The sequence below is a fragment of the Labeo rohita genome, chromosome 13 (genome assembly GCF_022985175.1).
Source record: "Labeo rohita strain BAU-BD-2019 chromosome 13, IGBB_LRoh.1.0, whole genome shotgun sequence".
Classification (NCBI taxonomy): Eukaryota; Metazoa; Chordata; class Actinopteri; order Cypriniformes; family Cyprinidae; genus Labeo; species Labeo rohita.
In genome coordinates this window covers 15,592,332-15,695,221 of record NC_066881.1, presented here as the reverse complement: position 1 = coordinate 15,695,221, position 102,890 = coordinate 15,592,332, and the positions used below count along the sequence as shown (strand labels likewise).

The 102,890-nt window shown below is 36.6% G+C and overlaps 8 protein-coding genes across 12 annotated transcripts; 6 read left to right on the top strand and 2 right to left on the bottom strand.

Annotated features, from left to right (window-relative positions):
* The first annotated feature begins 3,618 nt into the window (after window positions 1-3,618).
* On the top strand, window positions 3,619-20,304 carry si:dkey-191g9.5 (rap1 GTPase-GDP dissociation stimulator 1-B). Its single transcript, XM_051126633.1, has 14 exons — window positions 3,619-4,023; window positions 7,957-8,061; window positions 9,138-9,260; window positions 11,692-11,817; window positions 12,530-12,658; window positions 13,985-14,110; window positions 14,299-14,442; window positions 14,608-14,739; window positions 14,859-14,993; window positions 16,777-16,902; window positions 17,497-17,636; window positions 17,720-17,846; window positions 19,549-19,677; window positions 19,838-20,304. Exons 1-14 carry the CDS (start codon window positions 4,011-4,013, stop codon window positions 19,963-19,965), a joined length of 1,683 nt encoding a protein of 560 aa, XP_050982590.1. The 5' UTR covers window positions 3,619-4,010; the 3' UTR covers window positions 19,966-20,304.
* A 6,571-nt stretch (window positions 20,305-26,875) lies between these two features.
* On the top strand, window positions 26,876-34,856 carry si:dkey-191g9.7 (uncharacterized). Of its 3 annotated transcripts, none has more exons than XM_051125167.1 (3): window positions 26,876-26,995; window positions 29,716-30,224; window positions 32,366-34,856. In XM_051125167.1, the coding sequence occupies exon 3, from the start codon at window positions 32,376-32,378 to the stop codon at window positions 33,738-33,740; it is 1,365 nt and encodes a 454-aa protein (XP_050981124.1). In that variant the 5' UTR covers window positions 26,876-26,995; window positions 29,716-30,224; window positions 32,366-32,375; the 3' UTR covers window positions 33,741-34,856. The 3 variants fall into 3 exon arrangements, with proteins under 3 accessions (XP_050981124.1, XP_050981125.1, XP_050981123.1); XM_051125168.1 differs by having other exon boundaries at window positions 26,943-27,015; window positions 32,369-34,856; XM_051125166.1 differs by having other exon boundaries at window positions 26,944-27,015.
* A 4,954-nt stretch (window positions 34,857-39,810) lies between these two features.
* Window positions 39,811-40,209, top strand: sprn (shadow of prion protein). Its single transcript, XM_051126130.1, has one exon. It carries the CDS (start codon window positions 39,811-39,813, stop codon window positions 40,207-40,209), a length of 399 nt encoding a protein of 132 aa, XP_050982087.1.
* Window positions 40,210-40,675: 466 nt separating this feature from the next.
* Window positions 40,676-45,033, bottom strand: mtg1 (mitochondrial ribosome-associated GTPase 1). Of its 2 annotated transcripts, none has more exons than XM_051126898.1 (11): window positions 44,781-45,033; window positions 44,479-44,543; window positions 44,288-44,392; window positions 44,101-44,187; window positions 43,921-43,977; window positions 43,756-43,846; window positions 43,590-43,651; window positions 43,413-43,509; window positions 43,233-43,314; window positions 41,865-41,977; window positions 40,676-41,336 (listed from the first exon to the last, which is right to left on the bottom strand). In XM_051126898.1, exons 1-11 carry the CDS (start codon window positions 44,881-44,883, stop codon window positions 41,239-41,241), a joined length of 960 nt encoding a protein of 319 aa, XP_050982855.1. In that variant the 5' UTR covers window positions 44,884-45,033; the 3' UTR covers window positions 40,676-41,238. The 2 variants fall into 2 exon arrangements, with proteins under 2 accessions (XP_050982855.1, XP_050982856.1); XM_051126899.1 differs by lacking the exon at window positions 40,676-41,336 and adding an exon at window positions 42,801-42,882 and having other exon boundaries at window positions 41,867-41,977.
* A 1,626-nt stretch (window positions 45,034-46,659) lies between these two features.
* elovl6l (ELOVL family member 6, elongation of long chain fatty acids like) lies at window positions 46,660-51,637 on the top strand. Its single transcript, XM_051125164.1, has 4 exons — window positions 46,660-46,905; window positions 47,019-47,150; window positions 48,297-48,448; window positions 49,736-51,637. Exons 1-4 carry the CDS (start codon window positions 46,811-46,813, stop codon window positions 50,161-50,163), a joined length of 807 nt encoding a protein of 268 aa, XP_050981121.1. The 5' UTR covers window positions 46,660-46,810; the 3' UTR covers window positions 50,164-51,637.
* A 3,753-nt stretch (window positions 51,638-55,390) lies between these two features.
* On the top strand, window positions 55,391-57,664 carry mxtx1 (mix-type homeobox gene 1). The gene is made up of 3 exons (XM_051125374.1): window positions 55,391-55,438; window positions 56,064-56,248; window positions 56,915-57,664. The coding sequence occupies exons 1-3, from the start codon at window positions 55,417-55,419 to the stop codon at window positions 57,662-57,664; spliced, it is 957 nt and encodes a 318-aa protein (XP_050981331.1). The 5' UTR covers window positions 55,391-55,416.
* A 6,747-nt stretch (window positions 57,665-64,411) lies between these two features.
* On the top strand, window positions 64,412-74,828 carry tspan14 (tetraspanin 14). 2 transcript variants are annotated; one of them, XM_051126150.1, is made up of 9 exons: window positions 64,412-64,560; window positions 65,996-66,082; window positions 66,961-67,011; window positions 67,496-67,642; window positions 67,822-67,992; window positions 69,808-69,933; window positions 71,014-71,067; window positions 72,757-72,870; window positions 73,111-74,828. In XM_051126150.1, exons 2-9 carry the CDS (start codon window positions 66,002-66,004, stop codon window positions 73,174-73,176), a joined length of 810 nt encoding a protein of 269 aa, XP_050982107.1. In that variant the 5' UTR covers window positions 64,412-64,560; window positions 65,996-66,001; the 3' UTR covers window positions 73,177-74,828. The 2 variants fall into 2 exon arrangements, with proteins under 2 accessions (XP_050982107.1, XP_050982108.1); XM_051126151.1 differs by lacking the exon at window positions 64,412-64,560 and adding an exon at window positions 64,648-65,363.
* A 5,062-nt stretch (window positions 74,829-79,890) lies between these two features.
* On the bottom strand, window positions 79,891-102,072 carry sh2d4ba (SH2 domain containing 4Ba). The gene is made up of 9 exons (XM_051126144.1): window positions 101,872-102,072; window positions 96,366-96,583; window positions 94,024-94,183; window positions 93,557-93,704; window positions 89,336-89,474; window positions 88,598-88,892; window positions 85,819-85,946; window positions 84,515-84,735; window positions 79,891-80,608 (listed from the first exon to the last, which is right to left on the bottom strand). Exons 2-9 carry the CDS (start codon window positions 96,538-96,540, stop codon window positions 80,516-80,518), a joined length of 1,359 nt encoding a protein of 452 aa, XP_050982101.1. The 5' UTR covers window positions 96,541-96,583; window positions 101,872-102,072; the 3' UTR covers window positions 79,891-80,515.
* Window positions 102,073-102,890: the final 818 nt, after the last annotated feature.

The following is a 102,890-nucleotide window of genomic DNA, read 5'->3' as shown; positions in this document are numbered from 1 at the left end:
TTTGGATGTGTTCTTTCACAACATTTTATTTTGATTTGATGATTTGTGTTTTCTAAAATTGCTATTCATGATGATTGTTGCTGCCCCCTGCTGATGGTACTTGCTATTCTAATGTTACATTCCCATGCAAGTCAAGGCATTGCAGGTTAGGCCTACATTGAAATGAGAAAATTATATATATATATATATATATATATATATATAGACAAAACTTAAAATAGACAAGGAATGTTATTATTGTCCCTCAACACAGTTAATATTTAACATCTGTTTTAATTCTGCTTGGCTGAAGCTTCAAAATTAAATCAAAACACCTTCCTTATATTCGTAACAACATTTGTGTCATTTGCCCTTAAGGTCATCTGTTATAATTTGATTCAGATGTGATTTCCCTTTGCAGTAATATTTTATTACTGTCACTAAACACTCACAGATACATTTCAGAGGGCCATGGTGAGATTTAAAGGGACAGTTCAGCCAAAAATTAATATCGTGTTATCATTTACGTAAGGGCTGTCCACATCAAATGCAATAACTATGAAGTTGGGGGGAGTCTGATTGCCTGTCTGATTGTTCTGAATTGTTCTGAAAGTGATTTCACAATACAGATTCTCTGTGTTGTTATTGTTATAGTTGATATGGACTTTTCTATTTTCATAATTGAAATGATTAGTTAGTGCTGGGCGGTTTGACCAAAAATCTGTATAATGTTTTTTCTCAGGATTGTGGTGGTTTCACGGTTTAACACAGTTTTTTCCATAACTGTGCATTCGTTTGAATCAGAATGCATGAAACAATTGCAGAACCATGGCATTTTAATCACAATCTAAACAAACATGTTGCATGCACCATGAAGAGTTTTTGATGTAAATTAGATTGTATCATTTCAAAATTTAAAGCATAAACATAATGGTCTGACCTTAGCTTTGTGAAATTATAATACATAAAACATATCTGCACAAGACTGAAACAGCAGGCAGAATGCAAATTCATTCTCTGACAGCAGGTGGTGCTTATGGAACAGTGGTAATACAGTGCTTTCTTGATTACTTCTGAAAGTAAACAAAGCAGCGCTGCTACATTAATATACATTATATGAGCTGTTCTGCCGGCTACAGTATTTTCTTGTATTTGCATTCATCTTCAGTGTCTCTGGCTTCTGTTAACACCAGTGTATAGTTGGTTTATTTCGACACGCTTGTACCAGTATGCCGTTTAAAAAAAAAAAAAAAAAAATTCACACTGTGCTTAATTCAAACCATTTTACCTTTTGAACCGGTATATCGCCCAGCACTACGATTATTAAAACTTTATAGTTATTGGTATAGTTATGGCTTATTTTCACAGAGCGCTACGGTTCTGTAGCGGGGTAAGATGAGCCATTCTTATGTTCTCCTCAAGATAAGGAAAAATGAGGCAATGAAAGTATCTAAAGTAATTTCAGGATGTTTCCTCCCATTTTTTTAATGATCAGAATGTATCTATCAGAATGTATCTATGACAAAGCTGTGCTGTGACTCAATTTGCCCCAGGTTAGGGGTAAGCTGTCAGTGGGTAAAATGAGTCTGATTCAAACCCATGTGAAATTTTAAAGATAATTTACCTCTTTTAAAAACTTAATAATCAAATTTCATTTTACAAACAATCATATTTCTTTTCTTAAAGCTAACCTAAAGAAATAAAACCAGTCAAATTAAGTTCAATTTTCAGTCTGTTTGCATATTCTGAAACAATTTGTTAACAACAATGTTTTAACCTTCTTAAAAACAGACTAGACAGAGAGTTTGTTGAGTAAAATTAAATAAAAACTGAATTAGAATGAAGGAATAAATGTCACTGAAAGTAATAAACATTTTAGTCAAAAGATTTATAATGTGATGAAAAGCATCTTCTGGTTCTCAGAAAAGAATTTGGTGCACTTGTACACTGTCCCTATCAAATAAACTACAAATAATATGTGTGTGTATATATATATATGTGTGTGTGTGTGTGTGTGTGTGAGATCAGTTTACATTCACTTAAAATCGGATTTAACTTAACTTCAGTGCCTTATGGTGAGGTAAGTTAGGTGTTAAGTGTTGGCTCAACTTACCCCACAGCATTTGGCTCACTTTGCCCCATAGCTGGCATTTTGGGGGGAAAAATAGCTAGCTGACCAATTCAGGCTAATATTTAGCTAAATGATTTGCATGGTTTTATATGTTGCTAAAACTACCTATATGCATCATAAATATTTTTAGACCTGTATACATTTATTTTAATGTAAGAGGCCTTACATCTGTTGTACTAAAATTTTACTTTGACAAGCCAAAAACAGTTTTTAAAGTAAACGGGGGCCTTCCACTCCATGTGTTTCTCCTTTTCACAGTCTGGCAGAAATGATGTGTGATTCCAAAATACATGGTCACATGACAGTAAAAGTGTACAGTTGTCAAGATACAAGGGGTGGGTCAACTTACCCACTGGCTCAACTTACCCCACTCTCCCCTACAGTTCGGTACGCGATTATTTCTGTTTCAAAATAGCGAACTGTACAATACCACTTTTTTTGGTAATCATTCAATGGGGTACCTAGCAAAGTTGTTTATTACCTAAAAGGGAGCTAGACTCAGCAGAATTCTGATTGGTTGACAGAATTATCACTTGCATATGCTAAGAGGAATGACAACACAAGGGGAATGAAGCATCTCCTTGTGGTAGTGCACAAACACAAAAATATTAACAGTGTATTTTATAATTTAGATTTTCACACACTTAATATACTTAATATACTTTCTTTTTCGAATGACGTCAAGCACTACTTTCCAGCATACACCACGCCAAGTAAGGCAGTGGAAACACAAGCTGGATAAAGATGTTCCGTCCCGAATCGTACAGTACTGTAGTGTATGGAACCGTACCACTTGGTGGAAAGAGCCATTTATGTCCTAGTTGTGAACAGGCCTTTTGTACATCTGCTGAACAATAAAAACACTGACAGCCTATCAGAATCCACGACTTTAAGCACTCATGGATTTAAATGACATGACAGTAGTGCACTCACAGAAAAAATCTGTTTGTCTGGACACAAATATAGGCTAGTTATCATTAACACTCTTGGTGTTAATGGCTCTTAACTTTCATGCCATACCAAACTCTCTTTTCGGCATAAAGCACAAAAGCAGTTACCAGGCAGAATGTCCAGGCTGCACAACCATCTCTGATCCCCATCCACTTTCATTATACAGAAACAGTTGGACATTCTGCTAAACGACTCCCTTTGTGTTTCACACAAGAAATGAAGTCAGCAGTGTTTGGAATGACATAAACTGACTAAATGATAAAGACATTAATTTTTTTGCTGAGCTATCCCTTTAAATGAGTCTTACCCACTGAGAAAGCCGTACTAATATCTTGATAAATAGCTGCCATACCCCCTGGGCCACAGATCCAGTGTTCATATTTCATGTTAGCGCCGTAATACTACCCAAAGATGGAGGAGCGTACAACTGCAGAGCAAAACACGTCTAAGAACTGAGGGTAGTGTGTCAGCCTCAGCGTCTTCCCTGGGCTAATTGTCAACTGATGAGCTTTGAGCAGCTTTAGGATTTAGAGTGTATTATGAGGAGGGAGGGAAGGAGGGAGAGGCAGCAAGCAAACTGCCAGAGAGCCGAGGACCAGGGTGGGGAGGATTGCATCGGCGAGAGAGAGAGCGAGAGAGACACACACACGCACAGAAATAACAGGGCATGTGAATTAGCCAAGTGGATGCGGCGTCACTGAGAGGCACAGAGTGAAAGTGAGGGAGTGAATGACAGTGAGGGACCAGAGGAATACGCATGTGTGATCAGCACAAACGGGAAGGGTGAGAAGCTGAGCAGAGGAGAGGCGAGTAAAGGAGAGGCACGGCTGCTTCACTGACTTCAGGCGATCTCAAGGCTGGAGCCGTCCATCCTGCCTCGTGGAGGGCTGCCTCTCTAACCACACGCCGCCGAGACACGCACAGAGAGAGATTCAGAGGACCTGTGGTCATGGCAGACGTAGGTAAGTGAATCAAATCTCCTCTTTGTAAATCCTCTTTGAGCTACTGCTGCAAGTTGTTAAGGTGTAACTTTGAACAGATACACTGTCTGCATCTAAAGGTCACACTTTCTTAGGTTTCAGAGCAGTCGAATGGCGATTAACCCTCCAGGTGAGCCGAACCCCATTGTTTAAGAGGTGTATCCTCAGTGTGTAGGTGTTTAAATAAGAGCATGCTGGGAGCCAGACACCCAGAGTTAATGAGAACCCCAGGGTATCCTCAACCCCGCCCAGCTCTCATACGCACTGCTGCTTTCCAGCCTGCCCTTTACAACTATAATGGAAAGGGCTTATATTGCAGGACATATCTATTATGCCCATGGATCACAAGGAGTGTGGGGAAGGGAAAGGTATGATAGCCCTCCTCTATGTCTATTTTCACTCTGCTTACCAGGGATTATCAGGGGTGATTACTTACAGAAGAGATACAGAATTGCCTCTCTCTCTTATTCTGGCCCTGTTTGCTTCCCGTTCCCAGGGAATGTCCGTCAGAGTGTGTGCAAAGGGGAAAACTGCAGATAGTGTATGACCTGTAATGTTGTGTAGTATTTACTATGGTTAATGGGAATTCATTTTCATCTGCCTTGGAAATCACATTGATGTGTTGATCCACAGACTGAACAACTCAACAACAAAGCTCGATTTTGATTTTAACCTATGTCATCCAAGATGTTCGTATCTTTCTTTCTTCAGTCACAAAGAAATTGTTTTTTTAAAGGAAAACATTCCTCCATATAGTGGATTTCAATGGGGATCAGTGGGTTGAAGGTCCAAATTGGAGTTTCAATGCAGCTTCAAAGGGCTCTACGCTCCCAGCCAAGGAATAATATATAGTGGAACGAACATTTTCTTAAAAAACTGTATATATTTACTTTTTAACCACAAATGCAATCATCTTGCACTAGCTCTTGTGTAATCACATTGAAAAAGCCACACACAAATAGTTCTTAGTCTGTGTACTCTTGTTCAGAAAGGTGGGGTAGGGCGAAAAACTCTTCTCATTGTTTTACATTATTTTGTAAAGGGCGTTTGACTTTCTTTGCACGTTCGCTTTGTAAACACTGGGTCGGTACTTCTGCCTACGTCACGCGTGTGTGATTCCGTCATGGTTAAAAAATATATCAGTTCGTTTTTGTTTTTTTGTTTTTTTGAAAATGGCAGATTGTTTCACTAGATAAGACCCTTATTCTTCGGCTGTGATCATGTAGAGCCCTTTGAAGCTGTGCTGAAACTGCATTTTGGACTTTCAACCCGTTGGAAACCATCCCTGATAGCACACATATATCCTGGAGACGTCTACCCTGATACATACATCACGAAGACGCCTATTTGACGTCTGCATTTACATCTGGAAGACTTAGTTTTTACGTAGTTTGCTCATCTGCAGTACGTTTATAGACATTCCCTATCATGTCAAACAGACGTCTATTAGATGTCTGTAAGATGTTCATGATTTAGAATGTATGTAAAACTGACATCTTACAGACATCTGTCAGATGTTTGTACACAGCAGATGATTTCCAGATCAAGTGATCTTTAACGGACATCTTGCAGACGTATGTGTGCAATCTGAGTATTTGACGTCCGCATTTACATCTACAAAGATGTATTTTTTAGAATGTTTGCTCATCTGCAATGTCTTTTGGACGTTTCCTATCAGATGTTAAATAGACATCTATTAGATGTCTTTAAGATGTTCATGATTTAGAATGTATGTAAAACTGACATCTTACAGATATCTGTCAGATGTTTGTACACAGCAATTGATTTCCAGATCAAGTGATCTTTAACAGACATCTTGCAGACGTACATTTGCAATCTGAGTATTTGACGTCTGCATTTACATCTACAAGACATTTTTTTTAGAGTGTTTGCTCATCTGCAATGTCTTTTGGACGTTTCCTATCAAATGTCAAATAGACGTCTATTAGATGTCTTTAAGATGTTTATGATTTAGAATGTATGTTAAACTGACATCTTGCAGACATCTATCAGATGTTTGTAAACAGCAGATGCTTTCCAGATCAAGTGATCTTTAATATACATCTTGCAGATATACATGTGCTATCTGGGATAGAATCCACTATGTGGATAAAAATCCTGGAATGTTTTCCTCAAAACAACTAATTTCTTTGCAACTGAAGAAAGAAAGACATGAAATTCTTGGATGACATAGGGGTGAGAAAATTATCAGGAAATTTGTATTCTGAAAGTGAACTTACCCTTTAACTTTCCCTCCCTCTGATAATTCCTCCTCTCCAGCAGCCTGTCACTCATGAAATTGCAGCAATTAGCATCAACAACCATCCAATCAATTCCCAGTGGACAGAATCAATTCCCATCCTACATTTTTCTTAAGAAGCTATTTACTCAAATAAATGTCACTAGGGCTACCCTCGACTAAAGATGCATGTTTCATATGGATTACATAATCAAAGAATATTTGTTTACCATTCGAATTGGTTCATTTGATAGTAGACATTTTGCACTCTATAGATATATTTTTCATGTCTGTAAGGCAAGTCTTGGGTAATTTTTTTTTAGATGGCAGACCGAGACCGAGATGGCAGAAAGCGCATCCTGTTTGCTTTCATTATTTTACAAAACGCAACGTTTTGTTGTTATTCTGAATGCACACAAATAAACATCTTTACAGATTCTAAAGTTGTATTACTTTTCTCTGTATGAGCAAAAATGACAGAGTATTTTAAGAGCAAGTGACCACTCCGGTGCCTCCATTTGTCATGCAGTGAGCGCTACTATTCAGCTTCCACACTCCGCACAGACACTATAGCACACATTTTTCTACATTAACGTTAGATTGAGCAGGCAAGTAAAGTTGCTACTACTTACATATTTCAGAAGATAAGCCATATTTGAGGTTGACGAATGATATGTAAATGATTGGATGTCCTTTCCAAAACACATAGACCAGCCGTTTTTTTCTGCAAGTAAGCGACTAATAAAATTTTGGTCTCCTAAGCCTTTTGTGGTCAACTAACGGTTAGTTGATTATTAGGGGCCAGACCTAAATGTCACAGTAGGGATGATAAACATTTGCTATTTCCATTTCATGTGGACTTAATAAATTGCTTTAAACCCTGTTGAAAAAAAACAGCATAGGCTGCTTAGGTATGTTTTAAAGCATGGCTGATGGTTTGAGCTGGTTTAAGCTGGTTCTTGGCTGGTCATGTGCTGTTCCTAAGATGGTCCTAATCCTGATAACACACGTACATCTCGGAAATGTCTGTTTGACGTCTGCATTTACATCTGCAAGACGTAGTTTGCTCATCTGCAATACGTCTATTGGACATTTCCTATCAGATGTCAAATAGACGTCTATTAGATGTCTTTAAGATGTTTATGATTTAGAATGTATATAAAACTGACTTCTTACAGACATCTGCCAGACGTTTATACACAGCAGATGCTTTCCAGATCAAGAGATCTTTAACAGACATCTTGCAGACGTACGTGTGCTATCTGGGAAGCAACTAGCTTCTGCTCAGGACCAGCTTAGGACCAGCACATGACCATCTCAAACCAGCTAAGGAAACCAGGTTAAACCAGCCAGCAGCCATGATTGCTTTGAAAAGGGAATGCTTTTAATTGCAATTGCCTTAAAAGTAAATGTTTAAATGTAATCTAAAATTAGCATGCACAAATAAATATCCACTATCAAAAAAAAATCCATAATATCATAATACAGACATTCAGTTTTCTTCTTTATATTTTAGTCTGATAATGTGCGTGATAATTCTCTGAATGCATGGATAAACTTAACTGTATCTGTAGTAGAACTGAGATGGTTATGAATCATCATGAAAAATGTCTTGTTAGTTTGAAATGTTGTGCGGCAGTGTTGGTGATGTGATGACGCTTATGATTGTGTTTCAGAATCTCTCAGTGAGGCCCTTAAAGGCATCACTGTCAGCACAGAGCTGGTGGAGGAGGAGCTGAAGCCTCATCTGGATGTTCTGCTCAACCTCCTATTAGAGAAGAGTGAGTTTACACCAATTAACTACGCCTCGATCTAATTATATATCTGTCAACCCATCATTCCATAAACTTGTTGGGTTTTTTCATTCATATCTATTAATATATGTTATGTTTGTTTATTGCAACATCCAATCATGGTGCCATGACCCTTATGAGAGCCAGTAAAAAGCCGTGATCGCATGTGAATGTGACGTCTGTTGTTTCTAGAAGCCCTACTGAGTGAGGGCACCATTTAGCGTCACACTCATTACACACTCATCCTGCTGTGAGCTGCTATTTGCCTCTGCCTTCTTGAAGTACTATGTGTGTGTGTGCGTGTGTGGGAAGACAATCCAATGCAGGGGGCAGCAGAGGGTCAGCTTATCTTCCTACTAGCAGATTTGGGGCACAAGTAGGAGACAAGTAATCCGCATTTACATTTGAGAGAGAGAGAGGGAAGGCGAAGGAGGGAACGGGTTAATCTCATTAATCTTTCTCTCCTTTTCTCTATTTCACTCCCCATCTTCTGCTCATTCTCGCAAATTAGTTTGCACCAGCTGTCCTTCTTGGCACATTGCTTGTGCTTTCTGATCGCAAATGCATCTAAAAATGGAAAAGCAGCCCCCGCAAAAGAACACAAAGTAGATGTTACCATGGCAGCTAGGCTTCCTCTGACAGTTTGACCTGCCACCGTGGCCCTTCTGGATATTTTTCTTGAGGAGAACATGTTTTAATGACAGAATTTCCTCCTGCTAGTATCTCTGTCTCCGAAGCAGATCCTCATCTACCGCTTTGAATTTGAACGGATTACTCTATGGCCTCGGTGTCAAAGCATCTCTGAAGTGCACGGTACAAAACCTGAGGGAGGAGATAAAAGAAAAAGTGAAGCAACAGGATGAGCTATCAGGAAGAAAGTGCAGTCTGAAATTGATTTGACATCAGTGGAAAAGTAGGGAAGCTTTGTTAAAGCCTTGGTGATATCCAGGCTTTAAAACAAAGCACACACCTGTGTATTTTACCTACATATGCACATACATTTATATGAATATATGAAATTACAAACATGCAAAGAAAATAATCACACCTATTTCCATCCCCAGAGAAAGGAACAGCGGAGAAAATAGTGTCCAGTGGTGTTCTGCCCATACTTGCTCAAGTCCTGAGGAAGAAGAGTCCCCTCACCTCTCAGGTCACCTTATTGGTGGCAGAAATGGCCAGAGAAGGTAAACAAGATTTATAATACAGTCTGTTGCTTATGGGTATTTCTTCAGCTTTGGCTACTGTTATGTCTTAAGGGGAAAATTCTTTTCAACGCTCTTTTATTTGTAGATTTTATTGCTTTACCTTTGTCCCAGACTCTTACACTGACGATCTATCATTCAAATATTAACTATTACATGAAAAACTATGATAAACCTAGACCAAGTGAACACACTGGAAAAGTGTAGCACCAGATACTAGCCCAACTCCAATAGAGTACAACAAAACCTGGCGTTGTGTAGATCCAAAAATGGTTCAAACATAAAAAACAAATGAGATCCGCACACAAAAAATAGGCCAAACTGTTCATGTCAGTTTATTGTCCAGAGGCCACAAAAAAAGTGCAAGAAGTGCAATGGTGCAAAGAGTGCAAAACGTTTTCAGGATTAACCCTTCATCAGTAGCACTAATAAAGGGTTAAATTTACAGGTAATTTACTCACCCCCTTGTCATCCAAGGTAAGATATTATGTTTTTTGAGGAAAACATTTCAGGTTTTCTCTCCATATAGTGGACTTCTATGAAATGAAATGAAATGAAATGAAATGAAATTATCGCATTTATATAGCGCTTTCATTGTGTATTGCTATACACCCAAAGCGCTTTACAGTCATATGGGGGGATCTCTCCTCAACCACCACCAGTGTGCAGCATCCACTTGGATGATGCGACGGCAGCCACAGGACAACGGCGCCAGTGCGCTCACCACACACCAGCTACAGGTGGAGAGGAGAGAGAGTGATAGAGCCAATTCAGTGAATGGGGATTATTAGGAGGCCATGATCGACAAAGGCCAGAGGAGGGAATTTGGCCAGGACACCGGGGATACTCCCCTACTCTTTACAAGAAGTGCCATGGGATTTTTAATGACCACAAAGAGTCAGGACCTCAGTTTAACGTCTCATCCGAATGATGGTGCTTTTTTTACAGTATAATGTCCCCATCACTACACTGGGGCATTAGGACCCACATAGACCACAGGGTGAGCACCCCCTGCTGGCCTCACTAACACCTCTTCCAACAGCAATCTAGTTTTCCCAGGTGGTCTCTCATCCAGGTACTGACCAGGCTCAGCCCTGCTTAGCTTCAGTGGGTAGCCAGTCTTGGGCTGCAGGGTGAAATGGCTGTGGCCATGGTGCCTGCAAGTTTGAACTTCCAAAATGCAGTTTAAATGCAGCTTCAAAGAACTCTAATCGATCCCAGCTGATGAAGAAGGGTCTTATCTAGCAAAATGATCAGTCATTTTCTAAACAAATTGACAATTTATATACTTTTTAACCTCAAATGCTCGTCTTGTCTAGGTCTGCGTAAACTCTGTGTATTCAAGACAGTTAGGGTAGGCTGAAAAACTCCCATCTCATTTTCAACTTTAAAATTGTCCTACATCGCTGCAGAAGTACCGACCCAGTGTTTACAAAGTGAACATGCAAAGAAGATCAAATGCCCTTTACAAAAAAAGGTAAAACAGTAATGTCGGATGATTTTGAAGTTGGAGGAGAAAATGAGATGGGAGTTTTTCGACCTACCTTAACTGTCTTGAACCAGAATACACAGAGTTTACGCAGAGCTAGACAAGATGAGCATTTGAGGTTAAAAAGTAAATAAATTGTAATTTTTTCTTTTTGAAAATGGTGATCGTTTCGCTAGATAAGACCCTTCTTCTTTGGCTGGGATCAATTAGAGCCATTTGAAGCTGCATTTAAACTAGTGGGTACACTATATGGAGAGAAATCTTGAAATGTTTTTCTCAAAAAACATAATTTCTTTTCTGACCCTCCATAGACAGCAATGTAACTGAAATGTTCCCAGACCCAAAAAGAAAGTAAGGACATTGTTAAAATAGTCAATGTGTGACATCAGTGGTTCAACCATAATTTTATGAAGCTACGAGAAAACTAAAATAAGGATGTTATTCTGTTCTTCCGCATCACCGTCCTCCGCCATTATTGAGAGTAGCACATTGTGCGCACAGAAAGTATTCTCATAGCTTCGTAAAATTACGTTTGAACCACTGATGTCACATGGACTATTTTAACAATGTCCTTACTACATCTGGGAGCATTTCTGTTACATTGCTCTGAATGGAGGGTCAGAGAGTTCTCTGATTTTATCAAAGAATATGTTAACTTGTGTTCCGACGATGAACAAAGGTCTTACCATTTTCAATCGATACGAGGGTGAGTAATTAATGACATCAATGGAATCTTTACATTACACTAAAGGTTCTTTATAGTGGAAAAGGTTCTTCGGATTGTTCTTCACTAAGAAAAAATGTTTCTTCTAAGAACTTTTCACTGAAAGTTTCTTTGTGGAACCCAAAGTGGTTCTTTAGTGGCACTGCTGCAAAAAATCCTTTTTGCAACCATTATTTTTGGCTTGTTTGTTTGTGTGCTAGCTGCTGTGAGGGAGCGCTGTATTGAAGCAGGTCTGGTGACCGCATTAGTGCCTTTACTGAACAGCCCAGACCAAGACCAACTCCTGCACACGGGCCGAGCAATTGGACGTATCTGCTTTGAAAATGGTAAGTGCATTGGAGCAGGATAGTGGCAGTCTATCTGATCGTATTTCTTACCAACAGTCTTGATGTGTATCCAGTTGGCTGCACAATTCCACTCAGCTTCTTTACTTCTGTTCTAACACAGTTTTCTTTCTTAACACAGAGTTTAATTTGAATAGTAAATGTCAGAATCTTAATTCTGTTCATCCTTTAACTTCTTGAACCTGCAATTCTCCTGGTATTGAAGTTTATCGGTCTGCATCTGGTATAAAGACGTCTTGTTTGTCTTTATAAGTCCTTGGATTGTCTTTCTCTTCTGTTGCCATCTCCTGGCCTAGTTTTCTCTGTCTTTGTGTATTCTACTAGAAAGCACCAACACTTCTATCCAGCTTTATGTTAAATTTCATATTCAAAAGACAGCTTAGTAGTTGTTCCTTAAGTTGGTTATGCTGTCTATGATCAGTCCCATGAGTAAAACGTCCTACCTAACAAGATGTTTTAAACATAAAGTTAAAATATAAATATTCCGCTCTTGTTTTGTTGAGGCTTGGCTTTTGACAGCCTATTCATGTTGAGCATTCATTACACACATTCAGAATAATTACTATTCATTCCCTGTGCTCTTTTCTTTTTTATATTCTCACATCTTTTATAGCACTCAATGCCCATTCCTCTCTTGGCTGTCTGTGCTTGTGTGCCCACTCACCCGTCCTCCCTATGTCTCTCTCTCTCTCAGCTGTGCAGCAGACGCAGCTGGTGGAGAATGGTGTAATCCCCAGGCTGGTGGCCATAATGCAGCAGTATCCTGAAAATGACCCGCTGGTAAACGTCTGCCTGCTGGCACTCTGCAACCTTGCTGATGTGGGTAAGACAAAAATAGAGAGCAGGGAAGCTTTAAAATCATATATAATAAAAACACTAGCTGACAGGACATTGTCATACTGAGTAGCAATACACCAGTTTTAAAATTGATTTTTTTCTTTTTTTTCTTAACAGTAATGGATAGTTCTCCAAAAATGACTCACCCTCATGTCGGTCCAAACCCTTAAAGATCTTCGTTCATCTTCGGAACACAAATTAAGATATTTTTCATTAAATCTAAGAGCTTTCTGACCCTACATAGACAGCAATGCAACTGACACTTTGAAGGCCCAGAAAGGTAGCAAGGACATCATTAAAATACTCAATGTGACATCTGTGGTTCAACCTTAATGTTATGAAGTGCGTCAAAGGCTGACACGGAAGAGAAGAAACTGTTGAATAAAGTTATTTTTGTTTTCTTTGCACAAAAAAAGTATTTGCGTAGCTTTATAACAATACGTTTGAACTACTGATGTCACATGGACTATTTTAACAATGTCCTTACTACCTTTCTGGGCACTGAATGTTTCAGTTGCATTGCTGCCTATGAAGGGTCAGAAAGCTCTTGGATTTCATCAAAAATATCTTAATTTGTGTTCCAAAGATGAACGAAGGTCTTACAGGTTTGGAAAGCTAGAGGGTGAGTAATTACAGAATTTTCATTTTGGGGTGAACTATCCCTTTAAGTCAGTGTTAGATGATGACGAATGTAATTTAAATATAAAACATGGGAAAGTAACATGAATAATTACATAGTACACAATATTGGTCAATGTATATACCGATATATTGTATATACAGTGACCAGTATGTTACCAATTTATTGTGCATCTGCAAGATTGAGGCAGTCTTGTTTTTATATACACCTCATTCTCAGTTATAATTACTTACAAATTTGTTCAGGTATTTTTTCTTACAATATGTGAACTGGCACCACAAAACCATAAGGGTCATTTTTTTTTAAATTGAGATTTATACATCATCTGAAAGATGAATAAATAAGCTTTCCGTTATTGTATGGTTTGTTAAGATAGGACAATATTTGTCCAAAGTAAGGTCTTTAAAGTTGTCCAAATGAAGTTCTTAGCAATGCATATAACTAATCAAAAATATACTGTATTTACGGTAGGAAACTTACAAAATATCTTCATGAAACATGATTTTTACTTAATATCTTAATTATTTTCGGCATAAAAGAAAAATTTATAATTTTGACCCATACAATGTTTTGTTGGCTATTACTACAAATATGCCCGTACTACTTATAACTAGTTTTGTGGTCCAGGGTCACAAATGTCTAATATCTAGTGACTGATTGTGTTTTTGTCAGATGCTGCACGAGAGGCCCTGGTGGAAGTGGGTGTGGCAGAGGTCTTGACCTACCAGCTAAAGCGGGCACCAGACGCAGAACGCCGGCATCTCATACTAGAGGTTCTTGGGTCACTGGGAGAAAGTGGTGAGCTGCATAATATTTAAACCAGATCTATACATGAGCCTGAATCGTACAACAGTATTCATATAAGTGTACTTCGGTTGAAATTTTGCCTGTCACTCCTCAATGTGATGGTGTCTAGAAGTAAACTAAAAATGTTCTTGTGCCTGTCCTTGCAAATCCCTCTGTGACTGTGTGTTCATGTCTTTTAGATGCTTTGAAACTGCAGTTTGTGGAAGCAGGCGTGCCTGAGGCTCTCTCTGAAATGATTCGAACTCTTCAGGGTGGCTCTGACACACATGACCTCTGCAGCATTAAAGTGGCCTCAAACCTCATAGTATCTCTCCTACTGGGAGGTACGTCTCTCTCTATTACTTCACCACTAGCATCATATTACAATGAAATGTTTTTATTTAGGTTATTTTATTATCAATCTATTTGGCTATCAACATTAGAAAATAAGAGAGTCTTATGAAATATGCCAACAGTGCAGTGCAAGAATCATCTGCCTTTTGTTACAGATGAATCAATGCAGAAGTGTTTTGGGGAAGGGACGGGGATGGTGTATCAGGATGTTCTGTCCTGGCTGCAGTCATCAAATACTGAACTGCAGTTGTCAGGAGCCCTGGCCATTGCTAACTTTGCCAGAAATGGTGAGGAGATGAACATGGAGCTGTAGTGGAGTGTGATAAAGGTTTTGTCTGACTTTGACTCAAATTTTATTGCAGTTAAAGTTACTGAGATTAGTTTTCTCTATTTTTTTTGTTCTTAGACAGCAACTGTGTGAAGATGTTGGAATTAGGAGTTGTTCCTCGTATTCTGGACCTGTTGGAGCAGCATGTAGCAGAGGGAGATGTATCTGTGCAGCACGCTGGCCTCAGTGCACTTAGAAATCTTGCCATTCCAGGTTCTACTTTTCTTTTCATAGTACACTACTGATTAAAATGTATGGGGTCAGTAAGGTTTTTAACATTTAGGCTGCATTTATTTGAACAGAAATTCAGTAAAAACACTAATATTGTGAATTATTGCAATTAAAAGAAAACTGTTTTTCTTATTTTAATATATTTTAAAATACAATCATGACACTGGACCACAAAACCAGTCATAAGGGTTATTTTTTTTAAATTGAAAGCTGAATAAATAAGCTTTTATATGGATGTTTGTTAGGATAGGACAATATTTGGCTGAGATACAACTATTTGAAAATCTGGAATCTGAGGGTGCAAAAAAAAAAAAATCTAAATATTGAGAAAATCGCCTTTAAAGTTGTCCAAATGAAGTTCTTAGCAATGCATATTACCAATCAAAAATTGGTAAAGAAGTTTTGATGTATTTACAGTAGGAAATTTACAGTAGGAAATAATCCATCTTTACTTAATTTCCTAATGATTTTTGGCATATAAGAAAATTCACTAATTTTGACCCATACAATGTACTGTTGGCTATTGCTACAAATATACCCATGCTACTTATGACTGGTTTTGTGGTCCAGGGTCACTTTTTTTCTTTTGATATCAAAGTTGAATTTTCAGCAGCCATTATTCTAGCCATCACTTTGAAAAAGAAACTTTTGTAACAATGTAGAAGTCTTTACTGTAACTTTTGATTAATTTTTATGTCTTGGTCCCACTTTATATTAGGTGATAAGTGCAATATATACAATGAACTTATATACAAATGTAAGTGCATTTGATACAATGCACTTATTGTGTACACACATGTTTTCACAGTGTACTTATGTTTAAAAAAATATAATACCTGCATGTAATTACACCTGTAATTAATTTCTGTATTTACATTTATAGTTACACTGTTGACCTATCCCTTACACCTTAACCCACCCTTAAACCTACCCATACCACCAAACCTGTCCCTAACCTTACCCAAAACACAGCAAAAGTGTTTTGCAATACAATAGGTACACAATACATTGTACTTTTTATGTAAGTACATAGTGTTTAAGTATAAAGTGGGATCAGAAATTTTACTGACCCAACCCTTTGAACGTTCATTATGCAACCTTTTGCAAATACAAAATGGGTTATCACCAGCATATGTGACCCAGGACCACAAACCCAGTCTTAAGTCGCTGGGGCTTATTTGTAGCAATAGCCAAAAATACATGTATGGGTCAAAATTATTGATTTTTCTTTTATTGCAAAAATTATTGGGAAATTAAGTAAAGATCATGTTCCTTTAAGATATTTTGTAAAATTCCTACTGTAAATGTATGAAAACTTAGTTTTTGATTAGTCATATACATTGTTAAGAACATTATTTGAAGAACTTTAAAGGCAATTTTCTCAATATTTTGATTTTTTTGCACCCTCAGATTCCTGATTTTTAAATAGTTGTATCTCGGCTAATTATTGTCCTATCGTAACAAACTATACATCAATGAATAGCCAGCTTTCATATGATGCATAAATCTCAATTTTGAAAAAATGACCCTTATGACTGGTTTTGTGATCCAGGGTCACATATAGAGTTGTTTAGTGCAGGGACATGTTTGGATTTTGTCCCCCAGCATGGGATGCAAGTGTGCAGGTGTTTCCTGGTTCACCAGCTAGAACAGCATTAAAACTGCAGTAGCCAGTACAGACTGGACTTTTTAGCAGGTTTATATTTCTATTACACTTTTTTGTGGTTAAATCTGTCATCTTGCTCTCTTTGTTTTCCTGATATAGCTTCCAATAAGGTGCGTATGCTGGAGGATGGAGTCACAGAGAGGATCAGGACCCTTCTGCGCTCTGACATGCCACCCGTCCAATTCAAACTGCTGGGCACTTTGCGCATGATGGTGGATGGCCAAGGTAATGATTCAAGGAAACTGCATTTATGTGAATTGTTTGCATAAACATATAAAATGAACTTGCAATGCAAGTTGCTTTAGAGAAAACTACTCTTAAATGCATACAACAAGACTGAATAAATGTGACCGTCCCAGTGGTAGTAAAAAGCACATTCATTTGGCTGTTGAAGAGGAGGAGATGACAAACAGCATGTTGTCATTTTTATACAAAAGCTTTGCTAAACTATACAATTACCTGCCAAATGACTATGATGGCTGATGAATTAACATTTCCCCTTACACTGTTAAACTGTTGTTCAAATGTAGGGTATGTAGAGGCTGTAATTTCCAGCCCTTCAGTGAAGTGTGTTATTTTAGACACCCTTGTATGCAGACAAAAGGCCTGCAAGGGCTTTGACACATTGAATTACTGTCTGTGCTGTACTGTCTGTACTCCAGTGATTATTTCCCTTAACAAAGGTGATCTGAGTAACTAAATGCAGAGGTAAACAAACCTTAAAGTGCTGCCACAGTTAATGTATTAACAGCTACTTTTATTAGCATATTTTCTCTTTTTATTTCTATTGTACTCTTTTTTTCGCCACCTCTCTCATAGAAGAAGCAGCTTCAGTTTTAGGGAAGGATGAGGTTCTGTTAGCACGGGTCATGGAGTGGTGCGAGGCTAAAGATCACGCTGGTGTCAGAGGCGAGGCCAACCGTCTTTTAGCAGCTCTCATAAGACACAGCCGAAACCCTGTGAGTTTTAGACACACAAAGTATGTGTAACTATAGTCATTGCGTCTGTTTACTTAAAATATCCCCCTTTGTTGTCTTTAAAGGAAGTCATCCACACTGTCATTAAAGCAGATGGAGTCCAGCATCTCATCTCAATGGCAACCAGTGAGCACGTCATCATGCAGAATGAGGCTTTAGTTGCTTTGGCCATTGCTTCTGCAATAGACATTGGTAAGACTAATGCATAACTTAGAACCATCCTCCATATTTAAAGATATGTATTTCTATGTAAATCGACAGACAATTTTAATAAACACTAAGATAGTTCACCAAAAAATGAAAATTCTGTTATTAATTATTCACCCTCATGTCATTCAAAACCCGTAAGACTGTTGTTCATCTTCAGAACACAAATTTATATTAATATTTTTGATGAAATCTGAGAGCTTTCTGACCGTCCTTAGACTGCAACACAACTGACGTGCTCAAGGCCCAGAAAGGTAGGAAGGACGTTTAAATAGTCCATGTGACATCTGTGGGTTAACTGTAATGTTATGAAGCTACAAGAATACTTCTTGTTTTCTTTGCTCACAAAAAGTATTCTCTTAGCTTCATAAAATTATGGTTGAACCACTGATGTACATGGACTATTTTAAATGTACCCAGACTACTTTTCTGGGCCGTGAATATGCCAGTTGTGTTGCTGCTAGTGCAGGGTCAGAAAGATCTTAGATTTCATTAAAAAATATCTAAATTAGTGTTCTGAACATGAACAAAAGTCTTGCGGGTTTGGAATGACATGAGGGTGAGTAATTTTCCGTTTTTGGGTAAACTAACTGTTTTCTTTCCACTAGTCAAAAAATAGCCTAAAATGTAAAAATCATTGTGCCTGTAATGCTTTGTCTTAAAGGAGAAGTTTACTTCCAGAACAAAAATGTACAAATAATTTACTTACCTCCTTGTCATCCAAGATGTTCATGTCTTTCTTTCTTCAGTCGTAAAGAAATTATGTTTTTTGAGGAAAACATTTCAGAATTTCTCTCCATATAGTGGGTTTATGGTGCCTGCGAGTTTGAACTTCCAAAATGCAGTTTCAGCGCATCTTCAAAGGGCTCTAAACGATCCCAGCCGAGGAGGAATGGTCTTATCTAACAAAACAATCAGTTTGTTTTTTTTTTTTAAATTAAAGTTTATATACTTTTTAACCTCAAATGCTCATCTTGTCTAGCTCTGCGTGAACTCTGTGTATTCCGGTTCAAGACAATTAGGGCAGGTCGAAAAACTCCCATCTCATTTTCTCCTCCATTTTTGAAATTTTGATCTTCATTTGATCTTTGCATGTTCACTTTGTAAACACTGGGTGGGTACTTCTGCAGCGATGTAGGACAATTTTGAAGTTGGAGGAAAAATGAGATGGGTTGAGTTTTTTGACATGCCCTAACCCGGAATACACAGAGTACACGCAGAGCTAGACAAGATGAGCATTTGAGGTTAAAAAGTATATAAATTATAGAAAATAACCGATTGTTTCGCTAAATAAATTTAGAGCACTTTGATGCTGCATTTAAACTGTATTTTGGAAGTTCAAACTCACGGGCACCATTGAAGTCCACTATATGGAGAGAAAACCTGAAATGTTGTCCTCAAAAAACATCATTTCTTTACAAATGAAGAAAGAAAGACATGAACATCTTGGATGACAAGGGGGTGAGTACATTATCTGTACATTTTTGTTCTGGAAATGAACTTCTCCTTTAAAATAAACACCATAACCAAATGATATGAGATAGGAAAATGGAGAAGAATAGCAGTAGAAAAAGGCAGATTCATACTTGAATTGTGTCAAAAGTTAAATCTGGCAAAGTTAGTAAATTTAAATAGCCATAGTGCAAATAGACATTCCAATATATGTGCCACTTTCTTTTCTGCGCAGAGGCAGTCCAAGAACCATTTCGGGATGCAGATCTCCTTCCCACCTTGCAGAAGATGCTAGACGACCCTATTGTGGCCGTGGAGGTCAAATTCAGCGCTTTAGGCCTCATCTGCAGCCTTGCCAACTCTAGTCAGTGCCACAAAGTGACACAATTGTTGAACTCAGTTTCCTGTTTACTAACTAATCAAACGCTCTGTGAAGATTGAAATTACAAGATTATGTGAATATAGCAAGCCCTAGTTTTGAACTAAACTATGTATGTCTTTACCCTCTTCTTTTTCTCCTACAGGCATGTTACGGGAGCAGATAACGTCTCTAAACCTGAGGGACACCCTGTCCAAACTGTCCGCTCACACCAGCACAAAGCTGGCTAAGCAGGCTGACACAGTGATGGCTGTTCTTTCTGAGACCGCCTAGACTTGCATAGTCATCTTCCAGACACACTTACACATATCCTTGTGGGGATATTTTATGACACTTCATCCCCATAAGGATAGTGAAACACACGCAGTTACTCCATCTAGCTTGGCATGTAGTCAGACCAAAGTAATATAAATTTACCCCACTCACTTCGGAGACATGTGGTGCGATTTCATCATCTAAAGTAGGAGGAAGTCAGTTTGTCCATAATAGATGTCATTTGTTGTCAGCTGTCCTAGGAACAGGAACATTCGGGTGACAAACTATCCATCAGTAATGAACATGCTGTTCATGAACAAGTGTTGAAGTGTTCAGTGGAAAATAAATTAGTAAATATCTGCATACAAATGTGCAAATATACTCTCCATGGACTTCCATTATAAGAGTGCTAGATCTAGCAAAGCCGCTCTATCTATCTATGAGCTTGCTGTCTATCCATGGAAATTAATTAATAACAAACATTTAATTTTTTATGTTGCATACCAATGCACTGCACTGCTCTTAATACGAGTAGTGTTGTATTTGTCTTGTGGTTTCTTTTATCAAAGTACATTAACACTGCTGAAGTGATATTTCATCTTAAAGTTATATAATGTTGAATGTAAAAAAACATATATATTGTTAGAAAAGAGTATGTCTTGGGTTGTAACGTCTATTTTCATATCATAGCTGGCCTTACTACTTTAGTTCTCTGGTGTAGGGCTTTTTAATGCAGATTCTTTGATCATGTTGATCATTTATTTCTAGCTAGCCATGAGCACAAAACTGAATCTCCATATCATGAAAGCAATAGCCAGAAACATATCAAGAACAGTTCTTGAGCTTCCTAAGTCTAAATAAAAAAGCAATCATCATTAATAACTCTAGCAGTGTTGTGTAAATGCTGTTGTTGTGTTTGCATCTTTGTATCCATGTCTTAAAAATTGTTTGCTCAATTTCTGTCAAGGTCAGACTCCAGACGATCGACAAAACAGAGCAATTTTAGTGACTACTGTGTCAGCGGAAGTACTGTTTTGAACCATGTCTGTGAGTGTGTGGCCTGTGTATTTCCAGAGACAAATGGCCTGAGGGCAATGACAGACTTTTCAGATTTAACAAGCTGAATGTGTGAGGTGGCTCAGCCCTGCCCAATTAGAAGGCTTCATGCAGCACCGAAGATCACCAGGCTCTTCACAGCTTGACAAATAGCACAATCTCTATCCGTCCTTCATAGCTGCGCTAATGGGTGTTGATTACATTTTTAAATACATAGACTATTTTTGTGTGTAAAGTGTACGGTTTCCAGAACAGCTTGTTTCTGGCAATAAAGTGAAAATAAAGAAGACATTGTCTGTTTATTTTACGCTGTGATGTTCAGGAAACAACCCTATATATGTATATATATATATATATATATAATTTTAAATACAAAAATAATAATGTTGTAATTGTTCAAACATTAAGAATGTCGTGTACACATAAATTCTTATTAAAATTTTAAATCAAGTTGTTTTAAGTGATTTTAGTGTTTTGTTTTTTTTTTGTGATGAATTGGCCATAGCCTTAAAAATGTCATGTGGTGCGACCATGATTTATATTTCAATTAATTCATTTACTTAACATGCTTAATATTTTTTTAGATGCTCTCAGTAATTAAAGTGTTTAGAAACAAAGTATTTGCATTTATTTTGAGTTTTTGTAAATAATGATCTCATATTTTTGTTTTATAATTTTAGAGTTGCCTTCCTATAGTTAGCAGACTTATTTTTCTGTAAATTGCATAAAACTTTAATAATAAAAAAAGTGATTCATAAAACACAAAACTGAAGCACAAAAAAACTGCCAATCTGGGACATAAATCTATAATGGAAAACACTCTGCAGTGGTTGCACCACATGATATTTCAAATTCAGTCAACATTTACAAGCAAAGAATAGCCCACCTAAACAAGCTTCCCACAAAAGGTCACTATGAAATTTATAATAACAATAAATACTTGTAGATTAATACTTAATATTCATTGTTTTTTTTGTTTTTTTGAGGTCATACTGTGATATCCAAATGTAGTAATTACATACAAAAGTTCCAAAATTTTGGAAACACCCTAGAAAAGTGGGAATTTGGACAATATTGGCATAAATCCTTTTTAATTTGTGATAATTTTGCACTGATAAGGGACAACACAAACTACGAAAACATATTTTATTACATAAACAGTTTATACATACAAAAAAACTTTAATTACAGCTCTGCATAATCTGGGCCTAAATTCATTGTATTCTAAACTTAATTGGCAATCAGTTGTTGAAGCTATTAAGGTGTGCTGACCCAAAAATCTTTTAAAAACCTGGGCCAAACCCTAAACCAGTAACCAGGCATCACACTTGGCAAAGAGGCATGTCTGACTTTGACATGTATATATTGCCATTATTATGTAATCAAAATGAAAATTATTATTCCTGGTCTTCAATGATAATGTCAAGTTACTTTAATGTATTTGCTGATATCGTCCAAAACCACACTTTGCCAGGGGTGTTTCCAAACTTTTGGAGGGCAGTGTACAAGCCGTTACAAATGTATTATTTTTTTTCCAAATTTGAAAGAGAGTTAGAAACCTGCCTGATGCTTCCATGGGTCATTGGCAAATTGCTATATGAGGCAAAGTCCTATCTTTGAATAGATTTCAACATAAAAGTTCCAAAATGGTAGTGACTTGATGGTCGCACCACATGATATTTCATAAAAAAGAAATCATCGGACAAAGCCTGTTTGTATATTATGATGGAAATATAAATGCTTTGCAATTTTATACAGGATTACAAAACTCTTTGGAAATCATGCCAAATAGTGCAGAAGATTAATCTGAATAAATTTAGGGTAAGTTCAAAGACGTTTCCAAAACAACAGTTATGGCTGGACAGTTGCACCACATGATATTTTGACACTTTGAATAACAGAAAGATTACAAATAACGAATCTTTTTTGAAAAGTTAAAGTGGGTCCATACATAGGAGAGGCACTTCATATATATGGCATATTTGTAATGCATTTAAACCAATTTTTAAAAGTATAACTGCAATTGGACAAAACATTAGGCGTCACGTCATATAAGCTAGTGCAAGATGAGCATTTGTGGTTAAAAAGTATATAAATTTCTATTTTTCTTAGAAAATGGCCGATCGTTACCTTAAACCCCTCGGCCACAACTGAAGTCAAAAAATAGAAAAAATGGATAAAAAATGTTTTCCTCAAAAAATCTGATTTGGATGTCATCTTGGATGACATGGGGGTGAATAAATTATCAGGAAATTTTCATTCTGAAAGTGAACTTCTCCTGTAATGAACCGACGGTGAGCAGTCATTTAAGCAAAAGTCTTCTATATGACCACTAGATGGAGTCAACAGAAACACTACTTTGACCACACGGCAAGCTGCTCTTGCAAACAGTGTGTATTAACACTTATTTGCAGCACTGCTCTTTTCAGTGGCCTTAGGGAGCAAACCTTCATTGCCTTATTAAAGAAAAAGCTGGGAAATCAGTTCAGTAATTATCACTGTGCTGTCTAATTTCATGCCAATTACTGTCTACAATCTGATTATTTGCCATTCATGGTAACCTATTATTTTAATTAACTTGTGTAATGAAGTCAGAATACCAGTTACAGTGTCTCTATTTTTTCCTTTGTTGAAGTGCTTTGTTTGATGTATAAACTGTGTAACATTCAGACAGCCGTTTCTTTATTCTCATGTGACAAATGAATAAGATGGCTGAGGGAACCACTATCGGTTTCTGTGTACATGTTTGCGTTACAAACGGTGGGCATGTTTTGCAGAAGCTGTGCCGAGTGAAACATATGGGTAGTCTCCGCAGGAGATTGGTACAACAGGCCACATGCCCAGAGTTCATCCACTCTCATCTGTCCACATTACACAAGCCACAACACCCAGCTGAGCCTAATCAGTGTGTCCCTCCATCATCCACAGAGTGGACCTCCACCTCCTACATTACAGCAATTGCTCACTAAACAACCTCACTATAGTAGGAAAAAAAATACTATGGTAGTCAATAGCTAACAGCAACTACAGATTGCTACTACAGAAATTTTATAACATTGTCTTGTATGTGCGTATGAACAATCAGGAGCATCGGGAGAATGTTATGGATTTGTCACATTGGTGGTGCACATACACATCAATACAATGTTCAGTTGCTGCATGGAATGCGTGCTGTGAAAAGATTGTCCTATTATTCTTGTATTACTTTATCAACCAATCAATCAGGCTGTCACACGGCATGTGAGTATTAAACTAAGTTCTCTTGCATGTCTTACTGCACTTAAACTGTCAAATACACACAAGTTTATGTTAAGAACACACCTAAGTAACAAAAACAGTTGATTATGTCTGTGAAGGTAAACAGCTGGGAAAGAAATCGCACGTTTAAATTATATCTGTGTGGCAGCAGCATAAACTACAGTAAATAAACTGTAAATAAATCAGTAAATCCACTGCTCTCTTGTCTACTTTGGGTCTGGGACTCTAAATAGTGCTCTGCACTTGTCTGTGCAGCCAACGAAAGAAAAGATATCATGCTTTGCTTGAACTTCTGCCATGGTGTTAGAACTGGTACACTGTTGTCTCTTGTGAAAACAGAATGGCAGCGTCATGGGTGGAAATGTGCAGATTAAGGAGCAGTAATATTATAATAAGATCTCCTTCCTATGTCACGGGGGTGCGAAATCTGAGCAGCTTTTTTTTACATGCTTGCAGAGAAAGGCTTACCAAAATAAAGTTACTGGGTTGTCCTTTTTCACGTTTTCTGGGATGGTAGATGTACCTGATTATAGCACTTAAAAATGGAAGAAGTCAGATTATAATGTGTTTGTTATACCATGATTCCTCAGTAACTCGATATGTTAAAGAAGTAGTTCACTTCCAGAACAAAAATTTACAGATAATGTACTCACCCCGTTGTCATTCAAGATGTTCATGCCTTTCTTTTTTCAGTCATAAAGAAACTATGTTTTTTAAGGAAAACATTTCAGGAATTATCTCCATATAGTGGACTTCAGGTGCCCTGCTAGTTTGAACGTCCAAAATGCAGTTTAAATGCAGCTTCAAAGGATTCTAAACGATCCCAGCTGAGAAATAAGGGTCTTATCTAGCAAAACGATCGGCCATTTTCTGAAAAAAAAAAAAAAAATACACTTTTTAACTTTTTAACTCTGTGTAATCTGGGTCAGTACAGTTAGGGTATGTCGAAAAAACTCCCAAAATCAAACTTCAAAATAGCCCTACATCACTGTTTTACCTTTTTTTTTTGTAAAGAGCATTTGACCTTCTTTGCATGTTCACTTTGTAAACACTGGGTCAGTGCTTCTGCAACAATGTAGGACGATATAAAAGTTAGAGGAGAAATGAGATGGGAGTTTTTAGACATACCCTAACTGTACTGACCCGGATTACACAGCACGCACATGCCAGAGTTGGAAGTGAACTACTCCTTTAACTTTTTTCCCTCCTTACTAATTTTCATCCTTTTATTAGAAGAATTCTGTTTCTTTTCTTGCATAAACCATTTATAGGTATACTTTAAATTGCAACACAGGTATATTCCTGTTTCAAAATTTACAGAGCTAATACCAGGTACTGCTTAACAGGAATTACCAGGTAATTCAAGTACTGACCAAATATTGATTCTTAACCTCAAAAGTGAGATATGAGCAAGCTGATTTACATTCACTGAAGGGAAGACAGCTGGGCTGGTTTTCCTCTCCTTGTGATTCATTAGAGAACTGCAGCTGTGACACTCATGCAGTTGTAATCTGTCCTCGCTGTATCTAAAGCACTACAAACACCCAAAATACAGAACAGGTTCAAATGAACACTGTAATGCTCCTTTCAAGAATTATAATGTCAGAACCTATGGATCTCAGCAAGATCATCCTATGTTTTTAATCTACAACTTAATTGATGTTTGCTGTTGTGGAACATTACAGTATGACCACATGCAGAGGTTAATCTTCTGATCCTTCAGCATTATTAACCTCAATAAGAAAGCAAAAATGATGAAGGAGAGAGAAAAACAAAAAAGGACACTTTTATGGTTTCCATAATCTCCTGCAGGAGACTTACACTGCAGCACAAATAAATCATTTTTTCTGAACTAAAAATAAATTTAAAGTCCCCCTGTAGTGAAAATCAAGATTTCTATTTTGTTCATTTGTCTGTGGTGTTTTTAATATCCTTTTAGACAAACCATGTGCCAGTTCATTAATCAACACCATTGCTGAGTATTTTATCCTCAAAACTATAGTTTTCCAAAGGCTGTCCCAGAAATACGATTTGAAACAGCCCTCTTTTTCTACGTCACAAACTTCAGTAACCAATCACGTCAAAGGATAGATTCCTATCATTACGAGATCATTAGCATGCAAAATATACCAATTAGATTAACAGCACAAAACCAAATATTAAATAGAGCATTTAACAGACCATATAGAGCATTAAATAGAGCACAACTGCTAGGCTCTAGCCGCTAACTTGGAAAACAACCCGCGGAAACAGTGTAAAAGTAGCTCTAGCTGTTTTCAGGCATTAGAAAATTATTTTCACACGAAAAAATAAAAATAAAAATTTAAATGTGTCATTTTGATGATCAAAGATCAGTTTTAAGGGATAAACATTTTTACTACAGGGGGATTTTGAATTAGTCTGACATTACCAACAGAACACATCTATAATGTTTCTGAAACTGGATCTATAGGGAGCGGCGGTACTGACTCTAGGGTCGGTATTGACACTTTAACTTCCAAAGGTGAGAGTGTAAACATGCTGGTGTGGGTGTGACTGGAGCTCAGGTAGGCGTGTGAACAGTGGACAGGAACAAATGCTCCAGGGAAAAAGACAGAGAACAATAGTGCCCTTTGGAACAGGCATGACTCATGCCTGAAGGACTATCTTTCATAAGAGAAAGTTCAGAGTCCCATTAAAGGCACAAAAAAAAACTCACCCAGGACCACCAAAGCACTGATCGCAGCTGTGCCAGGTCAGTAGAAAATGATCACGGTCAGTGTAAATTATTATTTTTCGAATGGAGAAAATTAAGTTACATTTTGTATAATATTTGTGTTTCAGCACTAGGTATGATTTAGATATTTTTGGAGCTCCGTTTTTGAATAATGAATAGATTCAATACACAGTGTTTCTGAGTGTTTATGTCGATACTTTCTCCCAGACTTGCATTTAAAAAATGCATTTAAGTGCCACACTCTTTGTTAATTTGCATATAACTTGTGTGGGTGCACTTTAGTACAAAGATCACCAATTAAAGATTTTATTGTGCAAATTTTGGGTCATTTGAGTTTAATATGCTTTCTCCTGCTTGACTGTAATTCTTGTGCACATAATATAAATGTATACATAAATACGTTTGCTTAAAAAAGATCAAGGTGAATACAGCAGCTCAATTCTTAATTTGTATTATTCAGTTAAATTTGACCCCATTTAGTATTTTGAGCATCTTATTTGAGATTCTTTCTCTTCCAGTCTTCCAGTGTTTAATCAGTAAAAAGTACATTTTTCTCATACTGAGTCACTGAATAGCTGTCAGCAGTTTCTTTGTTTATTAGACACAGCTACATTGCTTAACCTTGTTCCTATCTTTTGCCCTTCATTGCCGGGCCAGCAGTGTTTTCTTATCAACAGTGCAGCTCAGAATGCACTCTCTGAGCATGTAGCGGCTTTTCAGGCGTCTTACAGAGCAGAATTTGAAACTCTCTGTAAATAAGGTCAGATCACTCATTTTGCCGCAGCACAGCTTGGTATTGTGATGTTGCACTATAATGTGAATTGTCAATAAACCCTCAAATCTGTGTTAGCAGCACAAGCTATACCCAATTTCATTTTGAAAAATGGACACATCAATAGTGGCCACATCCATCTTTACCACTCTAACAAAAGGAAGCATCAATCCTTATACAAGACTGATGATTGGTGTCCACTGTTTTGTGGCTTGTTCTTTCTCTCAGTCCATTTCTGTATTTAATCTGTGTGCTTATGGCCACACCCCTGTCCAGATGTTAAATCTTAGGGATTCTCGACCCCTACACATAGATAGATACGTTGGAAGTAGGCCTGGTTTTTGACACAAATTTCATGATTCAATTTGATTCTGATTCACAAGCTTGCGTTTTGATTCAATATCAATTACTTGGATATATATCAGGTTCAGTACCAAATTTCTTAAGGAAAAATATCTCCCAACTAATGCTGTAAAATATACATGAGTGTCAGTTGGTACTACATTACTATAATATTGAAAGTTAAAATTCATTGATTTGCATACAAATGCTTAATTTATACTCAATTAAGTTTTTATAATAATAAAGTTACAATTACATAATTATAATTCTATTCCAATTCCTTTTTTCAAAATATAAACATTGGTGGCTGTCATAAAAACTTGACAGATTTATTCAAACATAAATTAAACACTGAACAGTAAAAATTATAATGAGTGTATGTTACAAGATGCATATATTTAGCAAAATGCTCCTCTCTAGAGCTCATTTTTCTAGCTGATTAACGAGTTTATGGTCACCGAATATGTTTTTTTCTAAGGTAAATGTGGCATTATGTGACGTTTACAAGCTGTTATTGACTTCTTTGCGGTGTTGAAACACTGATTGAGCAATAAACTGAGACAAGATAGGAATTCGGGAAGTTGTATTCTTTCTTTTGACATACCTTCATATCTTCATTCATGTTTATTTCTTGCTGTATCAGGTTAAAGTGGAGGAGATGATCAGTTTATGCGGCTGCTTCTCTTGAACTGAAGCGCTACAGCGATTCATCACTAAACAGTGCCAAAACGCCATTTATTGTTTGAATACTGTAAAAAAAAAAAAAACAGAATTTGAAATCTGAGACTTTGTTTTATCAAAAGTAACAAAATATGAAGCTTATTGCGATTTATTGGATGGGAGGCACGCTACAATTTCATTTATTAACTGAAAACATGCTCGAATAATCGATTCTTGGAATTTAAGAATCAATATCGTTTCATAAAAGTCGATTAAAATCAAGAAATCCATATTTTTTACCCAGCCCTGATAGATAGACAGACAGACAGACAGACAGACAGACAGATAGATAGATAGATAGATAGATAGATAGATAGATAGATAGATAGATAGATAGATGACAAACTGTCAACAATGTTATGAAGGTGATGTTATATTGGAGGGTAACATTTACATAGAAAGCTGTAAATATTTCAAAAGGGGTGCTAAATTATATTTCCTCTGTTAACTAGAGCACCCAGGAAACAAGTAATAAACCGGTGAATGAACTGTTGAATGAATCCTCTGCCCACAAATGACTCTCAGAGGCACCAGTGTTCATTATTCACACTTCACTGCAGTGATCTCATAATAGTGTAGAGAGACAATACGTAATATCACGGTATCACAAATAAAAGAAGATTCATCTCAGCCCCATTGAGAAATGTTGTTTCCATAGCAACAGGGGGAGAATGATGGTTAAGCCAGAGAGACCTAGAGAGGGAGTGGCAGTTCTTTATAAAGAAAGAGGTGAAAGACAGAAACACATTTCCACTGTGTTTGTGTGCGTATGCACATTCACAACAGACTGAAGGCATTTCAAGGCATTTCAAAGAAGCAAGTGAGAAAGGGAGAGGTAATTTGGCTGTCCATCCATTGATTTCCTTCACATTCATTCAAGTGTTTCCCCTATGTTTTCTGTCAGATGCATGAAGTGGCATCAACGCCGGCGGCTTAAGCACCCCTGCACCTCCTCATCTCCATATTCTCCTCCTCCTCCAGTATCCAATCTCCTTCAGCCCTCCACCACATCACACATATAGTCTTTCCCCACAACACCCACACAAACACAGGGACACACATTCCTTCTTCATTCTCTCTCTCTCTCGTACACACACCCTCCTGCCTGGGGATTTGAAGATGTGACTGACTGAGGCTGGTTTGTAATCAGATGAAAGACGAGTATAATCCCGAAGCTCCCTCCATCTTTTTCACTGCTGGAGTGGGGATGCTGAAGGAGAGGACAAGGGCCAGGATGGGTGACGTGTGACGGAGAGAACTGTGCCGACGGATCCTGCCTTTATAAGGACCTGGACTGACGCTGCACTCTTGGGAGTCTGGGATGACCGCAGAGACCATTGAAGAGAGAGTGGACGGGTAAAGACGGGGCAGAGAGGACATCAAAGGGAGCTTCATCTGTGACTGGGACACAAGGTAAGCATTTATTTTGAAAAAACTGTCTGCCATTGTTTTTGATGTTTGTGTGTGTGGATGGGTTTAGATGCACGGGATGGAGTTCTCACCTTGACAGGTATTTTTGGATTTAATGGAAGAAAGATACACTCGGGCCTTTAATGAATTAATAATGAGAGACTGTTTCATCCCAGCGTCTAAGTGGCACAATCCTTTCATGTGTGACATAGAACTCAATATGATTCATTTAAGAGACTTCAGCAAACATTATATAAATATTATATATAATAATATAAATCAAATTTAAATGCTGAACATGTATTAATTTTATTTCTGATGTTTGTTGCGGATCTTTTTTTTTTTTTTTGCTAGTAGATATTTTTCTCACCTGTTGACATGATATCTAAATAATATCAAAAACAAAGACTGGATTAATGGGAAAAACAGCCTTTGACCCACTTTAAGAAAGCTCTACCAAAAGAACCAAAAGGTTTTGGTTTTGGTTTTTCACACTGTTTATGCTGTTGTCTCTCAGAATAACAACAACAACATTCATATTGTAAAGCATGTATATGGGGACTGTAGAGTGAGAGAGCAACTCCTATGGGATTGAGACCCTTGTCGGTAGAAGTAGCTGCTTTGCTAGACATTTCTACCCGCCCCGCCCCTCATCTGCAAATAGTTAAGACAAACAGATAGTTTTGCCACAAACTTACAGTATTGGTCTAGCCTGACCAAAGGTTAAAGGTTTGGGGGCTGTAAGATTTTATGTTAAAAGAAGTCTCTTAAGCTTACCTAGGCTGGATTTATTTGAGCTAAAATTTATAAAAGTGTTAAATAAAATGATTTCAGTCTAAGTAGCTTTTCTATTTTAATATATTTTAAAATTAAATGTATTCTTATGATGATTATCAACATCATTACTTCAGTCTTCAGTGTCACATGATCCTTGAAACAATTCTAATATGCTTTTTTTTTTCATTTTTTAGAAAGTTCAAAATAGCATTTATTTGAATTAGAAATCTATAGTAATATTCTAAATGAATTTACTGTTACTTTAATGCTTCCTTGTGAAAAAAATGTTAGATTAGAGTAACTCATTTAATTAAGTAACTCAATTAATCCAACCTATTTTACATAGCTTTTTAAGTAACTTTGTAAGTACTGCCATTAAAAAGTGTGGGATCAGTAAGATTTTTAATGCTTTTAAAAGAATTCTTTTCTTCTCATCAAGGCTCCATTTATTTGATTAAAAATACAGAAAAAATAGTAATATTGTGAAATATTATTGCAATTTAAAATAGTGGTTTTCTATTTTAATATATTTAAAAATATAATTTATTTATGTGATGAAAAACTGAATTTTCAGCAGTAATTACTCCAGTCTTGTGTGTCACATGATCCTTCAGAAATCATTCTAAATGCTTGATTTATTATCAAATTTGAAAACAGTTGTGCTGCTTAATATTTAAGTAAAAAAATAATAAAATTATGTTAAAAAGAGCAGCATTTATTTTGAAATAGAAAACTTTTGTAACAATATACACTACAGTTCAAAGTCTGGGGTCAGTAATTTTTTTTTCTTTCTTTGAAAGAAAATCATTTTATTCAGCAAGGATGTGTTAAAATGACAAATGCGTTAAAGTGATAGCAAAGACTTATATTGTTAGAAAATATTTCTCTTTGGAATATTCATCAAAGAATCCTGAAAAAAGTATCACAGGCTCCAAAAAAAAAAAAAAAAAAAAAAAAAATTAAACCAGCACAATTGTTTCTAACACTGATCAGCTTTTTAGCTTATTAGACTGATTTCTGAAGGATCGTGTGGCACTGAAGACTAAAGTAATGGCTGATGAAAATTCAGCATTGCATCACGGGAATAAATTATATTTTAAAGTATATTAAAATAGAAAACTGTTATTTTAAATTGCTATAATATTTCATATTATTTCTTTTTTCTGTATTTTTGATTAAATAAATGGAACTTTGAAGAGCATAAGAGACTTTTAAAAACGTTAAAAATCTTTCTGGTCCCAAACAGTCTGCTCACACTCTGAGAGTCAGTTAACATGTAGTTCCAAAGTTACTTACTGTCAACAGGATTTCTAAAGCGGACAAACAAAATAAAGTGTAACCGACACCTTTTTCCCATTCAATTCCAGCAGATATCCAATGGCTGAGGCTGGTCACACTGTGTCACTCCCACCAGGAGGCACAGTCCCCTCCAACCCTGTTGTCACAGTTGAGTGTAGTTCAGCAGAGGTGAAGCCTGAAGATGTACCCCTGAAGAGCTCCAATAAAGCATCGTGCTCCCCAAAAAACCTCAAGGACAGCAGCCAGATACAAGTAGTCACTGATACAAGTGGTCACTGTCTTTTTGAGTCCCACGTGTCTGACGGTGTGTGTTTACAGCCGGTGAACCATCAGAATAAACACACGTGTAGGGGTTCACTGACAGTGCACAAAGAACATGTCTTATCTCCTCACAAAGACCTACAAGAGCACAGTCTGTTATCAATACAAAGAAGCCACTCAGACAGCTTGCAGATTTTTAAAGAGGCCACAGCTTCTCCTCTCTTCTGTGAAACGGGTGCATCATTTTGCCAAGGACGAGACCAGGATGTTTGTGCACAATCGTTTCCTTCTTTAGTGTGTAAACAGGCCTTGCCACTTCAGCAGAGCAATACGGTGACCACGTCCACCAGAGCAGGAAGTAGCGGATCGGGCAGCCCAACTCAACCAGCCAGGCATGGCTTCATTCAGATCTGTGAAGTCATTCCAGAGCCCACCTGCCCCAAATTCGAAGAAGCTGTTTGTTGTAACTCACACTTCCACCACGGCGCCGTCGAGGACACTTTTGCGGCATATTGCCACCCACAACCAATTCCTGCCCCGGCGCAGCTGCTTCCACACTTAGTAGGAATGGAGGAGAACTACAAGGGCCAAGTATCAGCAGGCAACCTGCTCGCTCTCCCTCGGCTCATGTCTTCTGTGAGTGAGACCGGATTGGACGGTAAGCGTCTCCTTCGCTGCTGCAATTTGGACTGCTCTTGGCCTGCTCCGCTGCGTCCAGTTGGTGCCCAACAGTGGGTGGATGAAAAGGCCAAGAGGGAAGTGGGGACCATGACCACAGAAAAAGAACTAAGAGATGTAGGAGTGCAAGTGGGACAAGACTCAGAGGAACATCCCCAGCATGTGTTCCCAGAAGTGTGCCTGCTTAAGGAGAGGACGAATACGAGTGGCAAAGCTTCATCAAAGAGTCAAAAGTCTCCAGTGAGGGAGGTGAAATGGGATGCCGAGGGCATGACCTGGGAAGTGTACGGAGCCTCGGTTGATCCTGAAGAACTCGGACTTGCGATTCAGAAACATCTAGAGATACAAATCAAAGAGACTAAGGGAATAGCGGAGAAGCTCACACGCCAGAACACGACAACATCCCAGCACAGCTCAGGATCGACCCAGAGGAGAAAAAGGGGGTTGTTGGGGTTGCTGCGCCGTCCGGTCTGCTGTTCTCGCACCACCGGTGCAATGGACTAAAGAACCTACATGACCAAACAGACATTTTAAATACTCTTGGGAATAAATTTAACAGCTAAGTAAATGTTGAAAATAGGGATTTTTTTTTAGCAACAGTACTTTCCGTCCTTGAATTACAGAGCTGGGTAATACATTTCAGATAAATCATGTCTTCCTTTATTTTTAACACCTCACTTATGCTCTAGTAGTTTGCATAGTAGATTTAAGAACTTTTTATAATTTAGAGAAAGATTGTTGGTTATTTTATAATAGTTAACTGCTCTTTGTTTTTTGTTTTCCATCAGCAAAACATAATGATTATAGTTCCTGTGTTGCATTAGTCTATGTGGAAATATCCATTCAATGAAAAACTTTTATTGTTTAATTCTGTGGAAGCACTGTGATGGAGGTAAGAGAATCCAGTAACTGTGGCGCTACCTGCTGGTCAACGCATGACAGTAAGACAGAGGGTATCAGAAATACAGTACCTGTAACAATAGTAATTTAAAGTAAAATACTATTTACAATACGCGTTTGTTCGAAGATATAGGGTTTGTAAGGTTTTTTTGTTTGTTTGCTTTTGAAAGAAGACTATTTTGCTCACCAAGACTGCATTTATTTGATCAGAATACTATATAACAGCATTTATTTGAAACATATCTTTTTTAATATTATAAAAGTCTTTACTGTCACTTTTGATCGATTTAATGCATCCTTGCTGAAAAAAAGCATTCATTCTTTCAATATATATATGACCCCAAATCTTGACCCCAAACTTTTAAAATAGTAGTGTATATTAATATTGAATAATAATATTAGTAATATGTAAATAGTAAGATATTAGATATTAGATATAGCAGGTGAGCTAATTATTTTAGTCCTTACTTGTCAGTACATATTTTTCAAAAAATATATTTCTGAATAATATAATTTTACATTTAATGAGAAAATTAGCAGCACGACATAACTGTTTATTGGAAAATAACAAAGAAGAGGGATTATAACTGTATTCGGAGTAACACGTTTTGACACTTGGAAGTAGAATAAGGTTTGTTCAGTTATTTGTCAAAGCAAATTAAATGTCTCACCAGCAGCATTGTTTTGTCTTTGTATTCTACTGTAACAATAAAAGCAATATGGCACTTAATTGTAAACACTTTTTGTGCTTTGTTGTTTTTAACCATGCATGAAAGCTTTCTGTATAGCTTTATATTAACTACAACATGACTTCTTTAGTTTCCAGCCTTACCACTTATTATTCTAGCATGTTTGTGCTCTCATCATCCATGTTCATGACCAGCAATACATTTACAGGCTAAATAAACATTTAATAAAGCTGCTCTAATAGAGGGGTAGCGCAACCTGACAAGCTCAATACGGCCATCAGAATGTGCTACCACCTTAAAGGAGAAGTCCACTTCCAAAACAAAGATTCACATATAATGTACTCACCCCCTTGTCATCCAAGATGTTCATGTCTTTCTTTCTTCAGTCGTAAAGAAATTATGTTTTTTGAGGAAAACATTTCTGCATTTTTCTAATGGACTGGTATGGTGCCCCGATTTTGAACTTCCAAAGGCAGTTTAAATACGGCTTCAAACGATCCCAAATGCGGTTGTAAATGATCCCAGCCGAGGAAGAAGGGTCTTATCTAGCGAAACGATCGGTTATTTTTATTAAAAAAATACAATTTAAATACTTTTTAATCTCAAACGCTCATCTTGCCTTTCTCTCCATGAACTCTGTGTATTCTGGCTCAAGACAGTTAGGGTATGTCAAAAAACTCCAATCGTATTTTCTCCCTCAACTTCAAAAATCATTTCAAAATCATCTTACATCGCTGCAAAAGTACCGACCCAGTCTTTGCAACGTGAACATGCAAAGAGAATCAAGCACCCTTAACAAAAAAAGGTAAAACAACAATATAAGACGATTTTGAAGTTGAGGGAGAACATGAGATGGGAGTTTTTCGACATTCCCTAACTGTCAAGAACGGGAACAAAAACAGTCCAAGCAGAGTAAGACAAGACGAGCGTTTGGCAATAAAAAGTATATAAATTGTATTCTTTTTTTATTAAAATAACTGATCATTACGCTACATAAGACCATTCTTTCTTGGCTGGGATCATCTACAACTGCATTTGGGATCGTTTGAAGCCGCATTTAAACTGGATTTTGGAAGTTCAAAATCGGGGCACAATACCAGTCCATTATATGAAGAAAAATGCTGAAATGTTTTCCTCAAAAAACATAATTTCTTTACAACTGAAGAAAGAAGACATGAACATCTTGAATGACAAGGGGGTGAGTAAATTATTTGTAAATTGTTGTTTTGGAAGTGGAGCTCTCCTATAATAAATGAGGTCAAATTCATAATTAAAGTGGGGAATTAATGACTGCAGAAAGTCAGGAGGCCAGTTTAATCCCTCATCTGAAGGACGCTCTTTTTTACAGGGGTTGATTTAACGTTTCATCAGAAAGTTGCTGTGCCTTAATAAAGCTGCTCTAATCCACCTTATTTTTCCCTTAAAAGCAGGCGCAGCCATTTGTTAATTTAATGCGTCTGTCTTTTGGTTTCATCAGCATCTAGCTATTTTTAGCTGTACAAAACAGCTTGTTTACTGCTTGATATTGCAAACTGGTGTGTCTTACCATATTATTATAATGTATTATCTTAATTATGAACAGACTGGTTTGTAGTGCAGTTTTACAGTTTACTGCACTTCGTTATTCTTCTTGTTATTTCCCTACGATGGCTTATGAACCAGAAGTCTAATACGTTTCCAGCAAACAGCTTACTTCCACACTGAAAAATAAGGTGGATAAAGGAGTAGCGCATCCTGATAGTCTCAATACGGGCATCAGAATGTGCTACCACCTTAATAAATAAGGTCAAATTCATAATTAAAGCTTACAAAATCATTCGAACATTTACAAAACAACTTCAAAAGATGAATTTGGATTGTGTATAAAATATGATCAGATACACACTATAGGGTGTTTTCAAGATGTGTCATCAGTCAGCCATATTGGTGGCACTGAATGTATACAAATCCACTGAACCGAATGAAACTCACAAATTTTGCTGATTATTGCTGGAATAAATGGTCAATTATTGTCATGTTTTGGGCTGTACTACTTGGAAAAACATTTGGAGTACTATAGACTGGCAAAAGTTATAACAAATCAAGGAGAAGAGTGCAAAACACTGTCTGAGGAACAAAAGGCGTTTGTGGTTGGCCAAACTAAACCAGGATTTCCAGGGCAAGAATCTTGACAACATTCGTGTTTGTTTTTATAATTTCCGGTCAGGTGTTAAAATAATAAGATAATATCTTAATTAATACTGCTCGTACATATCTTTACCACCTATTAACTATAGTTTGTCAAAATATTGTGCCCTTTCCTGCTTACTAAGTCCTTCTCTATATGACTTAGCAGCTTCCACACATTTTTTCCATGGTTTTGATAGCATAAATTAGCAGAACAACGTATTCAGCAGTACATTTACTGTGCAATCCATGCTGTTGTTTACATCAGAGTATCGCCGATATGGCCGTGCATCCGGGTAAGTGACCAAATCCTGACGCAAGTGCAAACCCACTATTATCCACCTTATTTTTCAATGCGGAAGAAAGCTGTTTTGTACAGCTAAAAACAGCTGAAAGCGGATGAGACTGGAAGCCAGATACATTAAATTTACAAATGACCATGCCCGCTCTTACGGGAAAAATATGATGAATATGCCTGTACTTATTTATTGTGTTCAAGATTGCCTCGTCTATGGTTTTAAAATCTAATGAACAGTTCCAGAACATTGGCTGTGTCCCGAGACCATTCCATGACTTACATATTAATATATTAATATCATACTTACAAGCATTTTATAGTCAATCTTTTAGAAAAGCATTTAAACAACATAATACTCATCTAAATGCATTCAGCTGCTTTTCCTTTACATTGCACACAGGCTTTTTTTTTTTTTTTTTTACTACAGCAGCAAACCTGATGACTACACCTGCCATGTTTTAATTCATCTTCAGTAGCAGCACACACTACGTGCAGTGCTGCCTTACATAACGCATGCATTTTATTTGATCTCACACATGATAGTGAGATACCGTGGGATATTCTGTGGACACGGGCACAAACGAAGGTAAGTACCTCGATATGGCTAAAGATTAAAACATTTGAACATGCATAATAACGGGTTGTTGCAGAGATATAGCATCCATAAACCTGATCATACACATGCTACTACACAGACACAGTCGCGACACTCTGAAACGCCTTGCGTTTGTGTGAACATCAGTGGATGTCGAGTGAATACCGTCATATTATTACATATCTGTGTCTTTTCTCATAGAGGCTGCAAATGGCAATGGGTTGAATTAACGTGTTCTAAAAGCCAAAATGAATTATTGATATCGAAACCATTTTGAATTGATGACCAGGCGAACGATCTGTGTAAATCGCATTTTTCTCGTCATATATTGTATTGTGTTTCTTGTATAGTAAGAATAACACAAGGTTAAGGAAATATAGTCTTCTGACCTCTCTAGCAGATATTGTGAGCCGTAAATAGCTGTATTTCTAGTGACCTAGTTGGAGAATAGCCTGATTTATTACCATTTCATCGCTTCATTACACACACGACAGTAAATACCACATTTTAAAGGAAGACATTAAAACGAAGACAGTTTAATGTTTAATTTCATTAAAAATATGAGTTCATTAGCCATCATCGGTATGTTTTTCTTTGGTGTCTGTTAATATTATATGTATACACATATGGAGACACAGTAATCTCCGATCAAACTTAACAAAATAGCAACCTTTGTTAAACAGGTAAATTGGACAAGCGACTTTTGTGTAATGCATGGATGTCCTTATATATTTGAGAAAAAATATTAATCCAGGTGCGATCTGTGAATGAAACATAAAATTATTTTTATTTAAAGGTTATTATATTAATATATTATTTAATGTATTGTTTTACCATAATAAATGCGCTGACAATAAAATATAAAAACCGTTTACCCACACAAAGCCATCAGGGTAAAACACATGACAAAAAAAATATTGGATAGACAGATAGGTACACACATTCATACATACATAAATAGCAACTGTTTACAAAAATAAAGTAAATTTTGGATAAAATGTAAAATAAATGTGACACATTGCATAAGAAATTCTGGTAATAACCAAATAAGAAAACAAAAAGTAAATATTATTTTACAGTAAAATGAAATGCAATGTAAAAATAAGCTAATTATTTTTTTCTTCTGAAGCATTTTACATTTTTTAATTCTGCAACATTCACTCAAGTTAAGAGGTGTACTAGCAGGTGTAATTTATCACATGAAGTATGCACCCGTTCCACAAAATATGACAAAGTCTCCAAATACTACTGGGAGTTTTAAATATTTTATCTAATGCAGTAGTTCTTAACATTTTTTCTCTAAGGCCCCATATTTTCCACAACAATATTCAAATGCCCCATGACTACTTCTTTAAATATACATGACCTTTCCAATTCTAGAAACCACACTTTTAAAATTAGGCTAATGGATATATATTGGATTCAAATTTTGTAAGTTTGGCCCATTTTAAATCCTTTGAAGTCATTTTGAGGGATCCAAGTGGGTCCTGAACCTCCTGGTTGAAAACCACTTATAAACCAGTGGCATTCGTACATTTTAAATATGAATGATTTTAGAAAATGATACGCATAAATGTTGTATTCTCAAAACTACAAACTTGTACACATATGCTGCTCACATATTATTGTAGCGCAGTTTGTGCTGACTTACAGTGTAATCAGACTTTAGCCATTAATATGTAAAAAAAAAAAAAAAAAAACCTACACACACAGAAAAAATGTCAGGGCATGTCAGAACTTCTCCAGGGCCCCAAAAGCCCTCTGAACCCAGAGGGTTAATGTGTCAGAATACAATTAGGAGCCACTGTAATACTGGGTAAATTAAGCAGATACAAAGAAGTTCAGCAGAGCTTTTACATTTATTCAGAGGATTTGTTTTTTCGTAATCATCTCCATGCTTTTCTTCCATTCCCAGGGTGATCCAGAATGAACAGGGCTGTTGCCACCTGCTGGATATTTCTCCTGCTTTCAGCCTTACTGTGCGATCAGGTGATATCCAAAGGCGGCAGGGGAGGAGCCAGGGGTTCAGCGCGGGGCAGCGCCCGAGGAGGCCGTACTTCCCGAACCCGAGGCTCCCCTGCTGTGCGGGTGGCAGCGGCAGCGGCGGCCGGGGCTGCGGTGGCGCTGGGAGCGGGAGGATGGTACGCGTCGGCCCAACGTCGACCGGATGACAGCTCCGAGCATGGAGATGATTACTACAGTAACAGAACAGACTGGGAGCTCTACCTCGCCAGGACATCAAATGCAATAGTGCACGACTCCACTACCACTAGACTTTCCGCTCTGCTCTTACCAATAAACTTTGTCATTTACTTTGCCCCTTGAGGCAGTTTTAAGACAGTTCAGCACAGCTTAATAAGCTGCTTATGTATGTTACTGTGCAACACCTATGTTTAAAAATGTGTACTTTATTGCACAACAAAACGGATATGAGAAGATGAAAGATTCAAAACCTCTATTTAGTTTAGTAAACAAGTTAGGAATAGGATCTGAAAGGTTAGACTGCATAGTTTGCTTCAACAGGAGCATTAGTATCTATACAACTATAGACTACTTAAATTATGCTGGTTACATCATGTACTGGATGGCGAAAAAACTGTGTTATTGTTGTGCTGCTGCACTGTTGGTCAAACTCCACTGTTCTTGAGATTTATGTGAACCTTTTTATATGAACCTTTGTCTGTTTAATAATATTTGTTTAATTAATAATTGTACGTAGATTGAACAAGAGAAAACTAGAAAACTGTATTTCTAGCTGTACCAGTACTTCCATTGTTTTGGGTGTGAAAATGTCCTCGTTTTACATTTCTACTTTAGTCATGCTTTGAACATTTGATGTATTTAAACAATTTTGTATTTATAGTAGAGATTTTTGATAACCCTTGAAACAATGTGAATGCAGTATGTATTAAGTGCACAAGTGTTTAAAAACTCAAAGAAATTAAAGATGTTTTTTTTGTATAAAACACTATCAAACTCTCTTTGTTAGCTGTTAGATATATTTCCCAAATTATAATTTTAGAAATCAAAGCAATTACATGCCAGATATTTTATGAAGTGTTTCTTTGGTTGTAATCTTTGTATGTATAATTTTTACATACAGGATACTAAATGCTTATCAAATTAAACTTTCAATTGCAGTAATGAGGAAAAATAATATATTTAATGCACCTTTTCTGATAACTACATAATAAAAACAAAGCCGTGGCCAAAATTCCCTGTGCACCACCTTTTAATTAAAACATTAAAAGTAAAAAGTGCTTCTCTTTTGTGCTCAGTGTCCAGTCTTGAACATACATACAGTAAGGTCAGGCTTTCATTGCAATAGTTGCAAATCAGCTACTTAGAACCCTGTTAATCAAGCATAACTTTCCCAAGTTCTCCTTTCCGAAATGCTCTGATGAAATCGTAGGCTGCTGCACTGTAGTCTGGTAACTGGACTGTGATGTTGCCTAAACAATTGATGTGTTATTGGTTAAATACAATCAATGAGTTATGTTTCATTTAAAAGTGAATGCTTCAATATTTTAAAGGGACAGTTCACCCAAAAATGAAAATTCTGTCATTAATTACTCATGTCATTCCAAACCCGTAAGCCCTTTGTTCATCTTCGAAACACAGGACATTGTTTTTTCTTTGTGCACAAAAAGTATTCTTATAGCTTTATAAAATTCAGGCTGAACCAATGATTTCACATAGTCTATTTTAACAATGTCCTTACTACCTTTCTGGGCCTTAAATGTGTCAGCTGCATTGCTGTCTATGCAGGGTCAGAAAAGCTCTCAGATTTCATCAAAAATATCTTAATTTGTGTTTTAAAGATGAACGAAGGCCTTACAGGTTTGGAACGAAATGAGGGTGAGTAATTCATGACAGAATTTTCATTTTTGAGTGAATTATCCCTTTAAGAAGATTAAGTGAGGTTGATTTATTGTGTGTAATCACTAAAATGAAAATTGAACTTGAATGAATCGACTCACCAACTCCAGTGATGGCCTTCACACGCTTGGTCTTGCCGAGCTTTACTGCTATACACTTCAGCACGTGCTGAATATCATCGCAAGGCTCTTCAAGATTGTACTTTTCAACATAACTACAAAAGAAATTGTCACAATCATTATTGATGGCTGCTGCTTGTATATTTTCCCAAAACTTTCCATTGATTTGCATTGCAAAATAGGGTTGTGCCGATAGACGATAGTATCGTGTATCGACGATAGTCAGAGATATTGCCTGCTGCTGCCTTTGACGACAGCAAGACGATTATTATTATTATCCATCAAAAATTATCCGTGGCTGGTATAAACACAAAGGCACAAATCACGGTGAGCACGGTCAAAAAACCAGCATATGCTGGTAGGTATGTTTTGATGCTGGAATGCTGGTTAGGTAGGTTTTGATGCTGGTTTAAGCTGGTCCTTTGCTGGTTTATGTTGGTCCTTAGCTGGTTTATGTTGGTCGTGTTGCTGGTTCATGCTGGTCCTTGCCCAGCAACATGACCAGCAAAAACCAGCAAAGGACCAGCTTAAACCAGCAAAGGACCAGCTTAAACCAGCACTAAAACCTACCTAACCAGCATTCCAGCATCAAAACATACCTACCAGCATATGCTGGTTTTTTCACCGGTTTCGGGTGGGAAGCATACAATCTGTAATTGCTTGCAGTTGCTGACGCTGCTTTTTTTTGTGGTTTGTGCTGTTTTTGCGGTTTGACTTTCACTTTTGAAACCGATCCCGTTCAGCAAGGAGGGGAGGCGATGGAAAAGTGGGGCAGTAACTCGTTTTAGGGGGAAATGCCTCCCTTCGCGCCACAGACATGCAGTGGAATAAGGAGTAAGAAATGTATTCATCATACAGTGACGTAACCATTGTATTCACTTATGGCAGCGGAGTGTTTTTTAAAGTGCATAAACTCACACTAGGCTAGTCAGCAATGGTGTTCTTTGATAACGTAGGCTAAATGTTCTTTGCTTGTTTTTTGTAGCTGGTATTAGAATACCTAAAGAAATAGAAACATTTAAGTTACTAATGCTTACATTAAATTGCTATCATGTTAAACACAAATTAAGTCATATTAAAAACATTAGGCTGCTTTTAGCCTTATGCTGGTGTCGGTTCTTTTGCCGGTGTTGTGCCCATTTTCGACCCCCTGCCAAATCATTACCCCCTCTCATTGAAATTGCTACCTGATTGCCTAATCCTAAAATGGGCACAACACCCGCAATGAAACTAAGTAAGTAAGTAATTAAATAAATTAGCATGATAATATCGTGTATCGGCGATCTCACAGGCTGACGTTAAGACGATATGAAAATTGAGCATATCGGCCAACGCTATTGCAAAACCTACCTAAATCTTTCCAATCTGTTTAGTGAAAAAAGCAGATAATCTGCAATGACATCTTCACCAACTAAATGGTCCAAAATGGTACCTGTTTGAAAAGGAGACACATTCATCACCTTGCAATAATAACCGTATAATAGTTATATACTAAAATACGCATTATTTCTCTGAAATTTGCGGACTTACCACATAAAGCGAGTTTCATTCCTGTCTCTATGTTCTCTATTCTAGGTGGCAGGACTCCTGGGGTGTCCAATAAATGAATTATGGGTCTCTCACAGACCTAGTAAAACAAAATTTTATTTACATTTTTGTGCAAACACATTCACCCTATTGAATCTACTGAATAATTATATCTGATACCTGAATTTTGGTCAGGACAGCTTTTGTAATTCCTGGTTCACCTCCTACTTTTGAAGCTTTGCCTGACAGTAATAAAAATATGTAATGTTGTGGACATCAGTTTGTTTGTTAAATTCAAATGACTGCACGAAGAAAAGTATTTTTCTTCAAAGCATAAAATAAATACCTTTTTTCAAATATGTTCTTCTTAAAGCATTAATCAGTGACGATTTCCCCACATTCGGCACGCCAATGACCATAAGACAGTAACTTCGGTCCTACACAAAAATTAAACAACAAAGTCAGAAATCTTGACAGCAAAATGTTAGCCACTGAAATAATTGAAATTCACCTCTTCTCTGTGAAAACGAGACCCGCTTTCTATCAGCTCTGTCACAAGAGGAACAATCTGGAACATCAGACAGTGAAAGACGGAATGTTTAAAATTATAATGTGCTAGGTTTTCCAGCTTTTAATTTAGAAATAGAGCATTTATTTAGAAATATCTGATGTAACGTCTGACACCGCTCACCTTTTTTACATTCTCATCTCGTTGTCTTAAACAGTCTGTGAATAAAACATTCCTCACACCTTCTCTGTCAAGCTGCTTTAGAATGCTCTGGTGAGATTAAAAAACCCTGTTAAATCCTGTTTTCGTTAGCACATCATTTGAGTTCTTGAAGTTCAAAACATTTAAGAAATGCTTAAAAATATAAGACCTGTTTTTTTGACGTGTCTGCCAGATCCATCTTGTTCAGTACGAGTATGTGTGGCCGGACATCAAGGCTCTCTTGAAATGAAGGATTTCTTCCAGAAAAGGGTATGTTGGCCAGTTAAAGAAGGTCTTTGAAAAACACCAAGGGTTGATCATTCAAAACATAGACTACATTCTCTGTAATAAAAAGGATATTCTGGCATCATGGATCTCTAGGATGCAATCAACCTTCCTTAGACTGGCTCTCATCTGCTTGAGTCCTAACAAGAGAAAGTCACAATGATGGGCATAATTCTGTAGAATAAAATTCATTTTCAAACTTAAGATTCTATTATAATAAACATGAGAATAGCTTTAGACACCTACAGTACATGTTTATATTTGATTCGTGCTGAATGATTAAAATGCACTCGTTGTTAATCATTTATGGCCCCGGTCTCAAAGAACTGTAACACTAAATTAAACAGATTTAGTGGTTTTCAGTATATATAACGCACCTTTAGCCATATGTCCAGGGAACCAATGCGCCACCTCTCGCTCACCAAAGTCAAACACTTTCCTAGACTTGGCAGCATTGAGTAAAGAATGATAAATCCTCATCGTAGCCGCTCGGTAAGTCTGAAAACAGAATGAATTTGCTAAACCAGGACTGCTACTTGCCAACAAAATCGTTTAAATAAAGACTAAAATCATATAGCAAATATCACTCTCCTACAGACGCCATACTTCTTCTGTGCTTTGACTGTACTGTAAGCGCAATCATCGCCACCTACAGGATTGGCAGGGGAACTACAGAGCGCAATGACAGACCTGCACAGGTTCTGTCAAACCAGTATAGCAATAATAATCATAATCATAATAATAATTCAGTCTCATTATTAACGTTTTGTCATTTTTAAGATTAAAATATCTAAATGCAGAATGATTACATAAACCGTTGCCCAAATAAAATGTAGCCTACTGAAACACTAATTCTGTAATTTCTCTATTGACGATGGTAATGTAATCTTCCATAGAAAATAAATAAATAAAACGTATTACAGCAAGTCTTGTAGTGCAAATCTGATTCTAATTACCCTTCATTTTGGTTTTCTTGAGTGCTTCTGATAGCTATAAGTATAGCAATAGCGCCCTCAGGTGCAGAGACTTGCGAAATATAAACAAATATTGTATGCAAAATACCAATACCATTTATAGTTTGTATTTTCTACGTATTTTTATTTGTTGCAATTCGGAATTTCAGTTTCAGTTCATTAGAATATGTGCAATTTTAAGCCTACAGCAATTCAAAGGCTATAAAAGCAAAGAAGAAACGTTTTTTGAACAATCCTAAATAATAATATCGTTTATTTGGACTATTTCGCCTGTTGATTCACTGATTAGCACACTCAAAACAATTAACATTCAAAAAAATAGTTCTATTTGTGACCCTGGACCACAAAACCAGTCTTAAGTCGCTGGGGTATATTTGTAGCAATAGCCAAAAATACATTGTATGGGTCAAAAGTAATGCCAAAAATCATTAGGATATTAAGTAAAGATTATGTTCCATGAAGATATTTTGTAAAATTCCTACTGTAAATATATCAAAACTTAATTTTTGATTAGTAATATGCAATGTTAAGAACTTTATTTGGACAACTTTAAAGGTGATTTTCTCAATATTTTAATTGTTTTGCACCCTCCAGATTTTCAAATAGTTGTATCTCGACCAAATATTGTTTTATCATAGCAAACCATACATCGATGGAAAGCTTATTTATCCAGCTTTCAGATGATGTATAAATTTCAATTTGGAAAAATTGACCCTTATGACTGGTTTTGTGGTCCAGGGTCACATTTTAACTTTGCTATATAGGAACATTTTATTTATTTATTTATTTTATGCCGACATATTAAAAAAAAAAAAAATAGGTCTAAATATCATAATTAGGGCATTCTGGGGCATTCGCTATTAGGGCATTCGTTCAACTTCGTGGTCGATTAAATGAAAATAATAATTAATAAAAAAATATAAGATAAAATAAAAATAGAAGCTTGATATCACACAACAATCTATTTAGGCTTTTATACATTTTATCATTTTAATGAAATGTTTATATTCGTTATAGCGATGGTTTCGCTATTATTTGCATACCGAATTGTAAGGAGTCTTTATCACAGCTCTGGGTTACATGTCTTAAAACACTGAAGACATCGTCAGTCAGCTTTTCTCGCTCTATCTACATTTGTATACACACTGCCATTTTTACATAAAGACTCTCTGCTCTTTCTCTGCATCGCGAAAACTGGTATTTCATTCAGGAAATGCAAAACCAGCCATTGGCTGGGAGTCACTCCCTAAACCTCACTATAAACTCCACCCTGATTTACATAGGACAGGTGTGTGCACAGGTGTGTGTTTGAGGTTGACTAGTTAACTGGTGGCCGCCCTGTCGAGCGGACAGAAGTCAGAACGGACAGCAATTTTTACCTGAATTATCCTCACTTTTATATCGCAGATTGTTGTAGCCTACGTGACTCAAAAATGAATGGTACTGAATTTCATCTTCCTCTGACTGAGTATGATTTCGAGCGTCACTTTGATGAGAGGTTTGCTATTGAATGGATGCAGGACAACTGGTAAGAATTGTGTTTGATTGAATTATACATTTATCTGTGTTAATACACCTGCCACCACTGCTTGAAAGTTAAGTATAAATACGTTTTCTGGTGTTTTGTTTTGTCTCTTTCAGGAAAAAGTCGTTTTTATTCGGTGCTGTGTATGTAGTGCTCGTGTTTGGTGGGCAGCACATAATGAAGGAAAGACAAAAACTTGATCTACGTAGAGTGTTACTGCTGTGGTCCCTCAGTTTGGCTATTTTTAGGTAAGTAAAAACTAGTGTTCAGTTTTAGGAGAGTATTAGGCTGACCCTCTTTGTTTTATTTATATACACAATTCTTATATTTAAATACACAAACATTTACACACTAAATGGAGACATTCCATAGACTTCTTGGTGTTTCTATAAAATTTTAAATACTTTGACCTAGCCCTGAGAGAAAATTGCGTTTTTATGGTTGTTAAAATGGTTTTATACAGTTTTACCTATGAAGATGATCACAAAATATGGTTTTGTCCGATTCAGCACACTTTTGGACAAAAATTTGTCCCCGCAATTGCTTATGTATAAAGGTTATTATAATTAACTAAAGGTAAAACCATAAGAAACAACATTTTTATTGCTTAAAATAAAAGTTAAATCAACTAAAATATATAAAAACATTAAATTTGGTTCCCAAAGTAGCATTTAAAATGAAACTGCATATTTTGTCTCTTATTTCAGTAAGACTGACTAATTTTCCAGACAGTCACAATACTCAAAAACTAAAAACAAGCTCATGATCGATGATTCTCGTGATGCTCCTTCGGGAGGTTTCACACCTCCTTGTAGTTTTACTTCGTTGTTGGATATTGAGTTACGTAACATATGGTTGTACCAATAGGAAACAATATCTATTGTTAGCTTCAGAAATGCTGTTTGAAACATGAACATGCCAAAATGCATACCAATGACAAGTTTGTGAGATGTACCACTTCATGATGTTATTAAGTCTTTGGTGGCTATTGTTTCAAGTTGGGTTTGGTTTCATTTGGGCGGGGGAAGGCGTCTTAGTCCCATCTCAAAAGAGGACAGACATGACAGCAAGCACAAAGTAACTGTTTGCATGCTTGTGGACAGAACAATGGAATATTGTGATTGGGAGGCAGCAGTGACCTCTGGTCACATGCTTTTTAGATCTCCCCCAGCAACTGGACTTTAAACACTTAGTGAATGTTTTGATATTGATTTGTTTAACACAGAAACTGCCTGCTACTATAGCGACGATTCTGTCTGACATGCCCAAAGTCTTTTTTTTTTTTCCCCGCCCCAAAGTTCACTATAGAGGCCTGAATTGTTTACCATGAATGTCATGCTTTTACAGTCGTGACGGATGATATTCATATACAAATCATGCTTTTTCTCTTTCAGTATCATTGGAGCGGTGAGAACCGGTTGTTTCATGTTGTACATTCTCAAAACCAGTGGGTTTAAACAGTCTGTTTGCGATCAGAGCTTCTACTATGGACCGATAAGCAAGTTCTGGGCTTGTGCCTTCGTGCTGAGCAAGGCCCCAGAGCTAGGTGAGCATTTTCTTGTTCATTTATTTCAGGAGAAAGCACCATTGTGTTATCGTTTGCTCACCCTCATGTTGTTCCAAACCTGCAACTCTTATTAAAAAAAAAAAAAAAAAAAAAAAAAGTTTCTTTATTGGCATTGTGGTTCCCTGAAGAACCTTCAATGGATCGTTTTTATTGGGCAAAAGGTTCTTTATAGTGCTAAAAGTTTGTTTATATATATATATATATATATATATATATATATATATATATATATATATATATATATATTTGTGTATATATATATATGTATATGTATATATATGTATATGTATATGTGTGCGTGTATATAATTAAATTTTTTTTTTTTTTTTTTTTTATTCTTCACACTAAAGCCCTGTTTACACTAGTACGTTTTCAATTTAAACCAGTGTTTTAAAGTGAAAATGATCCTCATCTACATTGCTGTTTTCACTGCCTTTTTAGAAACGATCTTTGTCCACGCTACACAACCGAAAATGCTTGTCACATGACTATTCATAATAAGCATGATGTTATTGTTTACATGTTTGTCAAGGACACAGAGCGAATGTGGGCAGCCATGCCATCGTTTTCAAAAGTCTGGAGTCTGCATCTTTTTCAGAAGTCTCAATTTTCAAGGGTCGTAAACGACAGGTGTAAAAAAGGTTCTTTATAAAATGGATAGTTCAGTTCCTTGATTCTAGTTGGTTGAACTGTGTCCAAAGCTGTTGTAAATACTCTACAAACACATCTTTGTTTACATTTGTGTGTTGCTTGGCACTACATTGTTTGGCGTGTAAATAATGTTTTTATTAATATCATTGCACTTTATTTGCTCCGTTTTATTTTGTGAAACCTTACTACATGTATGGAATAACACTTTTATAAAAGCAATAAGCCCTGTCAAGCCATGGTTTACAGTGAATTTATAATGGCTCTGCTTTGTGCCTAACAACTCCCCTTAGCCGTTATAAATCCACTGTAAACCACGGCTTCTTGGGGCTTATTGCTTTATTTAAGAACTGTTCACTGAAAGGTTCTTTGAGGAACCAAAAAAGGTTCTTCTATGACATCATTGTGAAAACCCTCTTTTGGAACCTTTATTTTTAAGAGTACGAGATTCTTTTTGTTATAATGAGTGGGGTTCAAAATGACATTGGACCTCACTGACTTTTACTTTACGGACCCAAAAAAAAATTGACCCACAAAATTTTCATTTTTATGTTAATTATCACTCTAATTGTTTATTTTGCCAGATAATTGTATTCTAACACACCCTCACTTTTTCAGGAGACACCATGTTCATCGTTCTGCGCAAGCAGCGGCTGATCTTCCTGCACTGGTATCATCACATCACCGTGCTGGTGTACTCCTGGTATTCCTACAAAGACCAGGTTGCCGGTGGTGGCTGGTTCATGACCATGAATTACACCGTGCACGCGCTCATGTACAGCTACTACGCGGCTCGAGCTGCTGGACTCCGTGTGCCAAAACCCTGCGCCATCATCATTACTTCCTCCCAGATTGCTCAGATGGCCATGGGGCTGGCAGTAAGTGCGCTAGTGTACCGATGGATGCAGGATGGGGATTGCCCTTCTTACATAGATAACATAGTGTGGGCTTCACTTATGTATCTCAGCTATCTGCTCCTCTTCACTTCTTTCTTTTATCAGTCTTACCTGAAGGGTTCAAAACCCGCAGGCATCAAAACTGAGTGATATGCAGCCCTGAACTTTGTTTGAATGCGTGATTTTATTTCTGATGGTTTGCCTTGTTCAAATACATATTTATTTAATGTTTTAAGGCAAGGTGAATAATAAAGGTGTATGCGTTTCTTCTAAACAACAGCCAGACTGTAATAGCCGTGTCTCATGCTGTTTCAGGCACAAAGTGCGTTAAATTCAACTCTTGATTTTGCTGTTGAGAACTTAAATGTTTCCAGACATTTTTGGAGGCTGATTTGAATCCTAAGGGTCCTCTGTGACTTTTCTCCCCCTACGTTTTCTAATCTTCAAAAGTCCATGTTTGTTTACTCTTTGCAGACTTGATAACATGGCCTGAACCCAGCTGAAACATATGTTGTTTGTTGTAGCGTGTGCCAAGATCCTTGTGCTCGTAGTCAAAGAACAAGTGTGCAATTTGTCAAAAGATTCCTAATTTAAATGTACATCTTCATGTTTTAATTTGCCAACACTTTGTAAATTTCTTCCATCCTGTACATGCTCTCCTGGGTGTGTGGGTATTGCTGCATACTAGTTCAGTGTTTCCACCTCATGATGTCACAGAAACTTGAATTATCTGTGCTGACAGGTTGGACGGGTTCCCAGCATTTTAAATTGGGCATATTTGGCTGGAATTCTCTGGAAGGACGACACCCATGTTCTCGCTCTCATTCTGTGCATATTTCTGTCATGAGTTCACTGCAGCTCTCATTCATTGAAGTTAACAGTGTGTAAAACCAGCTGAGGCACGATTGATGTTAGATTCACCTTTGATTAACCCATGGGTAGAGTCAGAATGAAGTGGTTCCTTCCTGGTTTTTTTGACTGTACTGAGTACTGGATTGGTGGTTGATAGAAGCATTAACCATCCCTATAATGGTGTTTGTTACTTGAGTCATTAATTTAATGCACAGTTGTATTTATATATTTATCTTGTATATAACAGTCACAGTTGGGACATAATTAATGTTATGGTTGTTTTGGGTATTTATTTTTCCACTGAAACTACAATGATAAGGTTTTCATCTAAATTATCTTTTTAAAAATATTGTATTATGTGATAGAGAGCACTCCTTTGAGAATTTTTCAGTGGAAATTTATGCGCTCCAACATAGTATCATCCGAAATGTTGCTGCTACCGTCCAGGATTTTGTTGTTGTCAGGTTTCTCCTCTCTGCTGGTCTGGTCTGCTTCTGTTCAAGACTGTGAACGGCTTTGTCTACCTTTGTATATTTCCGTTGAAGTGACATTTTGATTGTTAAAAGAGATTTTATGACTTAAAATATGTCTTGTCTTAAAACATGTTGGAGACGGCAGCCATGTAGCCTACATTACAAGACATAGTTTACAAATGGAGAGAAATGTGATGTAAATGTACACTAATAAAGATGCAGAATGTAAATATTTATCTTTCCTACCTGATCATCTGTACACATTTTAGCTGATATGAAGTAATAGTTTTTTTAATGTATGTTAGTCATTTAAATAAAACTGTTTCTGTAGTTTCTTTTTCTGGAGTGCCTCATTCTTTTCACAGACAGGTGGTGTCAGCTGACTGGTTTTCTGAGATAAGCTGGCATATTTTATGCATTAACACATACATACTTTTGTTGTTGACAGGAAGTTCAAATATTTCAGCTCTGTGATAACGTGTAAACCTAGATGTAGGTTGGTGTCATTTACTTGTTTTCATTCTTTCAGTTCAATTGGTCCGATCACTTTTTTTTTTTTTCTGATAAAAGATAGAGAGCTGCTGTAGTTGAATAGGACTCTGGAAGCCTCTAAAGAAATGATTTCCTTATCACATTCTTTAGTCTCAGGGATTTTAATATCAAATAACCGTAGATGAAAATACTCTTTGGAAATTTACTGTGCCCGTTTTTCCGCTAACAGACAGAAATGCGTTTAGGCACTAAACGGTCATATATTGACCCTATATTTTTCATGACTAGCCAATCAGTAACTTGCCATTTCAGTGACACTTCTCATTGCCCTGCTGGAACCATAGGTTAAGTGACTTGCTCAAGGGTACGGCAGTGGAGATGCTGTGAAATTGAGATCTTAACTCTTCAGTGCCTGGTTCTACCATAACACACCACACATAGCCTATGTATGGACAGTTTATTGCTTTTGCCACCTACAAATTCACACAATGATGAGAGAACTGAGTGCTTCAGTGATGTGTTTTGAAGACCAACCAGGATGTTAGCACTACCCTGATTCCACTGACAGAAATTTGTTCTGGATTATTGCAGAAAATAAGCTCTGTGACCAACTAAAGTTTATGATTTTTGCAGATTTTTTATTATGACAATCTACACAAATTAACACGCCTTTTATTTTGAACCTAAATGAAAAACAGTAGAAAAACAATAGAACCATCACAGAAAATTCTAATGGTTTCCACACAAATACCATTACAAACCATTACCTTTTAACCATTAAAACCACTAAAAATGGTTTTCTGTAGTGTGTTTTGGCACATATTCCATTAGGATTTATTGGTTTCAACAAGTCACCAATACAAGGTGACCAATTACCAGTAGAAACCAAAAGGGTTCATTACAGTTTCCATTAAAACCAATACAAGTCCCATTATAACCATGGTGTCTATTGTTTTTTTTTTTTTTTTTTTTTTTTTTTTTTTTTTTTTGTCACCATAAGTAAAAAGCTAAACATAGGCTATAAATGACCTACATCACAGTTACCTGACATTCCTAAAAGTGATTTAAAATAGTTTTCAAAAGCGCAAGTGAACGTATTATCTGTAATTACTGAATGCATCTCATTTTGGAACTGTGTATCAAATCGTGCCACAGTATTAATGCTATTAAAGCTCAATGCTGCCACCTACAGTTCTGCCTGTAGAATTGCTGGACTAAGGAGTTCGTATAAGGACAAAAAGGTACAATTTCAAACACGGAAATAAAGAAACGGGGGAAACAGAAAGTTACATTTAGCGGCAATGCCGTACAAGGTTTTTTAGGCATTTTGGTGAAAAGTTATTAAAATAACCATTTTAAAGTGCAAATAATATTTAAATAATCCGAAGACGATTGTTCCATTCTAAAGAACCTTTTGTACAATAGAAGGATTCCATGAATGTTAAAGATTCTCTATGGAACCACAGATGCCAATTAAGAACATTAATTCAGTGTATAACTGTAGAGTAGTGTAATGTTGCTAGGCAATTGTATACAAAACAAATAAATGAAAACTCTTAAATTTGCACTTTTATCTTAAAATAACATAAATTGATTGGATTTAGACTTCAGCCAAATGCAGTATCAGCTAAGAGGGTGTGTTTGATTAATGGGGGGATGTAATGCTCTACTTTTTGTTAGAGATTTTCTGATATGAAAAACAACTTTAATGATAAAACTATTTAACAAAAACTTTGAGATCCTGCATCTTTTACATGGAAATTATATTCAGTAACCACTATTAAATGATCTAAGAATACAAATAAGATAAAATGAACCTGGACTTCATCAAAAACAGTCCAAACGTCACTTCATTTCTGGTAGCTAAGCAGATACCATAATTTATTGATGGATATATTTGTCCTGTCTCATATGGACACTATCTACTGATTCATTCTGGGTTTATATTTTGTTATATTTTGTACTTATCTGAAAGGTCCCTTTGGCTTAATTCGACAGCATGTCTAAACAGCTCATCTGCATTGACAAGCTTGTCAGCCACCTTGACTTTGAAACGACTGTTATCCCCTCTGGATCCTCTGGTGCAGAGAGAGGGAGTGACAGTACTCACACATGCAAACTGTCCTATTAATCATTCCACAAATCGCTCTCCTTGTTTTCCTTGGCTTCCAAACATGTTTCTTTTATGTTCCTTCTGAAAAGAGATCAGATGACTCAAAGAGATATCCATTCACAGCCTTTTGCTTGAACTCATGTTAAGCATGTTGTTAATGTCTTTGTTAGTTAATATTTTCTCCAGTCTATTGTTATATTGATTACAATGCTTGAATGGAGAGCAATTAAAGGAAAAGACACCATCTATTTACACGCTTTTCCAAAAAAGTGTATTTCTATACAATATGTGTGATTAATGTGCCAAAACAAACCTTCTGTAGTAAAATACAGTCTGTTTTTATTTTTAGCCTTTGTATATAAAAATATTAAATGTGACCCTGGACCACAAAAAAAGGGTCAAAATGTTTGAAGTTTACTTACCTGAAAGCTGAATAAATAAGCTTTCCATTAATATATGGTTTGTTAGAATAGGACAATATTTTGCAAGGTACAACTAATTGAAAATCTGGAATCTGAGGATGCAAAAAAATATCTAAATATTAAGAAAATTGCCTTTAAAGTTGTCCAATTGAAGTTCTTAGCAATGCATATTACTAATCAAAAGTTAAGTTTTGATATATTTATGTTAGGAAATGTACAAAATATCTTCATGGAACATGTTCTTTACTTAATATCCTAATGATTTTTGGCATAAAAAGAAAAAACTATAATTTTGACCCATACAATGTATTGTTGGCTATTGCTACAAATATACCCATGCTACTTAAGACTGGTTTTGTGGTCCAGGGTCACAAATATACACATATTTTTTTTTTTAAAAATTAAACATTTTAACAAATTTTTAGCTTAGCTATATATTTTTTATTTTTTCAACCACTTACAGTATAAAAAAGAATTTTTATTTTATAAACATGATTATAAAATTATTTAATATTTATAAAAGTCTTTAATATTTAATATTTATAATTTATATATGAATAATATAAATGTATTATATGTTTTTACATTAATTTATCAAAATAAGTTAAGGTAAGATTTTTTTTTCTTTTTATATGAAATTCACTTTGATTTGTAAGTCAGTTAGATGTAATTTAAGAAGTTGGTTGTACTTAAGACTTTTCACTAATTTTTCTTTCAGAAGAAAGCTTTTAAACGTTATATAGTCCTTAGAAAGACATTTTTGACAAAGATGTTTTTTGAATGCTTAATATTCTTAGAAAGACCTTTTCTTGACAAAGGTGTGTTTGAATGCTTAATGTCTTGGGCTGGCCCTTCTAAGTACTTCTAAATGTGGGAGGTGGGGGTGAAAGGGGGGTCATGGGATAGGGACTAGAGGGCACAGGTATAAAACACTGCTGTAGGGGTCAGAAATCATATCCCTGAGGAGCATCAAACAAGACAGACCTTCACTGGGAGCTTGAGAGTTGTGGAACGTTTTTGGCCTCCAGGATTCAACCAGTAAAGACGCAACATGTGGAAAGACAACAGTATTGGTAAGCATTACTGGGGAACATTTTGATGGATAGGTTTTAATATGTAAAATCTCATAAAAGGTTATTTTTTACAAGCTTCTCAGTCTCAAACTAACCATCAAGCACTGTTACAGTTCTTCTGCATATGAGACCCTGGACAACAAAACCAGTCTTAAGTAGCATGGGTATATTTGTAGCAATAGCCAAAAATACATTGTATGGGTCAAAATGATCGATTTTTCTTTTATGCCAAATATCATGCACTCAAAGATCATGTTCCATAAAGATATTTTGTAAATTTCCTACCGTAATTCTATTAAAACTTAATTTTTGATTAGTATTATGCATTGCTAAAAACTTCATTTGGACAATTTTAAAGGCAATTTTCACAATATTTTAATTGTTTTGCAACCTTAGATTACAGATTTTCAAATAGTTGAATCTCAGCCAAGTATTGTCCTATTCTAACAAACCATACAACAATGGAAAGCTTATTTATTTAGCTTTCAGATGATGTATAAATCTCAATTTCAGAAGTATTCATACATTCAAATGATGTTGTGATTCTAATGTATAATGAGTTTGTTTAGTAATGAAAATTTTGATAACACTATGTTTAACTTAAAACTTTTATCTTCTTTTTCAGATGCGTCTGCTAAAATATCTGGAAGCGGTACTGTAGCAAGAAGTGCAAGTCGCAGGAAAAGAACAAGTTTCTCAAAGGAACACGTTGAGCTTCTTCGTGCCACATTTGAGACAGATCCTTACCCAGGAATCAGCCTTAGAGAAAGTCTCTCCCAAACTACAGGGCTGCCAGAGTCTCGCATACAGGTGGGTCACATTGCATATAAAAACACACTCAATTCAGTGGAATTTAAAGATATTTAACCCTGTCATCATTTACTCACCCTCATGTTGTTACAAATCTGTGTGAACTTCTGTGGAAGATAAAAAAACGTATTTTAAAGAATGTTTAAATGATTTTATCCATATAATGAAAGTCAGTGGGGGTCTAAAACTACTTTAGACACTGCTAACTTTCATTATATTCAAAATTATAATAATTTAAATTTCTGGTTGAACTACCCAATATCTAAATAAGGAAACAACCCCCTTTTCTCCTTGTTTGTATGTCTTATGCATTTACAAAATCAGCAGATGGACATAAAAACAGGTGAAGTGATATGCTAATAAGGCCTTATGTGAAAACACACTGTTTGCTGTCACTGATACCACCATCAATATCTGAAATGACGTAAGCGTCTTTGTGTTTATCTGCTGTTTAGAAACCATACAGCCTGTAAACAACATACATACCAGGCATTGATAACCATCATGACTATATGCCACCATAGCTGGATGTCATCTCATAATGATTAACCTGAATCTTTAGACAGGGAAGCTCTTATCTGTATGCACTAGATTGTTGAGTCTAATCTATCAACTGTATTCTTATGAGTCTGACCCTGTTTATCTTGATGTCTCCACTCACAATAGGTATGGTTCCAGAATAGGAGGGCTCGCACGTTGAAATGCAAGGGTGGTAAGAAGCCACTGTGGCAACCTGAATCACCATATAGTGCGATGCAGAATTCACCACACGCTTCTAACAGGGACGGCAGCGAGTCTGGTGCAGTTCCTGGGCCTATATGCACTCCACCACCTGCGTACCCTAATCATATTAAGGAAGAAATGGAAAGGGATGGACTTTACGGATGTGACACTCCATCTTCCATGTCGATCGGCGACGATTCTGGCTACTGCACCCCTTCATACAGAAACCATCAGGCCAGAGCCATGAATGCTCACTGCAGCCCTCCTCTATTAAGCCCAGAGCATCAGATGCCTCCAAACTGGGCTGCGAGGTATGACAGGTCACCTATGAGCTCCATGTTGAGTCCATATCATCTTGACGCCTATGGTTGCAATCCCAGCTCTGTCCAAGGCTTTTTTTACTCTCCGTCTGAAAAACACCACAGTCTTCAGCCGCTGACCCCTGTTACCCCAGACTCGGGCTGCTGGGAGGTTGGTTTGGACGGTACTCCTCCAGCTTCCAGTTCTTTCTGTGTAGATAACCCAGACGTTCAGAGGATGGAGAGCCAACAGGAAAGCGGGATTCACCACGGGCCTCTGCCTGAGCTGCCAGCTTTGTCCCTACAAGAGATCCTGGGAGAGCTGCAAGGAGACTGGTGGCAAGGTGAAGGACAAAATAGCCACTCATCTGAGGACAACCATGTGTACGGCTGAATTTTGCTGTGTGCGATCTATTTATGACTATTTATTCAATGTATTTATTGACTGAGGACATGAACAGTAATTTAATATTTATCTGATCTCAAAGTATCAAGACATCTGAGACTGAGAGATCTGGGAGTTTTCAGACTAATTAAATGGGGTTCAATCTTATTTATCTTCATTTTTGCTATTTATTTGATGATCATTGTAAAAGTATAATTATGCAGCAGTGTGTATATTGTTTACAGGCATCTTTATTAACTTCATTTAATTGCTGCACTTGCATTTAAATAAAGATGTTTTTCCCTATATGTTCTTTCAAATGTCAGATTTTTATGCAATTGTTCTGTATGTTCTTATTTCTATTTTTTACTTTAATTAGATGACACAGTCATAGAAAACCTTGATATTCATCAAAATAGATTCTGAATAATCTTTCACAACACAAAGTTCTGTCATACACAAAGTGAAATATTTCTGATACCATCGCTTTCTGTTCTAAATCAAATAAGTTTAAGTTCAAGAGATTGGGGTTGGTAAGATTTTTACATTTTCAGTGTCACATGATCCTTCAGAAATCATTCTGATATGCTGATTTGCTGCTCAAGAAATATTTAATATTATTATCAATGCTGAAAACAATTGTGCTGCTAAAAGGACAAGGTCACTTTACTCACCCCCTAGTCATCCAGGATGTTAATGTCTTACTTTCTTCAGTAAAGAAATTATGTTTCTAGAGGATTTTTCTCTATATAGTGGACTTCTGTGGTGCATGTGAGTTTGAATTTCCAAAATGCAGTTTAAATGCAGCTTAAAAGGGCTCTAAGTGCTTTTCCAGTCGAAGAAGAAGTGTCTTATCTAGTGAAACGATTGGTTATTTTCTAAAAAAAAAAAATGACATTTTATATACCTTTTAACCTCAAATGCTCGTCTTGTCTAGCTCTGTGTTGCGTATGCGTACTCTGTGCACTCCTGTTGAAAAACCATCTCATCTTCTCCTCCAACTTCAAAATCTTCCTACATTGCTGTTTTACCTTTTTTTGTAAAGGGCGTTAAACCTTTGCAAGATCACTTTGTAAACACTGGGTCAGTAGCTCTGCAGCAATGCAGTTTTTCAACATACCCTAACTGTATTGACCCGGATTACAGAGAGTACACGTGCACAAGGCAGAGCTAGACGAGGCAAGTATTTGAGGTTAAAAAGTATATATATATTGTTATCTTTTTTTTAAAAAAAATGCCTGATTGTTTTGCTAGATGAGACCCTTATTCTTCGGCTGGGATCATTTAGAGCCCTTTGAAGCTGCACTGAAACTGCATTTTTAACCTTCAATCCGTTGAGCCCCACTGAAACCAACTATAAATCCTGAAATGTTTTCTTCAGAAAACTTAATTTCTTTGCGACTGAAGAAAGAAAGACATGAACATCTTGGATGACTTTGTATCTTAATACGAATGCTCTGTGCTTCCACCTACTGTTACCTACATTTCTGTTAACTGTAAAAAAACAATGCAATGATGTGCAAAATTTCAAACATAGGTAAAACACCTGTAATAATAATAAAAAAGTACATTGTACCCTATTTTTATGGATTTTTAACAGTGCTGAATATGACAGCCTGACTGCACATATACATACATCAAAACATGCATCTTGATGGTAGCGCCTGCAGGAGTCATCCTCGTCCTCACTTACTGGCTCACTGCGGGACATTCCATCTTCTGGTCATGCGAGAAACAATCCTGACAGCTCTGACAGCTCTATGTTATTTCATCCTGCCGACTACGCCAACATGTTAGATCATGCATTCTCTTATGTCTTACTCATAAACACAAATATCCCTTGATACCACACAATCATAAGACTAAACAACAATGGAAAAATAATAATATAAGTGGCTAATAAATACATGAATCAATAGAATTAATATATGTCTTAAATTATTATTATAAATGATTTTATTATTAAAGGAGAACTCCATTTCGTGAGCAACAATTTACAAATGATTTACTCATCCCCTTGTCATCCAAGATGTTCATGTCTTTCTTTCTTCAGTCGTAAAGAAATTGTTTTTTGACGAGAACATTTCAGTATTTTCCCCCATATAATGGACTGCTATGGTGCTCCGATTTTGAACTTCCAGAATGCAGTTTAAATGCAGCTTTGAACGATCCCAGCTGAGGAAGAAGGGTCTTACTTAGCGTAACGATCGGTTATTTTAATAAAAATAATACAATTTATATACTTTTTAATGCCAAACGCTCGTCTTGTCTTATTCTGCCTGGACTGTTTTTGTTCCTGTTCATGACAGTTAGAGTATGCCGAAAAACTCCCATCTCATGTTTTTTTTTGTTAAGGGTGTTTAATCTTTTTTGCATGTTCACTTTGCAAAGACCGGGTCGGAACAAAATCGGGGCACCATAGCAATCCATTATATGAAGAAAAATGCTTAAATGTTTTCCTCAAAAAACATAATTTCTTTACGACTGAAGAAAGACATGAACATTGTGGATGACAAGAGGGTGAGTAAATTATTTGTAAATTGTTGTTCTGGAAGTGGACTTCTTTAAATAGTATAATAAAATGATTAAATGCATACAAAACAAGTAAAAGCAACAAATGTATGGCTGATCTCTTGAAGCAAAATGTCACGTGTTCTTTGTGTTTTTGTTCCATTTTCCCTGTTCTCCTGCCTTCTTTTTCTGTTCCTCATCTGTTGTTATGGTTTTTAATTGATTACCCTGCACCTGTCTTTAATTTCCTCCCAGTTGTCCAAGTATTTATACCCCATTCAGTTCAGTCATTATTTGTCCGTTCTTAATCATTATTATTAGTTGTGTGCCATCCCGTTCTGCCTGTTTTTTTATTATTATTAAAATCATTTGTTTAAAACTACATTCTCCTTCATCTACCTGCCTGCCTGCTACACAACACCCTGACACAAAACACACACAGTTTACATTTGAGGATCCTTAGATCTTTCATGAAGGAAGATATTCTATGAAAAAAAAAATAAATGCTCAAAATTCTTGATGAAGAACAAACATATATAAAAACGTCTGTGTTTACATTGTGTTTTTCTCATAAATTAACAATCAAACTTGATGGGATTTAGACTACAGCCGAATGATAGTCAGTCTCGACTATCAAAGTGGATGTGTTTGATTAATGAGGGGTGAAATGGGCCTGTCATCCATAAAAAATGTGAGATATTAGTCTCCTCAGCAAGACACTTCACAGCTGTTGCTAGTCAATACTAGCCTATTTTTTTCTGAGGTAAATTAAAAAGTGTGTTCAAGCAACATACAATCTCAACACAAGTGGTCCACTCTGATTACTGCTTTCAGGCTTGATTGAAACAATTTTAAAAAAGTCAGTGATAAAAAAAAAAACAAATTTTTTATTTGAGACTTTAATTGTTTGCTGAAAATGTGATATTTAGTATCATAACAGCAGTTGGGGTGTTTTTAGAAAGATTAATGTAACAGGAAGAGGAAGTGATTTGCATTAAATGATGAAGACCTGCTTGCAGCTCTTTGAATCAAACAACACGGGCGATTGGTTTCAAAAAGGGTGGAACTGGCACTAATGTGGTTTTGTGCTGTAGTAGAAAAGCGTGCATGACCAAGACATATTTATTGTACTTTTGGACAGTTAATATACAAATAAAAAAACTTTGGAATTGTAAAAAAAAAAAAAAAAAAAAAAAGCATCACCGGAGACCCAACAACAATGTCACAAGGTACTTTTACATCTGGACTGTAGGAGAATGATGAACAAGGGCTTTTTTCATGTGGTTTCATGATTCCCTGGTTATAAATGAAATACGCCTCCATTATCTTTTGGAGATGTCTCCACACACTTTTTCCATCTACAGTCCTTGTACATCTGCCAACAGAACTTTCTCTCCCCTAGGTTTTTATGTCTCTACTCCCTTCTTTGAAAACATTCCTGTCTCTCTCAGAACAATACAAGTCATGGTCAGGTGGAGCTTTTGGACAGTAGAAGTATTCTCCAAAAACATGGTCAACAAACTCTGACATAAACCAGAACATTCTGGTCCTCACTCCTACGCAATACATGTACTTGATGAAAGAATGGACTGGACTATGGAGTATTATGCGCTGTTGCACATTCTCTCTTTTTAAAATGTGTGTGTTTACATTTATTAAAGCCTTATCATTTACAAAGAACTGAAAGTGTCTTTGAACTGAATAAAAGATGTACTGATCTGTTTTCTCTTCCATTTTGTGTTCTGTGATCCCTCTTTGTTACTATTTTCTGTTAGTGTTTTGGTTTCCTACAGCAGGATGTCTGATTTTGTGGATGTTTGTCTTTTTTCATTCAAACAAAACAATAAACAAGGATGAGGAAGTGGTTCTTGTGATTCTTCTATTTCCTTTTGGAGAGACTGCATTGGATGTGTCTCTCTGTGTGTTACAGCAAGGAAAGATGTGTGTTATATGGATAGAGATAAAAAGTTATAGAGAGATAGAGAGAGGACGGGCAATAGCAAACACTATCTTGTCTTTTCCTGTTTATACATATAGCACAGCGGCTAATTAGCCTCAACCTGAATTTTACACAAAGTATGATTTTTGGAGATATTGGAACATTCATTATTATTAGGGGTTCAAGTGCCTGTTGTAATTGTTAGAATGGTCACAGATCAGAGACCTCCACTAAAACTCGTGCAGACCAAACTGTAAGTCGTAGAGAACTGAAACTTGGAGGAAGGCAAGTACTGCTCACTGCAGAGCCGAATGGCAGGTAGTACTCTCGAGGCAGGTAGTACTCACCACAGACAATGTCACCAAGGCTCACCCCAATCGTTTGAAATCGCTAATAACTCCTAAACCGTCAGTCGCAGACTGAAGTGTCTTATGTCGCTGGAAATCCGCCTCAGATTTGTGTGCATTGCGAAATCTTAGGCTATTTTGGATTTTTTGCCAACCCTACTTTTCAAACTAGGCCTAGTTTTTTTTCTCGACAGGACCACTTTTAGTAAAATGCCTGTAACTTCTGAACGGAATGAGATATCTTTGCCAAACTGAAAACTCAGAACACTTATCTAAGAGCTCAATCTGAGGTCGCAGGACAAAAATCGCAGAGTTTGGCCACTTGGTGGTGCTACAAGAGGGGGGAAAATTCGCTATCGCTATACCTACGCTGCCATTTGTCCTATCAACATGAATATTGCTGTGCACGGTCTTGCTCCAAAGTGCCACAAGTGTCTATAAGGACCAGCTTAAACCAGCTAAGGACCAGCATCCCCGCTTCAAAACCTACCTATCCAGCATGCTGTTTTTTTCTCAACAAGGGGAGTTGAGAACTTCTAAGCCAAATTTTTTTTTTTTAAGTCTTGAAATTTACCCTTTGGGAAGCCGTTTAGAAGTGGGACTTGTTTAAATTTACCTAGAATCCTATTAAACCTGAAGGCAAACTCAAAATTTCACGAAACCTGCTGAGCACATGCGACAGGTGATTCTAAACAAGCATGCAAAGTTTTAGGGAGATCGGACCACAGCTGGTGCTATAACAAAACGTAAAAAAACCCCAAACAAACATACTTCTATGATAAATGACCTGGATTTGCTAAAAATGCTGTTTTAAATCAATCATTTGGTGGTTACAGGCTTGCTAAATAATCTATTTTTTCAATGTGCTTAAATGCCTTAACCCTTTAACTGTCACCGTCCCACCTGTGGGACGCTTGGCGCTCTTCTTTTCGCTGTCCTTTTTCTCTATCAAATATTTTAGTAATTATCATAAATTATATATCATTTGAAAGCTTAGAAGCCCAAGACTCATCCTGTGAAAACCATTTTGAAATTGGACATTGTGTTACTATGGAAATGGTACTGTAAAATCTTTTGGCGGTCTCCTCCCCCTTAGCGGTGGTGTCAAGTGTCATATTACAAAATGCATTATGGTCTTTTAGAATCCAAACTTTTTATAATCTTGACAAAAACATGTCATTGGAAAGGGAGTCTCAGGATTTCATATTTGGTGGTTTTGTTGTGATAGAAAGAAAAACTGATAGAGAAATTTAGACGTTTGTGACAGAAAAATGCATTTTAAAAAATTATATAGAGTTCGTATGGCACCCGGTGGCTGTTTGTGGTATTATGCCCTAAACAAACTTTTACAGGAACCTCAATTTTTTTCATATCAACTTCAAATTTGGAACATAACTTATTTAGACATATAGCTTCAATTTGATATCAAATTTAGGGTAAAACCTGTTATGTAAAATATGTATTTTATATAAAATAAAATAAAAATGGTGTAGTGCATTTTCTTTTTAGTAAATTTAAACTTCTGTAACTTATTAATATTTTATTTTTTTGAAAAAATCCACTTCTGACACAATCTGCTGACTGTCGTCTTTAAAAAGAGACCAAGCTTATATCTGTATTTCAAAGTGTTCATGAATTTCAACAATTTAAGTTTGGATAGTGCACTTTCATGCCTGTTTTAAAAAATGGGGGGTGACAAAGGGTTAAAGTACTTTAACCCCAGTAATCGTTGCTTGCAGCTATATTTACTATCGTTGCTGTTTTAGTTTAGCTTATAGTTTAAACAGCAGATGAAAATAATAAAAAATATTAAAAGTGCTACAGATAAAACACTAGGTATTTATAAAATACCGCTGGTGCTCACTACTTATCTGCTTGTCTAATAAAATGAGTGAGATAAGCGGAACCCTAGTGAATAATCGTGAATGAGATTTGATTGTTTTGAAGTGAGTGATCATTACTTTCCGAGATGAATGCAGGGTGCACCGGGCGTGTCTTTCTCACACTCACACATACACAAGTCTTGCATTCATGCATGGGGTGGGTGTTAGTAGTTTTTTTCAAACTATAACTACCAGGCGGAGGCGTTGTGTGACATAAACAAAGGGGTAAGCCTTTTTAAATTGCATATTATTACTGCTTATTTATTTGTATTTCCTAACATGGAATGAAATCTTTTGGCAAAATCACCAATAGCCCACTTTGTTTTGTTTTTTTGAGTTGTAAATACGTTAAACGGACGCGAATTGTCGAGCGTTGCGTTTTACTCAGAGATACAGCGTGCTCACGTAGCGTTACTCTTCTCTCGTAAATAAATTAAACTGTAGATTAGTTTAACTAGTCGTTGTAGCGTTTTTACATTTTAGAACATTGTATATTTATAATACGGAGGTTATTGTGATTAAATGCTACGTTTTGACAAGTCGTGAGGTGGTAAAGTTGGTTGGCTAGCCATATTGAGATATCTAGCTGTTGGCATTGTTCTTGCTTTTATCGAAGAAAAATAATTTATCATATTATCACAGTACTGTCAGTGTTCCCCATTAACTTTTTAAAATGTCATAAGCACACTAAATGTTGTGGAAGACTGAGGGTTGCCCTGCCAACTGGTTTTAAAAAGTGAGCTGACAACTTTGCTAATCAACTAGCTACTTAGCTAACTAGTAAGAGGAAGAAGAACAGGGGGACAGAGCTTGTGAGCCATCTTGTGTGTGTAAATCGCTAGCAATTTCTGATTACTGGATGGATATAATTCATTGTTAGTTGTCTCTGGGGCACTAACATATTTTAAGGCCATACCTGATGTGATAATCAAACGGAAACGCAGTCGTACACACGGAATTTCTTCCCCAAAATAACAGAACTGAAACATCTTCGGCGTTTTTCCGAAAATATCAGTTTGCATCTGTTGGTAGGTACTGCTTGGCAGGTAACGCAAATAGGAATGATTATGATTACATAACTAGCTGTTTTTATTAGTAATTTTAGAAAATCCAGCTCTGCAAGACATATTTACAAATATCTGAATGTATAAGTACAGTAGTTGCTATAGTAGATGCAGTAAAGAAGGCATTCCCAAACCTTTTTGGCTTAAATGTTTGATAGCACCCATTGAGATTTATATTTTAATAATTGAACAACATATTTGTGGTTCTCTGGTGTCAGCTAATGGTCACATGACATGCAGTTAAACATAAAATATGAACTTTTTAAAATTTTTTAATCACTTAAGGAGGGAGTGTTTCCTTAAAACAACTTTTAGGAAAGTTTTCTTTTTCTTTGTTTCTGTAAATGCACACAGGAAGTGAACCATAGACTCAGATCTGTATTACTGGCAGCAACATGACATGTAATGAACTCAGACTTTTGTAATTAAACACTTGTGCAATTTTCTAATCTTGAGGATGTGGTGTAATTTGCTTGACACTTACGCACATCTACATGCATTTCAACTTCTGTTAGTTCCCATTTTAATATGTGATAAAGGTCTCTCTAGATGTTTTACTGTGGTTGTCTCAAATGTTCTTCCCCTTTATGCTACAGAAGAAGATGCACTATTACAGATATGAAAATGCAGAGGTCAGCTGTTGCTACAAATACCTCATGTTCAGCTACAACATTATCTTTTGGGTAAGTTGATGTTTGATTGAAGTTGATGGCAAATGTTTTATTTGAGTGTAAAGCCATACATGAACACATACAAACATGCCCATTACTGCAAATCGTGTTTAAACGGCCACCCTTCCAGTTGTAGCATTAGATAACATTTCTATCTTTTCTGCCACTGTTGCTCAGATAACATCTGCAAACTGGCCCTGAATTTCATGTTTGTTTGTTCCACTTCATTTTACACTGTGTGCACAGATGTTTCATACTTTCTGACTGTGTTTTCATTACTGCATGGGTCATTTCACAGGAAGTGAACACCCAAAACTGAAACTTTGTGTATCGAGAAAAAAAGTCAGCCTGATGATGTCAGGTTTTCATATATATACGTCAACAGGAAACAGATTAACACTAGCATATTGGTGCAGTAGTTTGTGGTGTCCTCTGTGGAAAGCATGGGAGGATTTTCAGATAACACTCAGCTTCTAACCCGTTTTCCTGTTTTTAATGCTGAACAGGCTTTTGTGAAATGAGTGTGGCTATTACTGCACATTGTGTTCTGAATATACCTGTTTCAGATATGAATTAGTCTATATTGATAAATAAAGCTTTTTATCTTTTGTTTGTTCATACAGACTACTGTTCAAAAGTTTAAGATTTTGTTTGAAAGAAATGAATCTTGCCAACCCCAAACTTTTGTATTTAAATCTTATTTTGGCAAGCAGTATTGTAGTTTCTAGTTTCTTGGTTTTGTAGACATTAGTCATATCTTTAGTCATATTTTGCATTGTCTGTTCTAACCACACACTTAATTGTTGCACGTTTTTGTTTTTGTCTGAACTTGCCTGTTCTGATGCAGCATTTAATTATTTAATTTCTCCTGAATCTCTTCTGGTTCTCAGCTAGCTGGAACAGCATTCATTGCAATTGGCTTCTGGGCCTGGAGTGAAAAGGTAAGTAGACACTTGTGAGACTTCCTATGCTGTATTTAGTTATTTGATATCATCAACGAATGTAGTGACCTAAACTACATAACGAATACATACAAAGATTTTATATTATTTTTTGTAAAGTTAGAATAAAAGTGTCTAAGGGATCATGTGACATTGAAGACGTAAGTAATGGCTGCTGAAAATTCAGCTTCGCCAAGTTCGCCATCACAGGGATAAATTATATTTTAAAAATGTATTCAAATAGAAAAAAAGTAAATTTAAATTGCAACAATATTTCAAAATATTAATATTTTACTGTTCCAGTTTTCGATACAATAAATGCAGCCTTGCTGAGCATGAGAGATTTCTTTCAAAATCATCCAAAAAAAAGCTCCAAACCTTTGAATGGTAGTCAGCATTAAACCTTGAGTTATGTAGCTGTGAATGTGTTTTAGTGGCTCAGGGAAAAACAACCAGTGTAAGATGTTTCTTTATTTGTCCGCAGGGTGTTTTATCAGATCTGACACAAGTTACACGTCTACATGGTTTTGACCCAGTTTGGGGGGTGTTGGTTGTGGGCACAGTCACTTTTGTTTTGGGATTTGCTGGGTGTGTTGGAGCTCTCAGGGAAAACATCTGCCTACTTAAGTTTGTAAGTACTCACACTTTCAATGTGATACTAAGGCCATCGCATATGCTGATCAATTCTAAATGAAGAATTCTCCTTTATAATGTATTAATGCAGGTAGTTCCTAGATGTGAAAATGAGCATTTCTACAGTCTAATGCTGCTCTTTGATTTTTCGCCTTGCTTCTTGACCTTGTCTTGCAGTTCTCTGGAGTCATTGGCTTCATCTTCTTCCTGGAGTTGACGGCTGCAGTGTTGGCGTTTGTGTTCCAGGGACAAGTTAGGGAATGGATCAATGATTTCTTCTTGGCCAATGTGAAGGCCTACAGGGAAGACATTGACCTCCAGAATCTGATCGACTCTCTCCAGAAGCTGGTATATACTAATTTACATTAAATGAAATGAATGTTTTCTATTTATTAAACTTGCCAACCACCGCATATGTATAAGGGTGCGCAAAATATTATTATCTATGATAATAACGTAATTGGTGTTTAAAAGATATGTGATTTGAAATTGAGTATATCGCAAAAAACACACCAAGAGAGTGCACGCATACACATGATGTAGGTTAGACTACTGCGTGACTTTTATGTCTGTTATATTTATATCATCTGATGTAGTTAACATCACAAGAAGAGTGAAGTTTTTTTTTTTTTTTTTTTTTTTTTTTTCCTCCAAATATGAGCACAATTGCAAATAAGAAACTGATTTGATGAACAGTTTAATAAAATTTATATTAAGTGACTTGATTTTAGACACAACAGTTTTTGCTGTATTTTGACAATGAAAATAGTTTCAAACAAAGCCACGGGAGAACTGTTTTGCAAGATTGAGCAACACATGATTGATTGGTAGAATGAATGACTCAATGGGCAACCTGTTTTTTTTTTTTGTTTCACTTTTGTTTTCAATACTGATCACGTTCAGCAAGGAGAGGAGAGGATAGAGAGGGGGTGCACAGTAACTCATTTGAGGGGGCTCGGACCATGAATGTCCCCCCTTGGCAGCGGCCTTGCTCTCAGAAGAAGTTTTCAGTCTTTTTTCTAGCAAATTCCACAGTGTAAATAGCGAATCCGCCATGGTGCGAGCGCAACTGGTTTTTAAAGGGAATGGGAGATGAGACTCTGCTTGGTTTAATGCACGTTACGCCCAAAACACACCCATGAATCATTAAGAGAATAGGGACAACATTTTTAGACCATGTGCCGGGCCCTTTTTTCCGTCCTCAAAATAGCAAAAGCAGATTTGAACACGCCCTAAGTGCACCTGCGCCGTGCGCTTTAGACCATGTGCTTGGGGCCCGTAGACTCACTCATGCAGTGATTTGCCGCCAACTTCAGGTTTATATTTAAAGTATATTTTCCATTTTTTTCCCCAAAATCATTTAAAAAATCACTCTTGAATATTTTGTTTTTAAAGCATCAAAACATTATTTATACATTTGTAGCTGCAGGTTAAATGCATTCATGTTCTGCATTAAACAGTCTGTGTAAATGCATCTGAATGCCACTTCAAATCCAGATTCTGTGCCACCTCTGCAAATATTGGCCTTATAAAGGTAAAATGCCTATAAAGGGTAAAAATCAATTTAAACTTATTGGAAAAGTACATTTCTGTTACTCCTGCAAACTAACCCACTGCATAGAACATGAAGAATATCAAAAATTTTGGGGAGTTTGCTGTTCACAGCAGTCCTAAACTTGCCAAGGTACCAGCACAACAACACGCTCAGCAAAATATCATCTAATTATCGGTATCAACAAAATTCCAGAAAATATTGAGATGTCATTTTTGTCATTATGGCACACCCTTACATACATATTATAGGTGAAATGGTTTCCGTTAAACTGTATGCTTCACTACTGTCTTTTACATGTCGTCTTGCAAATGTTTGCTTAAATATTTAATTAAGAAGCATTATTTAACCTGAACAAAACCATAAAGAGCCGTAGATGCTAATGTCTTCTAAAGCAGTTTTGGAGCTAGTAGTGGACACATAGCTTTCTTACATTTACTAAAATGTAAATTATTATTGGTGTATTTTGAGGGATTTTGATGAAGCATATGACTTAATGCTTGTGAAAGTCTGGTAAAAGCTGACCATGAGAAATTTAATACCCAATACATATGCACAGATGTGACCATGCTAAACTGTACATCGTACATGTTTTTTTCCCCCCCCTGCAGAATCATTGCTGTGGAGCTAAAGACCCCAACGACTGGAATCTAAATGTGTATTTTAATTGCTCAGAGGGTAACCCCAGCAGAGAGAAATGTGGAGTGCCCTTTTCCTGCTGCATCAGCGACCCTGCTGTAGGTTCTTCTCTTATTCACAGCATCCCTCCACAGAATAAAGAGATCTTTTCAGCATGATGCACTGTCATGAAAAATACTGTTTTAAAGAACCCATTGTGCTTTAAAGTCGAAGGCCAAGCATGTTGAAGATTCCCTCAGCTTGTGGTGGCCTTGTGCTCACTGCATGTATTAAATACTTATAGTTCACCCTTATGGCATTCCAAACCTATGTGACTCAGTTTGAGGATTTTTTTTTATTTTTTTTTACATGTGTTCAAAGAATATTTTATTTTTTGTATTTTCAATTGACAATTTAACTGCCAGTGTATTAATAAATAGCCAGAAATAGTTAACACTGACCCTAAAACCTTGCCTCCTATGCACAGGTTATGACTTGTTTTGATTGAAATTTATCAATGCTTGGATTTTTTTTTCCTATAGTAAACCGTGTATGGAAGCCCTTTTCCGCCACTGAATAAAAAATATACTGAGGTTATTGGGACTTTTTATCTCTCAATTCTGAAAAGTCATAATTGTGAGATATGAACTTGCAATTGTGAGTTATAAAGTCAGATTTCAGAATCACGTGATATAAACTCACAATTGCGAGAAATAAGGTCAGAATTGCTAGATTTAAAAACTCATAATTCTGACTTTTTTTCTCACAATTGTGAGTTTGTATCTCAATTCTGACACTTTTTCTGGCAATTTAGACTTTTTTTTCCTCAGAATTGTGAGATATAAACTTGCAGTTGCATGTCATAAAGTCTGAATTTCATGATGTAAACTCACAATTCTGACTGTTTCTCACAATTGCCTGATGTAAACTCACAATTGTGAGAAATTTTTCTCACAATTCTGACTTTATTTCTCAAAATTGCATGTTTATATCACGCAATTCTGAGAAAAAAAGTCAGATTTGCACGTTTATGTCTCGTAATTCTGACTTTATAACATTCATTTAAGAGTTAATTTCATGCAGTTCTTGACTGTTTTTTTGGGGGGTATTCAGTGGCGGAAGTGGGCTTCCATAACAGTGAAAATGGGCCTCATTTGAATGAACCTATGACTTTACTAAATTTATTTTTATTTTTTCAGGATACAGTGTTGAACACGCAGTGTGGTTATGATGTTAGAAAATCAGGCACACCGGTAAGTGCATTTTGAACAGTTGTACTAGAAAGACAGGCATTTCATTCTTTGCCATTGTTGACAAAAGTTCTGCTGTGAAAGGTGTAGAATGATTTTATGTTTTAATAAATTAAATCACTTGTCAGCTTTTGCACACCAGAAAATGTAGTAAATTTTGTGAAATTAAAATTTTCAAAGTTCAGTTTCTCTAGCTATGTTTCCATCACCCTGTTTTTATGCGCATTTTGAAGCATCAGAAACGACTGATGGAAACGCCACATTTTGAATTAAAATCTCTTAATTTGCAAAAAAGTTTTTACGCTCACTTTAGGTGGTTTTTGACTTGTGCAAAGAAGGGTTAATGCGAATAATGGGAGATGGAAACTCATGCTGAATAAATTCCTCCATATGCAGCTAAAAAGTCATGTGACTTTGCACTATGGGACGGCAAAACCCATCTAACCAGTGGACCGATTTCATTCCACAGCATCTGAAATGTTGTTACGATCATTCTGAAATGACTGAGCAAAGTCTGTCGTCACAGTATTTCTGTATAATTGCCTCCCAGAACTGTCTTACACAACAGCGTTCCCAAACAGCGGGCACCCACCTCCGAAAGAAATCACGTTTTTTGCGTTTCGTCTAGAGGTCGACCGATGTATCAGTTTGGCCGATTAATCGGCGTGATAGTTAATTGGTGGAACTATCGGTTATCGGCAAAAATCCATGCCGATAGTTTTTTTCCGGGTTGGGTCCGTTGCTGGAGGGGCTGAGAAGGTCGTCATTATACAGCAAAGTCCCTATAGTCTTTGTTATTCAGCACAAGAGTGCCCTCTAGTGGCGGAAATCACTGACAGCATGTGCCGTTTGTTTAGACCAGGGGTGGCGAACTCTGGTCCTGGAGAGCCGCAGCACTGCAGAGTTCAGCTCCAACCTTAATTAAAACTCACCTGCCTGTTGCTTTCTAGTAACCCTTCAGACCTTGATTAGCTTGTTCAGGTGCGTTTTGATTACACTGAGCAGGACACTTCAAAGGCGGATTTAAAACTTTGACAACGAAACGGTGTGTACAGTATACTGTAGTGCATGTTTTCATGTCAATTACTAAGCAATGAATTTGTTGACTAGATGCTGCGTAAGTGGAGAAAGGACAGCAGTATACTTTTGCCAGTTTGGTGATCAAAAAAAAGTCTTGTAGACCGCCGCTTGAATTGAACGCGATACCGGATAGCTGCCCGTTCTTCTAGACACGGCGCTGCACTTTTGACAGTTGTTTAACTAACATATTTTTATATTTTGATTAGCTTGATTGTTGATATAATGGTAACACTTTATAATTTTGAGTCCATTTGTTACATTAAGATTGATTAAAAGCTGTAGAATAGAAGTATTGTTCCTTGCTAGAGTGTTCCTTGTTAATTTCAGCATTTACTGATATATTTTAAAATTTTAATTTTTTTGTTAACATTAATGAACAATGAACTAACTGTAATGATCAGTATATAATTAATATTAATATTTTAGTTATCGCTATCAGTAAAATCCAATATCGGTCGACCTCTAGTTTCGCCTTCTCGCTGTGAGGCGCAAGTAATTTATTACATATGAAAATTACTGTATTCAGTGGTTTCTCCTACTTTTTTAGTAATTGCATAACATTTACCGTCACTTATTTTGTAAAACGTAACACACGCTGTTTTTATATTTCAGACTCACTGGAGCAACACCATATATGTCAAAGGATGCATGATGGCTTTAGAGGAGTGGCTTCCACGCAATCTCTACATTGTGGCTGGAGTCTTCATAGTCATATCGTTGCTACAGGTATGGGATGTACTTTCCTCAGTTTACTGTGAGGAAAGTGTTTTACAGCTAGATGTCACTCTCAGCACTTTTATTTTCACAGAGCAACAAAAAAAGCAAACCACTATGGTTAAAGTATTTCAGATTCTAGACAAGTTATGATAGAATTGTTAGAATGAAGTTGTAGGTCTTGTCTGCGTTTCTACAGTATGTGTCTTTACATTAATCTCAGTGTAATGTTGTGTCTTATTTTGCTTTTAGATGGTGGGAATCTTCTTGGCAAGGACGCTGATCGGAGACATTGAAAAAGTCAAGTTTAATTATTAGTTAAACTCACATAACTGAAAGGGATCAAAGGGCAATGTATAGAAAAAGACATGAACCACCTGTTATTCTTCAGCGTTTTTTTTGTGAAGAAAAGGACTCTGGACCATTCACTGGACCACCTTTTCAGCATTTTTATAGACCACGTATTGAATACGTAACTGCCTGAGTTATCTTGGATACCGTCACACGTGTGCCTTCTCTCTTCTTCAAGTTTACCTCCAGCCCCCTCCCTGTTTCTATTTTATTTTTATTTTTTTTCAAATCTTTTTATAGGACTACCGTTAACCAAACATTTGTATTTTTGGGACCACTATTAACCAAGCTGGGAATACATGGTGGCAACATGATGGGTCCATAACCTATAAACTAACCTGAAACGTAATGACAAAGTCGTCAACCAAGCTTTGATTACTAAAATGTATCTGTATGTTCCTGTTGCACGCACTCCAAAATCTTGTGTACTCTTTTCTTTTAGAGAACAAAATTAATTAGTACAAAAGCACAAATTGGAACAAATGTAGGATGTTTTTTAAAAGCATGTTTGTTATTCCTTAGATAAAACATGCAAAAATTAAGACTTAAATGAATAACTGGCCTCTCATAGTAAAAAGTGTAATGAAAGAGAACAATTTTTACGCAGTTTTAACTGCCGTAAATACATATCTTTAAAGTTTGTTGAGTTTAGTTGTATTCGTGACTTAATATTTCTGCAGACAGAAGTTCTGTGTTTAATGTCAAGAAAAAAATATCAGGATCTGACCGGAAGTACTCACATGTAAATGGAAGCTGGGAAGAAGTCGAATGCCAGCGAGTCTAAAAGAGATGCATCAATGTGTTCTTTATTTTACCGTAAGCACCTCATATGCGCTATTATTTGTCCAGACTGTTAGTGACCATTTTAATTAAATATTTGCATTTATAAATGCGTACATCGTATGGATCTGTGCAGACCTTTATAAGTCACTAGAGTTATGGCTTATAATACTGATGTCAGCATTGCCTTGAAATGCCAACATTTACCTCCTTTTTCTACTCTTACTTGGTGACTTTATACAAAAATGCAGATTGTGCCTTTTCTCTGGCATTGAAGATTACATATGTATTGTACCATGCTTAAGCTGGATAGAATCAAACCCACGCTTAGTCTTTTTTACGGGTACTCGAAGAATATTTACTTTTTTGTATTTTCAGTTTAAAACTTAACTGCCATTACAGCACAAACTACTTAAAATGCGTAACATTAACAATATAACATTATCATGTCTTCACACTTGGAGTAGCCAAAACATATGCATTCTGACATAAATGCAAACACATGCCTGTCTTCACTTTTCTAAAACCCAAAGACTTATCTTTTCGCAGTTCTGTCTTAGTATACTTGTATATGACTATTCAAATTCTCATTGCAAAATAGAAATTATTTTTAAAAAAGCATTTAGTTAATCTTTTTAATTGGAGTGCACTATTTTGTCCCTTTTTGGAGTGTCTGTCTGTGCCACTGTGTAGTGTTAAAGCGTGATAGAGTATTTACGTGAAGGGATATTTTTTTGTTTGATTTAGATGTCATTTGAATATTTGTTGTCTTTGTAAATATTTTCTGAATTTATTTCATTTTTATATTCAATAAAAGTCTTACATTATTAGCCACATTATCATTTGTTTTCTAAAGGAAATATGTTGGATGATACTTCATACTAACTTTGAGCTGATATATATATGCATACAGACAACTTAGTGAGAACTTATAAATAAAAAGGAATTTTTGAGTTCTTGTTAACAATGTTTTTTTCTTTTGATCACCAAGACTGCATTTATTTGATCAAAAATATAGTGAAACAGTAAAACTATTACATTAAAGGCACAATGTGTAAGATTGTTTTGATTAAAATACCCTACTAGAACAGTGCTATGCATTTTGCTAGTGTAACAGACCGTGTCATTGCGTCACCTGCCAGTGTCATTATACACCCTCGATTTTCCGGTTTTATTTTGTAGAAAACATATCAACTGGATTAGACAACTTAAGTACCCAACCTCTATTTGGAATATGATACCTCTCCATATTTTATCTAGTTTGGGTGGCATACATTTTTTCCTTGTTTGCAATTGTGATATTACCAAAACACCTGTGAAACTTTCGGCATTTCATAAAGCTTTTCTAGCGTGGAATTTGATTTACAAACACAATTTTTCACCACATCATTACTTTATTTGGAATATTAAGGATATTTTATAAAAACAAAAGTCTATACTTTTTTTTTTTTTTTGAAATAACATTATTTTAGTAGACCAGTTATTTAATTCAGATGGTCTTCTTTTTACATATGAGGAATTCTTAGCAAAATATAATTTTCCCATAACGCCAAAAGAATTCATAACTTTCATATTTTTGGTGCAATCTCTCCTAAAATATGTATGTTGTTTAAACAGCAAAAAATATTACATTCTCAGCAATTCCCACAACTCTCACCCAGTCACTCCCCTATAGGTAAAATATGTTTCTCCTATCATTGTAATAATTATAACAGATCAATAAAAGCTCTTTTCCAGAAGGATGTTGCTTCGAAACCAAATGCAATAGCATATTGGAATCAATTTGTGAGTGATGTTGATTGGAAAAAAAAAGTCTGGCTTCTGCCCAATTGCTATCTCTTAACAGACAAGGTTAAAGAGATATCCTTTAAACTCTTTCACAGAATGTACCCTGCTAAACTTTATTTAACTACATTTAAAAAAGATACAGATGTAAGATGTAGCTTTTGCAAGCACAAGCCAAAGACAGCTGTTCATTTATTTTGGCACTGCTCTTATGTATCTTTTTTTTTGGCAAAATGTACTTGATTTTATTGCTGACAATGTGCATATAATAAAAATAAATGTTTTTTGTTTTTTATTTTTTATTTTTTATTTTAATGGCCAAATATCATATTCATAAATGTAAATTTTCAGGAAAAAATCCATAGCATTTAAAAATGAAGTGAAACATTATATGTAGTCCATATTGCCCTCAAAGAAACAAAAAGCTGTTTGAATTGTGCAAGCTTGTGAATTGTTTAATGTATTCCTAAGATGTTATTTATATCTCCCCCTCGCATTTGAAATTCTTTTGTATTTGTTGGAATTGAATTGTTGACGGATTGCTTCAGCTGTGGGGATAAAGGCTACAACTCCCATGATTCAACACTCAATCACGGCGTCAACAAATTACGCCTTTGTTTCTCTATTTGTTTTGAATATGCTCTCTCTAGGCGAAAAGTTACATATTGTGTCTTTAGAATAACTGTTTTCTGTTTGAATCATTTTAAAATGTAATGTATTCCTGGGATGTTAAAGCTACATTTTCAGCATCATTCTTCAGTGTCACAGGATCCTTCAGAAAATATTCTAATATGGTGATATTGCTCAAGAAACATTTCTTATAATCTGATAATTTCAGAATTCTTTACTGAATAGAAAGAGCTCAAAGGACAAAATGTATACGAAATATTATTTTTTGGTCAATTTAATGTGTTCTTGCTAAATAAATGCACATTCCTGTTCTTTTGTGCACAATTAAACAGTGAACATTTAAAACCAATTTAAATGTAATAGCTTTCCCACTTTAGAAACTACTTTATTTGGTTGCTGACATCCCTCTTATTTCTAGTAATGCCAACTTTCACAATCCAGTCCTGTCCTATATTTTGTAATTGTTAAATATCCTATTTCGCTTTGGAAATGCATCATATTATGGAAGTAAAGTGTGTTATGCGAATATCTTTTCACACTGATAACAACATAAAGAAACAATTGAAATAATAAGTTTTTTTTTTTTTTTTTTATTTATTTATTTTTTTTTGCATTGTGAGTGTTGTAGAAGTATGAGAGAATGACTGGAGCAATTAAAAGCAGGAACGTTTCCCCAGGGCTCTATTAGAAAATTGCCAGTAGCTTTGACTTTGGCAGGGAAGCAGGGACAAAAAAAGAACCTAAACAATGTAACATAAAACCGGCCTTTAAAATGCAAACTTTGTTCTGGCTTATCAGACTTTCAGGTCAGAAAGGTCCACTTCTTGAGAAAACCTGCAGTGCGGTACATTTGCCACAATGCTTGTGTGACTTTTCAGCCCATACAAATACTAAAGCATCTCTCGTATAATTTAGTAGTGGCATTCTCCCATTCAAAATGACTTACAGCACACTAATTACAAGCACAATCATCCTGGAGAAATCTGGAGTGTCTTGCTCAATGGCGATAAAGCAGAACTGGGATCTCGGTAACTTTGCTATTTCACGGTCACCTCTACATTAGATTGAACACCTTTGACAATCCGTCCTAATAAAAAGTCCCATTATAGTCTTTTTCTGCCAGGGCAGATGGAATGGGAACATATTGCGAACAAATAAAAAAAGACCATTGACCCTCTGTAGGGTGATGTGCACATATTTTACTGGGTCAGAAGTACAGAAAATCTGATTTCTCTCAGTGGAAGATACACAATCTCTCTCGTGGAAAAAGTTACAGTACAACTAAAGGATGGAATGAGGAAACAGTCTTTTCCTGTTTTTGTATATCAGACCTTCCGTTGTCACACTTTCTTTGGATGCATTGTTTCAGTGCTCACACTGGTTCTTATTTACATAGCTTTTTGCATCACATCCTATTTTAAGGAACAGAAAATAAAAATTAGATTTCAGATAAATTTATGCTTGCACTACATGAATGCATTTGACTTAGGTGTAATAATAAGAGAAAAGCAGAAACCCTAATGGCTTTTCATATACAAAAAACACGGATCCATGCAAAACACAGTATGTGTCTACACATTTGTACATAGTTTGTATAACCTGCTTCATTTAATACATTTTACCAAGTTTTAAAATCAGAATTCTACATATTTTTCTTAAAATCAGCACAGAAAATTCAAAAGCTGTTATACATAGTTACACATAATCAGTATAATCTGCTTCACTTAACACATTTACCAGGTTTTCAAACCGGAATTCTACATATTTTCCTTAAAATCAGCACAGATAATGCAAAAAAGCCTCAAAAGGTTTTACACATTTCTGTATAATTTGTATAACCTGCTTCATTTAACACATTTCACCATATTTAAAAGTAGAAATCTTCATATTTCCATTAAAAATAAGCACAGAAAATGTAAAAAGTCTCATAAAGGTCTACACATTTATACATAATTAGTATAATCTGCTTCACTTAACACATTTTCCAACTTTAAATCAGAATTCTGTATTTGTTTCTTAAAATCAGTGCAGGAAGTGCAAAAAAAGTCCCAAAAAGTTTTACACATCTCTGTATAATTTATATAACCTGCTTCATTTAACGTTACCATGTTTAAAACTAGAATTCTTAAGATTTTCACATATTTTCCTTAAAATCAGCACAGGAAGTGAGAAAAAAAAAAATTCTCAAGTCTGACAAATCTCTATAAATTGTATAACCTGCTTAATTTAATACATTTTACATTGTTTAAAACTAGACTTCTTCACGTTTTCATTAAAAAACAGCATAGAAAATGCAAAAATGTGCCATCAAGGTGTACACATTTCTACGTAATTAGTATAATCTGCTTAAATTAAAACACATTTTACCATGTTTAAAACCAGAATTCCACATATTTTCCTTAAAATCACCAGAGGGAGCGCAAAAAAGTCTAAACATTTTTTTACACATCTCTATAAACTGTATTATCAGATTCATTTTACACATTTTACCATGTTTAAAACTAGAGTTCTTAAAATTTTCATTAAAATTAGCACAGAACATGCAAAAAAGTGTCATAAAAGTCTGCACATTTCTACATAATTAGTATAATTTGCTTCACTTAACACATTTTACCAAGTTTAAAACCGGAATTTCACATATTTTCCTTAAAATCAGCACAGGAAGTGCAAAACAATTCTCAACAAGTTTGACAGATCTCTATAAATTGCATAACTTGCTTCATTTAATACATTTTACAATGTTTAAAACTAAACTTCTTCACGTATAATCTGCTTCATTTAACACATTTTACCATGTTTAAAACCAGAATTCTACATATTTTCCTTAAAATCAGCACAAAAAAAAAAGCAAAAAAGTCTCAAAAACTTTTACACATCTCTGTATAATTTGTATAATGTGCTTTATTTAACATATTTAATCATGTTTAAAACCAAATTTCTTGTATTTTAATTAAAAATCAGCACAGAAAATGCAAAAAAGTGTCATAAAGGTCTACACATTTCTACATAATTAGTATAATCTGCTTCATTTAACACATTTTACCATGTTTAAAACCAGAATTCTACATATTTTCCTTAAAATCAGCACAAAAAAGCAAAAAAAGTCTCAAAAAGTTTTACACATCTCTGTAGAATTTGTATAACGTGCTTTATTTAACATATTTTACCATGTTTAAAACCGCATTTCTTGTATTTTAATTAAAAATCAGCACAGAAAATGCAAAAAAGTGTCATAAAGGTCTACACATTTCTACATAATTAGTATAATCTGCTTCATTTAACACATTTTACCATGTTTAAAACTCTCAAAAAGTTTTACACATCTCTGTAGAATTTGTATAACGTGCTTTATTTAACATATTTTACCATGTTTAAAACCAAATTTCATGTATTTTAATTAAAAATTAGCACAGAAAATGCAAAAAAGTGTCATAAAGGTTTACACATTTCTACATAATTTGCATAATATACTTCATTTAACACAGTTTATCAAATTTAAAACCAGAATTCTACATTTTTCCTTAAAATCAGCACAAAAATGCAAAAGACTCAAAAAGCTTTATACATCTCTGTAGAATTTGTATAACCTTCTTCATTTAACAAATTTTACTATGTTCAAAACTACAATTCTTTAAATTCTCATTAAATCAGCACAGAAAATGCAAAAAAAGTGTCATCAAGGTCTACACATTTTTACATAATTAGTATAATCTGCTTAATTTAAAACATTTTACCAAGTTTAAAACCAGAATTCTACATATTTTCCTTAAAATTAGCACAGAAAATGCAAAAAAGGCTCAAAATGCTTTACACAACTCTATTTGATTTGTATAATCTTCGTTATTTAACACATTTTATATCTTTATATTTTCATTAAATCAGCACAGAAAATGCAAAAAAGTGTGACATTTTTACACATTTTCCTTAAAAATTAGCACAGAAAAAAGTCTTTCCATTAAGGCCTGATCATAAGGCACTATAACTCAAAGGCAGAACATGAGGACCAGAAGTCTTGTTTATTTTTGACCATGCTCTTTGAAATGCAGTGAACACCCTGCTACATTAGCTACCCTGCAGAGATTTGCCTTTGAAGTCTTTAACGTGTAAGGAGTCATGGGAAAAGCCCTCCGAAGTCCACAGAGGGCCCGGTCCGCTCGCAGGCCTCCAGCAGCAGCTCTTTCCCTGTAGTTGTAATGACTTCCTCCTGAGAATAGCCAGATGTTGCCATTATTCAGTGTACTGTGCTTTCTAATAGAACAAGTACAAGATTTGCAGTCTGTTTTCTGATACACAAATGGTTGAAAATAATCTTATGCTAAAAAAGAGCATGCTACGTGTCATTCAATCTATTTTACATATTTAAACAAGTGTCAAATGTGGCCTGAAATAGTGAGGGCATTCTTGTCTCCAGCGCTGCGGTGTAAATCTGAGTTGCTTTTTTATTCATTCGGTGATTGTCATTGAATTCTGCATGTTTTTCTATCTGAGCTAAACTCGTTGTAATTTTCATATATATGTAGACAGGTTCTCTACAGTGTTTTTTATTTATTTTTACCATATTGCAGAGGCGTGAAGCGGGAACGCTTGTTGACAGTTGTACAACGTCGCCTGCATTTGCATGTAACTAATGTCAGAGATTTCACAGCATCTGACTCCAACTTTGACAGTGTTCCAGACAGTGAAATATGTCTCCATGGTTACACAGGCTATGCTGAAGGCATACGTGGCTTGTGGAGATACCAAGCCAAGCTTTCAGTTATTGAGAGTTGCTTTAGTGCAGATTACATTACAATGTTTGACTCAGGAATCAGCACTGACTCCTAATCCATTCCTCAAATGCTGTGATGTTACAGCCCTTTTAGAGATTCAGAAACTTTAAGACTGACCAAACTTTAATCCTGCACATTCTGTCACGTATCTGGACATCAGGGCATCTACATAGTAAAAACACTGTTCTGAAGAATGAGGAAAATCCGAAGTTACAAACACTAAATGGCTGCACAGAAAGCACCCTGGTGAAAAAACCAGCATATGCTGGTAGGTATGTTTTGATGCTGGGATGCTGGTTTTGGTGCTGGTTTAATCTAGTCCTTTGCTGGTTTATGCTGGTCCTTTGCTGGTTTATGCTGGTCATGTTGCTGGTCAAGGACCAGTATAAACCAGCAAAGGACCAGCTTAAACCAGCACCAAAACATACCTAACCAGCATCCCAGCATCAAAACATACCTACCAGCATATGCTGTTTTTTTCACCAGGGTAATTGTCAGTTTCCAAACAACTGAAGGCATAGTTTATTTGCAAAGGCAGGATCTGCCATCATTTATTTACTCCAAAATACGTTTATACGTTTTTCATCACTGGCAAATGACAGGAAGGTGTGCAAGTTTGTCTCATTTGATTGTATATACTTCATCCAAAAATGTACATTTTCTCATCATTTAATCACCCTCATGCCACCCTGTGGCTTTCTTTCTTCAGATGAACATGAACGAAGATTTCAAAAAATATTCCATCTCTCCATGTACAGGACTCCCAAAATTGATAAATGTAGACAATAGATGTGCGTAAGAAAAATCTAGATAAATAATAAAAATAAAGGGTTTTTATGACTTTTCATCAGTTGGCCATATTGGTGGCACTGAATGTAAACAATGCCACTGAATCGAACAAAACTTGCATATTTTGCTGAATATTGCTGGTGAAAATGGTCAATTAATGTCATGTTTTGGGCTGTAGTAAAGTGCTATAGACTGGCAAAAGTTCAAGTAATCAAGGAGAAGAGTGCAAAAAACTGTCTGAAGGACAAAAGGCATTTGTGGTTGGCCAAACTGAACCAAGATTTCCAGGGCAAGAATCTTGCAACATTGGTGTTTGTTCTTATCATTTCCAGTCAGGTAGGTGAAATATTAGGCTAATATCTTAATTAATTCTGCTTGTTATGTATCTTTACCACCTATTAACGTTTGTCAAAATATTGCACCCTTTCCTGCTTACTAAGCTCTTTTCTATATGATTTAACAGCTTCCTCACATTTTTTTTTCTGTGGTTTGGACAGCATAAATTAGCAGAACAACATATTCAGTAGTATATTAACCGTGCAGTCCATGCTGTTGTCTACATCCGAGTTATCTCCAATATGGCCACACATCTGAATAACTGACCAAACCGTAAGTGCAAACCTTCTACACTGAAATTATTACCTAGTGTCTAACAAAAGTCATCTTGGGTCGGATATAATATAGGTTCAGCAGAAATGAATTTTAAAAAACACAAAAAAGCAAAACGATAGTTAATTCGTTCTATAATTGGCATAATTTAGCTAAATCTAAAACACTGCAAATTATTAAAAGAACACAAATTATACAGACACTTCGTATTTAATTGTGTTTAATAATTACAATATTACATTTAATAGATTGGACTCTTAAAAACAATTGGTTTCACTATTTTCACCAGCAGGTGTTGCTAGGGTGGGGTGTTTCGAGAGCTTCGAAAAAGTGAATCATTTTGCGAAACAAATGGTTCAATTGATTTAGAGTTAGCCTGACCGATTCATGAAAAAAGAACCGACTCAAAAATAATTCACAAATCATTGCAAGTTGTGATTCTAAATAAACAACATACAAAAAACATTCAATTTTTATACAAATCAGTTAATTTAAACCTTCAATATTGTAGTGTAGTACAACTGTCTCTCATGTATATTTGGTACATAATGTACCTAGTATATATATATATATATATATATATATATATATATATATATATATATATACACTGTGCAGAATTATTAGGCATGTTGATATTCTGGTCATATTTTTTTCCAAACACATTTTACCAATTCCAAACCACATCAGTCTTAATAACTACTGTTAATTTTGTATTTAATCATTTATATGTGATATATAATTGTCCGTGAAGGCTGGAAGTGAAAAACTCCTTATATTCAGGTGTGCATAATTATTAGGCATGTTTTCTTTTACAGATAAAATGAGCCAAAAAAGATATTTAACCCAGACTGAAAAGTCCAAATTATTAAATGCCCATGAGAAGAATGCAATACTAATTGCTTAATACTAATGCTTGTTGAGTCTGCATGGTCAGAAAAAACAGGTGGAGAAGAAAAGATGCTTGTTAACTGCAAAAGAATTAGGAATTAAGGTGAAGAATTAGGTGTGACACCATCAGGAACCATTTAGTCTCCAGCGCCACCATTTTCCAGAACTGCAAGCTACCTGGAGTCTTCAGAAGTGCAATGTGTCAGGTTCTCAGAGACTTTTCTTGGTAAAAAATCCTAAAAAATGCCCCTGACTTAATAAGAATAACAAGCTGACGTGTTGTGAAATACATGAAGACAGTTTTTTTTTTTTTTTATAGGCTTTATAGACAGACAAGTTGAGAGTGACTCTTGAAGGACAAGCATCACATTCTCTTGTACCTCTGATTCAAGAATTTATCTTCCAAAATCTGGCAGTACATTTTGGGAGTTCATGTTTAGTCTCCTATCCTGAAAAGTCTGACTTGCAGAGATGGACTAAAATGAACTCCCAAAACTTACTGCCAGATTTTGGAAGATAAATTCTTGAATCAGAGGTACAAGAGGATGTGATGCTTGTCCTTCAAGAGTCACTCTCAACTTATCTGTCTATAAAGCCTATAAAAAAAAAAACCAACTGTCTTCATGTATTATCACAACACATCAGCTTGTTATTCTTATTAAGTCAGGGGCATTTTTTAGGATTGTTTACCAGGCGAAGTTCCATTTCATAGAATGGAAAAGAGCAGTCTGGACAGACATCATAAAAGAAAGTCACATGACTTGGAACAACATGATGGTTAGTAAATGATAACAGAACTTTCAGCTTTTGATCTCAAAAAGTACACAGAAGAGAATGGTAGTAGGAAATGATGCGACAAAGGCACAAACTTGCGCCACCTGCATGAAAATCAATATTGACTATTTTCTAAATGTTGCTGGCCTATTGTGAATGATTCATATCAGCTATTTTAAATGTATTGCGGTCTGTGTTGTAAAGATTTTTTTTTGTCTTTGCATTCTTGAGGTAAAAATCCATTAACCCATATGTCACACACTATTCTGCTCTTTTACCTTGTGGAAGTCGATGAGGTCAGCAAGGGTGGCATGACGGTTTTGGTCCACACCCAGAAAGCTGTAATAGTCTCCAGAAGCATCGATAAGGAAATGCTTGAAACCGCTGGCTGTGCGATAGGACAGTGTGTAGCCCCATATCCTCTCACTGACCCGTACCAAGAAAGATCCTTCAGCAGCATTCATAAGCAGTGTCTCTGAATCCTCTCGAGAGATGATACCTTCAGAATAGACATCACAATAAACTGTCAGTGGAGGACTTTTATTCGCTGTTAATTATGTGTACTTTAATTCAAACTCCCCAAAACAAAATTTGACGTTGTTACAAAGTGCACTTTTTTAAAAGTGTACTTAAGTGTATTAGGAATCATAGTCATGAGTGCATTAAATTAATATTATATTATCGGCAAGTAGCTTTTTTAAAAACATACTTTGATTTGAAGTACACTACAAATGCACATTCAATACAGTTAAGCAAACTTCTTTTTCCACAAGGGTAACGACTAAAGAATAGCTGTGTAGTTATTTCAGCATTGTTTCCATTGTAATCTTGTTATCTCTGTAATAGAGTCATCAGATGTCAGATAGAAAGTGGTATAGTATGTTTTTTCCATGTATCTGTACCAGCAGTGTTGGTGTAAATCTACACCGTGGCTTGTGTTTGTGTGTCAGTAAGGGTATGAATGAGTGTGCGTCTATCCTCTTATCTAGACGCATCTATTCAGAATCACACAGACTGATGTGCGGCCCACATTCCGCTGGAATTTCCGACACTCACGAGCCTATTAATCTGCTCTCTTGTCATTTAACCAGGAGTCACACACTGTAACCCATTCTTACATGACAAAGCTGCAGGACTCACGCCAGTAATTAGCCTAGCAAAGCCTTTGAATTATTGAGCACTCCCCCTCAATTTCTCTCTACTGTCTGTCCGTGTACAAGTAGACGCAGACACACACACCACTGCTCTCCATCTGTTGGTCGGCTAGTTTCTGGTTTCAAAACAAGGGCTGCATATTCCACACTCTATTTCTCTCTCCTTGTGGATCTGGGTGACAGTGTGTACAAGAGGGTAAAAGGGCAGAGCTCTGTTATCTGCTTGAGAGGTGCTAGCATATGTCTGGGTAGCTAAACTACTCATGTTTTCCACTCGCTTACGGGACAGTAGTCATCAGCCACATTCTGCAATTAATGCTGACATTGGCAAGCTATGCGTGTTGCACACAATTTAACAAGTGATCATGGATTTTAATGTATCGTATCGGATAACAGGAGACACCAGAGAGGTCATTAAGAAACCTTACCGTGGAACCACTGTGCAATTGCATTGCCATTCCGTTCATATCCCGCTTGTTTTGGTTTCTGCTCTTCAGTGAACCAGAGAATAACCATCTCCCTGGAACTGGGCCGTGGTGTTCGCACCCACGCAGGGCTAATGGAAAAGAAAAGCACTAATTTACTGAATTACACAGTTCTTGATCTGGTGCATAATCCTGTTGAAAAGTCACCAGCCTATGGTTTGGTTATATGGTCTCTATGTGGAGAGCAGCTGAACCAACTGAGCATGGTCTTCGCCAGTCTGGGTGACCAGATAGATCAGATAAACCAGCTAAGACCTACGAACCAGCTTAGGCCGGTCTAAAGCATTTCTTTGATAAGGAATTATTGAGCACACATATGTAAGAGATGCACATTATATTTATACCGTATTAGTTGTTGTATGATATTAGAGCTTTTTAAAGGAACACTCCACTTTTTTTGAAAATAGGCTCATTTTCCAACTCCCCTAGAGTTAAACAGTTGAGTTTTACTGTTTTCGAATCCATTCAGCTGATCGCCGGGTCTGGCGGTAGCACTTTTAGCATAGCTTAGCATAGAAAATTGAATCTGATTAGACCATTAGCATCTTGGTCAAAAATAACCAGAGTTTCGATATTTTTCCTATTTAAAACTTGACTCTTCTGTAGTTACATCGTGTACTAAGACTGGCGTACCTACGTGACCACCTGCTTGCACAGGGAGTCTATTTTCAGGCGCAGCGTAATATCAAAAATTTGATACCGGTTGATTATATGTATTAATAATCTTGTTAAATGTAAACTTTAGCAAATTAAAAAATAAAAAATGTAATGCTTTACATTATAATTTTGTGATGCCTAAATGAACTTGTAAATGAACTAGTATTTGAAACAACTGATTTTAGCTTTTAGTGTTTTATTAACAAAATGCAATACAAGTCATTGAAATTAGAATATCTACCGAATGGATAATAAAATTGATTTTAATATTAGCCATTAATTGGTTATTGGTTGTAACATGAAAATAATTAGTAATAATCTGTATTAGCCAGAATTCTCAATCTCAAATAAATAAAAATGTAAATTATAATCTGAGGATGTACGATATTGGTTCTTTTACAATGACAGTACATTGAAGCCATATATATAAACTATATATCAATTGCTGCATTTTTTTCCAGAAAGAGGCAGTGGTAACCTAACATTTTATTTTAAGATTTAACATTTGTATATGGTCTATGGTATATGGTATATGGTTAATGATAATGCTAAAATAAAAATAATAATGTTAAAAATAAAATAATAATAATGTGTAATAACATATTACACACGAAAGAGTAAATCAGTATATATAAAATTATTTAATTTACATGTCACGTGTCATATTTGTGATTTTTTTTAAATTCATGCAAGCTATAGCTTCTGACCTTTAAATCAAATCATACTCATAATTTTATAACATCAATTACTGCTTTATTTAATCAGAAACACAGTCTAAATGTCATTTGTGTATTTTGTTTTCGTTTTATTAGAAGTAGGCCAACAGCACCCCCTAAGGAATTAAACCTTACTGAACGGGCATTAGGACACTGCCACTACACGTGCAATTACTGTTTACTCTATCACACACCCCAATGCATCATTCTGTACATGCATTCTCAGTTTAAATGCAGCTCCAAAACAGTGAATCTAATCATCATTCAGGCAAAACTTTGCTTCAAGAATGAGCCACGCTGCTGACGTGATCTAATCGCTAGCACACCCTGAGAACATGTAAGTTATTTCTCTTATGGTCAAGATGTATGTAATTTTTCATATTGGGCCGATACTGATATTTACATTTAAAGCCATTATCGGTCGATTCCAATATTGATCCAATAATATTGTGCATCCCTAGTATAATCTGTATTCAGTGTCAAATACTGTTATTTCTAGGGGTGTAATGGTACACGGAAGTTACGATTAGGTACTTACCTTGGTTTTGGGGTCACGGTTCGATACAACGAATTTGGTACAACAGGAAATGTATTTTATCATTTATTTTGAATAGACTGTAGTGCTACATACATGTAACTGCTGTTTTTGATTTGAATTAGATGTAATTTCAAAATTTAGAGCAAAAACAGAATGGTCTGACTTTAGATTTGTGAAATTATGCTACATAAGACACCTGCACAAAACAAAAACAGCAGATGGACTGAATTAATATGCAAATGTGTTTATCTGACATCAAGTGGCGCTTATGGAACAGCAGCGATATAGAGTTTCTTTGGTTACTGCTGTAAACAAAGCAGCTGTGCTTATAAACACTATTTTAATATGCATTATATGGAGGTAAATGGAAAAGAATATTACATCAAAACATTTTTGAAGACAGTTTCTATAAATGTTCATGTAAACCCCCACATATTTCTCTATCTATATTTCAAGCGTCACGAACAGTAAACAAATTTTGGGAAATGCAGTTTGTGTGCAATTCTGGAACAGAGATTGTCCCAAAATAGCCTAAAAACTGGTTCCAATTTATTGCTGGTCGACCTGTGCATCTCTAGAACCGAAATTTTCCCACACTTCTGATTTAAAACAAGCAGGCAGCTCTTCAAGCCCTTGTGTGCCAAGTCGCCTTTTTAGTTTTGAGTTGGTGTGTAGATTGTCTCTTCTTATGCTCTTTCCTGTTGGATTGATCACTTATGACTGACTGTATTCGTCGTCTGACTGCATGAACTGATCCGTGACGAATACATGTACCGTTACACCCCAAGTTATTTCTCTGCAAAATGGTTACCTGTCCATTAGTGGTTGTGTTGCTGTCGTACTATGTCTGCGACTTTGTCTGCGCCGGTACAGAGGAGGTTCTGCACGTTGAAGGCTGGGCCTAGGACGGACTTCATTGCTGGAAACAGGACTAACAGATGGTTCAATGAAAGTACTGTGTCTCCTGTGGGATTGTTTCTGGAAGTGGCCACTCAGCCCAGCAACGTGGCCTTTCTCTATGGCCCGTAGAGACTGGCGCTTATATTCATCTCTTGCCCAGCGAGCCTTTCTTGTCATCTCCTCATCAGCTGCTTTGGAGCGACGTACTAAAGAGGAAGACATAGAAAGAATAGATGGTCGGATGGAGAAAAACTGAGAAAACAGGACAGATTGCATGCACCTTTGCTGAAAAATCCAGCTTATATAACTCATATAAAGTGCTTATAAAAGTTAGTCTACGTTAGACTGTCTTTGTAGCCACAAACTAGTTGTCATATAATTGTATACTAGGTAGAACATTGACTAGATTGACTAGTTAACATGGTCAAAACAGCTTGACTAACTTATAACTCTCTCTCTATAAATGGTAACTGGTATTTATCAGGTTCCCAGGTATTTGTATGTTTAATTTTTTAAAAACATTTTGTTTTTACATTTACACAACAATCTGAAGAGATGTTTGTAGATGTTATGAAGAGACACACATAATAAACAGAAGAAGGGGTTTGTCAGATGAAATTGGTTATGAAGAAATAACATCTTCACTCACATTGTTCCTCCCACTCTTTGTCACGTTGTTCACTCTTTTTTTGTTCTTGCTCAAGGGACATATATAGCTCCTTTGCTCTTTTTTCCTCTGCACGTCGTATCTCCTCCTCTTCCCTCTGCCTCTCCTCTTCCTCTTGTTTCTGTGTAAGAGTAACACAGTTTTTTTGTGACAGAGAGAGAGTGTTGACAAATCATATGCACCTCAGTCCTTACTTAGCCTCAGTATGTTGTTCTAACTCTTGCAGCACTAATGAATTAGCACCAGTGGCTCATTAGCTGTGTTGAAATGGAAATCATTTGGTTGAATAATTAATCCTCTAGGACACTAACATGTGGCAGCGTGGTTGTTTGAGATACTTAAGCCGTGTAATTATTGGCATAAGGTAATTACCAATGAGGCGTTATCTGAAAACAGACACTCCTTGTCTAGACCACTAGAGTCCAAAAAGACGTCTATGTACGGTTGGGGTCATGATAATTGCTACGGAAAATATTGCTCATTCAGTTTAGTATGGAGATCTTTGTCTTTGAGTTTCCTGACATTGTTGCTCTATAATGAATTGTCTCCTCATATAACTGAAGCACATCTAACTATAACAACTTTTGTGAGGTTCCACCATTTTCTTTTCACACTTCTCCTTACGTTGTGCCTTTTTAAAGATTTAAAAAGGAGTATTGTGAGAGAAACACTTCAGAGTTTAATGACTCAGCACTTTCCAGTAAGAGGGATGATATGTGGGCTGTGATAAATGAGCTCTTTAATATTTGACAAGTTTCTTTAGAAGGTCTCATTACCAGACCGCAAATCATAGCTAACCATCAAGGCCTCTTTGGGAATCTGCAGTGTGAATATTGAAAAACGGTCATGCCGCCACACTTGTCTGCCCCGACTCCTCCTACGTTCTGCCACTTTCTTTTTCTTCCTCTTTGAAAAGATAATGTCATCAGTGCAACTTCTGAATAACTAATCTCGTAGCACTGGAGATGTCTTTAGGACCTTATCTCCTCGTTAAGATTCATCGACTTCTGCCGTCACGTTCCAAAAAAGTTGACATGTTTTTGACTTTCTAAATTACCTGCATCTAGATGCATCTAGATTTTGGGTCAGTGACATAATTTCAAAAATGCATTAAAATACAAATAAAGTTAGATATTTTTTGGAAGGCATAAATGAAAAAAGTGTGATTCAACAAAACTACTTCACTGCTTACTAATGTTTGTATATCTTTTTCAAGCAATGCAGTCAACAGGAAGTTATGTCAGTAGCCGGTTTTCCATCCAAAGTTGCAAATTTAACTTGATTTAACGCAAAATTGAAATATCGCATAAAACGTTTGCAAATAAACACCGTTTCCATTAGGGCTGTCAAACGATTAATCGCGATTAATCGCATACAAAATAAAAGTTTGAGTTTGCCTAATATATATATAAATACAAACACATTCATGTATATATTCAGGAAATATTTACAAGTATACAGTGCTGCCTGAAAGTTTGTGAACCCTTTAGAATTTTCTATATTTCTGGATAAGTAAGACCAAAAAGATAATTAGATTTTCACACAAGTCCTGAAAGTTGACATAGAGAACCCAATCAAACAAATGTGATGAAAATATATAGTTTGTCATTTATTTATTGAGAAAAATGATCCAGTGTTATCCAGAGTTGCAAAAGTATGTGAATCTCCAGGATTAGCAGTTAATTTTAAATTGAAATTAGAGTCCATTTGTTCAGATGTGTTATCAATCAATAGTATGACTATCAGGTGCCAGTGTATGCCCTGGTTTAATTAAAGAACGGGAATCTGTCAAAGTCTGATCATGTTTGTGGAAGTGAATCATGGCATGAACAAAGTAGATCTCTGAGAACCTCAGAAAAAGAGTTGTTGTTGCTCATCCGGCTAGAAAAGTTACAAAACCTCCCTAGGAGTGGTCGACCAACAAAGAGCACTCCAAAGCAAGACTTGTAATAGACTGCATGGTTGCAAAGGACCTCAGGGAAACTTTTAAGCATATGAAGGCCTTTCTTACATTGGTTAATATTAATGTTCATGAGCCCATCATCAGGAGAACACTGAACAACCATGGTATGAATGGCAGAGTTGCAAGGAGAAAGCCACAGCTCTCCAAAAAAAAAACAAAAAAAAAACACTGGTTTGGTCTGCAGTTTGCTAAAGATCATGTGGACAAGTCAGAGGACTATTGGAGAAATGTTTTGTGGACGGATGAGACCAAAATAAAACATTAAATGAGAAGTGTTATGTTTGGAAAAAGAAAAACACTTCATTCCAGCATAAGAACCTTATTCCATCTGTGAAACATGGTGGTGGTAGTATCATGGTTTGGGCCTGTTTTGCTGCCTTTTGGCTAGAATGGCTTGACATCATTAATGAAACAATGAATTCTGAATTATAACAGCAAATTCTAAACGAAAATATCAGGACATCTGTCCGTGAACTAAAATCGAAATAGAAAGTGGGTCATGCAGCAAGACAATAACCACAAGCACGCAAGTCATTATACCAAAAAATGATTAAAGAAGAACAAGGTTAATGATTTGGAATGCCTGAGTCAAAGTCCGGACCTAAATCCAATTAAAATGTTGTGGAAAGACCTGAAGCAAGCAGTTCATAGGAGGAAACCCAACAATATCACAGTGTTCAAGTGTTTCTGCACTGAAGAATGGGGTAAAATTCCTACAAGCTGTTGTGCAGGACTGATCAGCGGTTGCAAAAAACATTACCTGCGGTTATTGCTTAAAAAAGGGGTCACATCAGATACTAAAAGCAAAGATTCACATACTTTTGCAACTCAGAAATATTTAACACTGGATCATTTTTCAATAAATAAATAAATGACAAAGTATATTTTTTGTCTCGTTTGTTTTGTCTTTTGTCAGCTATCAGGATTTGTGTGAAAATCTGATGATGTTTTGTGTTATATTTCTGCAAAAATGTTGAAAATTCTAAAGGGTTCACAAACTTTCAAGCAGCACTGTATGTATTTATTATCATTTTTATATAATTTATATTATATATAAATACAAATATTTTGCACATAAATAACATATTTCTGTTAAATATATAAATTAATTTGTGTGTATAGGCAAACTTTTGTTTTGTATGCAATCACGATTAATCATTTGACAGCCCTAGTTTCCATCCAACGAGTCAAAGAGAACAAAATGATCCCTTCCTGATAAACGGACCCTAAATATCACTAGGAAAAGTAGGATGAATATATACATTTTATGTTAAAATTTTATATTATATTTTTTATATTAAATTTTATAATAATTTTCATATATAATAAATATAATAAATTCTCAAAAACATATTATATTTCAGAATTAGCAATGTATGATATTTGTAAACAATACTTTTTTCCCTTAAATATATTGTAAAACATTATTAAAAGTTTAAGATGTGTTTGCTCACATGCAGATGTAAGGAAATGTTATTGTATATAATGTATATAAGTTTATAAGATTTGAACATAAGTTTCTTGAAAGTCTACGAAAGGTTTTTGAAACTGACATGAATGCCCAAGTACATTTTTAAGAACTTGAAATGCATTTTAAAGTAAAGATTGCTCCTATTCATTTTCCTTTGTTTTCACATTTGACCCTTTTACATTTTAACATGACTTCTACTTTTCACAAAATCCACCAAAAACAGCTCCAGCTGTGTGTGTTACATTTTCCATTTCATTTAGCCTCAAACTGGGAAGCGACTAAGGCTAACCTGACAAAACAAAAGCACATACATAGACTGTTTTGGAGAACTAAAAAAGCACTCGGCCCTAGTTTTTGTCGTTGATGCAGCAAGTTGCCCTCCTGTTGGTTTCAGATTGAGTATTGATTGCCTGGTTGTTTTCCTCATTGTTCTCTGTCTTTCAAAGGGAGGTAGAGAGAACAGAAGTACAGAGGGCCCACCTCCGCATACTGCAGCCATTCCTAAATAATTTACAGAGAGTTCGGTGGAAAACAACATCCACCAAACAAATGTTAAGCCCTAAAGGTGGACATCATTGCAGGTCTCCTTAAGTAATTGATCACTTGGATTGTGTTGTGACTCCCACTGCTAAGTTAGTCCCTTAACTTTCTAGCAGATGATTTGGATCCTTGTGGAACGCTGGCAGCCGTTTTTGTCTTGCTGAGGCCAATTAGTGCGTTCTCATTTTGCAGCGCTGTTAGAAGTTCGAGGGGTTTGTTGATCAATCACCTTTAGTTTCTCCCGTATACGTTCCTCCTCCTGTTTGGCTGCCTTCCTGTCCTCAGCTTCTTCCTTCCACTTTCCTGCAACTAAGCGTGCTTTTTCCTTTGTGATGGCATCTCTGAACTTTTGCTTTATTTCTTCTTCTTTCTTCCGCCTTGGAAAATGGCAGAAAATAAGGTGGAAAATCTTTTAGAAAATTGGATTTGAACATTACTGAAAACAACCTGATTTAACTTTCATGCCAGTGTATTTTTTTGTTTCCTTAGGCATATTTGGAAGAATGACATGATTTTTCTGTATAAACAAAATAAATCTTCTATGTGGCACCCTGAAGCATGATGCTAAATTGCTAAACCTCTACAGCAAAAGATTTCATATTATATGTTTTTATTTTGGGAATGAAACGAGTTTCTAATCTACTCGGATGATACAGATAAACATCATGGATTTGGTGTTCAGCTCACAATCCTCACCACAGCTCCTGGGCTTCTAACTGAGCCTGTCGCCTGGCTCTCTCCTCCATCAGCTCTTTGACAATCATCTCATATGGTTTGTCTCCAGGGGCATCCCCCATTACCCAGACCCACACCTCACCGTCTCTGCCCTGCAGCCACTGAATACTCTTTCTGTTTTCTGGAGACAGTGATAAAGACAGATGTGAAAACCAGACTAGATGATATTTTTAAAAGGATGTTGTTCCAAACTTCTATTCATTTTTGAAACACAAATGAATGTATTTTTAAATCATTTTCATCCATTAAAAGCCTGCACAACCAAAAGATTGACTTGTTTACCATGTTTAACATACATTAGTTGACGAGCTCAATGTATTGATCAATGTTTATTAGTAAATAAAACCCTAAATTAAATTTGTTAAAGTGATCATATCTCTTTAAATGAGTCGGATTAAACTACTTGATACATCTACAATGTGGTTTTGTAGATTTTGATGCTTCAAATTTTCAGTTGTGTAGACATTCAATGGATGGGCATTGAAAGTCTACGAAGATGACTTTTGTGTTCCAAAAATGAATGAAATTCTTATCATGAACATTAAGAAGTGATAGATTTGAGATCCTTTACAACAGTGTTTCCCAACCACTGTGCCGCCGTGACAGGTTGTCGGGTGTGCTGTGGAAAATGATCAAAAACTTTTTATCTCTATTATATTACGTTATTATTATTTTAAATCAGTGCTGTTGCTCATCGTTATGTCTGTTTGTGGGTTTTACAAATATTTAACAAATGAAAAGCATTCAAAAGAACTTGACTAAATCTGGTCATGCCATTGGATCCTCAAATTGTCAGTCAAACCTCATAACTCCACCCACCTCTATTCATAATGAAGTGCTGTGACCTGCAGTTTTAAGTCTACTTCTTCGCGACGCAAGGATAAATAAAGAGCTGATGTTTGAATAAGTACAGTGTTTTCTTTACTTAAGAAACACTGTCTATATTGTTTTTTTATGTGTTTAAATAGCAGAGAAGAGTCCTAGCATTTGCTGTCTAGTTGTAGCCAATATACTTTTATATGTTTTAAATGTGACCCTGGACCACAAAATTAGTCATAAGTGTCAATTTTTTTAAATTGAAATTTATACATCATCCGAATAAGTTTTCATTGATGTATTGTTTGTTGTGATAGGACAATATTTGGCTAAGATACAACTAGTTGAAAATCTGGAATCTAAGGGTGCAAAACATCGAAAAACTGAGAAAATCGCCTTTGAAGTTGTGCAAATGAAGTTAATTAAGGTTTTAAATATTTACGGTCGGAAATTTACAAAATGTCTTCATGGAACGTGATCTTTACTTAATATCCTAATGATTTTTAGCATAAAAGAAAAATTTATAATTTTGACGAATGCAGTGTATTTTTGGCTATTGCTACAAATACACCCATGCTACTTAAGACTGTTTTTGTGGTCCAGAATCACAAATATCCTGTGCATAGCGGTCCAACTTTTATGTCATGAGATTTTGGGCAAATGTAGTAAACAACAAGAAAAGCTAAGCGTCCAGCCGCAATAAACTTAACCTGTAAACTGATAAAAAACATAATGCGACGAATTTACTGTCTCAGATGCAGCTGTTTTAATGACGGACAAAACACATACGTAAAAAATCTCGCTAACTCCATTTGAACATAATTTTCAGAAAATGTTAAACGCAAGTGTCTGATCATACATACAAGAAAAATACCAACTCTGACAACGCACTGTGTAATTATTGGGAAAAAACAATGTTTGGGGATTTTTTGCTTATCGAAACTGTGCCGCTGCAGAAAAAAGGTGCTTTACAATATACAAATAAAGAAGAAGAAACTTTAAATAGAATGTGGGTTACACCGTTGCTGGTCCTCATTAACTTACATAGTATGGAAAAAATTTTGGAGGTCACTAAGGACCAGCTACTATTTGGTGAAATATCCCTTTAAGTCGCGATGCACTGAATACTGTTTCCACATCCATATCTCTACTCTGTTTCAATTGAGAACACTATCCCCACAGCCGTTTTTGAGCACTATTCATTTATAGCACACATTTAAGCTAAGCTTTTAAAAGCTTTCTCATGGCCTCTCGGACATCAATATTTTAACACTTTATTAGAAATAAATTGGTGTCTGGCCAACTGAGATTTCGGTATCATATAAAGGTTAGAATCATGATTTTTTTTTTTGCAATAGCACTTCATGAGTGTATATTAGCACTGTTTGTTGTTTGCTCTTGGGATCTAACAGAGCGCTTGGACCCAGAAATGGCAGATTTAATCTGATTACAGGAAGGCCTAGGAAAGGTAGCCATGCCAGACTCACCATTTCTCTCCTTTGTCAGGGGTCTTTCCCAACTTTCCTCCCCGCTCTCACGCTCCGTCCATCGTCGTACCTGTTCCTGACGTATTTTGTAGAAAAGAATCTGCCTCTGCTCCTCATTTAGTTCAGCCAGAAGCTCTGGATCTACAAACATGTCTCTCAAGATCTGTTGCATCATTCTGGACTGCCAAAATCTCCTCTCCAGGAGCACGCTGGGAGAACTGCCAGATATATTTGGAGCAGAATTCTCAGAGTCAAACAGGGTGGAAAGTTAACTACCATATCAGCATGCTCGCCTGGAACAGCCCGCAACGTTTTACACCTATAAGTCGTAAGTGAGTCTTCAAAAACAAATGCCCTGAGACAGTAACACAGTTTCCACTTTATTTATATTGACTTTTATGTGTTGGTTTTAGTAGAATTTCTGAGGTAGTTGTGGCAAAATGTTTTGCAGGTTGTATACAGAATACAAGTCGCAAATATACCATTCAAAAGTTTGGAATCATTATAAATTTTAATAAATTGATACTTTGTTAATCAATGATGTCCTAAATCAATCCAAATGACCAAGTGATTTATAATGTTATAGATGACTATTTCTATTAAACAGATTTATTAAAAACAATATTGAGGTTTCATTCAATACCTTGTGTGGAACTTAACATATTTGTTATTGGCTTATAATGGTGCACTTCTTAGAACTGTTTCTGGAACAGCTCGCCCATCCATACCACTTTTTTTTCTGTTCATTTACCATCCGTCTTTATGTTATTTTCCTCATTCTACCCTTTTCTTTTTATTTGCCAGCGTCAGATGTTGTATTTTTACTAAAAGGCCAGCATCTCAGAGTCTTCACTACAGCAGATGAAGCTGGTCTTTGGTGAGTACTGTTCAATGAGTCTGCCAGCTGAGCTCCATGAGGGCTCTGTTTCTCAAACCAGGGACTCTGATGTGCTTGTGCTCTTGTTGTTGTACATCTGGGCCATATACATCCGGTTTCATACTGGTTAGATGCAGTTTCCTTTCTTCTTTCAAAAGAAAGAACCTCTCTCAAAATAAAAACAGACTGATGAGTTTCTAGAGTTTTTTTTCTGTAATGATTTAATAATATATAAAGTAGTTATTTAAATCAAACAGTAGTAATAATTTATATTGGTAATACTTTACCAATACTTTTGGTAAGTACTTACATTTGTTACATTAGACGTAGTCTGTATCTGATTCCAAATTACATGACAAAAATTGTAGTAACGTAATCCATTACATTACACATTTTATGTAATAATCACTACTTTTTGATTACTTTTTAGGTTACTTTTAACCTAACTCGTTTATCACATTGAATTAAATAGGCCATAAGTTGCCTTCGTTTTTTTTTTTTTATTTTGTACTGTTCTCTGAGGTCAACTTATAATGTTATCAAGATTTTTACATCAAAATTTTAAAGTAATAGGCTATTTTCTGTCCTGTTTTAAAACCCCTCTCAGCACAACACTCTGTTTGAATCGTGGCGGATTGCAGACCTGGAAGTAAAAGCCCACTCCTATGATTGGCTAACAGCAATCATTCATTTCTCATAGATAGACGCCGCTGTGATTTAGGTTTAAAACGCATAAATAACTCAATACATATCAAACAATCTGTAAGAAGAGACAAAGCGATAGTGACCACGTAATGAAAACAGTTATCTTTTGTTGCGACATCACTGTCGGATCCAATATAGTCAATACAGCATCGTCTTTTAGTTTCAATCTTTTTGAAAATCCTGTGTTGAATTGTGTTGTTCCAGTTACTAAAGTACCTCGGTTCCCTGAGATAAGAAAACAATGCTATGGGTAAACAAATCCGCAGTAAAATGAAGTGAACAAAGGATCGAGTTCTTACTGACGCGGTTTGGAACTGAATTGAAAATGAAATTCATCCACACTTTCCAGACGGTGGGATCAGAAGACACCAATGCAAAGATTATTTTTTTTCCACAAATTGGCACTGCAGAGCATTGTGTTGTCTTCAGAGCCAACTTTATTGTTTGGTTTCTGAGTAGACCTGCACGTTCGCCTCTCTGGTAAATGCTATGTGCAAATCGGGGGGCGGGGCTAAACAGGCAGCGATGTCAATCTTCTTCTGCGGAGGCGGTGCTTATCTACACTAATACATCACAGAGACATTTCAAAATCAAAAAAAACATTTTGGCAGATCTAGTATAATCTTATACCATATTGATGTAAAAATACAAAGAGAAAGAAAATATATTCCATTCATTGTTATTAACATCATGAAGTGCATTAAAGGGATAATTCACCCAAAAATTAAAATTAGCCCATTATTTAACACAGAAAACATCCATATTTAAAACATAAGAATCACTTTAATCTAGTTTGCACCGACTGGATGTACACGGAAGCAGCTCCGGGCAGATGATGTAAGACGTTGGCGTTACGCATGTTTCAAGTCTCACACAAACCAACGTTTGTTTACAGGAGAAAAGGAAGCAAAGTTTCCTTAATTCAGCAAAGGAAAACCATATCTTTTTTTCCCCATCTGTCTCATCTAGGTTTATATTGAAATGACAGCCACTCCCCTGTTTCCGTGTATTTATAGTCTGTGTCTGCTCACTCCCATTGTCCGTCGATAATGTTACGTCGTGTTTTGGTCTGCTCCTGGTTTTGTGTTTGCTTTTCTTTAAATAAAGTGTTTTGTTTGTACTTCCGTTTCCCGGCCTCTCCCTGGATTATCCTCATCATCACTTGTATACGTTTGTGACAGATCGACGGACCAACACTATGGATCGGGCTGAGGAAAGACTGTGGAGACTGCGGCAGGGCGATCGGGAGTTGGAGCGGTATGTGGAGGATTTCATTGAGCTATCTGATCAGGTGGGTTGGCCCGAGGCCTCTCTCGGCGCTGTGTTTCTGATGGGGCTGAGTGATGAGACAATTCGTTGCGATTCTCCCTCCTGTAATTACTCCTTAAGTGAACTTCTCAATCTTATTCTTTAGTTAAATGGCTCAGATTTTGAAATAGAAGAAGTAAAGAATATTGGTGGGCCTCATGGTTCAGTCCCCTCTGAAACACAGTACATCGAGCCAGCTCATAGTGAGCCAAGAGCCCCCACATACCGTACCAACGACTCAAGACGCCTGCCCAGTCCCAAATCTCCTATCCTCCTCCGAAGTTCCGCCGCTGTCCTCAGCCCGATGCGGCCGGCCTCCTCCCCGCGCTCTAGTCTGCCGGCCAAGATGGCCGCCGCTCAGCGCTCAAGTCCGCCGGCTGCCTCTTTGCGCTCAAGCCCGCCTGCCGCCACGCCAGGGTCTGCCCGCAAGATGGCTGCCACGCCAGAGTCTGCCCGCAAGATGGCTGCCACGCCAGAGTCTGCCCGCAAGATGGCTGCCACGCCAGAGTCTGCCCGCAAGATGGCTGCCGCCACGCCAGAGTCTGCTTGCAAGATGGCCGCCACGCCAGAGTCTGCTCGCAAGATGGCCTCCGTTCCTGAGCCCCCGGCCAAGATGGCCTCCGTTCCTGAATCCCCGGCCAAGATGGCCTCCGTTCCTGAATCCCCGGCCAAGATGGCCGCCAAGACTGAGCCTCCGGCCAAGATGGCCGCCAAGACTGAGCCTCCGGCCAAGATGGCCGCCAAGACTGAGCCCCTGGCCAAGATGGCCGCCGCACCCGAGCTCACTGACCCGCCAGAGCGCCCTCAAGCGACCGCTCGCACAGAGCCTGCTCATCCAGTGTCTCCGCTGGGGTCGTCCAGCCGTCCAGAGCCCGCTCGCCCCGAGTGCCGTCCAGGGCCCTCTCCTCAAGAGCTTCCTTCAGAGCCCACGTCTCCTTTGGCACCGGCTGAGTCAAGTCAAGCCAAGCGGCTGAGTCAAGTCAAGCCAAGCGGCTGAGTCAAGTCAAGCCAAGCGGCTGAGTCAAGTCAAGCCAAGCGGCTGAGTCAAGTCAAGCCAAGCGGCTGAGTCGAGTCAAGTCAAGCCAAGCGGCTGAGTTCCCCGAATCAAGTCAAGTTGCAGCTGCTTCTCCTGAATCAAGTCAAGGTTCCGAGTCAAGTCAGGTTACAGCTGTGGTTTCAGAATCAAGTCAAGGTTCCGAGTCAAGTCAAGTTGCAGCTGCGTTTCCCGAGTCAAGTCAAGTTGCAGCTGTGGTCTCCCGGTCAAGTGAAACTTCCGAGTCAGATCAAGATACAGCTGCTGTCCCAGAGTTTAGTCAAGATACGGCTGCCCCTCCAGAGTCAAACAAAAGTACAGCAGTCATTCCAGTGTCAAGTAAAGCAATGGCCGTATCCCCTAAGTCAAGCAAGGTCACAGCCGTAGTTCCTGAGTCAAGTAAGATGAGAGCTGCCATCTCAGCCAAGCCACAGCCTGATCACGTTATGTCTTCTGCGCCTGGGTTTGCACCCGTCATGGCCGCCCTTCCAGACGCGGTTCCTGAGCCAAGTCAAGACACAGTTTCACTTTCTGAGCCAAGTCAAGACACAGCTTCACTTCCTGAGCCAAGTCAAGTCGCAGCAGTTCCAGCAAGGTCAAGTCACGTCACTGCTGCTATCCCAGCAAGGTCAAGTCACGTCACCTCTGCTGTTTCAGCAAGGTCAGGTCAAGCAGCGCCTCTTGAGTCTAGTCAAGTTCCGGCTGCTGTTCCAGAATCCAGTCAATGTTCTGAGTCAAGTCTAGTCACAGCTGTACATCCTGAGTCAAGTCAGTGATGTCGTTTCTGAATCCTTGGCCAAGAGGGCCACCAAGCCTGATCCCCTGGATAAGCCGGTTCCGTCCGGCCTCCCAGAATCTCCGCCGTCCGTTGGAGAAGCCGCGCCAATGCCTCCTGAGGTGTCAGCTTCGGCTGTAGAGCCTCCTAGGGAGGCGGCGTTAACTTATGAACTCTCTGCTTCTCTTATTCTCTCTCCCTCCTCTATCCCTGTTCTCCCCAGGTCCCGGTCCTTGACGCAGTTGCCCGCTCTGCCCCGGAGGGCTCCAGCGCGCCCTCCAGAGCCGGAGCTCTGTCCAGCGCGCCCTCCAGAGCCGGAGCTCTGTCCAGCGCGCCCTCCAGAGCCGGAGCTCTGTCCAGCGTGCCCTCCAGAGTCCAGAATTTGTTACTACCCAGCTCTGGGTATAATGAACTAACAACGAACAACAACTTACAGCGTTTTCATTGTCTAATTCAATAATGATTGAATTGTATAAATGTGTGTAGAAACTTAATTAAAATAGAACTGTGTTGTACTGCTGCTTTTTTTATCAATTAAATGTTACATTGGTTAAAAGAAATATGGGTTTCCTTCAAATTCATAAATATGTTTTAGAGATTCCAAACTTGTGAACAGAGGTGTATTTTTCAAGTGCTCAATCAATAACAGAATACAAATATTTTCTCAACATCCTAATACTTGTAAAAAAGAATACGTCTCATAAACAACAGTTGTTTTCTACACAGAAAATCAATAGCTAGTATTCGTCAGCACTCTGCTGTCTGTGTTCCTAGGTCACTCTTTTTCTGCATTATTCATCTTACTGACCTGCTCTGACTCCTTCAGATCCCTCTGTGTCTTGCCAGCATGGAGCTTCTCGCTGTGTCATTGAAGAGTCGAGCACAGCCAGCTGATTGCCGGTGAAAACAGTGGTGCGGTATAGCGTCCCATCAGATCCATGATGAGGGCTTGCGTGGTTGCATCTATGTTGTGACGGGCCTCCGATGTGCACTGAAGGTCATAAGTGTCCCACAGGTGAATGAACAAGGGCTGTTGTCAACCTATAATGCAACTGGATCTCTCTCGCTCGCTTTCTTTTGCTCTCTCACCTCGGCACACAAATAGACACGCACCCAGAGAGAGAGATACTGCTAATGTAATTGGAAACCTCTCTGCTGTCCTATCTAGGGTTCATCTTGGCCCATTGCTCTCTTCATTCTTATTCTTTAAGCTATTTAAGCTAATTTAAGTCTTGTTTGGCATGAATTATTAATTTGTATCGTTATGTTGCTCATTCCTTAACTTTTCTTTGTATCTGTGTGAAGTATCCTTCATCCTTGTGACTTTGAGCTTGTATCTGTACATCTGGAGAAATGTCTGAAGGTGTGTTGGTGTATTTGAATAGTGTTTTAGTGTTTTAATGTTCTCAGCTGGGGACCACAAATAACCACATGGTGCATAATTCTCTCTCTCTTTGTCTTTCTCTCTCTGTCCTTTATCTTTTTGTGTCAAGGTTATTGTTCCTTTTCAAAAGAGCCTTGAGTTTTTTTTTCCATACAGCCTTGATGAATGCTTAATAGTTGTGCGTGTTCATGCAGCTATTTAGCTCTGATATTTCGTCAAATAGTAATCTATTTTAATTGTATTTATGCAACAATATAAGCATATTTCTAATTTGCTTGTCATGAAACTTTGATTCATATACTTTGAATATACTGTATACTATAGGGTCATTCTGTGTCAATTCAACCAGAGGTCCCCAGCTCAAATTTTTGATTTTGCTAATATTTTTTCTGAAGAAAGATTGATATGTATAGTGAACAAAGCCAACATATTAAATGTCATAG

Coding starts and splice junctions, on each gene's coding strand:
- si:dkey-191g9.5 (XM_051126633.1), top strand. Junction 12,659..13,984: donor CTGCAACCTTGCTGATGTGG/GTAAGACAAAAA, acceptor TGTTTTTGTCAG/ATGCTGCACGAGAGGCCCTG. Junction 14,111..14,298: donor TGGGTCACTGGGAGAAAGTG/GTGAGCTGCATA, acceptor CATGTCTTTTAG/ATGCTTTGAAACTGCAGTTT.
- si:dkey-191g9.7 (XM_051125167.1), top strand. CDS start 32,376: ATGGCTGAGGCTGGTCACACTGTGTCACTCCCACCAGGAGGCACAGTC.
- sprn (XM_051126130.1), top strand. CDS start 39,811: ATGAACAGGGCTGTTGCCACCTGCTGGATATTTCTCCTGCTTTCAGCC.
- mtg1 (XM_051126898.1), bottom strand. CDS start 44,883: ATGAGGATTTATCATTCTTTACTCAATGCTGCCAAGTCTAGGAAAGTG. Junction 43,978..44,100: donor GAGATGAGAATGTAAAAAAG/GTGAGCGGTGTC, acceptor CTGATGTTCCAG/ATTGTTCCTCTTGTGACAGA. Junction 43,847..43,920: donor CTCGTTTTCACAGAGAAGAG/GTGAATTTCAAT, acceptor ATTTTTGTGTAG/GACCGAAGTTACTGTCTTAT.
- elovl6l (XM_051125164.1), top strand. CDS start 46,811: ATGAATGGTACTGAATTTCATCTTCCTCTGACTGAGTATGATTTCGAG. Junction 46,906..47,018: donor GAATGGATGCAGGACAACTG/GTAAGAATTGTG, acceptor TGTCTCTTTCAG/GAAAAAGTCGTTTTTATTCG. Junction 48,449..49,735: donor GAGCAAGGCCCCAGAGCTAG/GTGAGCATTTTC, acceptor TCACTTTTTCAG/GAGACACCATGTTCATCGTT.
- mxtx1 (XM_051125374.1), top strand. CDS start 55,417: ATGTGGAAAGACAACAGTATTG. Junction 55,439..56,063: donor GTGGAAAGACAACAGTATTG/GTAAGCATTACT, acceptor CTTCTTTTTCAG/ATGCGTCTGCTAAAATATCT. Junction 56,249..56,914: donor TGCCAGAGTCTCGCATACAG/GTGGGTCACATT, acceptor CACTCACAATAG/GTATGGTTCCAGAATAGGAG.
- tspan14 (XM_051126150.1), top strand. CDS start 66,002: ATGCACTATTACAGATATGAAAATGCAGAGGTCAGCTGTTGCTACAAA. Junction 67,012..67,495: donor TCTGGGCCTGGAGTGAAAAG/GTAAGTAGACAC, acceptor ATTTGTCCGCAG/GGTGTTTTATCAGATCTGAC. Junction 67,643..67,821: donor ACATCTGCCTACTTAAGTTT/GTAAGTACTCAC, acceptor CTTGTCTTGCAG/TTCTCTGGAGTCATTGGCTT.
- sh2d4ba (XM_051126144.1), bottom strand. CDS start 96,540: ATGATGCAACAGATCTTGAGAGACATGTTTGTAGATCCAGAGCTTCTG. Junction 94,184..96,365: donor CCTGACAAAGGAGAGAAATG/GTGAGTCTGGCA, acceptor CACTGTCTCCAG/AAAACAGAAAGAGTATTCAG. Junction 88,893..89,335: donor CAAAGAGTGGGAGGAACAAT/GTGAGTGAAGAT, acceptor CTTCCTCTTTAG/TACGTCGCTCCAAAGCAGCT.